This window comes from Leuresthes tenuis, unplaced genomic scaffold, assembly GCF_036924035.1.
Source record: "Leuresthes tenuis unplaced genomic scaffold, fLeuTen1.0.hap1 SCAF_22, whole genome shotgun sequence".
Taxonomy (NCBI): domain Eukaryota; kingdom Metazoa; phylum Chordata; class Actinopteri; order Atheriniformes; family Atherinopsidae; genus Leuresthes; species Leuresthes tenuis.
This window is the reverse complement of record NW_027325376.1, coordinates 1323080-1464681: the sequence shown is the minus strand read 5'-3', so window position 1 is coordinate 1464681 and position 141602 is coordinate 1323080. Positions and strand designations below refer to the sequence as shown.

General features: G+C 46.0%; 7 protein-coding genes across 11 annotated transcripts in view; 4 read left to right on the top strand and 3 right to left on the bottom strand.

The window, feature by feature from the left end:
* Positions 1 to 26862, top strand: part of LOC140281953 (pregnancy-specific beta-1-glycoprotein 5-like) — a 50089-nt gene extending 23227 nt beyond the window's left edge. The window contains exons 2-6 of the mRNA XM_072376474.1: positions 5541 to 5858; positions 20994 to 21347; positions 22809 to 22847; positions 25612 to 25683; positions 26834 to 26862. Coding sequence (XP_072232575.1) covers positions 5541 to 5858; positions 20994 to 21347; positions 22809 to 22847; positions 25612 to 25683; positions 26834 to 26847 — 797 coding nt within the window. The 3' untranslated portion in view covers positions 26848 to 26862. The remainder of the gene's footprint in view (positions 1 to 5540; positions 5859 to 20993; positions 21348 to 22808; positions 22848 to 25611; positions 25684 to 26833) is intronic.
* Positions 26863 to 44589: 17727 nt separating this feature from the next.
* Positions 44590 to 46320, bottom strand: LOC140281957 (low affinity immunoglobulin gamma Fc region receptor II-like). Its single transcript, XM_072376478.1, has 4 exons — positions 46135 to 46320; positions 45454 to 45489; positions 45032 to 45307; positions 44590 to 44952 (listed from the first exon to the last, which is right to left on the bottom strand). Exons 1-4 carry the CDS (start codon positions 46160 to 46162, stop codon positions 44681 to 44683), a joined length of 612 nt encoding a protein of 203 aa, XP_072232579.1. The 5' UTR covers positions 46163 to 46320; the 3' UTR covers positions 44590 to 44680.
* A 3463-nt stretch (positions 46321 to 49783) lies between these two features.
* On the top strand, positions 49784 to 63995 carry LOC140281949 (uncharacterized). Of its 2 annotated transcripts, XM_072376471.1 has the most exons (6): positions 49784 to 50050; positions 51670 to 52005; positions 52262 to 52456; positions 53158 to 53511; positions 62771 to 63133; positions 63376 to 63995. In XM_072376471.1, exons 1-6 carry the CDS (start codon positions 49984 to 49986, stop codon positions 63978 to 63980), a joined length of 1920 nt encoding a protein of 639 aa, XP_072232572.1. In that variant the 5' UTR covers positions 49784 to 49983; the 3' UTR covers positions 63981 to 63995. The 2 variants fall into 2 exon arrangements, with proteins under 2 accessions (XP_072232572.1, XP_072232573.1); XM_072376472.1 differs by lacking the exon at positions 62771 to 63133.
* Positions 63996 to 65317: 1322 nt separating this feature from the next.
* On the bottom strand, positions 65318 to 66006 carry LOC140281961 (advanced glycosylation end product-specific receptor-like). Of its 3 annotated transcripts, none has more exons than XM_072376482.1 (3): positions 65678 to 66006; positions 65483 to 65593; positions 65318 to 65395 (listed from the first exon to the last, which is right to left on the bottom strand). In XM_072376482.1, coding segments are annotated over exons 1-3 (321 nt in total). In that variant the 5' UTR covers positions 65886 to 66006; the 3' UTR covers positions 65318 to 65393. The 3 variants fall into 3 exon arrangements, with proteins under 3 accessions (XP_072232583.1, XP_072232584.1, XP_072232582.1); XM_072376483.1 differs by having other exon boundaries at positions 65483 to 65590; XM_072376481.1 differs by having other exon boundaries at positions 65483 to 65608; positions 65678 to 66005.
* Positions 66007 to 69259: 3253 nt separating this feature from the next.
* LOC140282282 (uncharacterized) lies at positions 69260 to 100937 on the bottom strand. Its single transcript, XM_072376871.1, has 11 exons — positions 100836 to 100937; positions 82507 to 82807; positions 82182 to 82427; positions 81911 to 82084; positions 81686 to 81778; positions 80023 to 80109; positions 79364 to 79462; positions 71705 to 71979; positions 69836 to 69918; positions 69624 to 69741; positions 69260 to 69301 (listed from the first exon to the last, which is right to left on the bottom strand). The coding sequence occupies exons 1-11, from the start codon at positions 100935 to 100937 to the stop codon at positions 69260 to 69262; spliced, it is 1620 nt and encodes a 539-aa protein (XP_072232972.1).
* A 1324-nt stretch (positions 100938 to 102261) lies between these two features.
* Positions 102262 to 106145, top strand: LOC140281959 (coxsackievirus and adenovirus receptor homolog). Its single transcript, XM_072376479.1, has 3 exons — positions 102262 to 102373; positions 103693 to 104052; positions 104309 to 106145. The coding sequence occupies exons 1-3, from the start codon at positions 102304 to 102306 to the stop codon at positions 104479 to 104481; spliced, it is 603 nt and encodes a 200-aa protein (XP_072232580.1). The 5' UTR covers positions 102262 to 102303; the 3' UTR covers positions 104482 to 106145.
* Positions 106146 to 136327: 30182 nt separating this feature from the next.
* Positions 136328 to 141602, top strand: part of LOC140281956 (uncharacterized) — a 5941-nt gene continuing 666 nt past the window's right edge. Inside the window, exons 1-4 of one of the 2 annotated variants that reach the window (XR_011909805.1) lie at positions 136328 to 137013; positions 140064 to 140411; positions 140493 to 141061; positions 141337 to 141602. The exon at positions 141337 to 141602 is cut by the window's right edge and continues 665 nt beyond it. Coding sequence is in view for 1 of the 2 variants with exons in the window: in XM_072376477.1 (XP_072232578.1) it covers positions 136953 to 137013; positions 140064 to 140411; positions 140493 to 140749 (666 nt within the window). In the remaining variant the exon portion in view is untranslated. Of the gene's footprint in view, positions 137014 to 140063; positions 140412 to 140492 lie in introns of both variants that reach the window. The other variant, XM_072376477.1, reaches the window with a different exon arrangement.

Sequence of the window (141602 nt, the reverse complement as noted above, 5' to 3'; positions counted from 1 at the left end):
AGTGATGAACAGATAACATGTTTTTCTGTATTTACCTCAAAGGATGAACTGTTTACCTCCTTTTCCTGTCTTTGAATGACTGTCTTTGACTGTATTTAAGCGTATTTAACTGTCTTTAACTGTGTTTAACTGTGTTTAACTGTCGTTGACTGTATTTAACTGTCTTTAACTGTGTTTAACTGTCTGTAACTGTCTTTAACTCACTTTCACTCTCTTTAACTGTCATTGACTGTCTTTAACCGTCTTTAACTGTCTTTAACTGTGTTTAACTGTGTTTAACTGTGTTTAACTGTGTTTAACTGTGTTTAACCGTCTTTAACTGTGTTTAACTGTGTTTGACTGTCTTTGACTGTATTTAACTGTCTTTAACTGTGTTTAACTGTCTGTAACCATCTTTAACTCACTTTCACTCTCTTTAACTGTCATTGACTGTCTTTAACCGTCTTTAACCGTCTTTAACTGTCTTTAACTGTGTTTAACTGTCTTTAACTGTGTTTAACCGTGTTTAACTGTGTTTAACTGTGTTTAACTGTGTTTAACTGTCTTTAACTGTCTTTAACTGTGTTTAACTGTGTTTAACTGTCTTTAACTGTGTTTAACTGTGTTTAACTGTCTTTAACTGTCATTGACTGTCTTTAACTGTCTTTAACTGTGTTTAACTGTGTTTAACTGTCTTTAACTGTGTTTAACTGTCTTTAACTGTCATTGACTGTGTTTAACTGTCTTTAACTGTCATTGACTGTCTTTAACTGTCTTTAACTGTGTTTAACTGTGTTTAACTGTGTTTAACTGTCTTTAACTGTTTTTAACTGTCTTTAACTATCTTTAACTGTCTTTAACTGTCTTTAACTGTCTTTAACTGTGTTTAACTGTGTTTAACTGTGTTTAACTGTCTTTAACTGTGTTTAACTGTCTTTAACTGTCATTGACTGTGTTTAACTGTGTTTAACTGTCATTGACTGTCTTTAACTGTCTTTAACTGTGTTTAACTGTCTTTAACTGTGTTTAACTGTGTTTAACTGTCTTTAACTGTCATTGACTGTCTTTAACTGTCTTTAACTGTGTTTAACTGTCTTTAACTGTCATTGACTGTCTTTAACTGTCTTTAACTGTGTTTAACTGTCTTTAACTGTCTTTAACTGTGTTTAACTGTCTTTAACTATCTTTAACTGTGTTTAACTGTGTTTAACTGTGTTTAACTGTGTTTAACTGTCTTTAACTGTGTTTAACTGTGTTTAACTGTCTTTAACTGTGTTTAACTGTGTTTAACTGTGTTTAACTGTGTTTAACTGTGTTTAACTGTGTTTAACTGTCATTGACTGTCTTTAACTGTCTTTAACTGTGTTTAACTGTGTTTAACTGTGTTTAACTGTGTTTAACTGTCTTTAACTGTCTTTAACTGTGTTTAACTGTGTTTAACTGTGTTTAACTGTGTTTAACCGTCTTTAACTGTCTTTAACTGTGTTTAACTGTGTTTAACTGTCTTTGACTGTCTTTGACTGTATTTAACTGTCTTTAACTGTGTTTAACTGTCTGTAACCGTCTTTAACTCACTTTCACTCTCTTTAACTGTCATTGACTGTCTTTAACCGTCTTTAACTGTCTTTAACTGTGTTTAACTGTGTTTAACTGTGTTTAACCGTCTTTAACTGTCTTTAACTGTGTTTAACTGTGTTTAACTGTCTTTAACTGTCTTTAACTGTGTTTAACTGTGTTTAACTGTGTTTAACTGTCTTTAACTGTGTTTAACTGTGTTTAACTGTCTTTAACTGTCATTGACTGTCTTTAACTGTCTTTAACTGTCTTTAACTGTCATTGACTGTCTTTAATTGTCTTTAACTGTGTTTAACTGTGTTTAACTGTCTTTAACTGTCTTTAACTGTGTTTAACTGTCTTTAACTGTCATTGACTGTCTTTAACTGTCTTTAACTGTGTTTAACTGTGTTTAACTGTCTTTAACTGTCTTTAACTGTGTTTGACTGTGTTTAACTGTCTTTAACTGTGTTTAACTGTGTTTAACTGTCTTTAACTGTCTTTAACTGTGTTTGACTGTGTTTAACTGTCTTTAACTATCTTTAACTGTCTTTAACTGTGTTTAACTGTGTTTAACTGTCTTTAACTGTCTTTAACTGTGTTTAACTGTCTGTAACCGTCTTTAACTCACTTTCACTCTCTTTAACTGTCATTGACTGTCTTTAACCGTCTTTAACTGTCTTTAACTGTGTTTAACTGTGTTGAACTGTGTTTAACTGTGTTTAACCGTCTTTAACTGTCTTTAACTGTGTTTAACTGTGTTTAACTGTCTTTGACTGTCTTTGACTGTATTTAACTGTCTTTAACTGTGTTTAACTGTCTGTAACCGTCTTTAACTCACTTTCACTCTCTTTAACTGTCATTGACTGTCTTTAACCGTCTTTAACTGTCTTTAACTGTGTTTAACTGTCTTTAACTGTCTTTAACTGTCTTTAACTGTGTTTAACTGTGTTTAACTGTGTTTAACTGTCTTTAACTGTCTTTAACTGTGTTTAACTGTGTTTAACTGTGTTTAACTGTGTTTAACTGTCTTTAACTGTGTTTAACTGTGTTTAACTGTCTTTAACTGTCATTGACTGTCTTTAACTGTCTTTAACTGTCTTTAACTGTGTTTAACTGTGTTTAACTGTCTTTAACTGTCATTGACTGTCTTTAACTGTCTTTAACTGTCTTTAACTGTCTTTAACTGTGTTTAACTGTGTTTAACTGTGTTTAACTATCTTTAACTGTCTTTAACTGTGTTTAACTGTCTTTAACTGTCTTTAACTGTGTTTAACTGTCTTTAACTGTCATTGACTGTCTTTAACTGTCTTTAACTGTCTTTAACTGTGTTTAACTGTGTTTAACTGTCTTTAACTGTCTTTAACTGTCTTTAACTGTCATTGACTGTCTTTAACTGTCTTTAACTGTGTTTAACTGTGTTTAACTGTCTTTAACTGTCTTTAACTGTGTTTAACTGTCTTTAACTGTGTTTAACTGTGTTTAACTGTGTTTAACTGTCTTTAACTGTCTTTAACTGTGTTTAACTGTGTTTAACTGTGTTTAACTGTCTTTAACTGTCATTGACTGTCTTTAACTGTCTTTAACTGTGTTTAACTGTGTTTAACTGTCTTTAACTGTCATTGACTGTCTTTAACTGTCTTTAACTGTGTTTAACTGTGTTTAACTGTCATTGACTGTCTTTAACTGTCTTTAACTGTGTTTAACTGTGTTTAACTATCTTTAACTGTCTTTAACTGTCTTTAACTGTGTTTAACTGTCTTTAACTGTCTTTAACTGTCTTTAACTGTCTTTAACTGTGTTTAACTGTGTTTAACTGTCTTTAACTGTGTTTAACTGTGTTTAACTGTGTTTAACTGTCTTTAACTGTGTTTAACTGTGTTTAACTGTCATTGACTGTCTTTAACTGTCTTTAACTGTGTTTGACTGTGTTTGACTGTGTTTAACTGTGTTTAACTGTGTTTAACTGTCTGTAACTGTCTTTAACTGTGTTTAACTGTGTTTGACTGTGTTTAACTGTCTTTAACTGTGTTTAACTGTGTTTAACTGTGTTTAACTGTATTTAACTGTCTTTAACTGTGTTTGACTGTGTTTAACTGTCTTTAACTATCTTTAACTGTCTTTAACTGTGTTTAACTGTGTTTAACTGTCTTTAACTGTCTTTAACTGTCATTGACTGTCTTTAACTGTCTTTAACTGTGTTTAACTGTGTTTAAATGTCTTTAACTGTCTTTAACTGTGTTTAACTGTCTTTAACTGTCATTGACTGTCTTTAACTGTGTTTAACTGTGTTTAACTGTGTTTAACTGTCTTTAACTGTCTTTAACTGTGTTTAACTGTCTTTAACTATCTTTAACTGTCTTTAACTGTGTTTAACTGTGTTTAACTGTCTTTAACTGTGTTTAACTGTCATTGACTGTCTTTAACTGTCTTTAATTGTGTTTGACTGTCTTTAACTGTCTTTAACTGTGTTTGAATGTCTTTAACCGTCTTTAACTGTCTTTCACTCATTATAACTGTCTTTGAATGTCTTTAACTGTGTTTAACTCACTTTCACTCTCTTTAACTGTCATTGACAGTCTTTAACTGTCTTTAACTGTCATTGACTGTCTTTAACTGTCTTTAACTGTGTTTGAATGTCTTTAACCGTCTTTAACTGTCTTTAACCGTCTTTAACTGTCTTTAACTGTCATTGACTGTCTTTAACTGTCTTTAACTGTGTTTGAATGTCTTTAACCGTCTTTAACTGTCTTTCACTCATTATAACTGTCTTTGAATGTCTTTAACTGTGTTTAACTCACTTTCACTCTCTTTAACTGTCATTGACAAAGGATCAGTTTCAGTGGGCTGCACCTTCTTGTATTTACCGTAATTCAATGTTTTTTTTTTACAGTTCGCTTGTTGTAAAAAGATCAGAGTGGATTGGAGGAGGGATCACAGCAGCACGGCATGTTGGGACGTGCAGCTGCATTGTGATTTTCAGCCAATGTAAACAGGACACCTGTTTAACAGGTATGTGTGGCGCACTGGTGAGTGATTCCGTGTGTGTTATGGTTGGCGTGTGCAGGTGGTTTGCTTTGTATGTGTTGCAGTTAATTCATATGGTTGTTATTGTTTCAGGGTTGAATGTTGTTTGCCTGAATTTCTGCGTATGTTGAGGCAATGTTTTATGTATGTTCGTACATGGACATCAGACAGAAAGTGTTGTTTGCATCTGAGCCAAGGCAGGTAAATGCATCTTATAAACTAAAGAGAGAAAGTATTTAAAGTAAACTAGAACTGTCCAGTAAAGCTTTGTGGAATAAATGTGCTCTCAAACCTGCTCCATGTGTTTCAGCATCATGTGATCTGAAGACATGCTGCAGATGCACAGATACATGCACACTCTTACCTGCCACCATCTGTTCCTCTTTACGTGTCATTTGCTTTACTTTCATGCTTCTTTTTCACAGAGAGACATTTCTGAGGGAACCCTGGACAGTTTCCTCATCATACGGTGCTTTATAGGAACCTCAGTGTTGGATCAGCATCAGTTTCTGGGCAGAAATGGCAGCTGTGAGATCTGAGCTGCTGGTTCTGGTTCTGACTCTGGCTGTCAGCCTCGGGTCGGCTGCATCAGGTGAGCTTTAGCTGTGAAGCTGAACCAAACTGTTCGTATCTGTGGTGTGAAGAAGGAAAAGGACAAACCTGATTTACAGCGTGAGAACACCAACGTTACAGAGCTTCTGCTCATGTTTTTAAGTTGGTGACATGAGGCAGGATGATGTTTTAGCATTATGTTTGTGTGTAATTATTGAATTATTTCTGTCTTCTCCCTGACTTCCACCTTCACTGACCTACATGTATCAGAGATGCTTCACATATTCTGTACTGAGTCACTTTCTGCTGAAGAGTTCAGAGCAGTGTGGTCTCTTTGGTGTCTCCTCACTCTGATGCTGCTGTGGAAGTGAAGAGTTCCACTTTGACCTCTTTAACCTCTCTGCTCTGTGTTGTTTCCTCTCCTGCAGGACAGAGAATCATCAAAGCTGAACCTGGAGAAGATGTTACTCTGACATGTGGAGTTCCCAACAACAACAAAACCATCATGGCTGTAATGTGGAGGAGAACTGATCTGGATAAAGATTATGTTATTTTCTACCGTGATGATCAGCATTTTCTTGAAGGCCAGCATCCATCTTATCAGAACCGGGTGGATCTGCAGGACAGACAGATGAAGGATGGAGACGTGTCTCTGATTCTGAAGAATGTGACGACTGATGATGGAGGAACATATGAGTGTCGAGTCGTCCAGAGAGGAACAAACCGCAGGAAGAGAAACACTTCTGGTGAGTTTGTTGATCATTACCTCCTCATTGATCAGATGGTTCACTGACACACACGACCTTAACGACCTGCAAAGTGTGATCTCTTCTCATTATGAGCTGACTCTCCCCATCACCTGGTTTAGAGCTGAAGAAGCTTTTGAGTTGTGGTGGGAAACATCTTCAAGAACCAAGAAAAAGAAATCCAGTTGGCCTTATTCAAGCTCTGAGGATTACCATGAGACAGATGATGAAAGTCCATTTAAATTGAAAACGTAATCCTCTGATAAAATCTGATCCTGGCGGGTTTTAGAGAGTCAACCAGCTCAGAGCAGTTCCTGAGGTCCAGTTCAGAGCAGTGTGGTCTCTTTGGTGTCTCCTCACTCTGATGCTGCTGTGGAAGTGAAGAGTTCCACTTTGACCTCTTTAACCTCTCTGCTCTGTGTTGTTTCCTCTCCTGCAGAAAGAAAGAGAAACATCACAGCTGAAGCTGGACAGGATGTTACTCTGAGATGTGGAGTTCCCAACAACAACAAAACCATCATAGTTGTAGAGTGGAGGAGAACTGATCTGAAGCCAGAAGAATATGTTCTTTTATACAGAGACAAACAATTTGACCCAGAAGGCCCGCATCCATCTTATAAGGACCGGGGGGATCTGCAGGACAGACAGATGAAGGATGGAGACGTGTCTCTGATTCTGAAGGATGTGACGACTAACGACACAGGAACATATGAGTGTCGAGTCATCCAGAGAGGAACAGACCAGAGGAGGAAAGAATCAAAGCCCAACAGCATCATCCTGGCAGTTTCTCCAGCAGGTGAGTGTGTAGAGCTGAGTCTGAGTGTGTCTCTGGATCAGAGCTGAAGCAGCTTCCTGCTTGTTGATGTGAGAGTGAAACATCTCAGATCAGATGTTTTCTAAAGATGTTGTTGATGAGACTCTGTAGAAAGCAGCTGGTCTGAGTGCAGTGATCAGAGTGCAGTAGATAATGTGTGACAGCAGTTTGAAGAGGAAATGTTCTTCAGTCATCACCTCCCTGACAGCTGATACTCACACCTGCTTCTCACCTGCAGGGAACCGGGCTGGAAGAAGAGAGGATGGAGGAGGGAAGGATGGAGGAGGGAAGGATGGAGGAGGGAAGGATGGAGGAGGGAAGGATGGAGGAGAGAAGGATGGAGGAGAGAAGGATGGAGGAGGGAAGGAAGGAGGAGAGAAGGATGGAGGAGGGAAGGATGGAGGAGAGAAGGATGGAGGAGGGAAGGATGGAGGAGGGAAGGGTCTATCTGTTGGAGCGATGGTTGGACTGATCGTTGCTCTGTCAGCTGTCATATCTCTTGTTGCTGTTGCTGTTCTTTGGATCTGTAAAAGAAAACCTGCCTGTTTGAAGTCGTTTCTGCCTCCAGCAGAACCAGCAGCAGCTGGTAAGATGTGATGTGTGTGAACAGCTGAGCTGTGAGTGTCCTGCTGCTGTTTGTGGTTCTTAGAGATCATTTCAACATGTAGAACCACAGAAGAGCCGAACAAAGACAGAAGCTGAACATGTTAAACACGTCCTGGATTTTATTATCATGAACCAGTCAGTGTTCTGAGTCCTGTTGAGCCCCCCCCCCCCCCCCCCCCCCCCCCCCATCATCTCCAGCAGAGAGAAAGCAGCCGACTGTGGTCCACTTTTTATTTTCTGTCCTAAAAACAGCAGCAGAGCAGAAAAAGCCCTCAGAGGAGAACATGAGCACTTGGACATTTTGGGCCCAGACTGTGAGGATGGAGAAATAAAAGGACATGAGCAGCTTTTCTTCAGCTGCTGAAACATGCAGCTGTGCTTTAAAGCAGTTCAACACACTGAGCTGATGCTGTTCATGGTTCAATGCTGCAGAGAAAGCTGTGCCAGTTAGTTTAGGAGTGAAGCTGAAAGTGTTTCCATTGCCTTTCCAGCTGGTTGCTACATGTCTGCATGTTGATCATCAGCCACAGAGCTGCCTGCAGTTTAGATCCTGAAGCAGGATCACAAAGGAACTTCTTTAGATCCTGACACTGTTCACATGATGCTCAGCCTTCACAGCAGGACAAACAGCAAATATCTGCTTTGAATCCCAATGATCAGGAAGATGTTTCCTGTTCAACTCAAAGACAAACATGAGAAATGACAGAAAAGTGAAAAGTGCTCATTAGAAGCAGAGAAATGAGTTCAGCTTCTGTTTAATGAGTCCTTTTGGCTTTCTGCTGCTGATCCTTATTAATCTTTATCATGTGAATATCAGCTGTTTATCTGTCCATCATCCAGTGGAAAGGGAAGTTTTCTTTGTGGATTCTCTGGGGTTCACTTATTTAGCTGTAAGAGGGAAATCAGCTGATGATTCAGAACCAGTTTCAGCTCCTTTGCTTCATCAGACCTCCTGAGGTCCAGTTCAGAGCAGTGTGGTCTCTTTGGTGTCTCCTCACTCTGATGCTGCTGTGGAAGTGAAGAGTTCCACTTTGACCTCTTTAACCTCTCTGCTCTGTGTTGTTTCCTCTCCTGCAGAACGGAGAATCATCAAAGCTGAAGCTGGAGAAGATGTTACTCTGAGATGTGGAGTTCCCAACAACAACAAGAACATCATAGGTGTAGAGTGGAGCAGAACTGATCTGGAGTCAGAAGAATTTGTTCTGTTGTACAGAGATGGTCAGTTTGACCCAGAAGGCCAGCATCCATCTTATCAGAACCGGGTGGATCTGCAGGACAGACAGATGAAGGATGGAAACGTGTCTCTGAGTCTGAAGAATGTGACGACTGATGATGGAGGAACATATGAGTGTCGAGTCGTCCAGAGAGGAACAAAACGCAGGAAGAGAGGAATTTTGAAGACTGAGCCCATCAGCACCATCTACCTGGAAGTTCCTCCAGCAGGTGAGTGTGTAGAGCTGAGTCTGAGTGTGTCTCTGGATCAGAGCTGAAGCAGCTTTCTGCTTGTTGATGTGAGAGTGAAACATCTCAGATCAGATGTTTTCTAAAGATGTTGTTGATGAGACTCTGTAGAAAGCAGCTGGTCTGAGTGCAGTGATCAGAGTGCAGTAGATAATGTGTGACAGCAGTTTGAAGAGGAAATGTTCTTCAGTCATCACCTCCCTGACAGCTGATACTCACACCTGCTTCTCACCTGCAGGGAACCAGGCTGGAAGGAGAGGAGATGGAGGAAGGAAGGATGGAGGAGGGAAGGATGGAGGAGAGAAGGATGGAGGAAGGAAGGATGGAGGAGGGAAGGATGGAGGAGGGAAGGATGGAGGAGAGAAGGATGGAGGAGAGGAGGAAGTAGGAGGGAAGGATGGAGGAGAGGAGGATGGAGGAGAGAGGATGACTCTCTTGGACTGATCGTTGGTCTTTCAGTTGTATTCATAGTTGTTCTTGTTGCTGGTTTCCTCTATAAAAGAAGACCTGCCTGTTTGAATCAGCCTCCAGCAGAACCAGCAGCTGCACCACAGCATGTTGAAATGTCTCTTCTTTCAGCCCAAACTTAGTTTGTCCTTTTCAGAGTGTTTTCTATCCATCAATAATATGAGGAATCCCACCTAAAACTGAACATCTGATCCCTGAAAGTTCATCTGAATATTTTAATTAATCAAAGACTTCCAACAGTTTTAAGATTAAAAGGTTAAAACAATCCCTGAAGTTAGTTTGTTCTTCATGAACGTCCTAAAGTTCCACTTTGACCTCTTTAAGCTCTCAGGAAGCAGCCTGTGGTGGGGATGTGCAGCAGATTTTTACCCTCTGTCTGTAAATCTGTCTTTATGGTGTGATGTTGTTCATCATGTTCAGCTCCTTCTCTTTGCTTTTAAACACAATAAAAACCTTCTAACTTTTATTGGTGAATAAAGTTCCACATGTCCTGGTATCAAATGTGTCTTTACTTCAGTTTCAGTGTGAATGTGGATGATGGGCAGGATTTACGGGGGTTTGAGATTAACATAAAGCTGCTGAAACCCACTCAGCAGCTGTGTAATCCGGACCGACCTCCGGCACTTAGAAGCAACCAGAACATCATCATTAACTTTCTGTGACTGAGAAATGAGATTAAAACCTGTCAGATGAGTATCCGATGAACGAGGCAGAGGAGGAGTGTTAGTAGAGGAAACTCAGGAAATTACCCACAATTACTGGTGAAGAGTTTCCGCCCTCTAGTGGTGATTCAGATCAACTGCAAGTGAAGAGTTAAAATGGCGTCTTTTAGTAGGATGATGGCATTAAACAGCATGAGTTTCAGCTCCAGCCTCGATTGTTTTCATCCTCTAACCAAGTGGTTATTATTCCTAACTGTAACCTGGTAGATTTACTGACGGAAATTGGAAGTCCGTTTCGGGCACTTTCGAAACGGACACTTCAGAATCGGACACTTTAGAAACGGACACTTCAGAATCGGACACTTCAGAATCGGACACTTTAGAACCGGACACTTTCGAATCGGACACTTTCGAAACGGACACTTTAGAAACGGACGCTTTAGAAACGGACACTTTAGAAACGGACACTTTAGAATCGGACACTTTAGAAACGGACACTTTCGAATCGGACACTTTAGAATCGGACGCTTTCGAATCGGACACTTTAGAATCGGACACTTTAGAAACAGACACTTTCGAATCGGACACTTTCGAATCGGACACTTTCGAATCGGACACTTTAGAATCGGACACTTTAGAATCGGACACTTTAGAAACAGACACTTTCGAATCGGACACTTTAGAATCGGACGCTTTCGAATCGGACACTTTCGAATCGGACACTTTAGAAATGGACGCTTTCGAATCGGACACTTTAGAATCGGACACTTTAGAAACAGACACTTTCGAATCGGACACTTTCGAATCGGACACTTTAGAATCGGACACTTTAGAATCGGACACTTTAGAAACGGACACTTTAGAATCGGACGCTTTCGAATCGGACACTTTAGAATGGGACACTTTAGAAACAGACACTTTCGAATCGGACACTTTACAATCGGACACTTTAGAATCGGACACTTTAGAAACAGACACTTTCGAATCGGACACTTTAGAATCGGACACTTTAAAAACGGATGCTGTCGAATCAGACACTTTCGAATCGGACGCTTCAGAATCGGACACTTTCGAATCGGACACTTTAGAATCGGACACTTCAGAAACGGACACTTCCGAATAGGACACTTTAGAATCGGACACTTTCGAATCGGACACTTTCGAATCGGATGCTTCAGAAACGGACACTTTAGAATCGGACGCTTCAGAATCGGACACTTTAGAATCGGACACTTTAGAAACGGACACTTTAGAAACGGACACTTTAGAAACAGACACTTTCGAATCGGACACTTTCGAATCGGACACTTTAGAATCGGACACTTTAGAAACAGACACTTTCGAATCGGACACTTTCGAATCGGACACTTTCGAATCGGACACTTTAGAATCGGACACTTTAGAAACAGACACTTTCGAATCGGACACTTTCGAATCGGACACTTTAGAATCGGACACTTTAGAATCGGACACTTTAGAATCGGACACTTTAGAAACGGACACTTTAGAATCGGACGCTTTCGAATCGGACACTTTAGAATCGGACACTTTAGAATCGGACACTTTAGAATCGGACACTTTAGAAACAGACACTTTAGAATCGGACGCTTTCGAATCGGACACTTTCGAATCGGACACTTTAGAATCGGACACTTTAGAAACAGACACTTTCGAATCGGACACTTTCGAATCGGACACTTTAGAATCGGACACTTTAGAATCGGACACTTTAGAAACAGACACTTTCGAATCGGACACTTTCGAATCGGACGCTTTCGAATCGGACACTTTCGAATCGGACACTTTAGAAATGGACGCTTTCGAATCGGACAGTTTAGAATCGGACACTTTAGAAACAGACACTTTCGAATCGGACACTTTCGAATCGGACACTTTCGAATCGGACACTTTAGAATCGGACACTTTAGAAACGGACACTTTAGAATCGGACGCTTTCGAATCGGACACTTTAAAATCGGACACTTTAGAAACAGACACTTTCGAATCGGACACTTTACAATCGGACACTTTAGAATCGGACACTTTAGAAACAGACACTTTCGAATCGGACACTTTAGAATCGGACGCTTTCGAATCGGACACTTTCGAATCGGACACTTTAAAAACGGATGCTGTCGAATCAGACACTTTACAATCGGACACTTTAGAATCGGACACTTTAGAAACAGACACTTTCGAATCGGACACTTTACAATCGGACACTTTAGAATCGGACACTTTAGAAACAGACACTTTCGAATCGGACGCTTCAGAATCGGACACTTTCGAATCGGACACTTTAGAATCGGACACTTCAGAAACGGACACTTCCGAATAGGACACTTTACAATCGGACACTTTAGAATCGGACACTTTAGAAACAGACACTTTCGAATCGGACGCTTCAGAATCGGACACTTTCGAATCGGACACTTTAGAATCGGACACTTCAGAAACGGACACTTCCGAATAGGACACTTTAGAATCGGACACTTTCGAATCGGACACTTTCGAATCGGATGCTTCAGAAATGGACACTTTAGAATCGGACGCTTCAGAATCGGACACTTTAGAATCGGACACTTTAGAAACGGACACTTTAGAATCGGACACTTTCGAATCGGACACTTTGGAAACGGACACTTTAGAACCGAACACTTCAGAATCGGACACTTCAGAAACGGACACTTTAGAATCGGACACTTTAGAAACGGACACTTTCGAATCGGACACTTTAAAATCGGACGCTTCAGAATCGGACACTTTAGAATCGGACACTTTAGAATTAGACACTTTAGAAACGGACACTTTCAAATCGGATGCTTCAGAATCGGACACTTTAGAAACGGACACTTTAGAATTAGACACTTTAGAAACGGACACTTTCGAATCGGACACTTTAGAATCGGATGCTTCAGAATCGGACACTTTAGAATCGGACGCTTCAGAATTAGACACTTTAGAAACGGACACTTTCGAATCGGACACTTTAGAATCGGATGCTTCAGAATCGGACACTTTAGAAACGGACACTTTAGAATTAGACACTTTAGAATCGGACACTTTAGAATCGGACACTTTAGAATCGGACACTTTAGAATCGGACACTTTAGAAACAGACACTTTCGAATCGGACACTTTCGAATCGGACACTTTAGAATCGGACACTTTAGAAACAGACACTTTCGAATCGGACACTTTAGAATCGGACACTTTAGAATCGGACACTTTAGAAACGGACACTTTAGAATCGGACGCTTTCGAATCGGACACTTTAGAATCGGACACTTTAGAATCGGACACTTTAGAATCGGACACTTTAGAAACAGACACTTTCGAATCGGACACTTTCGAATCGGACACTTTCGAATCGGACACTTTAGAATCGGACACTTTAGAAACAGACACTTTCGAATCGGACACTTTCAAATCGGACACTTTAGAATCGGACACTTTAGAATCGGACACTTTAGAAACAGACACTTTCGAATCGGACACTTTAGAATCGGACGCTTTCGAATCGGACACTTTCGAATCGGACACTTTAGAATCGGACACTTTAGAATCGGACACTTTAGAATCGGACACTTTAGAAACGGACACTTTAGAATCGGACGCTTTCGAATCGGACACTTTAGAATCGGACACTTTAGAAACAGACACTTTCGAATCGGACACTTTAGAAACAGACACTTTAGAATCGGACACTTTAGAAACAGACACTTTAGAATCGGACACTTTAGAATCGGACACTTTAGAAACGGACACTTTAGAATCGGACGCTTCAGAATCGGACACTTTCGAATCGGACACTTTAGAATCGGACACTTCAGAAACGGACACTTCCGAATAGGACACTTTAGAATCGGACACTTTCGAATCGGACACTTTCGAATCGGATGCTTCAGAAACGGACACTTCCGAATAGGACACTTTAGAATCGGACACTTTCGAATCGGACACTTTCGAATCGGATGCTTCAGAAACGGACACTTTAGAATCGGACGCTTCAGAATCTGACACTTTAGAATCGGACACTTTAGAATCGGACGCTTCAGAATCTGACACTTTAGAATCGGACACTTCAGAAACGGACACTTTAGAATCGGACGCTTCAGAATCTGACACTTTAGAATCGGACACTTTAGAAACGGACACTTTAGAATCGGACGCTTTCGAATCGGACACTTTGGAAACGGACACTTTAGAACCGAACACTTCAGAATCGGACACTTCAGAAACGGACACTTTAGAATCGGACACTTTAGAAACGGACACTTTCGAATCGGACACTTTAAAATCGGACGCTTCAGAATCGGACACTTTAGAATCGGATGCTTCAGAATCGGACACTTTAGAAACGGACACTTTAGAATTAGACACTTTAGAAACGGACACTTTCAAATCGGATGCTTCAGAATCGGATGCTTCAGAATCGGACACTTTAGAAACGGACACTTTAGAATTAGACACTTTAGAAACGGACACTTTAGAATCGGACACTTTAGAAACGGACACTTTCGAATCGGACACTTTAAAATCGGACGCTTCAGAATCGGACACTTTAGAATCGGATGCTTCAGAATCGGACACTTTAGAAACGGACACTTTAGAATTAGACACTTTAGAAACGGACACTTTAGAATCGGACACTTTAGAATCGGACACTTTAGAATCGGACGTTTTAGAATCGGACACTTTAGAATCGGACACTTCAGACTCGGACACTTTAGAAACGGACACTTTCGAATCGGACACTTTAGAATCGGACACTTTCGAATCGGACACTTTAGAAACGGACACTTTAGAATCGGACACTTTAGAATTAGACACTTTAGAAACGGACACTTTCGAATCGGACACTTTAGAATCGGATGCTTCAGAATCGGACACTTTAGAAACGGACACTTTAGAATCGGACACTTTAGAAACGGACACTTTCGAATTAGACACTTTAGAAACGGACACTTTAGAATCGGACACTTTAGAATCGGACACTTTAGAATCGGACGTTTTAGAATCGGACACTTTAGAATCGGACACTTCAGACTCGGACACTTTAGAAACGAACACTTTCGAATCGGACACTTTAGAATCGGACACTTTAGAAACGGACGCGTTAGAAACGGACACTTTAGAATCGGACACTTTAGAATCGGACACTTTAGAAACGGACACTTTAGAATCGGACATTTTAGAATCGGACACTTTAGAATCGGACGTTTTAGAATCGGACACTTTAGAATCGGACACTTCAGACTCGGACACTTTAGAAACGAACACTTTCGAATCGGACACTTTAGAATCGGACACTTTAGAAACGGACGCGTTAGAAACGGACACTTTAGAATCGGACACTTTAGAATCGGACACTTTAGAAACGGACACTTTAGAATCGGACATTTTAGAATCGGACACTTTAGAAACAGATGCTTTAGAAACGGACGCTTTAGAATCGGACGCTTTCGAATCGGACGCTTCAGAATCGGACGCTTCAGAATCGGACGCTTCAGAATCGGACACTTTCGAATCGGACATTTTAGAATCGTTTAGAAACAGACGCTTTAGAATCGGACGCTTTCGAATCGGACGCTTCAGAATCGGACGCTTCAGAATCGGACGCTTCAGAATCGTACGCTTTAGAATCGGACACTTTAGAATCGGACACTTTAGAAACGGACACTTTAGAATCGGACACTTTAAAAACGGACACTTTAGAAACGGACACTTTAGAAACGGACACTTTAGAATCGGACACTTTAGAATCGGACGCTTTAGAAACGGACACTTTAGAATCGGACACTTTAGAATCGGACATTTTAGAATCGGACACTTTAGAAACGGACACTTTAGAAACGGACACTTTAGAAACGGACACTTTAGAATCGGACACTTTAGAATCGGACGCTTTAGAAACGGACACTTTCGAATCGGACACTTTAGAATCGGACACTTTAGAATCGGACACTTTAGAAACAGACACTTTCGAATCGGACACTTTCGAATCGGACGCTTCCGAATCGGACACTTTCGAATCGGACACTTTAGAAACAGATGCTTTAGAAACAGACACTTTAGAAACGGACACTTTAGAATCGGACACTTTAGAAACGGACACTTTAGAATCGGACATTTTAGAATCGGACACTTTAGAAACGGACACTTTAGAAACGGACACTTTCGAATCGGACACTTTCGAATCGGACACTTTAGAATCGGACACTTTAGAAACAGACACTTTCGAATCGGACACTTTCGAATCGGACGCTTCCGAATCGGACGCTTTCGAATCGGACACTTTAGAAACAGATGCTTTAGAAACGGACACTTTAGAATCGGACACTTTAGAAACGGACACTTTAGAATCGGACACTTTAGAAACGGACACTTTAGAAACGGACACTTTAGAAACGGACGCTTCAGAATCTGACAGCCAATAAGCTGCCGTTAGACCACATGCAGTCTGTATTCTGGAGCTCACTTTAAACAGAATTTAATCCGGTTTTAGAGTTTCCTTCAGAGAGGGGCGGGGCTCAGCCTGAGAAATGGGGGAGGAGCTCCACCATCCGGGGGGAGGAGCTCCACCATCCGGAGGGAGCTCGGAGTGGAGCCACTGCTCCTCCACATAGAAAGGAGTCAGCTGAGGTGGTTCATCTGGTTAGGATGGCTCCTGGGAGGAGGCCCCGGGTCAGAACCAGAACTCTCTGGAGGGATTATATATCCCATCAGGCCTGGAAACTCCTCGGGACCCCCCAGGAGGAGCTGGGGAGGTATGTCTGGATATAACTCCTGGAAACGACCTCAGATCAGAGGAAGATGATGGATGGAAAAATGGAGTAATGAGTTCCTCCTCCTACATACTATCAGCAGGTGGCAGCAAAGCACCTTTCTTTATTTACAGGAGGAGGGAATGATGAAAGTTCTGGAAGGAAATCCCTTGAAGCAGGAAGTAGATCGCAGTACAGCTTTAGAACTGGCGGCAACAGACGTGTGGAGGAACAGCTCGTACTTTTGGATGTTCTGGTATTTAATTTGACTTGTTCTCATAAAAAATAACGTTATATGACAGGAAATTAGCGATGACCGGACGAGGCTTTGAAGCTTTTCATTGCTTTTCATTCAGCTTTGTTTGAAGCCATCTAACAGACTTTTTAGCTTTTTAAAGAGTTGTTATAATTGGCTTTATTCTTAGACATTATGTATTCATAGTCTGTATGTCACTAAACAATCTATGTTCCTATTTAGTACCTGTTTACTCAGCTCATACCTCGCAAAGTATGTCCAAGATTTTAGGATAACACAGCGGGACAGAATAACTGGGTCAGATAAAGCGTCACTATTAGGGCAGATAGGTCCGGTACATTAGATACATGTTTATCTCATCCAAAGAACACGACATGCCACTAAAAACTGGCCAATTATACCCTGTCGGGTGTGAGTACGACCTCTGTGGGATAAAGCTGAATATAAATATGAAATGTTTCTGGATATCGGGGCTCGGCCTGACGGATTTCCTGCGGGAGCTCCGAGTCCAGCTGCAATATACTTTACATTTGATCACTGATAAATACTTTGTTTAACTTTAGATTTCACCAGCTTGTTCCTGGGCTTCCAATGAAAGAATCGGGCTGATAATTTGGTGCCGTGACCCGGATTGGCTGACTCTGAGACCGTGTCCGATCGAGGACTGCCGGAGCTGATTGGAGGAGACTCTTCTTCAGACAATTCAAGGCCTAAAGCACAAGGTGAGCAGAAAACCTCTTGTATGTGAAATTTCTGCACATTGGTCATGCTAAATTAAACTGTCTGAATTAGGATGTCCTCCGATCACTAAATCAAAAGCACAAAATTACGGTCTGCTTTACTGAATGTTCACATGTAAAGTTTAAACAGTCTCACAGAGGGAGAGTAATAAGTGTCCTGGACTAGTATAATCTGGACAAATAAAAGATGTAAAATTCATAAGATAAATTAATAACCCCTTATGGGCTGTCTTCTAAAACTGGATAGGACTTGGGACATGTCTGTAAATAATGCGCAATAAGCGGTTAGACTGTAAATAATAAGGACACAGGGCTAAGTTTGTTATTTTTCATGAAAATGTGTGTGGGGGGGGGGGGGTTGCTACTTGGTTGCTATTTTACTGTTGGTGGAATCGAACACTGACACAGATCTCAAGTTGTTCTGTAAAAGAGGGGCATTGGACTGGAAAATAAAGGGGAATTTAGTTCGGGTTTTACAGAGATCTGTGAATTAAAAAGAGTGGATAGACCCCCAGCACTCGGGCACAGAGCCTTTCACCCGTTCTGATTAACACGTTTAAAACATCTGAATATGACACAAACCATTGTTGATGAGTGGAAAACATGTAAACCCAGCTCAATGGGGTCGGTATTATTTGACACCTTTACTATGGGGGAAAAAGCAGAAATACTTCTGGCAAATTGTCAGTGTTTTTAGGAGAAGTTGAATTCTCTATTCAGACAGTTTTCTGCACAGCGACCACATCAAGTACCCGACAAGACGCCATCTTCTCCAGGGACACATCCTCTTTCTATGTAGTTTATTGTTAGCTTTTATATAGCTGTCATATCTCCATTTGTAAGTCGCTTTGGATAAAAGCGAAATACATAAACATGAACATCCTACTACACTATAAGATAAGACACAATAACTGAAGCATGACTTTAGCAAAATAAAAAACTGACCATTTATGCAGATTCAGCATAAACAGCTTCGGCTGTACATGTGGACACGTGTCATTGGAAAAGAAAAGGTTAGATATCCTTAGCTTTGTCACAAATACTCTCACCCTAAGATTATCCCAACCCTGCTTCCTTCTTCCCTCATTCAGCCCTGAGAGTGAGGGCAGATTCTGATTGATCACTGGTCTGTACTTAAAGAGGACCAGAGTTACATGTAGTTATTTAGTCTGAGTTTACAATGATAAAAGAAGTCCTTTCCTCAGGTCATTTAATACACTTGCTTATACTGGTTTTATGTGCCATTTTATGTACTATTTCATTAACTATTTTTATGTCTTTGTTTTAATATTTATTTTATGTCGGTTACTGTTTTATGACTTGCATGTAAAGCACTTTGGGAACCTTTTGGGCTATATATTGTAAAGGGCTATACAAATAAACTTGATTTGATTTTGATTTGATTTTAGAGCAATTCTGATTAATTCAGTCATTTATTTTTAAATATATTTGATTGGGAGAGATACCAAAGTACATAGATAGACTCAAAGTTTTTCAATGAAAGTATCACAGTGAAGAGATAAGAAGCCATAAAATGTCCAACATGAATCCAGGAAGATGTTTCAAACTGTTTGTTGTTGAAGTAAGATTTAACAGCTCTCTTAAGGGTGTTATTGCTTTGATGTGTGTATATTTGTCCATATCAGTAAATGTAGTTTCCTGAAAGAAATAACGGTAACAAAAATTTAAACTGCTTTCTGTAAAACTTAGATTTAAGTTTCTGAGACTCTGCTTCTCTGTTTTATTCCAGGAAACTACAGCAAACTGTGGAGTAAACGGAGTGTCTGAGGAGCAGGAATCTGAAATGAGTGTAAAATCTGCATCACTCCTCGTCTCTCTGCTGTGTCTCTGGTCTCCCTCTGCAGGTGAGTTTCACCTGAGCTTCATCACACCGCCGTGTTGTTACTAAAGTCATGGAAACGCCTCCAGGTGTGAGGTCCGACCACCGCTGAGTCAGAACCGATCACACCTTTATCAGTGTTTACCTGCTCGTTCCTCCGGGGCGACGGCGTGTGGAGACTCGCTGTTTCTATCCTTAAGATTCTGCCACAGAAACTGATCAGCCGTCATGTTTCACATGTATGTGCAGCTCACCTGAGCCTCAGGTGAGCATTTCTTTCTTTTGGAGTCAGTTACATAAAGCAGGGTGTGGACTTCCCTGAGCTGAGGGGATTTCACTGACGTCACACTGAAGAACGCCGCGGGTGATTAATAATGTTTAACCAGGATTGCGAAACATTGGCCATATGAAAGTGTGTCAGAGAGGCCTTCAGCATCAGCAGAGGGGGCGGAGTCACACAAGGGGCGGAGTCACTGGGGGTGGAGTCAAATATGGGGTGGGGTCACAGAAGAGGTGGAGTCAAACATGGGGTGGGGTTAAACATGGGGTGGGGTCACAGAAAGGGCGGAGTCACTGGGGGTGGGGTTAAACATGGGGTGGGGTCACAGAAGGGGCGGAGTCACTGCGGTGGAGTCAAACATGGGGCGGGGTCACAGAAGGGGCGGAGTCACTGGGGGTGGAGTCAAACAGGGGGTGGGGTTAAACGTGGGGTGGGGTCACATAAGGGGTGGAGTCACTGGGGGTGGAGTCAAACAGGGGGTGGGGTTAAACATGGGGTGATGTCACATAAGGGGCGGAGTCAATGAGGGGGTAAACAGGGGCGGAGTCACCGAGGGACGGAGTTAAACATGGGGCGGGGTCACATAGGAGCCATTTTGTATAAGAAAAGCTGACAGAAGCCCAATTCAAACACATCATTCCATAAAATGGGCCTTTTTGAATGAATTAATTTATTTCAGACAATTACCACAAAAAGTTATTGTAAACAGTATTTACAAAAAGAACAATTCCAAACAACATATTCACCAGTATCAGCTCAACATCTCATTATATATTCATATGTAAATTTGAACATGATAGAAACTAATAATATAAACAAAATTTCCAACTGAATAAACTTGTATAAACTTGGTATAAATACCTTCAGATATGACATTAATTAATGCAAATTGTCTGAAAGGGGTACAGTTTAATTGCTGGAAAAGGTGGAGCTACAAAGACTTATAAAATATGAATACATATGCATGCATCATCATAGGAAACAAGATAAATCAATTTAAATCTAACACAGAAAAGGGAAAACAACGAGAGGACTTCTACTGTCTATTCTGTTCTTTTATGTTCTAAATGCTTTTATTTAAAATAAATGATGCTGTTCAACTCAAACACACTGATTCCAGCATATCTGCCGTGTCCCAGGTCCATTTCAGCAGAATCAGTGTCCTCTCTTTGGTGTCTCCTCAAACTGGAAGAGATTAACTGGGTTGAACTTAGTTAATATATGTTGTTTTTCTCTTTCAGCTGAAGAAAACATCACAGCTGAACCTGGACAGGATCTTACTCTGAGATGTGGAGTTCCCAACAACAACAAAACCATCGTAGCTCTGAAGTGGAGCAGAACTGATCTGGAGCCAGATTATGTTCTTTTATACAGAGATGGTCACTATAACCAGCATCCATCCTTTAAGAACCGGGTGGATCTGCAGGACAGACAGATGAAGGATGGAAACGTGTCTCTGATTCTGAAGGATGTGACGCCTGATGATGGAGGAACATATGAGTGTCGAGTTAAACAGGAAGGAACAGACCAGGGGAGGAATGGATTAAAGACCATCAGCATCATCTACCTGGCAGTTGCTCCAGTTGTTCCAACAGGTGAGTTTGTTACTTTGGTTCCATTCACACATGGTGTCATCAAGTCTAATCTGGCATTAAACTACATCTTAAAGGGGAAGTTTGTTTTTTTTTAAACCTGGACCTTATTTCTGGCATGAAATACGTTCATCTACTCACTGAGAACAGTGAAAGTCTGCGTCCTTCAGAAGATATTTAGATAACTGGAGATCCATATAACGGAGTGAACGGGGCTTAGAGGATGCAGCCTCTAAATAAGGCATTATCTGTCTTTATTTCACCAATACTTTAAGAAGAATGAATGAATGAACGTGTGCTATAGCTCTGTTAGCTCATAGCTCTGTTAGCTCATAGCTCTGTTAGCTCATAGCTGCTGTTAGCTCATAGCTCTGCTAGCTCATAGCTGCTGTTAGCTCATAGCTCTGTTAGCTCTGTTAGCTCATAGCTGCTGTTAGCTCATAGCTCTGTTAGCTCATAGCTGCTGTTAGCTCATAGCTGCTGTTAGCTCATAGCTCTGTTAGCTCTGTTAGCTCATAGCTGCTGTTAGCTCATAGCTCTGTTAGCTCATAGCTGCTGTTAGCTCATAGCTGCTGTTAGCTCATAGCTCTGTTAGCTCATAGCTGCTGTGTTGTTGTTATTGGTGGCTATCGGGGGGCTTATAGAGGGCTTTCTGCACAAAACTATCAGCAGCAAACTCTGTGTGAAGTTAGCCGACTGTCACAGAGCACGGAGTAAATAAACTGTGCTGCAGGGGGGCGTGTGGATGAAGTGGTCCCAGTAGAGTGCCTGTGTAGAAATCCCTCCATTAGCTCTCCTATAGCTGCAAGTAGCCACATAACAAACTCTGTGTAACAGCCGACTGTCACAGAGCACGGAGTGAATAAACTGTGCTGCAGCAGCAGAGTGCAGAGAGGATGATGAACGTATGCTGGAAAACAAAGTTCCATCTATGCAGCAGATGTTTAGTGATTTTTGAACATGACAATCATTTATGATGTTTTTAAATGCTCTTTTTGAGCTGCGTTAGTAAAGTAAAAGGCTTTTTACCAAATGAATAAATTGGTATAAACTGTTAGATATCCTAAATTATGTTACAGAAATATAATCTTTGTGTTTAATCCTTAACTTTTAATGGATTTTAGGGGGAATTTTATGTTTAAAAAACTACAAATTATAACCCAAAGTGGTGAAATGAAATAAGAAAAGAAAGTGAACCTTAAACAGAGTTCAGATAAAGTGTCTGCTTGGATTTATAGATCACATTTATGTCCTTATGCACCAGATCTTATTTCAGTTTTTTATTTTTAGAATTTTATCTTTTTGTCCTATTTCTTTTGAAGATATTTCAACATAAAATGATGACAGATTAGAGACACAAAGGGGTGAATACGTTTCCAGCTCACTGTAATGTGTGAAGAGGGAATGGATTCTGTTGTTCTTCATCACCACCTGACAGCTGATATAGATGTTTCTCTTCCTCAGGCCCTGACCTCCTGGTGGTGTTTGCTGGAGTGACGATCGGTCTGATACTTTTATTTTCTATTATTTTTACAAGTTTTTGTATCTTTAAAAAATGCGCTCGCCCCACACCACACCGGCCCGCTGCTGAGCAGATGGATGAACTCCAGCAGCTCAGAATCTCAGATCCTGGACCATCTCAGCAGTGACGGTTATGCTGCGGTTTATTCGGTTACGCCGTTTTCCTCCCACCGTTAGAAAACGTTTGGTCAGCCCCGCGCCGCCCAGACGTTACGGCGTTTAAGTGTGTCCGACGTCGACTGGCACTGTCCTGTCCGTGGAAACGTTCATTCGGCAACTCCGTGACGCACGGTCATTCCATTTTATATTTATTTAGTTTGAATAATTAAACGGGTGATGCTGGCTTTCACCTGCCCCGCCCAAGCAGTGCCGCTTCAGGTTTGCTTCAATCCAGCCCACAACAGCCTCAGGCAGCGGATGTTCCCATTCATCCCTGAACCCACGAGTCCCTGCTGCGAGAAAAAGAAAGTGACTTTGCCTGATTGAAGCTGGCGCTCGACAACCTGCTGAACAGCCATCTGCACCTCAATGAGCAGCAGGATTATCAAGTGCTCCTGGGACCCCTGAAGTGACGGAGTTCACTCCAACCAGGCAAAGCCGATGTGCCCTAACCCAAACCCAAGGCCACATACAACAGCCAGGCAGGCTCTACAGGACAGTCAGCCTCATCAGCTCGTCCAACTGGGTGCAATCCTAAACACCCTGAAGCCTTTGATGCATTCGCCCTAACCATCCAATCAGTGGAAGGCATGCTTAGGGACCCTGGAGGGCCCGAATGGCTACGAACTATGACGTGGATCTCATGTCGACGCCTCCTGAGCAAGATGCCGCCAAACTATCGTGAACCGATTCCTGAACCGAGGAATTCTTCGGACAGGTACTGACCAAACTTACAACCCACCAGATCCGAGTTCCTGGCTTCAGATGAAATCCCAAGGATGGTCTGCACCACCAAAGTCCTCATCCAAACCCAACCTGCACCGTCCCCACTGTGAGGAACATTTCTGAACGAGGTCCTGGAACTGAACACAAACCAGACCGTGAAGTGGATAATGGACGGACTGTTTCTTCATTCATTTGTGTGCCTCTGTTTCTGTCTTCATGTTAATAAAGTTGTTGTTTCCAACCTCAGTGCTGGGCTACCATTTACGATATAAGACGATACTCGGTTTAAGGTTGTCCGTCGGGCTGAACATCAGCAGCAGCAGCAAACGCTTTGATTTCCAATCGTTCAGTAGAAGATGGGATCAATCCCGTTAGGGCAGGGAAAGAAATTGATTTGTATTTGAAAGAGTCAACCGATGAGCAACGATGGAACTTAACAGCATGTGCAAACTGTGACAGTTTGCACATGCTGTTAAGGTGCAAACAAGAACGGGGCTAAACAACTCCAACACGAAATCACTCCACTAGAGGAGGAACTAAAACATTAATCAGAAACCGAACGCAATGCTCCTCCAACGGAGGCAACTATGAAAAGATTACAAATGAAAATCACTCCAAAAACGGAGGAACAAAACCGACTATGAAACTTATCGTGGTTTTAAGCTAGAGGTAAAGAATAAATGATCAAAACAAAGGATTCGCTCTGCAGGAGGATCGCTGCACTGCAGGCTCAAGGATTCTGTGGCTTTCTGTGGACAAAGACGCTCGAGTGAGGCTCAAGACCGAAGGCAACATACTGGCACAAGACGAGGGAGACTATTTGAGCACAAGAGGAGCCAACAGGTGGAAACACTTTGGAATCAGGGAAGACAATCAGCCGCCTGACACAGGAGGAAGGGCAAGATACCCGAAACGAGAGGGAAGTTTTTCAAAATAAAACAGGAAATGACGAGACATGGACCAGAACCTAAAGACGCGACACGTTGCACATTTCAAACCCATCAGGTCCCATCAGGCCACAGTAATCTTAGTATTTTTATCCATAAAGAACTCATTAAATCGAAAAGGCTCTAATTCTCAGACTTTTCTTTCCTACAGCTTTTCATTCACCTCCTACGGAGCTCAGAAAGTGGGTTATTCTCTTCTCCTGGTGGCACTGTTTGGGCTCCGTAACCCGCACAGGGAATAATGAATAAATGATAATAAACGGCAGAGAACTGGAGCGTGCACGTTACACACGAGCTAGATAAGAAATGATCGTGCTGAAAGGAACCAGATACAAAATGTGTTTTTAGCTGTGAGGGTAAGTTGACCCTTTTCAGCCTCCATAGCGACCCAGAAGTCTCGGATCGGCGGGTGCGCCTTGTTTTCCCAGCTGGGAAAAGGTTTGGATTCGTCCGCTTCGCTTCGCCGCCGCCGGTCTCACGAACGAGACGCAGTACGATGCTGAAGCTGAGCTCCTCCAGGTGTGAGTAAAACCGATTCAGATGTCTCCTGTGTTGGAATTAAACCTACGAGCAGATTTCGAAATAAACGTACGAAAGATACGAGCAGAACGTCTGGACCTGATTGGTTCCTTTTCCTTTAAAATAGGGGAAATCTCCTCGGTGCAGAAGGCAGGTGAATGTAATGATGGACGTTTAAATATGGAGGTCCACAGCTGCCAAACCTGGGGGCTGAGAAAATATCGCCTCTAATCAATTAATTTACTCCTACTATCAACTTTATTTTTATATTTCAGCACTGTTATTCATTCACTGTATTGATTTATGCTTCAATATATTTCGGGCTCTGTCTGTATTAAGCTCTGCTTCTATGTTTGTGTCTCTGTAACGTTTCTGCCTCTAACTTCGGTCTAAAGCAGGGTCGGTCCACAGGAGGCGTGATGGCTTTGACTGGGAGACCTGCTGCAGGACTCACAGAACTGAAGGCGGTAAGTTTCTGATGCTACGGTCCATCAGGGGAAGTTGGACAGTAACCGACATGAATGTGGAAAGTTCACCGCCACATATCTTCCTGCTTTGCTGTGTTCTGCTCTGCAGAAGAAGCACACATCAGCTGATCGTTGTTTCTGACCCGAGTTCATGCTGCCAGAGGTTTCAGGACCTCAGCTGCTACAGGACGGTGGACGAGGGTTAAACCAGGCTGCCCGAAGGGTGAGAATCATCACTCAGTTTCCACTTTGAGTTGTGGAATATTTCGGCGTAAAGCACAACGATTGGCACGAAGGTTTGTGGCGGTGCTTTCATCTCAGAGAGCACACGTTCATCCTGTTATCGGTCCTTTCTCTTCAGGGAGAAATCCACACGAATGTAGAGCAAAGCTCAGGCTGGTTTGGATGATTTTAACTGAAATCCCGCTGCTGTTTGAACCTGAAGGTTCAGCCGCTTTAAAACTGCTGACTGTGCATACGAGTCAGTCACCATTCCTCGAGTTTGATTTTAAAACGATCCTCCCTGTAGTCGTGTAGCACTGAGCTTGTTGGAGCTCACAGGGGTGAATGGAAACATCTGGATTCTTAACATGTAGAGCGAGCTGGGTCAGGAAGCTGCGAACCACCAGATAGATCAGTCACCTCAACCCTGGAGATGATGCCGTGGGGCTCAGATCCTGAATCAGTCCATAGTTGGAGGGAAAACAGCCCAATTATTAGACTCTTCTGCCCTGTGGACTGTCAACATGAAGGTTAACTCACCAACAATGACCCTCAGAGCAGATTTCTGCCGGGCAGCCACAGCAGACGGCTCTATGTGTTGGTGCTCTGCAGAGATTTAGTGGATGAGGAGCCTCATATTCACAGGATGTGAAGCTTGTCCTGCTGCAGCAGAAGGAATCATGGGACGACACAGTAACTCCGCCCCCTTCCTTATGGGCTTTGGTTTCACCACAGAACTGAAGTTCAGGAGGTTGATGCCGTGAGAACAGCTGCAGTGTCTCTGTTAAAAACATCCTCATTATGTTTAAGATCGGAGACGTTCGGTGAAGCAAACGTGTTCTCAGAGAGTTGTGTCATCTGTTTGTGGCGTTAACCAGCTGCTGAGGAGCAATTTTCTACGGTAACTTGTTTTTTCTGCTATCTGCAGTGACTGAGATCTAAAGATCGGGACGAGACGAGAACAGATGAGCAGAAGTCGGCAGAGGAAAGCCCAGAAGGGCCGGAGTCTCTGGAGGAAAGCCTCTTATTACTGCATCAGTGGCAGTTCTGTTCAGCCTCAAAGAAGAGGAAGTGAGGAAGCTTCTCAGCAGAGCGTGAACCCGAGCAGCATCCAGCACCGGGCCAGTGTGGCGCCTGAAAGGACCTCCTCTACGCCACCGGGCCAGTGTGGCGCCTGAAAGGACCTCCTCTACGCCACCGGGCCAGTGCGGCGCCTGAGAGGACCTCCTCTACGCCACCAGAACAGTGTGGCGCCTGAAAGGACCTCCTCTACGCCAACAGAACAGTGCGGCGCCTGAAAGGACCTCCTCTACGCCACCGGGCCAGTGCGGCGCCTGAGAGGACCTCCTCTACGCCACCAGAACAGTGTGGCGCCTGAAAGGACCTCCTCTACGCCAACAGAACAGTGCGGCGCCTGAAAGGACCTCCTCTACGCCACGGTCAGACGGAGGATAATATTGGTTTTCATGTTTAATTGAATGTTTTTATGCCACATTACTTAAACAACACCTGAGCTGTTATTTAGTGATGAAATTCTTTTTGACTTAAAGGTTGTTGCCACGATGAACATTTGCGACAAACGGTTGGGAAGGCAGAAGAAGAGCAGACGAAGGGCAGAAGAAGAGCAGACGAAGGGCAGAAGAAGAGCAGACGAAGGGCAGAAGAAGAGCAGAAGAAGGGCAGAAGAAGGGCAGACGAAGGGCAGAAGAAGAGCAGAAGAAGAGCAGACGAAGGGCAGAAGAAGAGCAGACGACGGGCAGAAATAGGGCAGAAATAGGGCAGACGAAGGGCAGAAGAAGAGCAGACGAAGGGCAGAAATAGGGCAGACGAAGGGCAGAAGAAGAGCAGAAGAAGAGCAGAAATAGGGCAGAAATAGGGCAGACGAAGGGCAGAAGAAGAGCAGACGAAGGGCAGAAGAAGAGCAGACGAAGGGCAGAAGAAGAGCAGACGAAGGGCAGAAGAAGAGCAGAAGAAGGGCAGAAATAGGGCAGAAATAGGGCAGAAATAGGGCAGACGAAGGGCAGAAGAAGAGCAGACGAAGGGCAGAAGAAGAGCAGACGACGGGCAGAAATAGGGCAGAAATAGGGCAGACGAAGGGCAGAAGAAGAGCAGACGAAGGGCAGAAATAGGGCAGACGAAGGGCAGAAGAAGAGCAGAAGAAGAGCAGAAATAGGGCAGAAATAGGGCAGACGAAGGGCAGAAGAAGAGCAGAAGAAGAGCAGAAATAGGGCAGAAATAGGGCAGACGAAGGGCAGAAGAAGAGCAGACGAAGGGCAGAAATAGGGCAGAAATAGGGCAGACGAAGGGCAGAAGAAGAGCAGACGAAGGGCAGAAGAAGAGCAGAAGGGCAGACGACGGGCAGAAGAGGAGCAGAAGAAGAGCAGAAGAAGAGCAGAAATAGGGCAGACGAAGGGCAGAAGAAGAGCAGAAGAAGAGCAGAAGAAGAGCAGAAGAAGAACAGAAGAAGAACAGAAGAAGAGCAGAAGAAGAGCAGACGAAGGGCAGAAGAAGAGCAGACGAAGGGCAGAAGAAGAGCAGACGAAGGGCAGAAGAAGAGCAGACGAAGGGCAGAAGAAGGGCAGAAGAAGAGCAGAAGAAGAGCAGAAGAAGGGCAGAAGAAGAGCAGACGAAGGGCAGAAGAAGGGCAGAAGAAGAGCAGACGACGGGCAGAAATAGGGCAGAAATAGGGCAGACGAAGGGCAGAAGAAGAGCAGAAGAAGGGCAGAAGAAGAGCAGACGAAGGGCAGAAGAAGGGCAGAAGAAGAGCAGACGAAGGGCAGAAGAAGAGCCACAGAGAGGACGCTGAATGCAGCCCCAGAAAAAAACCAGCTGCTGGAGGTTTAAATGCTGCAGGAACTGAGGACGGATGATCCGAAGGATCCTCTGAGACTGACCTTCTGCAGCTTCCTGGTTCCCTTTGCCCTGAAAATGAGGACAAATTTAACTCCTTCAGTTCAGAACTGAACGTTTTCCTCCTGTTCGGGCGTTTAACATAATTTGAAAGAACCTGAATGAGGAAAAGCTTCTGAGGAACATCTTCTTATTATATGTTAATTTAACTCATTTTCCCATTCTTAGACTGTTGAGTAGAAGTAATATATTTTTTATATGAAGATAATTGTAGAAATTGTGTTTGCTCTTTATTTTGTTTTTCCAAACCCAGTAAATGTGAATCCATGAAATCAACAGTTTCAGCTGTTCTTTGTTCTCTACTTTAATCAGAATCGGATCAGATTAATGTTCAGGGAACGCAAAAGTTCACTTGATTCTCAAAGGAAAAGCTGCGTAATGCGCCGTGCTCTGGTGTGCATGTGAGGTGAAACTGGGATTGAAGTGGGATGAGTAAAGTTTTCCTCTGTGAGCGCAGGGAACACGGGGCCCAGGTGTTCTGCTGTACCAGACCTGCAGCAGCGAACACGATGCAGACATCCTGAAGAGGGAGAAACAGCAGCTTCACTTTATTTTCTGCTCTGATGTGTGCAGTGGGACCAAGTGGGGCCCCTCAGGAGTCTGGAGTTTTTTGCATTTACATATTAATATATGTGGAAGGGAGGAACAGGAAGTCCAGAACTTAGAGCAGGTAAATGGGGTGGAATTTGATAAAAGGGGCAGAAAGGCTCATTTGGGCACGCTTTTCATCAGTTAAAAGTGTTCCAAAATTAAGTAACACTTTTAACCGATAAAAGTGTCCAAAACTGAAACCAGTAAGAATGGGACACTTATTTGACAATATAAAGGGTCCGAAAATGCACCATGTAAACCACTTTGGCACATTTCCGTCATTAAAAAAGTGTCCCGAATTGGACTCATTTTTGGTGGATTGTCCAATTATAGACAGGATGGGAACTGGAGCTCCAGAGGGTGCTGACAGGAGTGTGTGCCCCAGGAGGAGCGCTTAAGTGTGGCTGAGTGTTCCAGGCCAGGAACCCTGTATTACAGTAGAAACAATAAAACATTAACTGTTTTATGTTTGTTTTTTATTTGGTTAAAAAGAATAATGGGTTAGCCTAAATTATTAATTCATTAATCTCCTTTCCCTCTATCCCAGCTGCCTCTGGGCAGGAGGTGAGCTGCACCCTGCCCAGGTGCACCCTGCCCAGGTGCACCCTGCCCAGGTGCACCCTGCCCAGGTGCACCCTGCCCAGGTGCACCCTGCCCAGGTGCACCCTGCCCAGGTGCACCCTGCCCAGGTGCACCCTGCCCAGGTGCCCCCTGCCCAGGTGCACCCTGCCCAGGTGCACCCTGCCCAGGTGCACTCGCCTCTCGCCCAATGACAGCTGCTTCTATTTCATTTTACGACGCACTAATCACTGATTTTAGGGATGAGTTTCCTGATCCTACATTAATAATCTCTCACAGGTTACAGAGTCACATGGTCCACAGAGCAGATTTAAAGTGACGGTTCAAAAGGTGAAATGTGACATTTGGGAGTTTCTGTGAGTCAGAGTCAGGTGGTCTGCAGCCACAGAGCAGACAGATGAAGCTGTGAAACACAGCAGAACAGGATCAGATCAGAGGATTCAGTTCAGTGTGATGGAAGCAGCACAGATCCATGTGATCTGTCAGAGAAAAACTGTCTTCAGACGCAGAAATGACTCCGTCTGCTGTCATGTGGTGTTTCTACCTCCAACATTTAACAACCAGGAAGTTCAAACTGCCCTCTGATTCAGGCTGAGTCAGAGGAGGAGGAGTCTGACGGTTTAAACTGGTTCTGACCGCACTTCCTCTTTCAGACGCTCCTCCTCCATCTTGTTGTGTCGTGTTACAGAAACAAACTCAGGTTTCAGAGTTGTTCTTCAGTGAGCTCCATCATCCAGCAGGAGGCAGCACTGACCAGCTGGAACTGAGAAACACCAGCCTCCAGGGGCCTCCAGAGGCCTCCAGAGGCCTCCAGGGGCCTCCAGGGGCTTTCAGGGGCCTCCAGGGGCCTTTGTCACCTCTGACAGAGTCTGACCAGTTTTCTTGTAGCTTGTTGTTAGCTTTGATGTTATATCCTCAGAAGTCTACTTTGTTTTAGTGGCACACACACTCTTTTATTCTTTTACTCTTTTATTGTTTCAGGTTTAGCAAGGTTTCAGTCAGCAGATCTTTGTGCAGGTTCTCTGATTTCTGGCACATCTTGAACAGGTCAGGCCCCACTTCCATGGAGCTGCTGATGCTAGAAAGGCACTTAGGGACTGCAGAGAGATGCTCTAAGATGGCTTTTAAAGACCGTAAGTGGCCTGACCAGCAGGTTTTTCAGCATTGCACTTGTTCAGACGACTGTAACTTTCTGATTTTAAACATCTTTGAATCCATGATGGCTCACAAGTCATAAACTGAACAGCGAGTACAGACTTTCTCAGAGAACAAACCAATCTCGGGCCTCTGGTTCTGCCTGAAAGCTGTGAGAAAGCGCTAAGTTGAGTTGATGTGCACAGCAGTGCACACCTCAAGCTGTCCCACTCTTTACTGCTACTACATACTCAGTGCCATTATGAGCTGTTCTTCAGTTGCAGCAGCTATGTATTCAGCACCAAACTGTTTTAGTTCTGTCATGGCCAGCGAACACTTTACACATACAGCCAGATGTTTTCATCTCTGGCTTCATCTGCTGTAGTCAATTCCTGCATTTTCAACTCAATACTTGAAGTTACCTCTTGATGATTTAATTTTGAGATGAAGGTGATGAATATGTGCCGTGTGATGGGGCTGTGTTTGACTGCACAGATCCTTTGATTTGACCGAATTGCTTTAGGAGTTTCGTACACTTCCCTGATTTTCCTTCATCGTGGCCACAGAATTGACTATTTTGTTCAGCCACAATCTGTGTGACAGAAAGTCTGAACCTGGAGATAATCCACGCATGCAGAAGATGCAAGAACATGGAGAACATGCAACACCGAAGCTGGAGCCCCCTGCTGTGAGGTCCACACCAGTCTGTCAAATCATTGCAGTTAATGGGCGTAAAGCTGGCTGGATGTTATACCATCTATATCAATCCAAACTGGAAACCAGTTTGTTCCTGAATCTAAGGGTTAAGTTATTAAAACTTGACCCATCTCATTGGTTCATGACAGTAAAATGAACATTTTAACCCGACCACAGTCTGGATCCTCTATGATAAAACAGGGAAAAACAGACGCTCAGACAAAGATTTATTCCACATTAACGCAGATAAGGTTAAATTAATACATTTTATTGCTGCATCTCTGGTTTTAAACCCCCTGATTTACATCAAAAACTTATGTTTCAAAAGAATTAACAATAAAAGTCAAACAGAAACAGACTGAAATGTATTATGTTAGTTTCTGACCAATGAATACTCTTTTAGTTATTCTGATCTGCATTATGGTTCAGTGCTCTGAGGAGCAGTTTATGTAGGTTAGCCACAGCCAAACCAGAACGAGTCTAATATTGTCTCTGCCTTCTTTTAAACCCACAGAACTGCAAGAGAGAAACAGGAAAGAAACCAGAGAGCTGAGTCCATAACTCATTAATACAACATGAAGAACAGTGAAGTCTGAGGACATTAAACAGCTTTGGGTTGCTGTTAGATTCTGATAAATTCATGAAGCTAAACTGGTTGAGTTGGAGGCTCAGACTGGTCCCAGCAGCTGGACATCAGGGGTTGGACTGGTGGACTACCTCAGTGAAGAGTAGACGACATCTGGCTCTGCTGGAAACTCTGAAAACAAACACACACAGTTCAACCTGCAGGAAACACAAGTTCAGGAGAAAGGATTAAAGCTGATTATCTTTGGGACATTCAGTCAGTCCTGGGAACAGCATCAGTTTAACTTTGTTTGTATTCTGCAAAGTGCTTTAAAGTCTGGTTCTTACTAATGATCAAGTCTGCAGAAACTGATCCTCCTGCACCAAAACATCCAGAGAACTTATCAAAGCTTTAGTTTCTCTGCAGTGGAAGATGAGACTCTTATTCAGAGTCAGTGAAGGCGGTCAGCTGCTCCAGTTTAAGAAGCAGACAGGAAGACCACCACAGAACCTCAGCAGTCTGCTGTGAATGTGTGTTTCTGCCTCCCAAAGAGAAGAAGTGCCACAACAAAGCAGCTCTTTCTAACCGTGAACTGAAGCAGTTCAGTTTGTGCTGCTGCAGAGGCAGAGGTGGACCTGCACCTCCAGCATGTTAAAGGGCTAAAAGGACTTTGGAAAGTTATATAAGTTCCCCAGATAAAAGGGCTGCAGCCGGATGAAAGAGTAGAAATGTTCCACAGCACAGAGATAACCCATTAAGTACCTTATATACACAGAGATCATGGAGACAAATATACTTTTATATTAGATAAATAAGTGGTGCCAGCACACTTCACAGGAAGCAAACTCTCCCTTTATCCCTGGCAGCCACTCTGAATGCTGACCTGGAGTCAGGTTGGGTTATCTTAGCATAAAGACTGGAAGCAGGGGGGGCAGCTGACCTGCTTCTGTCCATAGCTGTGAATAAAGAGCAGCTGTACCTCTGGTCCTGTTGGCTCTGATGACTATTTGTCCATAAGTGACGTCGTCTGTCCTGACTGCAGAGTAGACTGCAGCTGGATCACTTTCTACAACATGAAATACATACAGATTATATCAGTGCAGGTACAACTTTAACATTCCTGCTGCTGTGGGAAACATTAGATTTTTCTCATGCAGCATCATGAAGAAGACGTGATAAACAGCAACACTTTCCACAGTTTGCTTCTCTTCTTAACACCTCTGCTGAGAGCAGTAAATAACCAAATATAAATGGTGAGAATCAGTCTGAAAGCGGCGAGTGGACGACCACGAAGCTGCCAGCTTCTGTTGCTACAAGTTAACAGCTTTGACCACAGGGTGGAAAACAGATCTGTTGTCACACTATCACCAACCACAGCAGGCCTCTGTACAGAGAGAAGTCTCACCATCAGACACCAGACAGGCATCTGCAGGAGGAAGCTGCAGCTGTGCTTTCACATGCAAACTGTCACACCTCACAGGATTATTGGTCAAAGTTCAGCCTGAGAGGCTGAAACAGAGCCTCTTTGAGCTGTTTGCTCTGTTTTATCTCCTGATGATATTAAAGTATCATCAACTAACTCCATGTTCAGACTGAAGGAAATAATGAATTTCCCTGCTCACAGTTCTGTGTGTGTCACATGTTTCTGGAGATGACTTCAAACTCAGCTCCGAACATCAGCTGGAAACAAATCCAGCAACATTTTTGCAAATTTTCTAAAGATTTAATTCTTTAGATGAAAGCACTGAGTGCAGAGCAGTGAAGCCAGGGGGTGTGAAGAAATGCTGTAGTAAACTGTTGGTTTTGATCTTAACACAGAGTTACTTTTCAGAAGGAAAAACGAATAAATAAACCCGTCTTGTAAAAGTTTGTAATGATCTCCTCATGGTCTCAGACTTATCGTCCTGTTGGATCTCAGCGCTGCATTTGGCACAAACAATCACAATATTGTATTTTAGAGGCTTAAACATATCATTAGAAGTGAAGGAACTACACTAGTCTGGTTTAAACTATATATATTAGATTACATTTTGCTCATGTATAGCTGATTCATCCATGAAATGTTTGCTTCGCTGAGTGAAGTTAAAAAGTATTGGTCCAAGCACAGAACCCTGGAGAACTCTGCTGTCTAAAGAAGATTCTTTGTTTACTTATCTAAGAGGAGCAGAATGTTTGCTTCCTCACACAGGCATGTTTAAAGGAACTTTTAACAGACATCTGGGGCATCACTTTTTATTAGTAGGGATTAGCTTAGCCTACAGCATTACTAGGGGGAACACTGGATGAAAAAGAAAAAACTCTGAACAGAACGGGTAACCATAGTGACCAGCATAAACTGACTAAAGAAGCTAACTGCACTTCAGCAGCACAAATGAACCAGCTGCTAATGAATGGGGCCCAACCAGACTGGTTAACCTGAGGTCAGACAGTCCTGTTTGCACCATTACAGGAGTCAGGTACATTGGGATAAATTCAAAATGGCCTCAAATTAGTGTAGTGACCTTATGCACAACTTTACATTGTAGGAGGCTGTGCCTCACACAGATTGAAGAGCAATGAACCAACCATAAAACTAGTAGCTAATAATCATCAGGTAGTGTGGTTTCAAGCTCTTTCTCCCAAATGTCCTTGGGGCCCACTGCTGGGCCATCAATAGTAGAGTTTAAATGTTAGCAAGTAAACCAGTGTTTCTGGGGGAATTCTGAACAAAATGCCTCATCTAAAAAAAAACTAAATAGGTCATATTTTTTGAGAGCTCTGAAAAGGACATAAAAGTCCCTTAGTTGTAAAGGTCCTTAAATTTAGTTATCCCTTTGTTGAACCAAGTCCGAAACGTCAAATCAGTGCAAGAGGGCAGAAATAGGTGATTGTTTACAATAAGGGAGAGGTCTGAGGCCCTATGGAGGCCTCGGTTCTTCCTGATTTGAATCCAGATTCAAATAGTTTCCACTGGGTTTGAGGTAAAGTTGGAGGGAGTCAAAATGAGCTGAGAGCAAACCAGAGTGAATTGAGAGTTTAAAATAGTGATCCCCAAACTTTTTCTAAAGAGGGCCGGCTCACTCTGCATGGCTCTTTGAGGCCAGCAATTTCTGCGCAGAGCGTTCTGAGCATGCTCCAGATTTTTTCCCGCAATCGTCCCCCGGAAGTGGAAGGAGACGATATTCCTGTCGTCAGAAAGAAAGAAACAACGCGATGGAGAATGCGCCGTTGGGCATCGTCTGTGCCATAACCAGCTCATCACAGATGGAGAGGGACGCAGCTTCATCTCGCTCTGCGGTCGCCATCTTTCTGAATGCCTGAGTTTGTTGGTGTTGGTGGTGACTTCCCCAAGAAGTCGAGGCCGTCCGACCCAGCAGACTACAGTCGCCCTCACATCTCATGTGATGAAGGTCCTGGAGAGACTGGTCTTGGCCCAGCTGAGGCCACGGGTGAGGATGTTTCTGGACCCCTTGCAATTTGCCTACCAGACCCATTTAGGAGTCGATGAGGCTGTCATCTACCTGCTGAAGCGAGCCCACATGCACTTGGATGGTGGAGGAGACACTGTGAGAATCACATTCGTTGATTTCTCCAGTGCCTTTAACACCATTCAACCTACAGGACAGGACATTGGTGGACAGCTTTGTGGAGTGGTCTGAACAGAATCACCTGAGGCTGAATGTCAGCAAGAGATGGTGATCGACTTCAGGAGGAAGAAGACGCCTTCACAGCCACTAAGGATCAGGGGGGAGGAGGTGGAGGACTACAAATACCTGGGAGTGGTGATCGGAAACAGACTCAACTGGGTATCTAATACTGAGGCAGTGTGCAAGAAGGGGATTAGCAGACTATTTCCTGAGGAAGCTGAGATCCTTCAACGTGTGCAGCAAGATGTTGGAGATATTCTATCAGAGTGTTGTTGTCGTTTTCTTTGCTGCTGTGTGTTGGGGCAGCAGCATCAGAGCCAGCGACACTGACAGACTGGACTAAATCATTCAGAAAGCTGGCTCTGCACTTGGTCTCAGGTTGGAGTCTTTTGAGACTGTGGTGGAGAGGAGGACACTGAATAAGCTGTTGTCCATTATGGATAACAATCAGCACCCTCTGCATCACACCGAGGTCAGACAGCGGAGCACCTTCTCAGGGACAGTGCTGACAGTGTGAGTTTCAGGTGAGCAGGTTTCCCTGGTTACCTGGGAGTCTGGTGGCTGCCTGCTGACACACCTGTGGCACATCTACCAACATCAAGAGCCCTTCTTAAGGAGCAGCAGGAGCACCAGTCTTTGCCAGATCGTTTTGCCATCTCTGGCCTAACTTAGCCAGCTCTATCCCGAGTATTTTTGCTCTAAGGTATTTATTGTTAACGTTATCTTGTTTCCTCGTCCCAGCTCTGCCTCGTCCTCCTGAGTCTTACAGATTTCCTGATCTCTCGGCATTCTGGATCTGTCTCACCTCCTGCCTGCTCACCCACTGCCACTCTGGATTACACCGTCCAGCCAGTCAGTCGCTACCTCTCCCTCCTGCCGCCGCTGACTCAGATCAGAGTAAAGCAATCTCACCATACTGTTCGGGACTGTCTTCCACTTGGACTTTTTCTACTCACTAACCTGTCATCACCCAGTGCTCCAGCTGCCCCGGACCATTGTGATCCCTGTTTGCTCAGGACACAAATTCAGCACCTTTTCTAGCCTCCCTTTGTACATAATAAAAGTCTCTCTGACTCCGAATCTGCTGTTGAGTCCAATCTGTGTTTTGGCAGTCACCCCATGACAATCATAGTCATTTGGGTGGATTGGTCGAGACCTTTGTTTGAATGGTGTTTAATCTTTTAGATTTATGTGGTGTTTCACTTTGGTGGCATGTCCAAAATCAGAGTCATTACAAGCGAAAACATCACCAAATTCATTCATACGTTTAATTCTCTATATCTATTCTTCTGGGAGGGAGGAGTCACCAAAGTCAAATGCAAGACCTGACTTGGCTGGTCCCTTGACTGATTGTCATGTCGCAGTAACAGTGGTTTTGTCTGGATCTGGTAAGATGTCAGAAATCTCTTCAGAAATGTGAAGCTCAGCTATGACACAATTTGAAGGGAGTGTTACAGTGTCATTTTCATTCCTTAACCACAAGGATAATTTGTGAGGATGCTATAGGCAGAGTGATGAGGCAGCACTCCACAAATACCAAATACCAGGTAAGGTAGAGGATTCAGGCTGTTCGACCAAGGGTGATGGGCACATAGCCCAAATATGGCAGATTCTGCCCAATTGCTCCTTCAACGTCAGGAGGCTGGATGGGGTGCTCTGAGTCTCTGGAAAGGAGGCAGTCACTGTTGTCACTTGAAACTGATACATTGACAGTTGCTACACACTTTTGTCCTACAAGTCCTTTAGGTAATTTATTTCAATGTTCCATTTTGCAGGAATGGATTGATGCTTTTGTAGTAGTTTCTGGGTTTGGACAGTCATTTTGAGTTGCATATCCTGGCAGTCCCTCAACAAGAACTGCATTCAGTCTGTTCCCAGGCTTCTTGTCTTTGTTTTGAATGTTTGTGCTTTGTTTCAACCAGTTCAGGATTTGCCTGGTTACTGCAGGAAGGTGTAATGTGGTCATCCTTGCCACACTTGGAACAGTACCATGGTCAGGACTTCCAGTTTGGGATTTTGGACTCTCCATAGGATGAGGGTATTTCTTCAGTAGGGGTTTTGGGCTTAGCTCTTGGTAGCGCCACCATTTGCTTTTCATGTTTGTGTGGGTCATAGGGAACAGCTGCTGCCATGTCGTCATCAGTAGTCTTCAACTGAAAGGGTATTTGACTGGGCCTTTGTTCTGTTATCCCCAAAGTGCTGTTTCATCCGACTGGAATTCGCAGCCCGTCTATCCTCCTCAGAACGTATCCAGAGGAGTAGCTCAGGAAAGGGGGGGGGCGGGTTATATTTTTTATGTTCAAACTGAAGACTGGTTATCAAACTATTGTTCCTGCAGCTCCTACAGAACTGTTGCAGCTGACAATCAGAACCACCTGCAGCCAAGCCACATCTTCTGACGACTTTACTCAATATGGTTTGCAAAAAGATCCATGAGATCCTTCCCCAAGTGGAGGAGTTCAAGTATCTCGGGGTCTTGTTCACAGTGAGGGACGAATGGAGCGTGAGATTGACGGCGGATCGGTGCAGCGTCTGCAGTGTTGCTCTGCACCGACCCGTCGTTGTGAAGAAGGAGCTGAGCCAGAAGGTGAAGCTCTCTATTTACTGGTCAGTCTACGTTCCCATCCTCACAGATGGTCACGAGTTGTGGGTAGAGACCCGAAAGAACGAGATCGCGAATACAAGCGGCTGAAATGGGTTTCCTCCGCAGGGGGTCTGGGCCTCCCTTAGAGATAGGGTGAGAAGCTCAGTCATCCGGGAGGGGCTCGGAGTAGAACCGCTGCTCCTCCGCATTGAGAGGAGCCAGATGAGGTGGCATCTGGTTAGGATGCCCCCTGGACGCCTCCCTGGGGAGGTGTTCTGGGCCCGTCCCACTGGGAGGAGACCCCGGGGAAGACCCAGGACACGTTGGAGAGACTATGTCTCTCGGCTGGCCTGGGAACGCCTCGGGGTCCCCCGGAAGAGCTGGAGGAAGTGGCCGGGGACAGAGAGGTCTGGGTTTCTCTGCTCAAGCTGCTGCCCCCGCGACCCGACCCCCGGAGAAGCGTCAGATGATGGATGGATGGATGGATGGTTTGCAAAAAGCTGGAAGGCCTGTCTCCAGAGTCTTGGTTTGTGCTTAGGAATTTTGCAATAAGTTCATCGCCATCATCGATGATACCATATGCAGAGTCAAGTAAGGCAAGATATTGATGGAGAGAAGTGTTACGCCCAATATGTTTAACAATGGTTGCAGCAGGTGGTAAAAGACTCTCAGCCAATTTCGTTGAATGGGTGTCAGACATGGGTGGATCTGTGAGATAAAACTCGATGTTGCTGCGACATGTGTCAAAGACTCTGTATTAGGAGATGAGTTCTTCCTGAAAAGGATCGGAATCTGGCAATTATGGTAATGAAAGGGTAGGTCATTGTTCTTAATGACATGCTCAACCACCAGTTTTTGCACCTCTGGAGTGGGAAATTGCTCAGACGGCAAGTACAAGAATTGTTTCCTAAGCAGGGATGGAACCTCCTCACTTGTGTTGAGTGGAGGTGAATCGGGTGTCTGGAAGAGGTCACCTGGTTCCACAGGAATTGCATCAGCTTTGTGTGGGTAACATGCTGAAATTCTGATTCCTGGTGCATCTGGTTCAACTGTTGTGGTGTTGGTGGACTCTCGAATCCTCGCTAGTTCATCAAGTAAAACCTTTTCAAAATCTGCTTAACTTAGCAACATTTTTCAGTTCACTTAAGCCTGAGTTAAGATAGAACCTCTCTCTGTTTTATAGACAGGAGCTGAATGTTTTAGGTATTTAGGTGTTTAGGTTAGTGGTGAGTTTATCAGATGGTAAAACATCCTGAAGATACTCAATACCTGATCTATATTCCAGTATAACTGTATCTTGGTACTTAGCATCACTGTGTAACTTTAATTACCCAATTATCAATTTTATCATATCAAGTCTACAAGTCTAATTCAGCGTCTACATCGTTAACAGTTACACCACTTACAAGAAGTGAGTTAAGCACTTTTACGTTTTCAGCTAATACTGTATGTATTGGTATTGTCATTGGCATTTGTCTCATCAGGGGCTGGCATGAACCTGTTAATCTGTTCAGATTAATGGAAAACATGAGTTAGTGCGTGCTATCGCGCGCATTTGTCTCATCAGGGGCTGGCATGAAGCTGTTAATCTGTTCAGATTAATGGAAAACATGAGTTAGTGCGTGCTATCGCGCGCATTTGTCTCATCAGGGGCTGGCATGAAGCTGTTAATCTCTTATGAATAATGGAAATTTATGAGTAAGTGCGCGCTATCGCGCGCATTTGTCTCATCAGGGGCTGGCATGAAGCTGTTAATATGTTCTGAATAATGGAAATTTATGAGTTAGTGCGCGCTATCGCGCGCATTTGTCTCATCAGGGGCTGGCATGAACCTGTTAATCTGTTCTGAATAATGGAAAACATGAGTTAAAGGTAGAATTTATGAGCCCTGCTCCTGCCCTGCTGCTGCCCTGCTGCTGCCCTGCTCCTGCCCTGCTTACTCTGCCCTCATCAGCTGTGATAGAACAGGGCAGCCATCTTGGGTGTGGTCAGCATTAGTTGCTATGGGCAACAGCTGTGCCTGCCAACTGCCAACTGCCAAATCTGCACCTCACTTTGTCTCCTTAAAATCATGGGGTTTTCATATTGAGGCAGAAATCAGGATAAAAACGCTCGCTGTTCGAAAAGTAGAAGTCGGATCCGAATAATTCTTTCACCGTGAGCGCCAGAAGGGACGGGGGAAGCCAGCGGTGTCATTTTTATTCTTCTACCCCCCGTGGCTCCTTTATTGTGGCAGTTTTAAAATTATTTTTCCGACTGATTTCAGGGCTCGGCCGTTTTATAATGGGATGGAATGTTCCCTCTCTTCGCTCACAGGTGATTTGTGAGAAATCTGTGAGGCCAAGCTCAATGACAGTCACATTGGGTGAAAGACAACTAAAATACCTACGTTTTGATGTATAATTTATCCAGATCAGGCAGATATTTTGGACGTGAGAGGAATTTGTTCGAGAAATGTTATTTTAAAGATTTTTAGAGTGACAGTTACAGTGTAACTGACATGAGACGACCTCCTCTGGACACCTAAAACGTAAACTGCCGTTGTGTCAAAGCTGTATAAGCTATTAACAAGCCCTTTACCACAGTTAAAGCCGAGTCTTTCCTGTCACACACAAACTTTGAATGATGTGGGTGCCAATGCCAAAGGCAGGGCACACATATTACTATTGTGAATAAATATTATTCTCCCCCTTCTGTCACGTTTTTCGGCGCGCTACTCCTCCCGCAGCGAAAGTCCGACTAAAATAAAAAACATATGGCTGCGTGCGCGCCGATGGGCAGAAGTGTGCTTGTATTTTTCTCTCTCATTACTCGAAAGGAATAGCGGATAAATGGGAAAAAGCGGGCAAATTGTCAATGGGAAAATTAATGGAGAAGGCCTAAAAGAGGCAGTTTGGGGCTTGAAGATAGCGATAGCGCGCACTAACTCATAAATTTCCATTATTCAGAACAGATTAACAGGTTCATGCCAGCCCCTGATGAGAGAAATGCGCGCGATAGCTATAGCGATATGCTAACTCATATGTTTCCATTACTGTCAACACATCAGTTGTGATAACAGCTTCATGGCAGCCCCTGACGACACCCCTTCACTCATATGTTTTCCATTATTCTGAACAGATCAACCGGGCCTTATGTGTCTAAAGCAGGCAGATTTCACCAGAACAAGCCAGAATCTCATATTTCAGACTGGATTATGATCATATAATGGTTGACCTTCAATTGACGGGCAGCAGCTTGGCACCCATCAAAGTTTCTTCAGAAATTTTCTAGTAATTTTTTTATTGCCTCACAGCAACAACAATATTATCACAGTATAAAAAATATAGAAAACAAAAAATAGAGCTCTTTCAAAATAAGAAAAGTAAGTAAAAGTTCAAATAAAAGTGTCCTTCCTTGAAGTAGTGTTCAGTTCCTTTAATTTGGATGTGTGTGTACACTGTTCCTATGGCTACCGGGGTGGTATTCTGCAATCTTATCTGAGTGGATGAATTGGGTCAATGGACCAATGTCCTCTGAAGGCAGACCCCACGGCTGGCCACACCGTGTTCTCGGGCCGTCCTCAGTCAATCTATCCCTGGGTTGGCTCGCCCCTGAACCCACAGGGTTCAGAATGATCAAACCCTGATCCAAGGAAAAAACGTGAGGGCTCACTTCATCATGCTCTTTAACACACAGGATCGGGTTCGGGGCTCGTCAGTACTTTGTGCTCACAGGATTACGTGGAAAAAGCTGGGATGTGAGATACTGAGCGAGTGCACCAGCTTCTGGTGAAACGTGACATCTCTAACATGACATTTCATGTGGGTTACACAAGCATGAAACCTGTTTGATCAGTTTATAACTCGGTTGGACCTGTTGAAGGCGTTGGGCAAAGATCTTTGACAGGATCTTTAGGTCAGCATTTAAGAGGGAAATGGGCCTACAGCCACATAAGAAATCTCACTCTCAAGCAGAAGAGAAATAGAGGCTCCCAACAGGGAGGCAGACGGCCCTCAGCAAAGGACTCATTCTCCATTCTCTGGAGGACAGGTGCAATGGTGGCAAAGAATAACTTAGAAAACTCACACTGATGATTTTTGTTCAGTTTTTAGTACATCTGTAAAGTTGTTTTACATGTGTTCAGAGTATTTAGAAAATTAATCTACAGATTCCCAAATTTGTGCATTAATTGTTGTTTTTTGTATATTACACATTTCTGACCTAAATGAGACATATTTTCTCCATATAAAGTGTGCAGTTTAAACCATTTCTAGAAGTTGATTTGACTTTATGAACTAATTTCTAATTAACAGAATAACTGTTCAGTACCAGCGAAGGGTTAATGGTTTAAACTCTGCTCTTTGTCAGCAGGAAGCACTGCTGCCAGACCAGGAAAAAGCTTTAAGAGGCTGTGAGAAAAGACCAGAAGAAGAGCAGCTGTACCTTTGATCTTTTTCTTCTTCTTCTGCTTGTTTTTAAAGATGATTTCTCCATAACTGACGTCCTCTGGTCTGACTGCAGAGTAAACTGAAGCTGGATCATCCCCTGAGAGCAGAACACACACATTACAGCTGCTGCAGTGATCACAGCTCAGAAGCATTCAGGTTATTTATTCTTTCATTTAGTCTTTAAAGTATAGCAGCAGTTTCATGTTACATTTAGTTATTAACCTGCTCTCACGGTGAAAGATAAAAACAGACCAAATACATGTGAAGGGAACTAACTTTACCAGGAAACTGACTGCAGAGAAGTTGACTTTAAATAAATGTGCTGACATCACAGGAGGAACGTGTGAACTGCTCAGCATGTCTGACTTTAAACAGAAACTGTATCAATACAGAGAGGTTCACACAGAACATTTTAATGCAGCAGCAAAGCAGTACATAGATTTATTATAGTTAGGAACAGTTTATATTTAATATAATTATGTGTTATTAGCAGTCCTGCAGGGAAACGTGTGCAGGTCACACTGAGCTGAAGGTTTCCATCAAAAACAGGAAACAGTGTAACCACAGAGCTGTTAGAGTCTGTTAGCAGATTAACCACATGCACACAGTCCAGCGTGCACAGCTCAGTGTGCACAGCTCAGCGAGCACAGCTGGTTTACTCAGATTCTGGTTAAATTAGTTTAACTTCATTAAGTCAGAAATTATCAAAGAAAATAATGAAAACAAAAAGGTTTTATTATCAAAGTGTTAAATCTGTGGGATTAAATAATTCAGTGTTTCACTACAATTAGGATGAAAAATTACAGTTAAAATACAGTTTAATGTGAATCTAATTACAGTGAAAATATTCTCTTGTGTCTAAATAACTCAGTTTTACATGTTTTCAGACTTCTTCTCCCACATTTCAGATAAAATTCTCACTTTACTGAAAATGTTTCAACTTCCTGATGTTTTCTAATCAAAACTGCATTCAGCCTAAAATATAACTAAAGTCTTTCTAATTTTGTATAAAAGTCTTAAAAATGATCTCCAGCTTTCATATTATCTCTGTTTAGTCCCACAAACACACAGAAACACACATTTTACCTTTAGTTGTTCTGATTTTCTGTCGTTTACGACGTGAAATCTGAACATCGCTGTATGTGACGTCATCACCTCCAACTTGTTCTTTATCAGCTGAAATTATACAAAATTATAATAAATTATTACGTAAGAATCTTCTTCACTTTGTTAATCTGTTGGAGATCAAAGCTGAAGTGTTTATCTTTTAATAGTTTCTGATTTGAATATTCTGATATAATATGATGAAAATACAGAAATAAAAATATCTTAATGAATGATGAACAGACACATCATGTGTAAAAATGATTCTGAAAAATAAAACCTGGAGACAAAACTCCAGAAATCTGTCTCACCTTCAGACTTGTTACAGATGCATCGTCTCAGCAGCAGAACCAGCAGAACCAGCAGAAAAACCACAACACAGACACAGACAAGAGGAAACACCATGGAGGGAAGAGAAGAAGAACCAGGAGGAGATAAAACAGTTGGAGAGGTGGATGTAGGAGGAGGTGTGGTGGAGGGTTTCTCTGAAATAAAGATATTTATTCAGTTAGTGCCTTAATATGAAAGTTTAAACTCTTTAAACTCAGCTCAGGAGTCACAGAGTCACAGAGTAACCCTCACCTGTGACAGAGAGCCAGCTGGGTGGAGACTCTCCATGACTGCTGATGGTGCAGCTGTAGAAACCTTCATCAGACCTGGTAACAGGGTGGAGGGTCATGTGACCTGTAGGCTCAGCCCTGATGAAGGAGCCATCTTTATAGAAAGCAGCTGGGAGGTTGGGGGGAGGGGTCTTTGTTTGACAGCTCAGAGTGACGTCATCTCCCTCCATCACAGGGAGGACAGGACTCTGCAGGATCACTGATCCACCTCAACACAGAGACAAACTACAGCATTTCATCCATTTCCACACAGCTTCATCAGCACTAACTCCACAGTCTGATCTTACCAGTGACAGTGAGGCTGATGCTGTTACTGGCTGCTCCCTCTCTGGACTCACACCAGTAAACTCCACTGTCCAGAGGGAAGATGAATTCGATGCTGCAGGAGGAACCAGCTGCTTCTCCCCATCCTGATCCACACTGAGTCCTGGTTCCTCTGCTTGTGTTCCTCCTCAGAGTCCATCCAGCAGAGCTCCTGTCGGCCTCCTCACAGCTCAGAGTCACAGAGTCTCCTTTAAACAGCTGAGAGCTGCTGGGACTCACAGTCAGACCAGCTGGGAGGGCTGAAATGATGATGGAAAAGGTTTATTCAGTCATTATTCCATCTCTTCCACATCAGAGGTTCCTGCTGAAATCACTGATCTTTGTGGGGAACAAATTTAAAGAGTTAAACGATCTTAACTGCGATGAAACCTTGATAATAACTAACCTGGATCAGCTGTGCAGCTCAGCAGTGAAGTCAGAACTGAAGAGAAATGACACTCAGGTTGGTTTGAATGAGACAAATATTTAACTCTATAAACCCGACAACCTCAGAAATGATGCTCATATTTAAACTTTGTGATCAGGTTCTGTGGGTCGAGGCCTAAAGCCCATCTCTAGCTGACACCATTGTCTCTTAGATTTCCTCCAACATTTTCTGCTGTCGCCTTCAGCAGAAAACACCCTGACCCCAAACAACATGGCGTGAACAGTGGTAAAGCACCGCTGCCACCCACACGGTTTATTCTTCACACGCTCAGCTGCAGCACTTTGGGTGAAACTGAGCATTTATTTTCTATTCTTTTCACTTAGTTTCTGCAGGCTTTCTGTATTATACAGTTACTTCTGTTATTTCTGAGGTAGCTGTTAGACACCCTCTTCTTCTAGAGTATAAACATGTATCCTCAGCGCTGCTCATGTATTCATGGATTTATTCTCTGGTTATCTCCACCCAGCTGCCTGCTTAATATTCCTAAAGTTGCTCCTAAAGCAGCTCTATTATCATGTATTTCCCATCTGACTTCAGCCTGAGCTGTTTTAATGTCCCTCCACTATCAGAAGTTCTCCACAGAGCAGCAACAGTAAAAGTATTTGAGCTAAAGCAGAAAAACACAGGTTCTCTACTTACAGAGCAGGTACTGAACGCATGTTTCCATCGTTGTGTCTCTCACTCATTTGGCCAGTTTGATGTTGAGGCCCCCAAATAAAGCCCGCCCTCTTCCTGTGTGAGGCCCTGTGGTTTCTTCTTCTCTTCATACACGAGTGGGCAAAGTTTTTTAAAGATACAAGCGATAAACCATTACTGCCAGAAACATGTCCACACAATGAATGGGCACTAGCTGAAAAGTCATAGAGTATCGTACCAGTTCTGTTCTGTTAATTGTGACCAAGGCTGTTAGTATTAGTAGTTCGTATTTGGGTGCAAAATTCCTGTTTCCTGAACGTGTCACGCCGTAAGTCTAGTTTTTTGTCCTGTGTCCACGTTTGTTTTGTGACTTCCTGTTTTATTTTGGAAATTAACTATCCTCTTGTGTCCGGTCACTTCCTCATGTGTCACCAGTCTGATGGTCTTCCATGGTCTTCTTAATTTGAGACACTTTTCTCCTGGGAAAAGTGGACCATATTGGAGCCTGGCTTCCAGATGTGGGGAGAGGTGGTGGATGAGGGCCCCCCCAAAGTGATGCAAGTAAGAATGGGGCACTTGTAACTGGTAAAAGTTCCCCAAAGTGAAATAAGTAAATATGGCACACTTTTCATCATTTTAAAGTGTTCCAAAATGAAGTAACTATGGGGGACTCTTAACCTATAAAAGTGACCCAAAGTGAAGCTAGTATATATGGCACACTTTTTATAAGTTAAAAGGGTTCGAAAATACACCTTGTAAACAAAGAGTCCACTTTGGCACACTTTCGTCATTGAAAAAGTGTGCAGAATTGGACTTATTTTAGCGGATGGTCCAATTTGGGACACTTTTCTGATGGCAGGAGTGGCCGAAAGTGAATACTCGCACAACTTTAACGCCACTTGGTGTTAATAAAAGATAAAGGTGGCCCAAAGTGCACAAAGGGGCTCCCACTCCCTAAGGTACCTCAGGGAAGTAAAACTGGTCTTCATTCAGAGTCATTCCATAATAACACGGAGAAGTTTTACACCGGAACTGTGCCGACAACAGGATTTATCATTATCATTATCATTTATCAAAAAAAAACAATCTCAACAACTGCCAACATTAGCTCACCATCCAACATAGAACTCAAAACATAAGCAAACATTTGCTCGCTTCATACATAAAAACACAAAACAACTTCAAGGCGTGGGATGGGGATAAGCCCAGAGAGTTTCTACGTCTGGCTCTCAATCAGTGTCTCATTTCACAGGATGTCATTGCGATACTACAGCAGGTTGCCATGGAGACGTCCTTGATCGGGTCCCAGACAGAGTCAACAATGACTAGGTGTCCGTGAAGGAAGGGAGGGAGGAAAAGTAGTTCAGACCGTCTCACAGCAGCGATCTCAGGGGGGTTGAGCAGGAATGCAGATTAGATTATGATTGTAGGGTTAGGGCTAGTAGTCATTTCAATTCAATTCAATTCAATTCAATTTTATTTATATAGCGCCAGATTACAACAATTGTCATCTCAAGGCACTTAAGTAATATAGTCAAATTCAAGCCAATTGTGGAAAGGAACGACTCCCTTTAACAGGAAGAAACCTCTGGCAGAACCAGAACCAGGAAGAAACCTCTGGCAGAACCAGAACCAGGAAGAAACCTCTGGCAGAACCAGGAAGAAACCTCTGGCAGAACCAGAACCAGGAAGAAACCTCTGGCAGAACCAGAACCAGGAAGGGTGGACACGACTTACTCTGTTTGTCCTTTCTGATCACAGAAACGATCCAAACGCCTTTGCAAAGCCACCGGCTTCTCCAAGATGTTTTCCATATTGCGGTTAATGACCACAGTCTAAGCGCCAACAGCCCACTGCTACAATCATTTCGGGAAGCATGGGGCCTTTGACTGCTATCTCTGACTTCCGAATTTTCCGATACACCAGGGCAATGCCTAATCCAATCAGCAGAAAGCCCGTTATCATGGTTCCAAATATGTAAAGATTCTCGATGTCCTCAATGGAGAGAATCGCCAGGCACACGACCCTCCATCACCCCCAGGAGTCCCTCATGTAGCCAGCAGCGAACGTTCCATCAGGACAGGCAGGTTCCCACAAACCCGAGCTTCTTGTCGAGAAAATTCTGTCGATTGCGTTGAGAGACCAGTTGACCAATTCCATGATTTAAAATTTGAGAGCAATGCAGAGAGAGACACCAAAGTTTAAGAGAAGACAGGACAAGACGTGAAGAGAAGCAGGGAAGATAAGGGAGAAAAGAGAAGTCCCGAGGGAACAGGAGAACGGCGACAGCTAAGCTAATAGCGCACCAGTAGAGTACCTCTACGTAATAACATAATTATCCACATCATCACCTTGTGTCCGCTGTGTCCAAAAACTCGACAGATCCTGTATATTGTTCCAAGCTACGTGAAAGCAATAAAGAAGGGTAAAAGAAACCTCTGGAGTCGCTGACAGAAGACTAAGGCCAGACGGCAGCATCCAAAAGATCATTTACAGACAACAAACTCCTGAATCTGTGACTAGATTTTCTGTTGAAAAAAAATCTATTGTGAATGTATCACAGTTTACGTTTTGTATTCTTGTTTCTAGTCTTTAGTTTCCATAAGTTTCATGGTCATTTGTTATGTTTTCTATCATGTTCTTAGATTCAGTTCCTGTTTCTCCATCAGCTTCACTCAGGTCACCTGTTTCATTGCCCTCAGCTGCACGCATTCAGTCACTTCAGTCATTGTGTCACTCCACAGCATTTAGTCTCCTGGTTTCCTTTCATTCATCGCAGAATCCTCACCCTCACAACAAAGATAAGTTAGTCACAGTGCCATAGTTTTTGTTATCGATAGTTTTGTTTTTTCATAGTCTTGTTAATTCATTGTTAAGATTTTGATTGTGTGGCTCAGCCCTGATTTGTTTTTTGGACTTTTGATTTTTGTCTGGTCAGGTCCTGAAGGTTCCGGGGGACGCGTACCCGGGACCCCCGCAAACCAGGCCGCCTGGGAGAGCGTAAGAGCCATCCACCATAAGGCATTGGTGGAGGTATTTGGCGCTGCCGAAGTGTCTCGCGATCTCCACGAGACTCTCACCTCTCCTTTTGCCTCCCCAGCTCTGTCTCCTGTCTCTGTTGCCTCCTCCACAGCTGAAGGAAGAATAAGATGTAAAAGCTCTCAGGTGGTAAGTGCAGAATGTCTGACAAAAATCTGATTAAGGTTTTAAACGAGACTTTACACATCTAAAATAGTTAAATTAAGAAAAAAATGCTTATTTGTGTATTAAAAGTAACTCAATAAAACTGTATGTTTTATGTATGTAAATCACGTGACTTCCTGTTAAAGTCACCTGCACGCTCTGCTCTGCAGACATTCAGATCTGCTTGTCTTAACATGTTTCCCTGAGCGTCTCTCTGCTGTTTGTTCCTCACTGAGAACAGACGTCCTGACTTTAACCTTCATGCTGAGTTTTAGAGGAACGTCGCTGCTGTTGGGACTGAAGTCGGTTCAGAGAGTCAGTTTCAGACCTTTTGTCCTCGTTCACTGATCTCTGATCAGCTGACTGAAGGCGCCGCCTGTCAAACTCCACCTTCTTCTGCAAACTCCACCTTCTTCTGCAAACTCCACCTTCTGCAAACTCCACCTTCTGCAAACTCCACCTTCTTCCGCGTTCATCAGGTCATCAGCCGTTACAGCGAGGCACGAAGGAACATTCGTTATCGTTTATTTTTCAGCTTTATTTCTAACTTCGTTTGACTCTAACAGGGTTTGGTTCATGAGTTAAACTCTGGTTTCTGTATCTGATGGAAAATACTGGAACTGTTGAACGTTTCCAGCAAACTCAGAGTTGGATCTGTAGAAAGAGGAAATGGCTGCTTTAACGTCCCTGAGCGTCGCTCTGCTGTCTGTCGGCCTCCTCCTGTCTGTTTCTGCAGGTGAGTTTCTGCTGTGGACTTAAACTGAAGCTAGAACTAAACTATCTGAGCTGCACTGAAGGAAAAGTCTGCTGGTTCTGACATTGTTTCTGTGAAACTCTGCTCCCCTGAAATAATCTGCTCCTGGTGTCGGGAGCGAAGTGCACAGCAGCCGGAGAGGCAGATTCGTGCACATCATTTCTGATTAAACGCAATAATTTACCGTGTCCGGGCTGATATTTAATCTTTGAAGCTGCAGTTCCCAGTAAAGATGTAAAACCTGGAGTCATGTTCAGCTGAAGATGGTTTAACAGATAAAAGTGTTTCCTTCTCTTTATTACTGATATAAAAGGCTTCCCGTGTTGTTAATATAATGTAAAATGGAACACATTACTGGATAAATGAGAGATTTCTGGTCTCTAACTTTGAGTCATTGCTGTCAGTTAATGTGTCTTTAACTCATGGCTCTAACTGTTGCAGTAAGTCTACTGCTGTGACACATTTGGACTTATCCGAGATATGGGGGGGGGGTCAGGGGGTCAGGTTATTTAACAGGAACTGAACTGACTGTGACTGGTGAACAGGTCAAACTAACCAGCAGCAGCTGAACAGGTCAAACTAACCAGCTGCAGGACTCAGTTTAACTAGTATCCACCAGAAGCTGCTCTGCTGTGAAACCTCTTTTCTACAGTTTCAGCTCATCAGAAGCTGAAATGAGTTTCTCTTTCAGTTGGTTTGATCACAGCTGAACTGGTGTCTGTGTGCAGATGTGAGCTCACAGTGGAATTATTTCTGTTTCTACATGATCATCCTCACTCTAATGCTTCCCTGCTGCTGCTCTGTTTAAAGCCGGTCAGCTGACTTTAATGTGTCAGAAAGGAGAAACAAAGCTTTCTGATCAGAGAAAATCAACATTTCAGACTCACAGATAGAAGAACTGAACGTGTTCTCAGAGTGACTTTGTGCTTTAATAAGACATGTGTGAGGCCTTCAGGGCATTAAAACAGCTGGATATGGGCCTCCACAGTCCAGCCCAGCATAGTGTAACATGGTGTCTGCCGTCCATTGTGAACTCAATTAAACCAGATTAAATTCATATACTTCCAAATTCCAACAAAGGTCATCTCAGGTCACTTCAAAGACACAGTCCAATTATTACAGAGTCAAATTAAACAAAAGTGTCCCAGGTAGAGAGGGTGTCAAGGAACCACAAGGAAACCTGCAGCCTGAGAGCAAAGTGCTCTGTTGGGGAAATATCCAACTGTGAGATCTTTAAGATGTGATGGAGCTCGGTCATTAAGAGCTTTATATGTGAGGAGAAGAACCTTAGATTCTATTCTGAATCTAACAGGGAGCCAATGAAGAGAAGCTAAAACTGGAGAAACATGATCTCTGCTGTTGGATCTCATCAGAACTCTGGCTGCAGGGAATATAAATAAACTGAATCTAATCAATTTCATCAGTATTTATATGAACATCATGTCCCAGACTGAATATCCAGCGGTTCTGAGCCTCCTGAGGTCCAGTTCAGAGCAGTGTGGTCTCTCTGGTGTCTCCTCACTCTGATGCTGCTGTGGAAGTGAAGAGTTCCACTTTGACCTCTTTAACCTCTCTGCTCTGTGTTGTTTCCTCTCCTGCAGAACAGAGAATCGTCAAAGCTGGAGAAGATGTGATTCTGCCATGTGGAGTTCCCAACAACAACAAGAACATCATAGTTGTAGAGTGGAGCAGAACTGATCTGGGAGAAGAATATGTTTTTGTCTTCCGTGATCGTCAGCTTTATCTTGAAGGCCAGCATCCATCTTATCAGAACCGGGTGGATCTGCAGGACAGACAGATGAAGGATGGAAACGTGTCTCTGATTCTGAAGGATGTGACGACTGATGATGGAGGAACATATGAGTGTCGAGTCGTCCAGAGAGGAGAGAAAGAATTAAAGACCATCAGCACCTTCATCCTCTCAGTTTCTCCATCAGGTGAGTGTGTAGAGCTGAGTCTGAGTGTGTCTCTGGATCAGAGCTGAAGCAGCTTCCTGCTTGTTGATGTGAGAGTGAAACATCTCAGATCAGATGTTTTCTAAAGATGTTGTTGATGAGACTCTGTAGAAAGCAGCTGGTCTGAGTGCAGTGATCAGAGTGCAGTAGATAATGTGTGACAGCAGTTTGAAGAGGAAATGTTCTTCAGTCATCACCTCCCTGACAGCTGATACTCACACCTGCTTCTCACCTGCAGGGAACCAGGATGGAAGAAGAGAGGATGGAGGAGAGGAAGGAGGAGAGAAGGGTCTATCTGTTGGAGCGATGGTTGGACTGATCGTTGCTCTGTCAGCTGTCATATCTCTTGTTGCTGTTGCTGTTCTTTGGATCTATAAAAGAAAACCTGCCTGTTTGAAGTCATATCAGCCTCCAGCAGAACCAGCAGCAGCTGGTAAGATCTGATGTGTGTGAACAGCTGAGCTGTGAGTGTCCTGCTGCTGTTTGTGGTTCTTAGAGATCATTTCAACATGTAGAACCACAGAAGAGCTGAACAAAGACAGAAGCTGAACATGTTAAACACGTCCTGGATTTTATTATCATGAACCAGTCAGTGTTCTGAGTCCTGTTGAGATCCTGACATGAGGACAGATCCTGACACTGTTCACATGATGCTCAGCCTTCACAGCAGGACAAACAGCAAATATCTGCTTTGAATCCCAATGATCAGGAAGATGTTTCCTGTTCAACTCAAAGACAAACATGAGAAATGACAGAAAAGTGAAAAGTGCTCATTAGAAGCAGAGAAATGAGTTCAGCTTCTGTTTAATGAGTCCTTTTGGCTTTCTGCTGCTCATCCTTATTAATCTTTATCATGTGAATATCAGCTGTTTATCTGTCCATCATCCAGTGGAAAGGGAAGTTTTCTTTGTGGATTCTCTGGGGTTCACTTATTTAGCTGTTAGAGGGAAATCAGCTGATGATTCAGAACCAGTTTCAGCTGCTTTGTTGCTTTGCTTCATCAGACCTTCTGAGGTCCAGTTCAGAGCAGTGTGGTCTCTCTGGTGTCTCCTCACTCTGATGCTGCTGTGGAAGTGAAGAGTTCCACTTTGACCTCTTTAACCTCTCTGCTCTGTGTTGTTTCCTCTCCTGCAGAAAGAAAGAGAAACATCACAGCTGAAGCTGGAGAAGATGTTACTCTGAGATGTCGAGTTCCCGACAACAACAACATCATAGCTGTAGAGTGGAGGAGAACTGATCTGAAGCCAGAATATGTTCTTTTGTACAGAGATGATCAGCTTTTTCTTGAAGGCCAGCATCCATCCTTTAAGGACCGGGTGGATCTGCAGGACAGACAGATGAAGGATGGAAACGTGTCTCTGATTCTGAAGGATGTGACGACTGATGATGGAGGAACATATGAGTGTCGAGTCGTCCAGAGAGAAACAGACCAGGCGGGGAATGAATTAAAGACCATCAGCATCATCATCCTCTCAGTTCCTCCACCAGGTGAGTGTGTAGAGCTGAGTCTGAGTGTGTCTCTGGATCAGAGCTGAAGCAGCTTCCTGCTTGTTGATGTGAGAGTGAAACATCTCAGATCAGATGTTTTCTAAAGATGTTGTTGATGAGACTCTGTAGAAAGCAGCTGGTCTGAGTGCAGTGATCAGAGTGCAGTAGATAATGTGTGACAGCAGTTTGAAGAGGAAATGTTCTTCAGTCATCACCTCCCTGACAGCTGATACTCACACCTGCTTCTCACCTGCAGGGAACCAGGATGGAGGATGGAGGAGATTGAGAGGAGATGGATCTGTTGTCTAATCCCTAATCGTTGGTCTGTCAGTTTTATTAAAGTCTTTTTCTTGTTGCTCTTTGGATCTATAAAAGAAATCCTGCCTGCTTGAAGTCTTGAATATATTACTCAAACGACTGGAGAACTGGGCTGCTCTTTCCGGAACTGTACTAAACTGGTTTAAAACATACTTAGAGAACAGGAAGTACTTTGTGTCAGTAGGTAACTTTACATCTGAGCAGACAAGAATCACATGTGGAGTTCCCCAAGGTTCCATCCTGGGACCTCTTCTGTTTAACATCTACATGCTCCCACTGGCACAGATTATATTAAACAACCAAATAAACTACCATAGCTATGCAGATGACACACAGATGTATATAACAATGTCACCAGGAGACCGAGGGCCTTTGTAAATGCACTGAGGAGATTAATGACTGGATGTGCCACAACTTCCTCCAGCTAAACAAAAACAAAATTGAGGTAATTGTCTTTGGAGCCAAAGATAAACGATTGAAAGTCACCACAGAGCTTCAATCTATAAATCTAAAAACTACCAACCAGGCCAGAAATCTGGGTGTAGTGATGGACTCAGACCTAAAAACACAAAGGCAATGAGAAAGTCAGCCGACTATCACCTTAAGAATATATCAATGTTAAAAGATCTGAGCAGGACCTGGAAAAACTAGTCCATGCATTCATCTTTAGTAGGCTTGATTATTATAATAGCATCTTTACAGGTCTGCCTAAAAAAATCAGTCAGACACCTGCAGCTCCTCCAGAACTCAGCTGCTCGAGTCCTCACTGAGACCAAAGAAGTGGAGCACATCAGTCCAGCTGTGAAGTCTTTCCACCGGCTGCCGGTCCATCAGAGGATAGACTTTAAAGTTCTGCTGCCTGTCCATCAGAGGATAGACTTTAAAGTTCTGATGCCGGTCCATCAGAGGATAGACTTTAAAGTTCTGATGCTGGTCCATCAGAGGATAGACTTTAAGGTTCTGATGCTGGTCCATAAAGCTCTGAATGGTCCAAAATGCATCAGTGACCTCCTGACCCACTATGAACCTCCCAGACCCCTCAGGTCATCTGGATCCGGTTCTTTATCAGTTCCCAGAGTCAGAACCAGACCTGGAGAAGCTGCATTCAGCTTCTATGCTCCACATGTCTGGAACAAACTCCCAGAAAGCCTCAGATCAGCTGAAACACTCAGTATTTAAGTCCAGGCTGAAGAAACATCTATTTTCAGCTGCATTTGAATAAGCTTGAGTTTAAAAACGGAATCATGTTTTAACTCCTGATTTTATCTATTGTTCTTCTTTCTTTCTTTTGTTTAAATTTTAAATCTTTTAAATCACTGAGTGAAGCTTCTGCTCCTCTACACACAGCATGCACTGTAGAAGTTAAAGTGTTTGCTGGTTATTTAGCCTGAAAGCCTTAAACAGCACTGATGTTTCCTTATTGTGCCTCTGAAAGAGGAATGAGTGAAACCTGTCCGAGTGTTTCTGTGACCTGAGACAACAAGATGGAGTGTTTGAAAGAGGAGATGAAGCATCTGAAGCTGTCAGACTCCTCCCCCTCTGATGTCATCATGCTGCTGTGATCAAAGTTATCGCTCTGACATCAGACTTCATCCACCATCAGTTTACCTGAACCTCTAAAAATCAGCTTTGTGAAAAACTGAAGGTTGTTTTAAAGACTTTTTCTTCTTTTTTACCCTTTTTAATGTTTTTTTAGGCTTGTTGCTGCATCAGGGTTAAAATTAGCTTTTTATATTTCATGAAGCTGCAAAATCTACTGAGCATTGTCTGTTCTTTATGCTGAGTTGTAAATAAACAGTTGGACTCATAATTCACTGTATCCTGTATTTATTTGTTTTACTCAAAATGTAACACTGTGAATATGTTTCATCTCAGGATGTTGGGACTTCAGTTAAGTTTAGATTACAGCAGATCATCAGAAATGATTCTAACACAAACAGCCCAGACAGCTACAGAAAGTCTGAGAAAAGGAGATTTATTTCAGTTCTATGTTAATTTATTTATGCGTCACATGTTTTCTGATAATAACATGTTCCAGTTTTCATCCTTTTACAGACTCTGTAACCAGCTCGTGGGTTGTTATAAACGACTAAATTAAATGAGTTTGAATGAACTTCTGAACACTTTGAGGTCTTATGAAGGTTTGGAGGTGAACATCCTTTCATAGTTTTAAACACAGGGTAAACAGTCATAAAAATAACCTTTTGTCTGTTCCTAAACACCTGAGCTCACTGATAAACGCTAAGATGAAATTCATCTCTAATGCAGCTGTGACTCTACAGATGTTTTAAAGCTACTCCAGAAACAGTGAGTCAGGGGCTTTGGATAACTATTCCCCGTCTGGCACCCGGACAGGAGCTGCAGCAGCAGCCAGCCTTCACCGGACTGTCTCACCTGTGGTAAGTAGGCCGGCCCCCGTGTTGCATAGTGAGTTTATCTCGGAGTACTTATCCTGCCCTCTTGTCCTCTTCAGCGCCGCCTCCATCAACGGTTCTCCTCGCTTTGGGTTCCCGTGCTCAGGCCGATCCTTCGGTGTTCCCTGACACCTTCCTGTTCACCGACCTGCCTGCTGGACCCGGCTCAGAACCACCGCATCGCAGCCAGCATCCTCCCCTCTCCAATGGATATCTGCCTGGAATCAGTAAGAACAGATCATTACCGTTTGTCTGGGTCCTCTGTAACCGTCTCCCTCCTCAGAGTTTCATGATTGAACCCTCTGGTTCCAGGGTTCCCTAACCCTATACCTAACCCTAACCCCCTTGGTCTCTACACCAAACTCCATGGTAACCAGCTGGTTGCGTAGGAGGGAGACCGCTGAGTGAAAACTCTCAAACCTAACCCTTAACCCCACCTGTAAACACACTCTGTTCTAACCTGATAGTGTGGAAATACATCTGTTATCTCCAGACTAACAGCGTTAGTAACCTTAAACCTAGGACCGCAATATAGATTAACAAAGCTATGAAAAGGGAGAAATCGCTATTGGTGTTGTCCATAATGCTGTTAATGTTACTTCTGCTCTGTTCTACATCTTTTATGGTACAGGAGGTTTCTAAGAGGACAAGGAGAACTTCAAAGCATGGCTTGTCTACAGTATAATGTGAATGAAAACTATATTTGACTGAATAAAGAATGAATGAGTTGGAAATGCAAGAATTAAGTGTAATAAAACCACTCTGCGACTGGGAACACTAGTGGATCAACTGTGTCATTACAACATACACCACCAAGAATATGAACAGTGACTCACACAGCTGTCTTATCACCTGACTCACCCTAAGGGTGTACCCTGTAGTTTTACACATTACTTCTGTCCTCAGCTACTGTTGGACATCTCTAACACTAATACCACCAGTTTCAAGGGTAAACTCCTGAGACCCACACACTGTTGAACATTCATATATCACTTTCATGAGTTTTTGGAATCTTGTAGCGACAACATAAAAAACTAGTAGAATTCTACAGCTAATTACACACTCACAGTCTCACACAAGTCAGATAAAACACTTAACCACCACCCTCACGAGTAACAGCTAATAACAAACATTTACAACAGAATTGAACCACTATTTTTCCTTTTGGCACCATTCTGTGGGACATCTCCAAACTTCACAGGGGTTAGCTTTTATCAGAATGGAAGGATATTCTGGTGACCGTTCATGAGATGGTGTAGCCGTATTATTCTCTATTTGGCATAAATGGGGATTCTCTCATTTGCTCCGCAGGGGGCAGCGCCACCTGTGGGTGCAGCGTCACCTGTGGGTGCAGCGCCACCTGCTCCGGTTCCCATCCTGTATGTAATTAGACCATCAGCCAAAATGAGATCCAATTCGGGACACTTTTTAAATGACGGAAGTGTGCCAAAGTGAACCCTTTGTTTGCATGCTGCATTTTCGGAACCTTAAAATCGTCAAAAAGTGGCCCATTCTTACCAGCTTGACTTTGGGACACTTTTATCAGTTAAAAGTGCCCAAAAAGTGTACCATTTTCACCTGCTTCAGTTTGGGGGCTAGTGTCCCTGGCCTGGAATATTCAGCCACACTTGAGCACTCCTCGGCACACACTCCCGTCCGAGTCCTCTGGTGCTTCATGGTACTTTGTAAAAGCAACAGGCTCCAGTCCCCCTGACCTGGTAACCTCACCCGCAATTGAGCACTCCTCCTCGGGCCCTCACTCCTGTCTGAGCCCCCTGGTACTTCATGGTAAAAGAACCAGGGTCCAGGCCTCCTCACCTGGCAACCTGCCCCACACCTAAGCACTCCCACCGGCACCCACTGCAAGTCCGATTCCCATCCTGTATGTAATTAGACCATCATCCAAATGAGTCCAATTCGGGACACTTTTTAAATGACGGAAGTGTGCCAAAGTGAACCCTTTGTTTGCATGCTGCATTTTCGGAACCTTAAAATCGTCAAAAAGTGGCCCATTCTTACCAGCTTGACTTTGGGACACTTTTATCGGTTAAAAGTGCCCAAAAAGTGTACCATTTTCACCTGCTTCAGTTTGGGGGCTAGTGTCCCTGGCCTGGAATATTCAGCCACACTTGAGCACTCCTCGGCACACACTCCCGTCCGAGTCCTCTGGTGCTTCATGGTACTTTGTAAAAGCAACAGGCTCCAGTCCCCCTGACCTGGTAACCTCACCCGCAATGGAGCACTCCTCCTCGGGCCCTCACTCCTGTCTGAGCCCCCTGGTACTCCATGGTAAAAGAACCAGGGTCCAGGCCTCCTCACCTGGCAACCTGCCCCACACCTAAGCACTCCCACCGGCACCCACTGCAAGTCCGATTCCCATCCTGTATGTAATTAGACCATCATCCAAATGAGTCCAATTCGGGACACTTTTTAAATGACGGAAGTGTGCCAAAGTGAACCCTTTGTTTGCATGCTGCATTTTCGGAACCTTAAAATCGTCAAAAAGTGGCCCATTCTTACCAGCTTGACTTTGGGACACTTTTATCGGTTAAAAGTGCCCAAAAAGTGTACCATTTTCACCTGCTTCAGTTTGGGGGCTAGTGTCCCTGGCCTGGAATATTCAGCCACACTTGAGCACTCCTCGGCACACACTCCCGTCCGAGTCCTCTGGTGCTTCATGGTACTTTGTAAAAGCAACAGGCTCCAGTCCCCCTGACCTGGTAACCTCACCCGCAATGGAGCACTCCTCCTCGGGCCCTCACTCCTGTCTGAGCCCCCTGGTACTTCATGGTAAAAGAACCAGGGTCCAGGCCTCCTCACCTGGCAACCTGCCCCACACCTAAGCACTCCCACCGGCACCCACTGCAAGTCCGATTCCCATCCTGTATGTAATTAGACCATCATCCAAATGAGTCCAATTCGGGACACTTTTTAAATGACGGAAGTGTGCCAAAGTGAACCCTTTGTTTGCATGCTGCATTTTCGGAACCTTAAAATCGTCAAAAAGTGGCCCATTCTTACCAGCTTGACTTTGGGACACTTTTATCGGTTAAAAGTGCCCAAAAAGTGTACCATTTTCACCTGCTTCAGTTTGGGGGCTAGTGTCCCTGGCCTGGAATATTCAGCCACACTTGAGCACTCCTCGGCACACACTCCCGTCCGAGTCCTCTGGTGCTTCATGGTACTTTGTAAAAGCAACAGGCTGCAGTCCCCCTGACCTGGTAACCTCACCCGCAATTGAGCACTCCTCCTCGGCACTCACTCCTGTCTGAGCCCCCTGGTACTTCATGGTAAAAGCAACAAGCTCCAGTCCCTCTGACCTGGCAACCTGCCCCACACCTAAGCACTCCCACCGGCACCCACTGCAAGTCCGATTCCCATCCTGTATGTAATTAGACCATCAGCCAAAATGAGTCCAATTCGGGACACTTTTTAAATGACGGAAATGTGCCAAAGTGAACCCTTTGTTTGCATGCTGCATTTTCGGAACCTTAAAATTATCCAAAAACTGGCCCATTCTTACCAGCTTGTCTTTGGGACACTTTTATCGGTTAAAAGTGCCCAAAAAGTGTGTCATTTTTACCTGCTTCAGTGTTGGGGCTAGAGTCTCTGTTCTGGAATATTCAGCCACACTTGAGCACTCCTCGGCACACACTCCCGTCCGAGTCCTCTGGTGCTTCAAGGTACTTTGTAAAAGCAACAAGCTCCAGTCCCCCTGACCTGGTAACCTCACCCGCAATGGAGCACTCCTCCTCAGGCCCTCACTCCTGTCTGAGCCCCCTGGTACTTCATGGTAAAAGAACCAGGCTCCAGGACTCCTGACCTGGCAACCTGCCCCACATCTAAGCACTCCTCCTTGGTCACGCACTCCCGCCGGCACCCGCTGCAGCTCCGGTTCCCATCCTGTATGTAATTAGACCATCATCCAAAATGAGTCCAATTCGGGACACTTTTTAAATGACGGAAGTGTGCCAAAGTGAACCCTTTGTTTGCATGCTGCATTTTCGGAACCTTAAAATCGTCAAAAAAGTGGCCCATTCTTACCAGCTTGACTTTGGGACACTTTTATCGGTTAAAAGTGCCCAAAAAGTGTACCATTTTCACCTGCTTCAGTTTGGGGGCTAGTGTCCCTGGCCTAGAATATTCAGCCACACTTGAGCACTCCTCGGCACACACTCCCGTCCGAGTCCTCTGGTGCTTCATGGTACTTTGTAAACACAACAGGCTCCAGTCCCCCTGACCTGGTAACCTCACCCGCAATTAAGCTCTCCTCCTCAGGCCCTCACTCCTGTCTGAGCCCCCTGGTACTTCATGGTAAAAGAACCAGGCTCCAGGCCTCCTGACCTGGCAACCTGCCCCACACCTAAGCACTCCTCCTTGGTCACGCACTCCCGCCGGCACCCACTGCAGCTCCGATTCCCATCCTGTATGTAATTAGACCATCATCCAAATGAGTCCAATTCGGGACACTTTTTAAATGACGGAAGTGTGCCAAAGTGAACCCTTTGTTTGAATGCTGCATTTTCGGAACTTTAAAATTGTCAAAAAAGTGGCCTATTCTTACCAGCTTTACTTTGGGACACTTTTATCGGTTAAAAGTGCTCAAAGGTGTGCCATTTTTACCTGCTTCAGTGTTGGGGCTAGAGTCCCTGGCCTGGAATATTCAGCCACACTTGAGCACTCCTCGGCGGGTACCTATCAGCTGTCGGTACCTATCAGCTGCTTCCAGAGTCTCACTGGCCAAGAAGGCCCGATAGGACTCCTTCTTCAGCTTGATGGCTTCCCTCACCACTGGTGTCCGGGTTCAGGGGTTGCCGCCACGACAGGCACCGACCACCTTACGGCCACAGATCAGCCGCCTCGACAATGGAGTCACGGAACATGGCCCATTCTGACTCTGATTTAACGTCATCCCTTGCCCGGATGTGGGCCGCCGGGGCCTCCCCCCGGGCCTGGCTCCAGGGGAAGGCCCGGCAGCGAGCGCCTGGTGGCTTTAAGTTACACATGACGTGGGTCCCCCTTACGACGGGCTCACCACCCGTGGGAGGGGCCAAGGGGGTCGGGTGCCATGTGAGATGGGTAGCAGCCGAAGGCGGAGGCCTTGGCTACTGGGGTAGCTAGCTCTTGGGACGTGGAATGATTTAAACTCCCAGAGAGTTTATTCGAAAGGCCAGAATTTGCTGTGCTCCTGCTCATTGGAGGCCCTGCTAAGACCTGCTTAACCCTTCAGGGAGAACGTGCAGAAAGGACCAGCCGGGAGTGGAACCCGGAACCCTCTGGCTGTGGGGCGACGCTGCTAACCACCACGCCACCGTGCATCTGCACCACTGTATGACTGTACATGTAGTCATAGTCCACTGTACAAACCGGGAGCAACACACGCGTTTTTATATCACACTGCACTGCTGTATCATTCATATTATCCTATAATTACTGATTATGCACTTCTGGTTAGATGCAATCTGCATTTTATTGCCTGCACCTGTGACGATGTGCAATGACATCAAAGTTTAATCTGACCTGAGGCTGTTGTTGTTGGCTTTAAAGCAGAAGAAAGCAGTGAAATGTGCATCAGTTACAGCCTCCACCTACAGTGTTGCTTTCCAAACCCTTTCAGTGAACATTAACGTGTTAAACAGAACAGGTCCACTTGTTTTGCTGCTGTCATACACTGAAATATGATCCACCTACATTTCCAGAGGCAACCTCTCCCTCTTTATTCCACCTCCTCAAAGATGTGTCAGTGGGAGCGGCCAGGAAGAATTACCTGCCTGTGACACCTTTCATGTGGGAATCTTTTCTCCCGAGGTTCACCGGCTAAACTCTGGCTCTCTACTGTGTCTGGTTAAAGGTAGATGTGAAGAAGAAATGGCTGCCGGAGGATTGGCCTCTCTCTGCTGGACTCTGCTGTCTCTCTGCCTCGTGTTTGCTTCTGCAGGTGAGTTAAAACAGTCCGTCACTGAAGCTGATTGACAAAGTAAAGACAAATACCTGCAGCCAGTGAGTCTTTCTGTGGCTGAATAAGGAGGAAAGGTGGAGGCTCATCAGTCCAAACCAGACAAAGACTGAAGCTGAGACATAATTAAGCAGGAATCTTTCATATCTGCGGTAAGAGACGGTAAAGAGGAGAGGAATAACTTTCCTGTCTGATCAGCGAGTAAAACACTGAAGTCCTGAAGTTAAAACCAAACTGTTCAGATGTGTCACCGTTTCAAAGAGGACGGTTTGAAATGAAAACCACAAGCCGGTGGGGTTTGTGTCCATGTTCTGGGTTACAGTTGGACGACCAATAAGCCACAAACTAAAGAATTACTCAACTTTTGCAGCAGAATTGCATCTTTCAGGAGGTTTTCTGTGTTCAGAGGTTCTAACAAAGGTCATTAATCGGGACCAGGTTGGGTTTGTGACTCTACTGCAGTAACTAACCAAAGTTAAACCTGAAGTTGCCTTGCTTAGCTGTTAATCCCACTTACTGCATGATCTGACCTCTCTAACCTCTCTGCTCTGTGCTGTTTCCTCTCCTGCAGAGCAGAGAAACATCACAGCTGAACCTGGACAGGATGTGATTCTGCCATGTCGAGTTCCAAAGTTCAACATCTCTCAGGAGGTCTTACAGTGGTTTAGAACAGATCCATTCACATTTCTTGTGTACGGATATCAAACTTCTGATCCATTAGCACCATTAAACCGGAATCCATCTTTAAAGAACCGGGTGAATCTGCAGGACAGACAGATGAAGGATGGAGACTTGTCCCTGATTCTGAGAAATGTGACGGCCGCTGACAGTGGAACGTATAAATGTCGTGTTTATGACGGAGATATATGGTGCAATCGTGCCATTAACGGGCACAGGCCAATCAGCATCATCTCCCTGGAAGTTCCTCCACCAGGTGAGTCTGAGTGTGTCTCTGGATCAGAGCTGAAGCAGCTTCCTGCTTGTTGATGTGAGAGTGAAACATCTCAGATCAGATGTTTTCTAAAGATGTTGTTGATGAGACTCTGTAGAAAGCAGCTGGTCTGAGTGCAGTGATCAGAGTGCAGTAGATAATGTGTGACAGCAGTTTGAAGAGGAAATGTTCTTCAGTCATCACCTCCCTGACAGCTGATACTCACACCTGCTTCTCACCTGCAGGGAACCAGGATGGAGGAGGGAAGGATGGAGGAGAGAAGGATGGAGGAGAGAAGGATGGAGGAGGGAAGGAAGGAGGAGAGAAGGATGGAGGAGAGAAGGAAGGAGGAGAGAAGGATGGAGGAGGGAAGGATGGAGGGATCGAGTATAGAGGGAATGAGGAGGAAGGGAACAAGAATGAAGGTAACAAAGATGGAGGGATCGAGTATAGAGGGAATGAGGAGGAAGGGATCGAGTATAGAGGGAATGAGGAGGAAGGGATCGAGTATAGAGGGAATGAGGAGGAAGGGATCGAGTATAGAGGGAATGAGGAGGAAGGGATCGAGTATAGAGGGAATGAGGAGGAAGGGATCGAGTATAGAGGGAATGAGGAGGAAGGGATCGAGCACAGACTGCTGAACGACGAAGGGAACCAGGCTGCAGGTCACATGGACAGTCAGCTCCAACATTTAGGGAGTCGGGGGGGATCTGTTGGACTGATTGTTTCTGTGGTGGTTGTTGTTCTTCTTCTTGTGATTATTGACGTGTTTGTGATCTATAAAAGACTCGCATGTTTGAGGCAGAGGTCGCTGCAGCATTCTGCTGTGCAGCACCAGATGTTGATATAGACCCGCTAAACTGCGTTTAGTTTCTGCTTCAAACTGATGGGAGGTGAATCTTTACTCTTTTTACTGTACGAGCTGAAATATACGCTGCTATTTCAGTGCTTTTGGGTCACAAAAACAAAAAATTTAAATAAAAAAAAAAGTTTTTTGAGCAGAAGCAGTTTTTAAAACGTTAAGAAATCAAACCGCAGCCTGAACTTTTATTTCCAGCCTGTTAAACCTGGTGGAGGAGGGCGTAGTCTGGGCTCCAGGACCAGGTCATTAGTCTGGTGATATTTTGTTAGAATTTAATCTTTAATTAAGACGCCACAACCTGACTCTGTGCTGCTTCTTTTGTTTCAGAACTTTGAATCTGTTGTGTATAAAACTGGTTTGAAAGCCGGTTTGATTCAACACTTAACTTGTTTGTGTAATTATGTTGTTATCGGGTTAATCTGGGTCTCTTCTTTAATCATGTTTTTTTAATCATATGTTGAAACTTACTTTTAAAAAATAAAGTTTAGAAATAGTTGAAAGTGTCTTTTACTTCTTTCTAATTCAAATGTTCATGTTGGTTGTTCTGGATGATGAACAGGATTTCTGTTCCTGGTTCTGATGTCAGCTGGGTTCCCTCCGGTACTGGTTCACCGGTAGCTGTAAGTTCCCTGGTTGTTTGTCTCTGTGCCAGCAGCCTGCGTTCAGCTCCAGGCCTGAATTAATCACAGCAGCTTACAGAAAAGGATGGTTTTCTGAGCTGGAATCGGTCCAAAGAGAGCAAACAACGCCCTGCATCAGTGAGAATAACACATCAATTAAAGATTATTATGGGATTTCCTCAACCGTAACTCTGAAACCGGTCTGAGCGGGTCCCTGAGCCAGCATGTGGTGTTGATTTGGGACTTTGTTTCTCAGAGATGGTAACTATGTTATGTTAACTATGTTTCATAACATGTTTATAACATGTTTATAACATGTTTATAACATGCAAACCTCCCTCACAACCACCTGAGTGTCCAGCATGTAGTTTTAATGATTTATTGATGATTTCTGCAGCTCTGAAAGCATCTCTGGAAACGTTTTTTATGAAGCTTAAACACGTCACATGTTCTCACACAGCGGTTTATTGAATCATTCCCAGAAGCAGCACTTTGTTCTCAGTTTCCCTCTCATTGATTTGATCTGATGTTGCTGCCCCGCTGAGTTTAAGGTGGTCGGCATCACTGATCTGCAGCCGGAGCTGCGACTCGTGGCGTTCCACAGGGGAACGTTCTGGGGCCTCTGCTGGTTCATGAAGTTCTCAGGGTTTCAGCTTCGTTTAAGGAGAACTGAGTTCAGAAGTGATGCTCTGTGGTGACCGCAGTGACGACATCATCACACTTATCATCATGCCCCAGGTCGGCCTGGGTGGGTCTGGTCATCACCGTGGAAACGAACAGATTGTCTCCCTCTGTCAAAAGTTAAAGATAAAAAGAAAATGTAGAATTAGAAACAACTGTGACTGACCGACAGGTCAGTGAATGGTTCAGAGTTATCTGTGGCTCTGTGTCGATATAAAGACACCATGAGGAGGGTGGAGATGAAGTACGGACAGAACACCAGCAGGTGGAGGAGGAGCTGGCAGTCAGGGGGTGGGGCTTCTGGAGTGGGTGGAGCTGTGTTAGTAAAGAGAATCCCACCTGGTCAGGTGAAATAAGTGTTGAAATGACAGTGAAGCTCCTCACCTGTGACAGAGAGCCAGCTGGGTGGAGACTCTCCATGACTGCTGATGGTGCAGCTGTAGAGGCCTTCATCAGACCTGGTAACAGGGTGGAGGGTCATGTGACCTGTAGGCTCAGCCCTGATGAAGGAGCCATCTTTATAGAAAGCAGCTGGGAGGTTGGGGGGAGGGGTCTTTGTTCGACAGCTCAGAGTGACGTCATCTCCCTCCATCACAGGGAGGACAGGACTCTGCAGGATCACTGATCCACCTCAACACAGAGACAAACTACAGCATTTCATCCATTTCCACACAGCTTCATCAGCACTAACTCCACAGTCTGATCTTACCAGTGACAGTGAGGCTGTGTTGTGTCAGCTCTGTGAATAGTTGACTGAAGGTTTGTTTCAGTTTTGTGCTGCAGATCATTCTGACATGTTTGGGTTTCACTGTAATGTGACCTCCAGTGATTACAGGCACGAGTCTGCCACAGGTTCACATGAATCTGACAGCTCCCTCTGGTGGCCACAGAAGTGATGACAGCCTGAGATCTGTGGACTCTTTCAGTCAACCTTAGTTATGTTGTTTTTACGTGAATCACTAATATTTATGTTGAAAGGTGCACGAATGAAGCTTCATTTGCTCAGAGGGTCAGGTGGGAGGACCTGTCGTTAACAGGTCAGAGGTCAGGTGGGAGGATCTGTAGTTAACAGGTCAGAGGTCAGGTGGGAGGACCTGTAGTTAACAGGTCAGAGAGGTCAGGTGGGAGGACCTGTAGTTAACAGGTCAGAGGTCAGGTGGGAGGACCTGTAGTTAACAGGTCAGAGGTCAGGTGGGAGGACCTGTCGTTAACAGGTCAGAGGTCAGGTGGGAGGACCTGTCGTTAACAGGTCAGAGGGTCAGGTGGGAGGACCTGTCGTTAACAGGTCAGAGGTCAGGTGGGAGGACCTGTCGTTAACAGGTCAGAGGTCAGGTGGGAGGACCTGTCGTTAACAGGTCAGAGGGTCAGGTGGGAGGACCTGTCGTTAACAGGTCAGAGGTCAGGTGGGAGGACCTGTCGTTAACAGGTCAGAGGTCAGGTGGGAGGATCTGTAGTTAACAGGTCAGAGGTCAGGTGGGAGGACCTGTAGTTAACAGGTCAGAGGTCAGGTGGGAGGACCTGTAGTTAACAGGTCAGAGGGTCAGGTGGGAGGACCTGTCGTTAACAGGTCAGAGGGTCAGGTGGGAGGACCTGTGTTTAACAGGTCAGAGGTCAGGTGGGAGGACCTGTAGTTAACAGGTCAGAGGTCAGGTGGGAGGATCTGTAGTTAACAGGTCAGAGGTCAGGTGGGAGGACCTGTCGTTATCAGGTCAGAGGTCAGGTGGGAGGACCTGTCGTTAACAGGTCAGAGGGTCAGGTGGGAGGACCTGTCGTTAACATGTCAGAGGTCAGGTGGGAGGACCTGTCGTTAACAGGTCAGAGGTCAGGTGGGAGGACCTGTCGTTAACAGGTCAGAGGTCAGGTGGGAGGACCTGTCGTTAACAGGTCAGAGGTCAGGTGGGAGGACCTGTAGTTAACAGGTCAGAGGTCAGGTGGGAGGACCTGTCGTTAACAGGTCAGAGGTCAGGTGGGAGGACCTGTCGTTAACGGGTCAGAGGTCAGGTGGGAGGACCTGTCGTTAACGGGTCAGAGGTCAGGTGGGAGGATCTGTAGTTAACGGGTCAGAGGTCAGGTGGGAGGATCTGTAGTTAACAGGTCAGAGGTCAGGTGGGAGGACCTGTAGTTAACAGGTCAGAGGTCAGGTGGGAGGACCTGTCGTTTACAGGTCAGAGGGTCAGGTGGGAGGACCTGTCGTTAACAGGTCAGAGGTCAGGTGGGAGGACCTGTAGTTAACAGGTCAGAGGTCAGGTGGGAGGACCTGTCGTTAACAGGTCAGAGGTCAGGTGGGAGGACCTGTAGTTAACAGGTCAGAGGTCAGGTGGGAGGACCTGTCGTTAACAGGTCAGAGGGTCAGGTGGGAGGACCTGTCGTTAACAGGTCAGAGGGTCAGGTGGGAGGACCTGTAGTTAACAGGTCAGAGGGTCAGGTGGGAGGACCTGTCGTTATCAGGTCAGAGGGTCAGGTGGGAGGACCTGTAGTTAACAGGTCAGAGGGTCAGGTGGGAGGACCTGTAGTTAACAGGTCAGAGGTCAGGTGGGAGGACCTGTAGTTAACAGGTCAGAGGTCAGGTGGGAGGACCTGTCGTTAACAGGTCAGAGGGTCAGGTGGGAGGACCTGTAGTTAACAGGTCAGAGGTCAGGTGGGAGGACCTGTCGTTTACAGGTCAGAGGTCAGGTGGGAGGACCTGTAGTTAACAGGTCAGAGGTCAGGTGGGAGGACCTGTAGTTAACAGGTCAGAGGGTCAGGTGGGAGGACCTGTCGTTTACAGGTCAGAGGTCAGGTGGGAGGACCTGTAGTTAACAGGTCAGAGGTCAGGTGGGAGGACCTGTAGTTAACAGGTCAGAGGGTCAGGTGGGAGGACCTGTCGTTTACAGGTCAGAGGTCAGGTGGGAGGACCTGTAGTTAACAGGTCAGAGGTCAGGTGGGAGGACCTGTCGTTAACAGGTCAGAGGTCAGGTGGGAGGACCTGCGTTAACAGGTCAGAGGTCGGGTGGGAGGACCTGTCGTTAACAGGTTAGAGGTCGGGTGGGAGGACCTGTCGTTAACAGGTCAGAGGTCAGGTGGGAGGACCTGTCGTTAACAGGTCAGAGGTCAGGTGGGAGGACCTGCGTTAACAGGTCAGAGGTCGGGTGGGAGGACCTGTCGTTAACAGGTTAGAGGTCAGGTGGGAGGACCTGTAGTTAACAGGTCAGAGGTCAGGTGGGAGGACCTGTCGTTAACAGGTCAGAGGTCAGGTGGGAGGACCTGTCCTTAACAGGTCAGAGGTCAGGTGGGAGGACCTGTAGTTAACGGGTCAGAGGTCAGGTGGGAGGACCTGTCCTTAACAGGTCAGAGGTCAGGTGGGAGGACCTGTAGTTAACAGGTCAGAGGTCAGGTGGGAGGACCTGTCGTTAACGGGTCAGAGGTCAGGTGGGAGGACCTGTAGTTAACGGGTCAGAGGTCAGGTGGGAGGACCTGTCGTTAACAGGTCAGAGGTCAGGTGGGAGGACCTGTCGTTAACAGGTCAGAGGTCAGGTGGGAGGACCTGTAGTTAACGGGTCAGAGGTCAGGTGGGAGGACCTGTCGTTAACGGGTCAGAGGTCAGGTGGGAGGACCTGTCGTTAACAGGTCAGCGCAGATGCTGACGGTTAAAGCAGACAGATGTGTGCCTTCCCAGTTTACTTCAGTCAGGTGCAGGTGAGACTCAGACTCACTGTTTCTGCTTCTTTTCATTAAGGATGAATAATGTGAGGCCTTTGCTATAAACAGTGAAATAGTGCTAAGCAGGAGAATATCAAAGCTGCTGTAAACGGAGATAAACGACTGATGTCACCAGGGTGGAACTGCTGCCTGCTTTATTCCCTCCAAACCGCTTTCTGCGTCTTTGGTAACAGACCTCAGATTTACTCTGGTTCGAGGCCTCCTCCTGAAGGAGGAACAGGAACAGGACGAAGGCCTCCTCCTCCTGAAGGAGGAACAGGAACAGGACTAGGCCTCCTCCTGAAGGAGGAACAGGACGAAGGCCTCCTCCTGAAGGAGGAACAGGAACAGGACGAGGCCTCCTCCTCCTGAAGGAGGAACAGGAACAGGACGAGGCCTCCTCCTCCTGAAGGAGGAACAGGAACAGGACGAGGCCTCCTCCTCCTGAAGGAGGAACAGGAACAGGACGAAGGCCTCCTCCTCCTGAAGGAGGAACAGGAACAGGACGAGGCCTCCTCCTCCTGAAGGAGGAACAGGAACAGGACGAAGGCCTCCTCCTGAAGGAGGAACAGGAACAGGACGAAGGCCTCCTCCTGAAGGAGGAACAGGAACAGGACGAGGCCTCCTCCTGAAGGAGGAACAGGAACAGGACGAAGGCCTCCTCCTCCTGAAGGAGGAACAGGACGAAGGCCTCCTCCTGAAGGAGGAACAGGAACAGGACGAGGCCTCCTCCTCCTGAAGGAGGAACAGGAACAGGGCGAGGCCTCCTCCTGAAGGAGGAACAGGAACAGGACGAGGCCTCCTCCTGAAGGAGGAACAGGAACAGGACGAGGCCTCCTCCTGAAGGAGGAACAGGAACAGGACGAAGGCCTCCTCCTCCTGAAGGAGGAACAGGACGAAGGCCTCCTCCTGAAGGAGGAACAGGAGCAGGACGAGGCCTCCTCCTCCTGAAGGAGGAACAGGAACAGGACGAAGGCCTCCTCCTCCTGAAGGAGAATGAAAGCAGCACGAGGCAGAAAGCATTCAGATTTAAACCCAGCTGGAAACGACAGACTGAATCCGACACTGTTGAAGTTGTGTTTGAGGTGTTCAGCTCTGGAAACGGTTTAAAGGTTTATTTATGCTTCCTTTTCCATTGAATCAGGCTGAGTCCGTCCTTCTGTAACCTAATTGGCTGTTTGTGCAGCAGTGTTTCATGATCTATTTCTATCATATCTCAGGCAACCTCTAGGGGTCATGCGTCGCCAGATTATTGCATCTCAGGTTCAAGAGGAGGCAGACGGGAGGCTCTGAGGGGGGAGCGTTCAGAGCTGGGTTCAGGCTGAATGATCCCAACTCAAACTAAGGCCATTTAGGGCCTAAATCAGCCATTAAGTGGACACTAATGGTTACAGCTGACTGATGAATAATCTTTGGATGCGTTTAATGAGCCGAGCTTCCTGAAACAGTCAGGAAAACACGAATGAGTTCAGTTTTATTGATTTAATATTGAATGTTCCTATAAATAAACATCTGCTCGAACATTTTGTGTCAGCCACAACAGGAACATGACAGACTACACATTTTATAAATGACCATGAGAGGCCTCCTGCTCCTGTTCCAGCATCACAGTGAAGACCTCTGAGGATCGGGGGTTCCTTCTGGTTCACAGTCACAGCTGTTCTGCTCACTGCAGTCCGTCTGAAACGGTTAAAAGTCTAACTCCACAGTCCAGGGAAGACTTCATAAAACTGTCACTTTAAAGCCATCCGGCGGCCGGGCAGACGTCACTGCTGCAGACCGTCAGAAAGCTGTTCCTGCTCTCCAAACAGGCTCAGTGTGGGGTGAAATCAGCTTAACTCAAGATGCTGGATGACTCTGAGGGCTCTGAAACACCAAACCGAATAACCTGCCGGGTCTCTGCATCAGCTGATGACCAGGATGGTACGTTTTTACCTGAGCACAGCTGGAAGATTTAGGGTAAAATAACAGAAGTGTGTGTTTTCTGTGAGGTCACTCAGATCTGACCTCTGGAGCTCTGATTGTTCACCCAACACTGATGTGAAAGTGTTAATGAGGTCTGATAAGACAGACCTGACCGACGGGTTTCCTTATAGAAACCGTATAGTGAAGATGACACCGAAAGGCTGTGTTGTTCTGCACTGTCGGGTTTAAACAGGACCCGTTTCTTTGTTCCAGCTCTTATATCTGAAACCGGTGAGCTGTATGACCCTGTGTGCACAGTATTATGAATGTTTCAGGCCTTCCACCATACGGCAGCCATGTTTCAAACATGATAAAAAACCTCAGGGACCTTCAGACAACGCCGGGCGACAGAATGAAAACACACACAACCTGAGTTTCCAGCCACAGACCGATGCTTCCGTCTTTGTTTGTTCTGGTGTGTCTGCGTCTCTGTTCACCGCATCTAAACCAGCACAACTCAAACTTTCCATTTGATCTAATTGTGAAACCCACAGAACTACACAGGAAAAACAACACCCGAGTTAATTTAATGTATTTATACTGCGGTGGTTAACACTGAGCAGAAAGCAGACGTATAATAACAGCTAAATTAGCTAAAGTAACAGCTAAAAAGCTAAAGGACACCTGCCTCTCACTGACTAAACGTCCCTCAGATCACTGTGTGGTTCACTTTCAGCACTTTCTTTACTCAGAACCTTTTGTTTCTGAGCTGCTTTGTGAGCAGAATTCAATAAAACCACATAAAAATTAAACAGAACAACATGGAACTGAATGTGCGTAGGTCCGATGGGCTGAGTGGAGGCCAGCAGCTGAGTGGAGGCCAGCAGCTGAGTGGAAGCCAGCAGCTGAGTGGAGGCCAGCAGCTGAGTGGAGGCCAGCATCTGAGTGGAGGCCAGCATCTGAGTGGAGGCCAGCATCTGAGTGGAGGCCAGCATCTGAGTGGAGGCCAGCAGCTGAGTGGAGGCCAGCAGCTGAGTGGAGGCCAGCAGCTGGTTGGACGGGTGACATCGAAGAGTAGATGACGCCTGGTTCTGGTGGAACGTCTGAAAGCAGGTGTGAAAATCAGCTCTGAACCTTCTGTGGTCTGATAAACATGCCAAACATGTCCTTTCGGACCCAACCCAGCTGCTACTGTAGGCCCCGATCACCTTTCAGACCCAACCCAGCTGCTACTGTAGGCCCAGATCACCTTTCGGACCCAACCCAGCTGCTACTGTAGGGCCCCGATCACCTTTCAGACCCAACCCAGCTGCTACTGTAGGCCCCGATCACCTTTCGGACCCAACCCAGCTGCTACTGTAGGGCCCCGATCACCTTTCGGACCCAACCCAGCTGCTACTGTAGGCCCCGATCACCTTTCAGACCCAACCCAGCTGCTACTGTAGGCCCCGATCACCTTTCGGACCCAACCCAGCTGCTACTGTAGGCCCCGATCACCTTTCGGACCCAACCCAGCTGCTACTGTAGGCCCCGATCACCTTTCAGACCCAACCCAGCTGCTACTGTAGGCCCCGATCACCTTTCGGACCCAACTCAGCTGCTACTGTAGGCCCCGATCACCTTTCAGACCCAACCCAGCTGCTACTGTAGGCCCCGATCACCTTTCGGACCCAACCCAGCTGCTACTGTAGGGCCCCGATCACCTTTCAGACCCAACCCAGCTGCTACTGTAGGCCCCCGATCACCTTTCGGACCCAACCCAGCTGCTACTGTAGGCCCTGATCACCTTTCAGACCCAACCCAGCTGCTACTGTAGGGCCCCGATCACCTTTCAGACCCAACCCAGCTGCTACTGTAGGCCCCGATCACCTTTCAGACCCAACCCAGCTGCTACTGTAGGCCCCCGATCACCTTTCGGACCCAACCCAGCTACTACTCTGGGTCCCCGATCACCTTTCGGACCCAACCCAGCTGCTACTGTAGGCCCCGATCACCTTTCAGACCCAACCCAGCTGCTACTGTAGGCCCCGATCACCTTTCGGACCCAACCCAGCTGCTACTGTAGGCCCTGATCACCTTTCGGACCCAACCCAGCTGCTACTGTAGGGCCCCGATCACCTTTCGGACCCAACCCAGCTACTACTCTGGGTCCCCGATCACCTTTCGGACCCAACCCAGCTGCTAGTGTAGGGCCCCGATCACCTTTCGGACCCAACCCAGCTGCTACTGTAGGCCCAGATCACCTTTCAGACCCAACCCAGCTGCTACTGTAGGCCCTGATCACCTTTCGGACCCAACCCAGCTGCTACTGTAGGGCCCCGATCACCTTTCAGACCCAACCCAGCTGCTACTGTAGGCCCCGATCACCTTTCAGACCCAACCCAGCTGCTACTGTAGGGCCCCGATCACCTTTCAGACACAACCCAGCTGCTACTGTAGGCCCCGATCACCTTTCAGACCCAACCCAGCTGCTACTGTAGGGCCCCGATCACCTTTCGGACCCAACCCAGCTGCTACTGTAGGCCCCGATCACCTTTCGGACCCAACCCAGCTGCTACTGTAGGGCCCCGATCACCTTTCGAACCCAACCCAGCTGCTACTGTAGGGCCCCGATCACCTTTCAGACCCAACCCAGCTGCTACTGTAGGGCCCCGATCACCTTTCGGACCCAACCCAGCTGCTACTCTGGGCCCCCGATCACCTTTCGGACCCAACCCAGCTGCTACTGTAGGCCCCGATCACCTTTCGGACCCAACCCAGCTGCTACTGTAGGGCCCCGATCACCTTTCGGACCCAACCCAGCTGCTACTGTAGGGCCCCGATCACCTTTCGGACCCAACCCAGCTGCTACTGTAGGCCCCGATCACCTTTTGGACCCAACCCAGCTGCTACTGTAGGGCCCCGATCACCTTTCGGACCCAACCCAGCTGCTACTGTAGGCCCCGATCACCTTTCGGACCCAACCCAGCTGCTACTGTAGGGCCCCGATCACCTTTCGGACCCAACCCAGCTGCTACTGTAGGCCCAGATCACCTTTCAGACCCAACCCAGCTGCTACTGTAGGCCCCGATCACCTTTCAGACCCAACCCAGCTGCTACTGTAGGGCCCGATCACCTTTCGGACCCAACCCAGCTGCTACTGTAGGGCCCCGATCACCTTTCGGACCCAACCCAGCTGCTACTGTAGGCCCCGATCACCTTTCGGACCCAACCCAGCTGCTACTGTAGGGCCCCGATCACCTTTCGAACCCAACCCAGCTGCTACTGTAGGGCCCCGATCACCTTTCAGACCCAACCCAGCTGCTACTGTAGGCCCCGATCACCTTTCGGACCCAACCCAGCTGCTACTCTGGGCCCCCGATCACCTTTCAGACCCAACCCAGCTGCTACTGTAGGCCCCCGATCACCTTTCGGACCCAACCCAGCTGCTACTGTAGGCCCCGATCACCTTTCAGACCCAACCCAGCTGCTACTGTAGGCCCCGATCACCTTTCAGACCCAACCCAGCTGCTACTGTAGGCCCCGATCACCTTTCAGACCCAACCCAGCTGCTACTGTAGGCCCCCGATCACCTTTCGGACCCAACCCAGCTACTACTCTGGGTCCCCGATCACCTTTCAGACCCAACCCAGCTGCTACTGTAGGCCCCGATCACCTTTCAGACCCAACCCAGCTGCTACTGTAGGCCCCGATCACCTTTTGGACCCAACCCAGCTGCTACTGTAGGCCCTGATCACCTTTCGGACCCAACCCAGCTGCTACTGTAGGGCCCCGATCACCTTTCGGACCCAACCCAGCTACTACTCTGGGTCCCCGATCACCTTTCGGACCCAACCCAGCTGCTAGTGTAGGGCCCCGATCACCTTTCGGACCCAACCCAGCTGCTACTGTAGGCCCAGATCACCTTTCAGACCCAACCCAGCTGCTACTGTAGGCCCCGATCACCTTTCAGACCCAACCCAGCTGCTACTGTAGGCCCCGATCACCTTTCAGACCCAACCCAGCTGCTACTGTAGGGCCCCGATCACCTTTCAGACACAACCCAGCTGCTACTGTAGGCCCCGATCACCTTTCAGACCCAACCCAGCTGCTACTGTAGGGCCCCGATCACCTTTCGGACCCAACCCAGCTGCTACTGTAGGCCCCGATCACCTTTCGGACCCAACCCAGCTGCTACTGTAGGGCCCCGATCACCTTTCGAACCCAACCCAGCTGCTACTGTAGGGCCCCGATCACCTTTCAGACCCAACCCAGCTGCTACTCTGGGCCCCCGATCACCTTTCGGACCCAACCCAGCTGCTACTGTAGGCCCCGATCACCTTTCGGACCCAACCCAGCTGCTACTGTAGGGCCCCGATCACCTTTCGGACCCAACCCAGCTGCTACTGTAGGCCCCGATCACCTTTTGGACCCAACCCAGCTGCTACTGTAGGGCCCCGATCACCTTTCGGACCCAACCCAGCTGCTACTGTAGGGCCCCGATCACCTTTCGGACCCAACCCAGCTGCTACTGTAGGGCCCCGATCACCTTTCGAACCCAACCCAGCTGCTACTGTAGGGCCCCGATCACCTTTCAGACCCAACCCAGCTGCTACTGTAGGCCCCGATCACCTTTCGGACCCAACCCAGCTGCTACTCTGGGCCCCCGATCACCTTTCGGACCCAACCCAGCTGCTACTGTAGGGCCCCGATCACCTTTCAGACCCAACCCAGCTGCTACTGTAGGCCCCCGATCACCTTTCGGACCCAACCCAGCTACTACTCTGGGTCCCCGATCACCTTTCAGACCCAACCCAGCTGCTACTGTAGGCCCCCGATCACCTTTCAGACCCAACCCAGCTGCTACTCTGGGCCCCCGATCACCTTTCAGACCCAACCCAGCTGCTACTCTGGGCCCCCGATCACCTTTCAGACCCAACCCAGCTGCTACTGTAGGCCCCCGATCACCTTTCAGACCCAACCCAGCTGCTAGTGTAGGGCCCCGATCACCTTTCGGACCCAACCCAGCTGCTACTGTAGGCCCAGATCACCTTTCAGACCCAACCCAGCTGCTACTGTAGGCCCCGATCACCTTTCAGACCCAACCCAGCTGCTACTGTAGGCCCCGATCACCTTTCAGACCCAACCCAGCTGCTACTGTAGGGCCCCGATCACCTTTCAGACACAACCCAGCTGCTACTGTAGGCCCCGATCACCTTTCAGACCCAACCCAGCTGCTACTGTAGGGCCCCGATCACCTTTCGGACCCAACCCAGCTGCTACTGTAGGCCCCGATCACCTTTCGGACCCAACCCAGCTGCTACTGTAGGGCCCCGATCACCTTTCGAACCCAACCCAGCTGCTACTGTAGGGCCCCGATCACCTTTCAGACCCAACCCAGCTGCTACTGTAGGGCCCCGATCACCTTTCAGACCCAACCCAGCTGCTACTGTGGGCCCCCGATCACCTTTTGGACCCAACCCAGCTGCTACTGTAGGCCCCGATCACCTTTCGGACCCAACCCAGCTGCTACTGTAGGGCCCCGATCACCTTTCGGACCCAACCCAGCTGCTACTGTAGGCCCCCGATCACCTTTTGGACCCAACCCAGCTGCTACTGTAGGGCCCCGATCACCTTTCAGACCCAACCCAGCTGCTACTGTTGGCCCCGATCACCTTTCAGACCCAACCCAGCTGCTACTCTGGGCCCCCGATCACCTTTCAGACCCAACCCAGCTGCTACTGTAGGCCCCGATCACCTTTCGAACCCAACCCAGCTGCTACTGTAGGGCCCCGATCACCTTTCGGACCCAACCCAGCTGCTACTGTAGGCCCCGATCACCTTTCGGACCCAACCCAGCTGCTACTGTAGGCCCCGATCACCTTTCAGACCCAACCCAGCTGCTACTGTAGGGCCCCCGATCACCTTTCGGACCCAACCCAGCTGCTACTGTAGGTCCCCGATCACCTTTCAGACCCAACCCAGCTGCTACTGTAGGCCCCGATCACCTTTCAGACCCAACCCAGCTGCTACTGTAGGTCCCCGATCACCTTTCAGACCCAACCCAGCTGCTACTGTAGGGCCCCGATCACCTTTCGGACCCAACCCAGCTGCTACTGTAGGCCCGGATCACCTTTCGGACCCAACCCAGCTGCTACTGTAGGACCCGATCACCTTTCGGACCCAACCCAGCTGCTACTGTAGGTCCCCGATCACCTTTCAGACCCAACCCAGCTGCTACTCTAGGTCCCCGATCACATTTCAGACCCAACCCAGCTGCTACTGTAGGCCCCGATCACCTTTCGGACCCAACCCAGCTGCTACTCTGGGTCCCCGATCACCTTTCAGACCCAACCCAGCTGCTACTGTAGGCCCCCGATCACCTTTTGGACCCAACCCAGCTGCTACTGTAGGTCCCCGATCACCTTTCGGACCCAACCCAGCTGCTACTCTGGGTCCCCGATCACCTTTCAGACCCAACCCAGCTGCTACTGTAGGCCCCCGATCACCTTTTGGACCCAACCCAGCTGCTACTGTAGGTCCCCGATCACCTTTCGGGCCCAACCCAGCTGCTACTCTGGGTCCCCGATCACCTTTCAGACCCAACCCAGCTGCTACTGTAGGCCCCGATCACCTTTCGGACCCAACCCAGCTGCTACTCTGGGTCCCCGATCACCTTTCAGACCCAACCCAGCTGCTACTGTAGGTCCCCAATCACCTTTTGGACCCAACCCAGCTGCTACTGTAGGGCCCCGATTACCTTTCGGACCCAACCCAGCTGCTACTGTAGGCCCTGATTACCTTTCGGACCCAACCCAGCTGCTACAGTAGGTCCCCGTTCACCTTTCGGACCCAACCCAGCTGCTACTGTAGGCCCCGATCACCTTTCAGACCCAACCCAGCTGCTACTGTAGGCCCCGATCACCTTTCGGACCCAACCCAGCTGCTACTGTAGGCCCCCAATCACCTTTCGGACCCATCCCAGCTGCTACTGTAGGCCCCGATCACCTTTCAGACCCAACCCAGCTGCTACTGTAGGCCCCGATCACCTTTCGGACCCAACCCAGCTGCTACTGTAGGCCCCGATCACCTTTCAGACCCAACCCAGCTGCTACTGTAGGCCCCCGATCACCTTTCAGACCCAACCCAGCTGCTACTGTAGGCCCCGATCACCTTTCAGACCCAACCCAGCTGCTACTGTAGGCCCCGATCACCTTTCACACCCAAACCAGCTGCTACTGTAGGCCCGGATCACCTTTCACACCCAAACCAGCTGCTACTGTAGGCCCCGATCACCTTTCAGACCCAAACCAGCTACTACTCTGGGTCCCCGATCACCTTTCAGACCCAACCCAGCTGCTACTGTAGGGCCCCGATCACCTTTCGGACCCAACCCAGCTGCTACTGTAGGCCCCGATCACCTTTCGGACCCATCCCAGCTGCTACTGTAGGCCCCGATCACCTTTCGGACCCAACCCAGCTGCTACTGTAGGCCCCGATCACCTTTCGGACCCAACCCAGCTGCTACAGTAGGTCCCCGATCACCTTTCGGACCCAACCCAGCTTCTACTGTAGGCCCCGATCACCTTTCGGACCCAACCCAGCTGCTACTGTAGGCCCCGATCACCTTTCAGACCCAACCCAGCTGCTACTGTAGGCCCCGATCACCTTTCGGACCCAACCCAGCTGCTACTGTAGGGCGCCGTTCACCTTTCAGACCCAACCCAGCTGCTACTGTAGGCCCCGATCACCTTTCGGACCCAACCCAGCTGCTACTGTAGGCCCCGATCACCTTTCGGACCCAACCCAGCTGCTACTGTAGGTCCCTGATCACCTTTCAGTCAAACTACATTAAAAACAAATGAAATCGTAAAAATTCGACCCTGGTCTGATAGAGTCAGATGCCCTGTTGCATGCTGGGACAGGAGTTCCTTTGTGTAGGGAGTGTTTCCTGGTGTCTGCTACTGTTGCTGCTGGTTAGCTTTGACTTAGATAAACTAGAATTAGTTCAATGTAGATCTGATAACAAACCAAACTGGAGTAACATGCAGTGTGAGATAATAAGAAGGTGTTAAAGTCTTAAAGCTTTAGTGAAGAGACTCATATGAGGGCATTAACTTAGAGTCCCATAAAGGCTCTGAAATGGTGAGGAGTGTGAACAGTGCTGCATCCATGTGACGGGATATTCACCAATAACCATGAATATATTGTGAACCTCAACCACAGGCTTTTTCACACTTTACACTGAAGAAAGGGGAGACCTTATCAGCTAAGCTGAACCCATCTAAATGATATCAGATTAAACCTGACTGCACCTCTGGTCTTTTTCTTGTCTTTACGGCCTCTGATGACGACTTCTCCATAGGTGACGTTGTCTGTTCTGACAGCAGCTGGATCGGGCTCTGCAGGTTAAATATGGACAGATTACCTCATTATAACTGAGCTGCAGCTCATATTTTTATAATAATGAAGTTATTCTTTCCACAAAGCTTTAAAACCTGACTGTACCTCTGGTCCTTTTCTTGTCTTTACGGCCTCTGATGACGACTTCTCCATAGCTGACGTTGTCTGTTCTCACTGCAGAGTACACAGCAGCTGGATCGGGCTCTGCAGGTTAAACATGGACAGATTACCTCATTATAACTGAGCTGCAGCTCATATTTTTATAATAAAGAAGTTATTCTTTCCACAAAGCTTTAAAATGAGCCTAATCAGAAATTTTCTGAACATGTTTTTTTGTTCTGATGTTAAAGACAAACAGCTAAATATAACCGGGGGGAAACAGGAAAAGGACGACCACAGAGCATTTCACTTCTGCTGAAACACGCAGCATTTGGGTGGAAAACAGGTCCTCGCTGCTGCCAGCCCAGTCAGACCACACAGAGGTGTGAATTCTGACCAGCTTCAGCTCGCTGGAACTAACAGAAGGAAGTTGTGGTTTTGTTTTAGAACTTCAGCAAAACAGCGTGATCAATCAAAACTGTTCAAGCTCAGAGGCTGAAAACACTGTTAACTGGAGATAAATATGAGGTGTCAGAATAAGAAAACACGCTTTATGGTTCTGCTGCTGTACTGCATGAACTCTGCTGTGTTTGAACCACGTTTCACAGATTTCAGGCTGAAGACTGAAGTTAGAAGTGAAGCCTGATGGAGACAATCAGCTGTACCTCTCATCTTTGGTTTGTCTTTACGGTCTCTGATTTGTATTTGTCCATAGGTGACGTTGTCTGTTCTCACAGCAGCTGGATCGGGCCCTGCAGGTTAAATATGGACAGAACATCACAGCAGGAACAACAACTGACCTCAGTGCTACAAGTACGACTAAAAATAAAATATTAATGTGTGAAGAGCAACAAACTGTTCACACATTATTCTGTTCATAAAAAGCATTTCTAAGAATTCTTTCTGTTGGTTTCCTTCATCAGCAGAAACATGTTCACGTCCACATTCAGTTGACGCGTTTTCATCAGAAAGAGGAAGCTGGACGACCGCAGAGTCTGTTATTCTGTTAGCAGAGCAACCACAGACTCTGAGTCCAGCTCAGCTCTAACTGCCATGCACCAAAATAACCACCAACAGGGGAAACTTTAGACCCTGTTTGTTTGTGGAAAATGCAAAAAGTAAATGAAGAAAAAAGAAGATTTGTGCTGGTGAAATGCATTAGTTATCATCTGTGTGTAATGTTCTCTCTGCTCTGCAGCTATGACCCGTGGTTCTGATTTAAGGTTTGCATCGCTTTCTTTAATGGTTGTGTCCTTTCTGGTTAGTTATTTGCTCTGTGGAGATGATAATGTTCCATTTGAATAAAGTTGAGTTGGATACACTCCTCGGGGGACCACATCAGGTTGTTATGTGTCTGTTCTGCAGGGCTGAGTGATATGAATGTAGATGTTTAGCTGCAAATCATTTACAGCAGCTTTGCTCTGACAGTGAGAGCTTTGATGTAGGGAAACAGAAAGATCTCCCTAACTGAAGAGGACCCGGTGCTATAAAGTGTTTAGTCTCACCCTGGCTGAGCTGCATGGTGTCAGATGTGCTTCCGTTAGCATAATAGCATGATTGTAAAAAGTAAACATCTGCCTAACTTTACCTTCCCACCCCTGCTGCATCACCCTGCCTCACTGCCTACATCCTCAGCCAATCAGAACACATTTTAGAGCTATTAGGCTCACAATATATAAGACTTCATGAGGGTGACTCCTGCATGAAAGCTGCGACCTGCAGCAGGATTCCTCAGGCAGGACCCCCTACGCTACCCACCTACCTGTGTAAGTCGCTTTGGATAGAAGCCAAATGCAAAAACATAAATATCTGACATATAAGTGTTGGTGAAAGAGACTTTATGTAGCATATAATGATGCAATAAGGCTGCAGCTGAAGGAGCTACGATGAAGCCTGTCGATATATCTGTGGTTATTGGACTCGAAGCCTGCATTAAGCCCAGTGAGCTTCCACTACAGTACGAATAACCACTGGTGTCTGAGCCTTCCTGTGAATGCTGACATTGAGGATTTTCTTTCCTTTTGTCTTTTGTTCTTATTGTTTGTGATGGATCTTTAATGAGGTAATAAAGTACCTGCAGGTGGGTTTTTCAGATTTTAAAAGAGCAACTTGAACGAGACAGAAAGTTCACACTAAGCATCCTGTTACTCTTAATGAAAGGCTTCTTCAGTGAGTTTTTTTTAAAGAAATCCAACATACATTTTAAACATTTATCAGACTTCAGAAAGTCAGCGTCTGGGGACTTTAAATAAATATGGTGCACCTTAAACCTTCACACGAAGTATCACACTGAAGAATCTGGCTAAAACAGCTAAAGAAAAGCATTACCTCTGTTTCTGTTGGTTCTGTTTGGCTGCTGTTGATGAGTTAATGTCTTCAGGTCGCTGTAGGTAATGTCTTCTCCTGTTTCTCCAGCTTCAGCTGAAAGAAAGCAGAATGTTTCCGCTCTGCATCATCACTTTGTTCAGTGCGTCTGCAGGTGTTCTGTAGATGCTGTCAGGAAAAGATCAGTGATGGATGCAGCAAATGTTTACATGAACTGGTCTGTCTCACCTTCAGGTTTCCTGTGGACACATCGTCTCACCAGCAGAACCAGCAGAACCAGCAGAAAGACCCCAACACAGACACAGACAAGAGGAAACACCATGGAGGGAAGAGGAGAAGAACCAGGAGGATATAAAACAGTTGGAGAGATGGATGTAGGAGGAGGTGTGGTGGTGGGTTTCTCTGAAATAAAGATATTTATTCAGTTAGTGCCTTAATATGAAAGTTTAAACTCTTTAAACTCAGCTCAGGAGTCACAGAGTCACAGAGTAACCCTCACCTGTGACAGAGAGCCAGCTGGGTGGAGACTCTCCATGACTGCTGATGTTACAGCTGTAGAGGCCTTCATCAGACCTGGTAACAGGGTGGAGGGTCATGTTACCTGTAGGCTCAGCCCTGATGAAGGAGCCATCTTTATAGAAAGCAGCTGGGAGGTTGGGGGGAGGGGTCTCTGTTTGACAGCTCAGAGTGACGTCATCTCCCTCCATCACAGGGAGGACAGGACTCTGCAGGATCACTGATCCACCTCAACACAGAGACAAACTACAGCATTTCATCCATTTCCACACAGCTCCATCAGCACTAACTCCACAGTCTGATCTTACCAGTGACAGTGAGGCTGATGCTGTTACTGGCTGCTCCCTCTCTGGACTCACACCAGTAAACTCCACTGTCCAGAGTGAATGTGTAGCTGATCTTACAGGAGGAACCAGCTGCTTCTCCCCATCCTGATCCACACTGAGTCCTGGTTCCTTTGCTTGTGTTCCTCCTCAGAGTCCATCCAGCAGAGCTCCTGTCGTCCTCCTCACAGCTCAGAGTCACAGAGTCTCCTTCAAACAGCTGAGAGCTGCTGGGACTCACAGTCAGACCAGCTGGGAGGGCTGAAATAGAAAGTATGTCACTGCACTGATGTTTTTGTTGATTTGTGTTGTATGTATTTATGATTATTTATTTAATGCTGTCATAGCTTTAAATTAAACACCATGAATCTAACTTTAATACATTCTTACTGAAATGCATCACAGATACCTGTAAATCAGACATTTAAAAACTTAATGTTTCTTACCTTCTTTCTTTTTAATCATTTCACAGTAAAGTTCCTAATTAAAAGACTGGTTGAATCAAACTGTTCTGGTTTACTAACCTGAACTTCCGTGGGACATCACTGAGATCAGAACTAAAGAGAAAAAACATCCAAGTTAGTTTAAGTCATGTACAAAATATATTAAAATAATTAAAAATGTATAGATAGCAGCCTGGATATCAAGTTGAACAAATATAAATTTAGGATTTGATGAGATTATTTGCTTGTTGTCCCCTCTTTATAAAGGGGGATCTTGAATCTTGTTGTCATCTGGGGGAGCTCCCATGATGCACCTCTCCTCCCTCCATGTACAGATGACATCATTGCTGTCATTAACTTGTGTTTCTCTCTCTCAGCAGGTGTCTCTGGCCTGGTGTTACGCTGCTTGTTGTCCCCTCTTTCCTGTCCTCTCAGCCCCAGCTGGTCCAGGCAGATGGACCCTTCCTGGTTCTGGTTCTGATGGAGGTTTCTTCCTGGTTCTGGTTCTGATGGAGGTTTCTTCCTGTTAAAAGGGAGTTTTTTCTCTCCACAGTCGCCTCGCAGCTCAGGATCAGAGAGAAGCTTCAGTGAATCTGTGTCATGACTATAAGTTTTTCATGTTTTAGTTTTCTCTTTGGTCTTTAGTTTTTTTTTTTCCCTCAGTAACTCCTGGTCATCAGCTTCATCCACAACACCTGTGTTTCTTTCCCCCTCAGCTGCACTCACTTACTGATCACCTCCCTTCAGTATTTAGTTTCCAGGCTGGGCCTGACTGATGGTGCTGCAAACGAGCTTTGGGACGTGGGATGTCATCTCGCTGATGGAGAAAGAGCCCGAGCTGATGTGGTTGAGCAGTACCAACCAGATATAGTTTGGCTCACCATGACACACAGCATGGTCTCTGGAACCAAACTCCTGGAGAGGCGGTGGACTCTCTCATATTCTGGTGTTGACCATGGAGGGGGGTGTCAAGTGGGTGTGGGGAGCTTCCTGAGCACCTCGGTGTTTGAGTTCTTCTAAATGACAGGGTTGCCTCACTGTGGCTTCAAGTTGCAGGAGGGAAGGTTCTGACTGTTGTTTCTGCGTTTGCACCAAACAGCAGCTCCTTCCTGGAGTCCTTAGGTGGGGTCCTGGAGAAAGTCACCTAAGGATTTCATTATTCTTCTGGGGGACGTCAATGATGCAGTGACCTGGAGGGTTTAATCACGAGGAACAGTGTCCTCCTGAACTTGAGCTGTTTTGGGACTTCTGTGCTGGTCATGGATTGCTGGGTTTTTGAAGAAGAAAGTAAGTCATGTCCCTGCTGGTAGAAGTAATTAGCGAGCTCTCCAGCTAATTAAAAGCAAAGAGCAATGTCCAATTTATATGTAGAAATGTGCATCCGTGTGGGTGTAAAGTGGCTTTCCCCTTGACTTTGCCCTGCCAGTGTGACTCCCATTAAAAACAGTGAGCATCACCGCAATAGATGAAGCATCTAAAACCTGTCCCAGCGGTCATCGGGCGAGAGGCGAGGTCGCCCTGGACAGGTCGCCAGTCCGTCACAGGGCCACACAGAGACAAACGAGACAAACAACCACAAACGCTCACACTCACTCCTAAGGATTTTTTTCTTTTTTCTTCTCCCGGAAGCCGGAGAACCCGGAGAGAACCCACACATACACAGGGAGAACATGCAGCCTCCATACAGAAAGGACCTGGGAGTTGAACAAATGAAATGCATCTCTAACCGGACCCTCGGACTGACTGTGAGCATGAATGGTTGTTTGTCTCGTTTGTCTCTGTGATGGACCTGTCCAGGTGTTCTCTGCCTCTCGCCCAATCACAGCTGGGGTAACCCTATCTTAAGATTCAAAATCTAAGTACATAAATGTGCAAATAACTCTCCACACCATACTCTCTGGGGCCAAATGTAAGGCCCGAGTACAAATGGCTCCAGGCCCTTCTCTTTAAGGTCACACTGAAGCGTTTGAGCGTGCATCAGGATGTAATGAGCTGAAGATGAGCCCAACACACTGAGCTCTAAGTAACAAGAGGGACCTCAGCTCTGTAAAACAGAGGTTGGACCAACTGGAGGAATGAGCCTTAAAAACAGATGAAAAACTTTTGAGAATGCGACAGAATCTGTACATGACTCATTACACAGTTTAACCTTATATATCACCGCATGTTATTGCTGAATTAAACCATCTATTTGTTGTTTAAACTTCTGTAAATGTTTCTTTCTGCTAAGTTTCCCTGTTAAAACCCTTAAGTTTCTGGTCTGACCTGCAGCATTTCCATCCTAAACTCAGTCGTTCTCAGTTATCAACACAAAGCAGAAGTTACTCACAGAGCAGACACCGCAGCGATGTTTCCTTCATTGTACCTCTCAGTGATTTGACCCGCTGTCTTTTTACTTGTTGCTTTACATCAACTTAAGCCCCTCCCCTTCCTCTGTGGAGTTCTTCTTCTTCTGTTATTTGGTTCATTCAGTGTTTAGGGTCAGTTCGGCACAGTTTCTGTGACGAGGCATAACCTGAATAAGTTAGTTGTTCCTGTATCCTGATCTCACTCCATTAGAAATGTATCACAGTATTTATTTTCTGTGAACAGTATGATCTATGAAAGTTACCAACAAGCCATGAAAGAAAAGGAATGAGCATAAAACATGAGTACAGACAGTAAATTATTGTGTGAAAGCCATACAGCCATTTCCTGTCAGAATTTTGAGCTTAATTACAGCGTTTATGTTATGTTTATTTATTATGGGTGCCAATGTGAAAGGCAGGAAACACTATTGTGTTGGATGCAGGGACGTTGCTAGGCATACAGCTGTACAGGGGCACGGGCCCCCAGCCAGAGCAGCACCACCAACACGGCCTTACTGTATACAGAAAATGAGCCTGTACTGGATGTATAAGAACATTTATTTAAATTTGCATGAACCTCAACAGGTTTAACAGAGCTATAGGCTATCTAAGCAAATAAAAACTTTGAGTTCAGCCATTTAGCTTTTCAATTCCTCCTCCTCCAACACTCTGCTCCTCCCCGTTCTCTGTTACAGCCACATGAAAAAGAAACATCATTTACTATCTGCATGCAGCTACTCTAACCTTTTCAGTCTTTAAAAATATCACAAGGAGGTTTTCCTGTTTCAATTTCCTAATGCCTAAGATTGTTTAGTAAATAGGCAGAATAAGATATTGTCTCGGGTTTTTAATATAGCCTCGGTTGGGCCATCGCAGCTTTAAAAAACTCACTACAGCACACTGAAGGTATCAGAACTGCACGGAAAGAACTGAGTGTCTGCTAGTGTAAGTTTTTTCTAAGCTTCTTGCCTAATTCAATATCTGTTGTTGTTGAGAAAGTGATCAAAACCCATCCGTGGGTGAAACCTGTTGCCAAGTAGCCTCGGTTGGGCCATCGCAAAGCAATCAGGAGTATTCAGGAGCTGTGAACGGGCGGTCACTCTCCTCTCTGAAAACACCTGCTGGTTAACTCTCGGTGGGCGGTCTCAGCCGAGTGCAATTAACCAACACATGCCTGAAGCGTCAGCCATTCTTGTGTGAAGACATTCTTGGGTAAAGACTAGCGTGTCTACCTGTGCGTGTCCACTGGCCACTGAACAAGGCAAACCTGTCCTACTTGCCTCATCCATGTCGCTCTGGCCTCACCACCTGCTTTAAAATGTGCCTCAAACCCATTCCTGTTGTCTCCGGCTCGCACAGAAGGTTTCACACAACCAAACGCCCCCGCAACCTTAACAACCTCCGCTCTCTAAAGCCCACTTCACTCTGTGATACACCCTTGTCTGTGGGGTTGTGGAATTGCCAATCAGCGGTAAACAAAGCAGATTTCATTATGGCTTATGCCAACCACCTGTCTCTTGACATCCTGACTCTCACTGAAACCTGGATTAAGCCTGAAAACACAGCTTCCCCGGCTGCACTTTCCACCAACCACTCATTCTCCCACACCTCTTGTACATCTGGGAGAGGTGGTGGAACGGGCTCATTTCCAACAAATGGAAATACACCCAACTGCTACCTGAAGCTAAATACAATACCTTTGAATACCACGCCATCCTGGTAACTGCACCGGTCAAAATCTATATGGTTGTCGTATATCGCCCACCAGGACAACTCGGTGACTTGACACTTTGCTCTCTTCTGCAGTCTTCATGACTGTCCCATAATTGTCCTTGGTGACATGAACATCCACCTTGACAGTCCTAACTCTTCTGATTTTCTGACACTAGTGCACTCGTTTGAGCTACAACTGCTCAGTAGTCCTACGACCCATAAATCTGGCAAAGTGCGAGATCTCCTGTTCTCAAGAAACTGTGCCACAGAGGCCCTATCTGTCACACCTCTGCATTTCTCTGACCACTATTTCATTCAGTTCAGAGTGAGTCTCCCGAGAAGATCATCTGCTTCTACCCCTATGGTTTCCTTCCGTCGCAATCTCCGCAACCTGTCGCCCACCCGCTTCTCCTCCTCTGTTGCCTCCGCTCTTCCAGCCTCCAGCACATTCTCCTCCCTTCAGGTTAATGATGCCATGGAGTCCCTTTGCTCTACTCTGAGCTTATCTCTGGATAGTCTGTGTCCTCTATCCACCAAACCCTCCCGATCCTCCCAGTCTCATCCGTGGCTTTATGATTCTCTCCGAGCGTTGAGCACCAATCTCAGAGCTGCCGAAAGGAATGGCAAAAGTCAAAAGATCCGACAGATCTAGCTAAACTCCAGGCGCTACTGTCATCATTCACATCCAGTGTTACTGATGCAAAAAAGACTTTCTACATCAACAAGATTCATAGTACTACTGACACCCGGAAAATGTATTCTACCTTCAAAACTCTACTTAATCCTCCGCCACCTTCTACCAATCTAACAGCAGACTCCTTTGCCTCATTTTTTACTGACAAAGTGGCAGCAATAAGCAAACAGTTTACAGAACCTGGTACCACAAAATCTGCATGCAGAAGTCCTCCTGCAACATTTACCCCTCTCGCTCAGAGCAGTGTGCCTAAACTTCTCACATGTAGCCGTCCTACTACATGCCCGCTGGACCCCGTTCCTACTAATCTTCTCCAATCCATTGCTCCTACTGTAACTGCAGCAGCATGTGATTAATGCTTCACTGACATCGGGCACATTTCCTACCACATTCAAGCTCAAGAAACCTTCCCTCCCTCCAACTCATATGGAGAATTATCGGCTGGTCTCTCTCCTCCCGTTTCTGTCTAAAATCATTGAAAAGGTCTTTAAGCAGGTCACCGATTACCTCTCACATAACAACCTCTTTGACCCAAACCAATCTGGGTTTAAAAGTGACACTCCACCGAAATGGCTCTGTTGGCTGTGACAGAAGCCTTAAAAGAAGCCAGAGCGACAGCTAAGTCCTCTGTACTTATCCTGCTCGACTTATCAGCTGCATTTGACACTGTCAACCACAGTATCCTTTTGTCCATACTCTCTAGCATGGGCATCACAGGGAGAGCACACTCCTGGTTTGAATCGTACCTCACTGGTCGGTCCTTCAAAGTATCCTGGCTTGGTCACACTTCTGCAGCGTACCACCTCGCCACAGGGGTCCCCCAAGGTTCAGTACTGGGACCTTTTCTCTTTGCCATATACACCAACTCACTGGGACAGATCATCCGATCACATGGCTTCTCAGACCAATGTTATGCTGATGATACCCAGCTCTATCTGTCATTCCCACCTGACGACCACACGGTCTCAGCTGAATCCACGAAGAAGAAGCACGAAGCACGAATCCCAGACTGTCTCACTGACATATCAACATGGATGATCACCTCCAACTTAACCTCCCAAAAACTGAACTGCTTGTCTTCCCAGCCAAACCAACCATACACCACAGCATCTGCATCCAAACTGAATCTCTTGCTCCATCAAAGGTTGCTAGAAACTTGGGTGTCATGATTGATGACCAACTAACCTTCAAAGATCACGTTACCTCGGTTGCTCGTTCGTGCCGCTTTGCATTACTAAAGATAAGGAAGATCAGACCATACCTAACCCAACATGCCCCCCAGCTCCTGGTGCAGGCCATGGTCATCTCCCGCCTTGACTACTGTAATGCTCTCCTAACTGCTTTCCTAACTGGTCTCCTAACTGGTCTCCTAACTGGTTTCCTAACTGGTCTCCTAACTGGTCTCCTAACTGGTCTCCTAACTGGTTTCCTAACTGGTTTCCTAACTGGTTTCCTAACTGCTCTCCTAACTGCTCTCCTAACTGGTCTCCTAACTGGTCTCCTAACTGGTCTCCTAACTGGTTTCCTAACTGCTCTCCTAACTGCTCTCCTAACTGGTTTCCTAACTGGTCTCCTAACTGGTCTCCTAACTGCTCTCCTAACTGTTCTCCTAACTGCTCTCCTAACTGGTTTCCTAACTGGTCTCCTAACTGGTCTCCTAACTGGTTTCCTAACTGTTCTCCTAACTGCTCTCCTAACTGGTCTCCTAACTGGTTTCCTAACTGCTCTCCTAACTGTTCTCCTAACTGCTCTCCTAACTGGTTTCCTAACTGGTCTCCTAACTGGTTTCCTAACTGTTCTCCTAACTGCTCTCCTAACTGGTCTCCTAACTGGTTTCCTAACTGCTCTCCTAACTGTTCTCCTAACTGCTCTCCTAACTGGTTTCCTAACTGGTCTCCTAACTGGTTTCCTAACTGGTCTCCTAACTGGTTTCCTAACTGGTCTCCTAACTGCTCTCCTAACTGCTCTCCTAACTGTTCTCCTAACTGCTCTCCTAACTGTTCTCCTAACTGGTCTCCTAACTGGTCTCCTAACTGGTTTCCTAACTGGTTTCCTAACTGGTCTCCTAACTGGTCTCCTAACTGGTTTCCTAACTGCTCTCCTAACTGTTCTCCTAACTGCTCTCCTAACTGGTTTCCTAACTGGTCTCCTAACTGGTCTCCTAACTGGTTTCCTAACTGTTCTCCTAACTGCTCTCCTAACTGGTCTCCTAACTGGTTTCCTAACTGCTCTCCTAACTGTTCTCCTAACTGCTCTCCTAACTGGTTTCCTAACTGGTCTCCTAACTGGTTTCCTAACTGGTCTCCTAACTGCTCTCCTAACTGCTCTCCTAACTGGTTTCCTAACTGCTCTCCTAACTGCTCTCCTAACTGCTCTCCTAACTGGTTTCCTAACTGGTCTCCTAACTGGTCTCCTAACTGCTCTCCTAACTGGTTTCCTAACTGGTCTCCTTACTGGTCTCCTAACTGGTCTCCTAACTGGTCTCCTAACTGGTTTCCTAACTGTTCTCCTAACTGCTCTCCTAACTGGTCTCCTAACTGGTTTCCTAACTGCTCTCCTAACTGTTCTCCTAACTGCTCTCCTAACTGGTTTCCTAACTGTTCTCCTAACTGGTTTCCTAACTGTTCTCCTAACTGCTCTCCTAACTGGTCTCCTAACTGGTTTCCTAACTGCTCTCCTAACTGTTCTCCTAACTGCTCTCCTAACTGGTTTCCTAACTGGTCTCCTAACTGGTTTCCTAACTGTTCTCCTAACTGGTCTCCTAACTGGTTTCCTAACTGGTCTCCTAACTGGTCTCCTAACTGGTCTCCTAACTGCTCTCCTAACTGGTTTCCTAACTGCTCTCCTAACTGGTTTCCTAACTGTTCTCCTAACTGCTCTCCTAACTGGTCTCCTAACTGGTTTCCTAACTGCTCTCCTAACTGTTCTCCTAACTGCTCTCCTAACTGGTCTCCTAACTGGTCTCCTAACTGGTCTCCTAACTGGTCTCCTAACTGGTTTCCTAACTGTTCTCCTAACTGCTCTCCTAACTGCTCTCCTAACTGGTTTCCTAACTGCTCTCCTAACTGCTCTCCTAACTGCTCTCCTAACTGCTCTCCTAACTGGTTTCCTAACTGGTCTCCTAACTGCTCTCCTAACTGCTCTCCTAACTGGTTTCCTAACTGGTCTCCTAACTGGTCTCCTAACTGGTCTCCTAACTGGTTTCCTAACTGCTCTCCTAACTGGTCTCCTAACTGGTTTCCTAACTGCTCTCCTAACTGGTCTCCTAACTGCTCTCCTAACTGGTCTCCTAACTGCTCTCCTAACTGGTTTCCTAACTGCTCTCCTAACTGGTCTCCTAACTGCTCTCCTAACTGTTCTCCTAACTGCTCTCCTAACTGGTCTCCTAACTGGTTTCCTAACTGCTCTCCTAACTGCTCTCCTAACTGGTCTCCTAACTGGTTTCCTAACTGCTCTCCTAACTGGTTTCCTAACTGCTCTCCTAACTGCTCTCCTAACTGGTCTCCTAACTGGTTTCCTAACTGCTCTCCTAACTGGTTTCCTAACTGCTCTCCTAACTGCTCTCCTAACTGCTCTCCTAACTGCTCTCCTAACTGGTTTCCTAACTGTTCTCCTAACTGGTCTCCTAACTGGTCTCCTAACTGGTCTCCTAACTGGTCTCCTAACTGGTTTCCTAACTGGTTTCCTAACTGGTTTCCTAACTGCTCTCCTAACTGCTCTCCTAACTGTTCTCCTAACTGGTCTCCTAACTGGTCTCCTAACTGGTTTCCTAACTGCTCTCCTAACTGCTCTCCTAACTGGTTTCCTAACTGGTCTCCTAACTGGTCTCCTAACTGCTCTCCTAACTGTTCTCCTAACTGCTCTCCTAACTGGTCTCCTAACTGGTTTCCTAACTGCTCTCCTAACTGTTCTCCTAACTGCTCTCCTAACTGGTCTCCTAACTGGTCTCCTAACTGGTCTCCTAACTGGTTTCCTAACTGTTCTCCTAACTGCTCTCCTAACTGCTCTCCTAACTGCTCTCCTAACTGCTCTCCTAACTGGTTTCCTAACTGGTCTCCTAACTGCTCTCCTAACTGCTCTCCTAACTGGTTTCCTAACTGGTCTCCTAACTGGTCTCCTAACTGGTCTCCTAACTGGTTTCCTAACTGCTCTCCTAACTGGTCTCCTAACTGGTTTCCTAACTGATCTCCTAACTGGTCTCCTAACTGCTCTCCTAACTGGTCTCCTAACTGCTCTCCTAACTGGTTTCCTAACTGCTCTCCTAACTGCTCTCCTAACTGGTTTCCTAACTGGTCTCCTAACTGGTCTCCTAACTGCTCTCCTAACTGTTCTCCTAACTGCTCTCCTAACTGGTTTCCTAACTGGTCTCCTAACTGGTCTCCTAACTGGTTTCCTAACTGCTCTCCTAACTGTTCTCCTAACTGCTCTCCTAACTGGTTTCCTAACTGGTCTCCTAACTGGTTTCCTAACTGTTCTCCTAACTGCTCTCCTAACTGGTCTCCTAACTGGTTTCCTAACTGCTCTCCTAACTGTTCTCCTAACTGCTCTCCTAACTGGTTTCCTAACTGGTCTCCTAACTGGTTTCCTAACTGGTCTCCTAACTGGTTTCCTAACTGGTCTCCTAACTGCTCTCCTAACTGTTCTCCTAACTGCTCTCCTAACTGTTCTCCTAACTGGTCTCCTAACTGGTCTCCTAACTGGTTTCCTAACTGCTCTCCTAACTGCTCTCCTAACTGGTTTCCTAACTGCTCTCCTAACTGCTCTCCTAACTGCTCTCCTAACTGGTTTCCTAACTGGTCTCCTAACTGGTCTCCTAACTGCTCTCCTAACTGGTTTCCTAACTGGTCTCCTAACTGGTCTCCTAACTGGTCTCCTAACTGGTCTCCTAACTGGTTTCCTAACTGGTTTCCTAACTGGTCTCCTAACTGGTTTCCTAACTGCTCTCCTAACTGCTCTCCTAACTGCTCTCCTAACTGGTCTCCTAACTGGTCTCCTAACTGGTCTCCTAACTGGTCTCCTAACTGTTCTCCTAACTGCTCTCCTAACTGCTCTCCTAACTGGTTTCCTAACTGCTCTCCTAACTGCTCTCCTAACTGCTCTCCTAACTGCTCTCCTAACTGGTTTCCTAACTGCTCTCCTAACTGCTCTCCTAACTGCTCTCCTAACTGGTTTCCTAACTGGTCTCCTAACTGGTCTCCTAACTGGTCTCCTAACTGGTTTCCTAACTGCTCTCCTAACTGGTCTCCTAACTGGTTTCCTAACTGCTCTCCTAACTGGTCTCCTAACTGCTCTCCTAACTGGTCTCCTAACTGCTCTCCTAACTGGTTTCCTAACTGCTCTCCTAACTGGTCTCCTAACTGCTCTCCTAACTGTTCTCCTAACTGCTCTCCTAACTGGTCTCCTAACTGGTTTCCTAACTGCTCTCCTAACTGCTCTCCTAACTGCTCTCCTAACTGGTTTCCTAACTGCTCTCCTAACTGCTCTCCTAACTGCTCTCCTAGCTGCTCTCCTAACTGGTTTCCTAACTGTTCTCCTAACTGGTCTCCTAACTGCTCTCCTAACTGGTTTCCTAACTGTTCTCCTAACTGCTCTCCTAACTGGTGTCCTAACTGGTTTCCTAACTGTTCTCCTAACTGCTCTCCTAACTGCTCTCCTAACTGGTTTCCTAACTGCTCTCCTAACTGCTCTCCTAACTGCTCTCCTAACTGCTCTCCTAACTGGTTTCCTAACTGGTCTCCTAACTGCTCTCCTAACTGCTCTCCTAACTGGTTTCCTAACTGGTCTCCTAACTGGTCTCCTAACTGGTCTCCTAACTGGTTTCCTAACTGCTCTCCTAACTGGTCTCCTAACTGGTTTCCTAACTGCTCTCCTAACTGGTCTCCTAACTGCTCTCCTAACTGGTCTCCTAACTGCTCTCCTAACTGGTTTCCTAACTGCTCTCCTAACTGGTCTCCTAACTGCTCTCCTAACTGTTCTCCTAACTGCTCTCCTAACTGGTCTCCTAACTGGTTTCCTAACTGCTCTCCTAACTGCTCTCCTAACTGGTCTCCTAACTGGTTTCCTAACTGCTCTCCTAACTGGTTTCCTAACTGCTCTCCTAACTGCTCTCCTAACTGGTCTCCTAACTGGTTTCCTAACTGCTCTCCTAACTGGTTTCCTAACTGCTCTCCTAACTGCTCTCCTAACTGCTCTCCTAACTGCTCTCCTAACTGGTTTCCTAACTGTTCTCCTAACTGGTCTCCTAACTGGTCTCCTAACTGGTCTCCTAACTGGTCTCCTAACTGGTTTCCTAACTGGTTTCCTAACTGGTTTCCTAACTGCTCTCCTAACTGCTCTCCTAACTGTTCTCCTAACTGGTCTCCTAACTGGTCTCCTAACTGGTTTCCTAACTGCTCTCCTAACTGCTCTCCTAACTGGTTTCCTAACTGGTCTCCTAACTGGTCTCCTAACTGCTCTCCTAACTGTTCTCCTAACTGCTCTCCTAACTGGTCTCCTAACTGGTTTCCTAACTGCTCTCCTAACTGTTCTCCTAACTGCTCTCCTAACTGGTCTCCTAACTGGTCTCCTAACTGGTCTCCTAACTGGTTTCCTAACTGTTCTCCTAACTGCTCTCCTAACTGCTCTCCTAACTGCTCTCCTAACTGCTCTCCTAACTGGTTTCCTAACTGGTCTCCTAACTGCTCTCCTAACTGCTCTCCTAACTGGTTTCCTAACTGGTCTCCTAACTGGTCTCCTAACTGGTCTCCTAACTGGTTTCCTAACTGCTCTCCTAACTGGTCTCCTAACTGGTTTCCTAACTGATCTCCTAACTGGTCTCCTAACTGCTCTCCTAACTGGTCTCCTAACTGCTCTCCTAACTGGTTTCCTAACTGCTCTCCTAACTGCTCTCCTAACTGGTTTCCTAACTGGTCTCCTAACTGGTCTCCTAACTGCTCTCCTAACTGTTCTCCTAACTGCTCTCCTAACTGGTTTCCTAACTGGTCTCCTAACTGGTCTCCTAACTGGTTTCCTAACTGCTCTCCTAACTGTTCTCCTAACTGCTCTCCTAACTGGTTTCCTAACTGGTCTCCTAACTGGTTTCCTAACTGTTCTCCTAACTGCTCTCCTAACTGGTCTCCTAACTGGTTTCCTAACTGCTCTCCTAACTGTTCTCCTAACTGCTCTCCTAACTGGTTTCCTAACTGGTCTCCTAACTGGTTTCCTAACTGGTCTCCTAACTGGTTTCCTAACTGGTCTCCTAACTGCTCTCCTAACTGTTCTCCTAACTGCTCTCCTAACTGTTCTCCTAACTGGTCTCCTAACTGGTCTCCTAACTGGTTTCCTAACTGCTCTCCTAACTGCTCTCCTAACTGGTTTCCTAACTGCTCTCCTAACTGGTCTCCTAACTGGTCTCCTAACTGGTTTCCTAACTGGTCTCCTAACTGGTCTCCTAACTGCTCTCCTAACTGGTTTCCTAACTGGTCTCCTAACTGGTCTCCTAACTGGTCTCCTAACTGGTCTCCTAACTGGTTTCCTAACTGGTTTCCTAACTGGTCTCCTAACTGGTTTCCTAACTGCTCTCCTAACTGCTCTCCTAACTGCTCTCCTAACTGGTCTCCTAACTGGTCTCCTAACTGGTCTCCTAACTGGTCTCCTAACTGTTCTCCTAACTGCTCTCCTAACTGCTCTCCTAACTGGTTTCCTAACTGCTCTCCTAACTGCTCTCCTAACTGCTCTCCTAACTGCTCTCCTAACTGGTTTCCTAACTGCTCTCCTAACTGCTCTCCTAACTGCTCTCCTAACTGGTTTCCTAACTGGTCTCCTAACTGGTCTCCTAACTGGTCTCCTAACTGGTTTCCTAACTGCTCTCCTAACTGGTCTCCTAACTGGTTTCCTAACTGCTCTCCTAACTGGTCTCCTAACTGCTCTCCTAACTGGTCTCCTAACTGCTCTCCTAACTGGTTTCCTAACTGCTCTCCTAACTGGTCTCCTAACTGCTCTCCTAACTGTTCTCCTAACTGCTCTCCTAACTGGTCTCCTAACTGGTTTCCTAACTGCTCTCCTAACTGCTCTCCTAACTGCTCTCCTAACTGGTTTCCTAACTGCTCTCCTAACTGCTCTCCTAACTGCTCTCCTAGCTGCTCTCCTAACTGGTTTCCTAACTGTTCTCCTAACTGGTCTCCTAACTGCTCTCCTAACTGGTTTCCTAACTGTTCTCCTAACTGCTCTCCTAACTGGTGTCCTAACTGGTTTCCTAACTGGTCTCCTAACTGGTGTCCTAACTGCTCTCCTAACTGTTCTCCTAACTGCTCTCCTAACTGGTCTCCTAACTGGTCTCCTAACTGGTTTCCTAACTGGTTTCCTAACTGGTCTCCTAACTGGTTTCCTAACTGGTCTCCTAACTGCTCTCCAGCCTGTGAAACCTCTGCAGATGGTCCAGAACGCGGCGGTGCGTCTGGTCTTGGTTCAGCCTAAAAGAACACGTCCCCCCTCTGTTCATTGAGCTCCTCTGGCTGCCCTTAGCCGCCTGCATCAGATCCAAGTCCCTGATGTTAGCTAGAAAGAGCTTAATGGAACGGCTCCCATCTACTTGAATGCTCTTGCAAAGGCTTCTGTCCCAACTGGGTCCCTCCGTTGGTCCCAGGATTGTCGTCTAGCAGCTCCTACACCACGCCTAAGACAATCCAAACTCTGTTCATGTGTCGTCCCACGATGGTGGAATGACCTACCGAGCGCTACCAGAACAGGGGCGTCCCTGTCTATCTTCAAGAAGCTCCTGAAAACCCAGCTCTTCAGAGAGCATCTCCTATCCCAGCACTTACCTTGTACTTCCCTACCCCCTCTATCTCTGCACTTTATCTTTCTGCTCTTCCTTCTATGCCTGCACCCTATCTCTACTCTGTCCCCTCTGACAGAGTCGGACTCCTGGGTTCCTTCTATGTAGCTTATTGTTAGCTTCTTATTTAGCTGTTAAATCTTCATTTGTAAGTCGCTTTGGAAAAAAGCGTCTGATAAATACAGAAACAGAAACATAATATGCCATGGAACCAGACACTGTTTCAGCCTAAATGCAAATGCTGTGTATTTGGTGTAAGAAATTACAGCAGCCTATAGGTGGGCATGAGCTTTGACACAACAGAGAAAACAAATCTCTCACCTCCCTCCACTTCATTGGCTACTATCCGCTGATAAATATGGCGTGCAGGCCGCAGTTTCTTGCCGCCCAACTGATCCATTCGCTGAACATGCACAGACGCACCTGCGAATACAGCCTCTTCATTTCACTCATTGGTAGATCTAGCAGCATTGGCTAAAGTAGGTTTAGTGGTTCAGGGAAAATCGTGCCTATGTTATTTTTCCTTGGTAGTAGGGATCTGAATATTTTTACAGGGGCAATTTCGGCGTTGGTTCGACCAGGATAAGAAGCACATCGCTGTGTGCGCAATGATCGGGAATAGTGTGCTAGTATTTTCGGATCTCATTACTCGAAAGGAATTTCGGAAAAATGGGAAAAAACTTTTCGCTATGGAGAAATGCATTGAAAAGCACAAAACGATTAACGAGCACCAACGAGGCCTATTTTGGAGGCCTGATGACTCAGCCATACGGCAGCAGAGAGACATCGTTTAAAGTTTAAACGTGACAGGAAAGACTTTAACTTAACTAAAGGGTTTGTTGATAGATTATACAGCATAACATGACATAACGGCAGTTTAAGTTTTAGGAAAAATCAGAAACCCCTCTCTAACGCCTCTCACTCTGTTTCCCACTCAAATTTGACCAATAACCAAAAAACTCAAACAAATGCCTCTCACGTCCAAAATATCAATTCAATTCAATTCAATTCAATTTATTTATAAAGCGCCAGATTACAACAATTGTCATCTCAAGGCACTCAAGTAATATGGTTCAATTCAAGCCAAATAGAATTCAATTCATTGTAATAATAATCCAATTAATTCATATGTAGCCAATTCAAAAATAATATCCTAGCTAAGGAAACCAACAGATTGGACCGAAACTTGTCTTCAGTCCAATCTCCCGTCCTGAGCCTGAGGGACTGTGGAAAGGAACGACTCCCTTTAACAGGAAGAAACCTCTGGCAGAACCAGAACCAGGAAGAAACCTCTGGCAGAACCAGAACCAGGAAGAAACCTCTGGCAGAACCAGGAAGAAACCTCTGGCAGAACCAGAACCAGGAAGGGTGGCCATCCGCCTCGACCAGCTGGGGTTTGAGAAGCCAGAAAAGAGGGAAAAGAGGAGGGAAAAACACCATAACACCATTCAAAGGATATCTGTTGGAACAGGGAAACACAAGTTAATAACCACAATAATGTCACATGTGCATAAAATCATTTGAGAAATTAAACAGGGGGAAAAAGAGAGCAAAGTGAGGAAAGGTGTGACAGATGAGGTCCCCCAGCAGTCTAAGCCTATAGCAGCTTAACTATGGGATGTTTCAGGATTACCTGAGCCATCTCTAACTATAAGCTTTATCAGAAAGGAAAGTTTCAGCCTGATCTTAAAGGTAGAGAGGGTGTCTGCTTCCTGAAGCCAAACTGGCAGCTGGTTCCACAGAGAGGGGCCTGATAACTGAAGGCTCTGCCTCCCATTCTGCTTTTAGGGGCCTGATAACTGAAGGCTCTGCCTCCCATTCTGCTTTTAGGGGCCTGATAACTGAAGGCTCTGCCTCCCATTCTGCTTTTAGGGGCCTGATAACTGAAGGCTCTGCCTCCCATTCTGCTTTTAGGGGCCTGATAACTGAAGGCTCTGCCTCCCATTCTGCTTTTAGGGGCCTGATAACTGAAGGCTCTGCCTCCCATTCTGCTTTTAGGGGCCTGATAACTGAAGGCTCTGCCTCCCATTCTGCTTTTAGGGGCCTGATAACTGAAGGCTCTGCCTCCCATTCTGCTTTTAGGGGCCTGATAACTGAAGGCTCTGCCTCCCATTCTGCTTTTAGGGGCCTGATAACTGAAGGCTCCGCCTCCCATTCTGCTTTTAGAAACTCTGGGAACCACAAGGAAACCTGCAGCCTGAGAGCAAAGTGCTCTGTTGGGGAAATATCCAACTGTGAGATCTTTAAGATGTGATGGAGCTCGGTCATTAAGAGCTTTATATGTGAGGAGAAGAATCTTAAATTCTATTCTGAATCTAACAGGGAGCCAATGAAGAGAAGCTGGAGAAACATGATCTCTGCTGTTAGTTCTCATCAGAGCTCTGGCTGCAGCATTTTGGATCAGCTGGAGGCTTTTCAGAGAATCTGTGGGACAGCCCAATAATAAGGAATTACAGTAGTTCAGTGTTGAAGTAACAAATGCATGAACTAGTTTCTCTGCCCTGAGACAGGATGTTCCTGATTTTAATGATATTACGAAGGTGAAAGAAGGCAGTCCTAGAAACCAGTTTTATATGTGCGTCAAATGATAAATTCTGGTCAGAAATAACTCCAAGGTTCCTCACTGTAGAACTAGAAGCGAAAGAAATCCCATCTAGAGTAACTATATAACTAGATAATTTCTCCCTGAAGCGCTCAGGTCCAAAGAGAACAACTTCAGTTTTGTCTGAATTTAAAAGCAGACAGTTCTGAGTCATCCAGGTCTTTATGTCTTTAAGACAGGCTTGTAGTCTGACCAACCTATTGGTTTCATCTGGTTTCATAGATAAGTACAGCTGAGTATCATCAGCATAACAATGGAAATTTATGCCATGCTGTCTGATAATGTTACCTAATGGAAGCATGTATAAAGTAAAAAGAATCGGTCCAAGCACAGAACCCTGAGGAACTCCATGACTTACTCCAATGTGTGAGGAAGATTCTTCATTTACAAGAACAAACTGGAATCTATCAGATAAATATGACTTAAACCAGCCTAATGCAGTTCCTTTAATCCCAATAACATGTTCAAGTCTCTGTAACAGAATGCTGTGATCGATCGGATCAAATGCAGCTCTGAGATCCAACAGGACAAGCACAGAAACAAGTCCGCTATCAGAAGCTAACAGGAGATCATTGGTAACTTTCATCAGTGCTGTTTCTGTGCTATGATGCACTCTGAATCCTGACTGAAACTCTTCAAACAGATTATTTCTATGTAAATTATCACAAAGTTGAACTGCAACTATTTTTCCAAGAACTTTGGACAAAAAAGGGAGATTGGATATAGGTCGATAATTAGCCAACACTTCTGAATCAAGAGTAGGTTTTTTAAGTAAAGGTTTAATTACAGCAACCTTAAAAGTCTGAGGTACATATCCTATCAACAAAGACCGATTGATCAGATCCAATATGGAAGTATTGATTAAGGGGAAAACCTCCTTGAACAGTCTGGTTGGGATTGGGTCTAAAATACAAGTTGATGGTTTAGAAGAGACTATTGCTGTTGTTAGCTCAGAAAGATCAACTGGACAGAAGCTGTCTAAATACAAATCAGGTTCTAAAGATACTTCTAAAGCTGCTCTACTTGATGATACATCAGTGATAAAAATGGGAAGGATTCCATCAATCTTCTCTCTGATAGAAACAATTTTATTGATGAAGAATCTCATGAAATCATCCCTGCTGAGAGTTAAAGGAATACATGGCTCAACAGAGCTCGGACTCTTTGTCAGCCTGGCAACAGCGCTGAAGAGAAACCTGGGATTATTCTGGCTACAGCGCTGAAGAGAAACCTGGGATTATTCTGGCTACAGCGCTGAAGAGAAACCTGGGATTATTCTGGCTACAGCGCTGAAGAGAAACCTGGGATTATTCTGGCTACAGCGCTGAAGAGAAACCTGGGATTATTCTGGCTACAGCGCTGAAGAGAAACCTGGGATTATTCTGGCTACAGCGCTGAAGAGAAACCTGGGATTATTCTGGCTACAGCGCTGAAGAGAAACCTGGGATTATTCTTATTCTCTTCTGTCAATGATGAATAATAAGCAGTTCTAGCTTTACGAAGTACTTTCTTATACGTTATTAAACTATCTTTCCAGACTAATTGAGACTCTTCTAAATTAGAGGAACGCCACTGTCTCTCCAGCTTTCTTGCAGTCTGCTTTAACGCAGCTGTGAATTATACCAAGGAGCCAACCTCTTCTGACTAACCTCGACAAATTTTACTTCAAATGTAGGTATTTTTTTTCTCCCAGAGTCACCTTCGTTGAGCTTCGCCTCACAGATTTCTCACAAATCACTTCTGAGCGCAGAGAGGCGCACTCCAGCTCCCATATCCGGCCATTATAAACAGGCCGAGCCATGAAATCAGTGTGAAAGACTAATTTTGTTTTTTACAGCACCTGATCTGAAATAACCACAACAGCTCATTAAATCTGTTCAATTCAACTTGTACCATGGGAATAGTTTTTATTCATGTGTAAAAGTTTTACATTCATTTTGGGAGCTTCAGTAGAAACAGAGACCGTGAGAAGAAAGCACCTAAAAAGTGTCAGGGTCTGTGTTTTGTGTCAGTTTCCTGTTTTATTTTGATAGTCTTGCCTCTGTGCTCACTCCCTGGTCCCCGGTGATTACTCGCCCTTGTGTGTTTCACCTGTGTCTTGTCTCCTTGAGCAGCATTCAAGCATTATAGTTAAAGTCTGATCCCCAGGTCTGATCGTTTTTGTTCCTCATTTTGCCTGCTTATTTTGTATCTGTTCTGATTGACTTCTTGGATTTTGACCCTTGGCCTGAATAAATAATCCTGAGAACTGAATACCGTCTGTCCACCAGTTCCAGTTGTTGATAAAAAAAAGAGCAATAAAATATTAATTTCTGGTTGATTCACAGCAATAATGTCCTAAGGAACAAAAGGAAAGAGTGTTCAGGTCAGTCTGGTTTGAACGGTCAGCTCCAGAATCAGGGTCTGCTCCTACTGTGACGAGAAAGCAGTGAAATCAAAGAACAAAGCCTTGATTGCAGTGATAGTCTTTGGCTGTAATTGACCTAATTCACCGTGAACCTTAGAGTTCAGTGGAAATGCAAATGTTCCAGCGATGAATTTACCTTTCAGACCCCTGAAAAATGGGCCATTTTAGTTCTGGTTGCTGTTGGTAAAAATAAAGCTGCTGCCAACAGGTGGCAGCAGAGTGCTTCACTCCATCTGACAAGGTGTTCGGATTGAGCTCCCTCTGACCCCAGAGTTGGTTCTAATAACAGAGTGTCTTTGTTTTTGTCTGAAGAAGAATGATTTCCCTCATATGACTGAGTCTATGACCGCTGGGATAGGCTCCAAATCACCAATATTATGCAAAAGCACATTTTTTCCAAACTAAATGTTCTCAGAGGGGGATGTAGAAAATAGATTTAATCCGTGACACTAACTGTATAACAGCTTGTTATTGAATATTTTTGGTGTCTCTTTATCAAAGTTGCACTTTGTAGATTTTGTCACTTTGCTGTTGGGAAAAACGTTGTTTGTGTTCTTATAATGTTTTGATTATGAGTTATTGATCCTGGAAGTTTGAATCTGTGATCTTTCCAACTGTACCAAACTGTCAACGGGCGGAGCTTGAAGGCACCACCCTCAACAGACTTTACAGGAAGGGCTGAGGCTGTTTGCTCTCATTCCAGCTGCGGCAGTCAGTACGGATAGCAGTTCAATTATAGTGTTACATCCTACAGCAGAAAATGACTTCCGCAGTAACTTTTCTGCTCTGGTGGGCTTATGTCTTCACTCTCTGTCAGTCAGCGGCTCAGGGTAAGCAGCTCTTTTTTATCATTTTAAAGTGTTTGCAGCTCTCAGGAGGCTGTAAAGAGTATTCATATCCTCCACTGGTTTTAGTTTTTCATGACTGAATGTAGAAAATGTTAATATCACCACTCTTTGTTCAAATTAAAGCCAACATACATTTCACAGGGTGCTTTCTGTGATATTAGTGGCTGCCCTGTCTGTGGATCACTGCAGCCTGAGCTTAACACAGACAACATGTTTTATCTGAACATATTCACACGGAAACATGAACTTTTCTCTGATTCTGCGGTTTCACTGAGCTGCTGCTGTCTTCTCCTCTTGGTCATGAGTCACTGAGTCTTTCAGCTCAGTTTTTTCATTGCATGAAGTAGCTCCACCTCACTGCTCTGCTGCCTGTGACGTAACGTCTGTTCGCCTTCTAGCTCCGCCCCGTTCACGCGAGCATGAAGCGCGCTCTCGCGGAAAGCTCGTTCCCGTTGTGCTGAATTAGATTGTTTTGGTTGTGAATGCGCGTTTGAAGGCAGACTTCATGTGAAAATGTAAAACAACTGAGCCAACATTCCTCTGAATGTTCCCAACATTAGACGCAGAACATCCTTCAGGAGCATCATTTAGAAGTTTTACTTTGGGTTTTTATTATTTGTTGCCATAAATCAGCTGAAACTCTGTAAAAGTGACTGAAACCCTTTGAGCTAAGAAGGAGGAATAGAAAGTTGCATTGTGGGTAGTGCTTCTGTGTTGAATAAAGTTGTTTAATAAATTACTTTTTGTCAAAGGAGAGATGTGGAGGTGTTACTGACAGCCAGGTACTGTGTGTTGTGGCCATTTGTCCATAATAAAAAAAAAATAATTATACTCTAAACAACACAAAATCTGCAGGCAAAAGAAGATGAATGTTGAATTCTTGCATTTTCTGATGATTTATTTAAATAAAAGAAATGAAAGAACAAAGAAAACCTCCTTTGCGCTGTTAAAAAAAAAACACCCAGGTGCCTGCTGGTCCTAAATAACCTCAAGTTCCAAAGTACCAAAAAATAAAACAAAATATGGCAAATATAAGCAAACCTAAATATCCTAAACTAAGAAAGAATATTAGCAAACAATCTAATCTAAATAAAACAAACACTTAAAAAAAAGTTTCTCATAATTAGCAAATTAAACTAAAACTAACTTTACAAACAGCTCCTTTTTTTTTTTGTCCTGAGGTCCAGTTCAGAGCAGTGTGGTCTCTCTGGTGTCTCCTCACTCTGATGCTGCTGTGGAAGTGAAGAGTTCCACTTTGACCTCTTTAACCTCTCTGCTCTGTGTTGTTTCCTCTCCTGCAGAAAAGAGAATCATCACAACTGAAGCTGGAAAGGATGTGATTCTGCCATGTGGAGTTCCCAACAACAAGAACATCATAGTTGTAGAGTGGAGCAGAACTGATCTGGGAGAAGAATATGTTCTTTTATACAGAGATGGTCAGATTTATCTTGAAGGTCAGCATCCATCTTATAAGAACCGGGTGGATCTGCAGGACAGTTGGATGAAGGATGGAAACGTGTCTCTGAGTCTGAAGAATGTGACGACTGATGATGGAGGAACATATGAGTGTCGAGTCGTCCAGAGAGGAACAAACCGCAGGAAGAGAGGAATTTTGAAGACTGAGCCCATCAGCAGCAGGAAGCTGGAAGTTTCTCCATCAGGTGAGTGTGTAGAGCTGAGTCTGAGTGAGTCTCTGGATCAGAGCTGAAGCAGCTTCCTGCTTGTTGATGTGAGAGTGAAACATCTCAGATCAGATGTTTTCTAAAGATGTTGTTGATGAGACTCTGTAGAAAGCAGCTGGTCTGAGTGCAGTGATCAGAGTGCAGTAGATAATGTGTGACAGCAGTTTGAAGAGGAAATGTTCTTCAGTCATCACCTCCCTGACAGCTGATACTCACACCTGCTTCTCACCTGCAGGGAACCAGGCTGGAGGAGGGAATGGAAACAGTCGGGGACATCCTGGACTTCTGCCAGTTGGGATGATTCTGGCAGCTGCTGTTGTTGCTGCTGGTTTCTTGATCTCTAAAAGACAGAAGAAGAAGACTTCAGACCCTCCTCCTGATGCAGCAGCTGTCCAACAGCTGGTCTGACTCAAAGCTCTGATAATTTTTCTGTAGCAGCAGAGAATCCAGACAGTTCTGCAGCATCATCCTGTTATTAAGATAAAACACCTTTATAACACGTGTCCTGATGCAGAGTGACTGATAAATATATAATATCCATAAATATGTATATTATATATTTATATATGATATGAAGGATGCATCAGAGCTCTGGATTGTCTGTATGTTGATGAGTTAAAAAGCTTCAGCTTCATGCTATCTGCTGATTTTCCAGGATAAACTCTTGTTAAACTCGTGTTTAGAGTTGATGGCAGAGGTTTATTGCAGGTGGAGGAGCTCTTTTTGATGGTTTGACTTCCTGCTGTAAGGCTGGAAGGTGCCTCTTCTTCATAAAATACTCACTGATGATGACGAGAAGCTGCAGGCTGAGGGCAGATGAGCAGGAACAAGCTGAATTAATTGGCTCTATATGAATTAATTGGATTATTTTGAAATTAATTAACTGGATTTAATTGGATTATGATTACAACGAATTGAATTCCAATTGGCTTGAATTGGACTATATTATTTAAGTGCCTTGAGATGACATTTGTTGTAATTTGGCGCTATATAAATAAGATTGAATTGAATGTAACAGCTGGAGCGTGAGCAGTTAGTTAGCAGAACTACAGCCTGTTTCCACGTCTTTCAGGTCATGTTCAGAAAAGAAGAAGAAGTTAATATTGCTGCTGAATCCTCCGACTGTCTTCCTGCTCATCCTCACTCACTGTGTTTCTCTGTATTTTAACTGTAGTCCCACAATTATTATTGTAACAGTGAAAGAATGTCTTAAAGATATTAATATTTTAGCTGGGATAGGCTCCAGCCCACCCGCTACCTGATTAACGGACTGTCGGTATAGAAGATGGATGGATATTAATATTTTAATAACCTGAATCCAGTCTCCTGTACTGAGAATATTTTAAGTTGTTCCTCTTTCACACAAAAGTGCAGTAAATCCACTTCAAATTCTGCTTTTCTACAATTTTTTTGAAGAAAACTAGTTGTTCCAGCATCTAAACGTCTGTCTAAAAGACAGAAGAAGAAGACTTCAGACCCTTTTCCTGACTCAAAGCTCTGATAATGTTTCTGTAGCAGCAGACAGTTCTGCAGCATCATCCTGTTATTAAGATAAAACATCCTGTGATCCCCTCCCTGAACTGCCACCTTGCCGTGGTGGGGGGGCTTGTGAGCTCAGAGATCCCTGAGCTGTGTTTCCTGGATCTTTCTGGTTGGGTTTCCATCTTCAAACTGGTCCCAGTTGATGAATCACACAAAGAGCAGTTCAGACACCTTTATAACATCTTTATAACACCTTTATAACATCTTTGTCCTGATGCAAACATTTCTGTTCTGAAACGCTGCAGCTGATATTTTAAGAGGATTTTGCTATGTTTTAACTAAATATTATGCTTAAAAAAAAACTTGCGTTGGGTTTCTTTACTTAACAGAGAATCTAAAAGTCGTTTTTACCTGCAGCTGATATTTTAAGAGGATTTTATTATGTTTTTAACCCTGATTTTGCTGTAATATCATGCTGAAAATAAAGCTGAACATCAGCAGCATCTGCTGGGGCTGTGTTGGTTTTCTTTACTTAACAGAGAATCTAAAAGTCGTTTTTACCTGCAGCTCAGCTCGTGCATCTCTAATCTAAATGGAATTCATTCCTCAGAAAGAACAACACCCGCTGAGTTTGTTCACGCTGCTGGAAAATCACCAGGTCAGACATCTATAATCTTTACTGTTTTATGTCTCTCATAAAATCTCACTTCAGTCAGTTGTTGACATCAAGTTAGAAATAAACTCCCTGAACTTTTTAATTACTTTAAACAGCTGGTTTGAACCTGTCAGAGCTGCTGATCAGGTGTGTTAACATGCTTCAGATCATTAACCCGATCATTAACCCGATCTGTAACCAGGCCTCGTGAGGCTGAGCTGCTCCTCTCAGCAGATCCACCTCTGAGTCTGACTGAGGAAGAGTTTCACAGCAGAGCAGAGCTCTTCCCTTTGTGAACAAACATAAATATTGATCATTGTAATGCCAAAGAAAGCTGAGCTGCAGTTTCTGAGTGCAACCTGAGGATGATTCAGACGGTTAGTCTCTGCGGCTGAAACCCAAGTCTCATTGCCTCCAGCTCGACACGCCTCTGACTCATCGACACAGTTTGGATGATCTGTTCATGAAGAATGACAAACACTTGGCCTATCAGGCCCCTGCTGACCACACATCATGTGTTTAGTCTTTTAATAACACTGATCTAAGGGCCAGCTGTGTATCTTTAACCAAAGAGATGTGGTCTGGGGAATTTTCTTCTTCTTCTGCAGATTTTAACGTGTTTCCCTGAACTCTGTGTTCAGAATCCAACAATTATCAAAGCCAACATTGTTTTATCTCCAGCCTGCTGATGGTCTCATATCAGGGTGAACAGCTGCTGATGAACAGGGTTAGGGTTAGGGTTAGGGTTAGGGTTAGGGTTAACCCTAACCGACTCATTATCTACACATCTCCTATCAAAATGAAAGAATAAAGGTGATGTAACTCCAGCCAGGATGGATCTCTGATGGGAACAAACGGTCCTCGTCCCATCAGACCAACCCCACAGCTTCCTGATGCTGGAACAAACAGTTTATTTCCTGCTGCCTTATCATCGTCTCAACTGTTTCCTTTTCCTGATTAAAGTCCTGCTGATCGTCTTCTGAGCATGCAGCTCACCTCAGGGCTGGAGACTGTGGTCCAGGTTCAGACCAGCAAAAATGCAGAACCAAAAATACAGAACCAAAAATGCAGAACCAAAAATACAGAACCAAAAACGCAGAACCAAAAATGCAGAACCAAAAATGCAGAACCAAAAATGCAGAACCAAAAATACAGAACCAAAAACGCAGAACCAAAAATGCAGAACCAAAAATGCAGAACCAAAAATACAGAACCAAAAATGCAGAACCGAAAATACAGAACCAAAAATACAGAACCAAAAATACAGAACCAAAAATGCAGAACCAAAAATACAGAACCAAAAATACAGAACCAAAAATGCAGAACCAAAAGTACAGAACCAAAAATGCAGAACCAAAAATACAGAACCAAAAATACAGAACCAAAAATGCAGAACCAAAAATACAGAACCAAAAATGCAGAACCAAAAATGCAGAACCAAAAATGCAGAACCAAAAATACAGAACCAAAAATACAGAACCAAAAATGCAGAACCAAAAATACAGAACCAAAAATGCAGAACCAAAAATACAGAACCAAAAATACAGAACCAAAAATGCAGAACCAAAAATACAGAACCAAAAATGCAGAACCAAAAATGCAGAACCAAAAATACAGAACCAAAAATACAGAACCAAAAATGCAGAACCAAAAATACAGAACCAAAAATACAGAACCAAAAATGCAGAACCAAAAATACAGAACCAAAAATGCAGAACCAAAAATGCAGAACCAAAAATACAGAACCAAAAATGCAGAACCAAAAATGCAGAACCAAAAATGCAGAACCAAAAATACAGAACCAAAAATGCAGAACCAAAAATGCAGAACCAAAAATACAGAACCAAAAATACAGACCAGCAAAAATACAGAACCGAAAATACAGAACCGAAAATACAGAACCAAAAATACAGAACCAAAAATGCAGAACCAAAAATGCAGAACCAAAAATGCAGAACCAAAAATACAGAACCAAAAATGCAGAACCAAAAATGCAGAACCAAAAATACAGAACCAAAAATGCAGAACCAAAAATACAGAACCAAAAATACAGAACCAAAAATGCAGAACCAAAAATACAGAACCGAAAATGCAGAACCAAAAATACAGAACCAAAAATGCAGAACCAAAAATACAGAACCAAAAATGCAGAACCAAAAATACAGAACCAAAAATGCAGAACCAAAAATGCAGAACCAAAAATGCAGAACCAAAAATACAGAACCAAAAATACAGAACCAAAAATGCAGAACCAAAAATGCAGAACCAAAAATACAGAACCAAAAGGGATGAGAACCAGCCCATTAGGGATGAGAACCGGCCGATTAGGGATGAGAACCGGCCGATTAGGGATGAGAACCGGCCCATTAGGGATGAGAACCGGCCAATATGGGATGAGAACCAACTGATATGGGATGAGAACCAACTGATATGGGATGAGAACCGGCCGATTAGGGATGAGAACCGGCCGATTAGGGATGAGAACCGGCCCATCAGGGATGAGAACCAGCCGATTAGGGATGAGAACCGGCCAATATGGGATGAGAACCGGCCCATTAGGGATGAGAACCGGCCAATATGGGATGAGAACCGGCCCATTAGGGATGAGAACCGGCCGATTAGGGATGAGAACCGGCCGATTAGGGATGAGAACCGGCCCATTAGGGATGAGAACCGGCCGATTAGGGATGAGAACCGGCCCATTAGGGACGAGAACCGGCCGATTAGGGATGAGAACCAGCCCATTAGGGATGAGAACCGGCCGATTAGGGATGAGAACCGGCCGATTAGGGATGAGAACCGGCCCATTAGGGATGAGAACCGGCCAATATGGGATGAGAACCAACTGATATGGGATGAGAACCAACTGATATGGGATGAGAACCGGCCGATTAGGGATGAGAACCGGCCGATTAGGGATGAGAACCGGCCCATTAGGGATGAGAACCGGCCCATTAGGGATGAGAACCGGCCAATATGGGATGAGAACCAGCCAATTAGGGATGAGAACCGGCCCATTAGGGATGAGAACCGGCCCATTAGGGATGAGAACCGGCCGATTAGTGTAGTGTTTTAAATTTAGCTACTTTTACAGACATTAACGGTTAATTCTGTGTACCGAGGTGGGTTTGGAGGCAGTTGGTCACCCAGAACAGGAATCTTTGGGGGTTTATTTTGGGTTCTGTGGGCGGACGCAGACAGAGACACAGGACGAAGGAGCAGCTGGAAACAATGACGAGTCTGAGTGAAGTTTAATGTCACACGAGGTGATGTTTCTGGTCAAACACGTTCAGTATTTACCATGTAAACAGGTGAATAAAGGCATCAGCAGACCGGTGTCGTCACACTTCATCAGGTCTGATGGTGGCTTGTTCTTCAGCTGTGGGACGACTTTCCTGGGATGTTTGGGACTTTTAAATGCGTTAGAAACTAGTTTCCTTTTCTCCTAAATGGCCTCTCTGAAGAAGAAGTGAAAGCAGAGCAGGCACGATTTCACAGGAATGATAATGAGCTCCAGCTCCAGAGCCGGGTTAAACCCTGATAAGATGATTTGAATGTCAAATGGGGACGAAGTTTCACATGGACACATTAAAATAAAGAGCAAAAAGACTTGTTTAACTCTGTTAAATAAGTATTTAACTAATTTAACCTGAGTCTGCAGAGGGAATAAGCAGAAAGATGGTGTCACAGAAGTAAAGGAGCATTTTTAACATTACTGAGAGCATAAATCAGCCTGTTTGGAGTTAAAGTAAGAAACTAAAGCTTTGAACAAAAGGAGGAAAGATTAATCTGCTTTAATAAGCTTTAAGGTTTTATAAAAGCTGTTTTTATGTAACATTTACTGCAGGCGTGGTAGGTTTCTGTTTCTCAGAAACGGTTTAGTGTTTCCCCTGCAGGTCTGTTCATGTCTCACTAACCACAGACTGGATGAACCAGTCAAACAGAAACACGCCATCTGGGCTGCGATCCAGGCTGTTGCTGAGAAACCACATGGTTCACTTGTCCTCTAATAACCCTGAGATAAAACTGGCCTGATAAAGAACAGGCTTCATGTCAGTTTGCTGACAGAAGGTCAACAGGACGAAGCAGAAGGTCCTTTAACCCAGTAACTAAGACATCAAACACGAAACTTTATGCCTTTAACAGCAGATCATGAGAAACTGCAGGTTTTCAGCACAGAACTTCCTTTTTCACAAGATATTTTGCAGAAGTCGTGTTGTTTACTGAGTGTTTTCACAGCTAAATGTGGCTGCAACACGTCAGCTGTGGTTTCAGCTCAGAGCAGAGCTCTCCCTCCTCTTTAGAAGCAGCTGCTGTGAGAAACAACATGGAGGACGCTGAGCTAAATGTGGCTGCAACACGTCAGCTGTGGTTTCAGCTCAGAGCAGAGCTCTCCCTCCTCTTTAGAAGCAGCTGCTGTGAGAAACAACATGGAGGACGCTGAGCTAACTGTGGCTGCAACACGTCAGCTGTGGTTTCAGCTCAGAGCAGAGCTCCTCCATCCTCTTTAGAAGCAGCTGCTGTGAGAAACAACATGGAGGACGCTGAGCTAACTGTGGCTGCAACACGTCTGTCTGAATGAGGAAGTGTTGTCAGCTCAGAGCAGAGCTCCTTCATCTTAGCAGCAGACAGTCATTACTGTCAGTTTACTGCTGCAGACGGGAAGAAACATGAATAAATGAGCAGAGCTCCTCATAAAGGAGACATCTGAGTGGACAGAAGTCTTTATCATTCAATGTTATCTCCCATTACAGAGTTTTTATTCTCTGGTTTGATTTTAAAGGTGTGCTTTATACATGTATATATAGATATATATTATATATATGTGTTTATAACTTCATACAGCCCTTTGATAATGCCAGCAATAACCAGATAATGATCTAATATTATTTAAAATGTTATTGTGCGAGGCTATGTCAGAGAACGAGGAAATAAAGAAAGCAGCACCACAGTGTGGGCTGCAGCCCGGGGCCTTATGGGAGGCCCCTCCCTCCTCTCTCAGACCACAGACATGTTTATATGTCTCAGACTGAGACGGAAGAAGATGGCGGGTCGCTGTTTCACTGCCTGGCCTCCAGGAGAGCTGAGAGCAGTGAACCAGAACAAATATCACCTGTTACTGACGTGAAGAAAGCATTTCAAAGGTTCAGAGAAGAACAAATATCACCTGTTTCTCCACTTTACACAAACTGAAACCTCTAGTATTAAATAAAATATTAATAAAACCAGTAAAATCTGTGTGACTGCTTTTCATGAGAAGCTGATCTTTAGCTGTGAGTGATCATGCTGCAGCGGGACCCCCCCCCCCACGTTCACTGGAAACTCTGACCTCACAGCGGGACCTCCCCCCCCCCCCATGTTCAGTGGAAACTCTGACCTCACAGCAGGACCCCCCCCCCCCCACGTTCACTGGAAACTCTGACCTCACAGCAGGACCCCCCCCCCACGTTCACTGGAAACTCTGACCTCACAGTGGGACCCCCCCCCCCCCCACGTTCACTGGAAACTCGACTCAGCTTCGTGTGATTCAGGACGCTGACTTCCTGCTTTCAGGCGGCCTGCTGCTGATTAAATACTTCTGCCTTGTTTGGACTTGAACTCAGAGCAGGATGTTGTGGCAGGATGAAGAGGGTGGGGGGGGGCGTGTTGGCAGCATTTCATGTGCTCAGAGTCTGGCTGTTTGCTGAGATAAACTGATAAAAAGGAGCTAAATAAGATGAAGCAGTAACAGCTTTGCAGGTTAAAGTCCAACAGGTCATGTTGGACTTTAAGTTGTTGTTTTCCCAGCTCTGAGCTAAATGTGGCTGCAACACGTCTCTGTCTGAATGAGGAAGTGTTGTCAGCTCAGAGCAGAGCTCCTCCATCTCAGCAGCAGACAGTCATTACTGTCAGTTTACTGCTGCAGACGTGAAGAAAACATTTCAAAGGTTCAGAGAAGGAAAAATAGATCTAAACTGAGTTAATTATCTGTGGAAAGAATAAAACCTGATCTGTCATCTGATACGACGGCTGGGATATTCAAACGAAAACACAGTGGGTGGAGCCTGTCACTCATCTCCTGAGCTCATAAAATGGTGCTTCTGGCTGTTTTCCAAGTTAAACAAAGAAGTAAAGAAGTTCTTTAGAGGTTAAAGTCAAACTCTAATCCATGCTGCACCAACATTAGTGAAAAACGGGACAGCAGGAAGTGTTGATCTGCAGAAACAGAGAGAGTTTCCCTGTAAAGACAGCAGTCAGAGAATAGGCAGAAAGATGGTGTAACAGAAGTAAAGGAGCATTTTGAACATTACTGAGAGCATAAAGGCTCAGAAACGGTTTGTGTTTCCCCTTCAGGTCTGTTCATGTCTCACTAACCACAGACTGGATGAACCAGTCAAACAGAAACACACCCTCTGGGCTGCGATCAGGCTGTAGCTGAGTGTCGAGTTCACAATGTCCGCTAATAACTCTGAGATAAAACTGGCCTGATAAAAAAAACCAGTTTGTTCACAGCATTTTATAGGAGAAGGTACTTTAACCCAAAGACATCAAACATGAAACTTTATGCTTTTAACAGCAGATCTAGACTCAGTGCTGCAGTCAGTCAGAGCTGCAGAAACACAGTGTTTCCCTGTAAAGACAGCAGTCAGAGCTGCAGAAACACAGTGTTTCCCTGTAAAGACAGCAGTCAGAGCTGCAGAAACACAGTGTTTCCCTGTAAAGACAGCAGTCACAGCTGCAGAAACACAGTGTTTCCCTGTAAAGACAGCAGTCAGAGCTGCAGAAACACAGTGTTTCCCTGTAAAGACAGCAGTCACAGCTGCAGAAACACAGTGTTTCCCTGTAAAGACAGCAGTCAGAGCTGCAGAAACACAGTGTTTCCCTGTAAAGACAGCAGTCACAGCTGCAGAAACACAGTGTTTCCCTGTAAAGACAGCAGTCAGAGCTGCAGAAACACAGTGTTTCCCTGTAAAGACAGCAGTCAGAGCTGCAGAAACACAGTGTTTCCCTGTAAAGACAGCAGTCACAGCTGCAGAAACACAGTGTTTCCCTGTAAAGACAGCAGTCAGAGCTGCAGAAACACAGTGTTTCCCTGTAAAGACAGCAGTCACAGCTGCAGAAACACAGTGTTTCCCTGTAAAGACAGCAGTCAGAGCTGCAGAAACACAGTGTTTCCCTGTAAAGACAGCAGTCAGAGCTGCAGAAACACAGTGTTTCCCTGTAAAGACAGCAGTCAGAGCTGCAGAAACACAGTGTTTCCCTGTAAAGACAGCAGTCAGAGCTGCAGAAACACAGTGTTTCCCTGTAAAGACAGCAGTCAGAGCTGCAGAAACACAGTGTTTCCCTGTAAAGACAGCAGTCACAGCTGCAGAAACACAGTGTTTCCCTGTAAAGACAGCAGTCAGAGCTGCAGAAACACAGTGTTTCCCTGTAAAGACAGCAGTCACAGCTGCAGAAACACAGTGTTTCCCTGTAAAGACAGCAGTCAGAGCTGCAGAAACACAGTGTTTCCCTGTAAAGACAGCAGTCACAGCTGCAGAAACACAGTGTTTCCCTGTAAAGACAGCAGTCAGAGCTGCAGAAACACAGTGTTTCCCTGTAAAGACAGCAGTCAGAGCTGCAGAAACACAGTGTTTCCCTGTAAAGACAGCAGTCAGAGCTGCAGAAACACAGTGTTTCCCTGTAAAGACAGCAGTCAGAGCTGCAGAAACACAGTGTTTCCCTGTAAAGACAGCAGTCAGAGCTGCAGAAACACAGTGTTTCCCTGTAAAGACAGCAGTCAGAGCTGCAGAAACACAGTGTTTCCCTGTAAAGACAGCAGTCAGAGCTGCAGAAACACAGTGTTTCCCTGTAAAGACAGCAGTCACAGCTGCAGAAACACAGTGTTTCCCTGTAAAGACAGCAGTCAGAGCTGCAGAAACACAGTGTTTCCCTGTAAAGACAGCAGTCAGAGCTGCAGAAACACAGTGTTTCCCTGTAAAGACAGCAGTCAGAGCTGCAGAAACACAGTGTTTCCCTGTAAAGACAGCAGTCAGAGCTGCAGAAACACAGTGTTTCCCTGTAAAGACAGCAGTCACAGCTGCAGAAACACAGTGTTTCCCTGTAAAGACAGCAGTCAGAGCTGCAGAAACACAGTGTTTCCCTGTAAAGACAGCAGTCACAGCTGCAGAAACACAGTGTTTCCCTGTAAAGACAGCAGTCACAGCTGCAGAAACAGTGTTTCCCTGTAAAGACAGCAGTCAGAGCTGCAGAAACACAGTGTTTCCCTGTAAAGACAGCAGTCAGAGCTGCAGAAACACAGTGTTTCCCTGTAAAGACAGCAGTCAGAGCTGCAGAAACACAGTGTTTCCCTGTAAAGACAGCAGTCAGAGCTGCAGAAACACAGTGTTTCCCTGTAAAGACAGCAGTCAGAGCTGCAGAAACACAGTGTTTCCCTGTAAAGACAGCAGTCAGAGCTGCAGAAACACAGTGTTTCCCTGTAAAGACAGCAGTCAGAGCTGCAGAAACACAGTGTTTCCCTGTAAAGACAGCAGTCAGAGCTGCAGAAACACAGTGTTTCCCTGTAAAGACAGCAGTCAGAGCTGCAGAAACACAGTGTTTCCCTGTAAAGACAGCAGTCAGAGCTGCAGAAACACAGTGTTTCCCTGTAAAGACAGCAGTCAGAGCTGCAGAAACACAGTGTTTCCCTGTAAAGACAGCAGTCAGAGCTGCAGAAACACAGTGTTTCCCTGTAAAGACAGCAGTCAGAGCTGCAGAAACACAGTGTTTCCCTGTAAAGACAGCAGTCACAGCTGCAGAAACACAGTGTTTCCCTGTAAAGACAGCAGTCAGAGCTGCAGAAACACAGTGTTTCCCTGTAAAGACAGCAGTCACAGCTGCAGAAACACAGTGTTTCCCTGTAAAGACAGCAGTCACAGCTGCAGAAACAGTGTTTCCCTGTAAAGACAGCAGTCAGAGCTGCAGAAACACAGTGTTTCCCTGTAAAGACAGCAGTCAGAGCTGCAGAAACACAGTGTTTCCCTGTAAAGACAGCAGTCAGAGCTGCAGAAACACAGTGTTTCCCTGTAAAGACAGCAGTCAGAGCTGCAGAAACACAGTGTTTCCCTGTAAAGACAGCAGTCAGAGCTGCAGAAACACAGTGTTTCCCTGTAAAGACAGCAGTCAGAGCTGCAGAAACACAGTGTTTCCCTGTAAAGACAGCAGTCAGAGCTGCAGAAACACAGTGTTTCCCTGTAAAGACAGCAGTCAGAGCTGCAGAAACACAGTGTTTCCCTGTAAAGACAGCAGTCAGAGCTGCAGAAACACAGTGTTTCCCTGTAAAGACAGCAGTCAGAGCTGCAGAAACACAGTGTTTCCCTGTAAAGACAGCAGTCAGAGCTGCAGAAACACAGTGTTTCCCTGTAAAGACAGCAGTCAGAGCTGCAGAAACACAGTGTTTCCCTGTAAAGACAGCAGTCAGAGCTGCAGAAACACAGTGTTTCCCTGTAAAGACAGCAGTCACAGCTGCAGAAACACAGTGTTTCCCTGTAAAGACAGCAGTCAGAGCTGCAGAAACACAGTGTTTCCCTGTAAAGACAGCAGTCACAGCTGCAGAAACACAGTGTTTCCCTGTAAAGACAGCAGTCAGAGCTGCAGAAACACAGTGTTTCCCTGTAAAGACAGCAGTCACAGCTGCAGAAACACAGTGTTTCCCTGTAAAGACAGCAGTCAGAGCTGCAGAAACACAGTGTTTCCCTGTAAAGACAGCAGTCACAGCTGCAGAAACACAGTGTTTCCCTGTAAAGACAGCAGTCAGAGCTGCAGAAACACAGTGTTTCCCTGTAAAGACAGCAGTCAGAGCTGCAGAAACACAGTGTTTCCCTGTAAAGACAGCAGTCACAGCTGCAGAAACACAGTGTTTCCCTGTAAAGACAGCAGTCAGAGCTGCAGAAACACAGTGTTTCCCTGTAAAGACAGCAGTCACAGCTGCAGAAACACAGTGTTTCCCTGTAAAGACAGCAGTCAGAGCTGCAGAAACACAGTGTTTCCCTGTAAAGACAGCAGTCACAGCTGCAGAAACACAGTGTTTCCCTGTAAAGACAGCAGTCAGAGCTGCAGAAACACAGTGTTTCCCTGTAAAGACAGCAGTCACAGCTGCAGAAACACAGTGTTTCCCTGTAAAGACAGCAGTCAGAGCTGCAGAAACACAGTGTTTCCCTGTAAAGACAGCAGTCAGAGCTGCAGAAACACAGTGTTTCCCTGTAAAGACAGCAGTCAGAGCTGCAGAAACACAGTGTTTCCCTGTAAAGACAGCAGTCACAGCTGCAGAAACACAGTGTTTCCCTGTAAAGACAGCAGTCAGAGCTGCAGAAACACAGTGTTTCCCTGTAAAGACAGCAGTCAGAGCTGCAGAAACACAGTGTTTCCCTGTAAAGACAGCAGTCAGAGCTGCAGAAACACAGTGTTTCCCTGTAAAGACAGCAGTCAGAGCTGCAGAAACACAGTGTTTCCCTGTAAAGACAGCAGTCAGAGCTGCAGAAACACAGTGTTTCCCTGTAAAGACAGCAGTCAGAGCTGCAGAAACACAGTGTTTCCCTGTAAAGACAGCAGTCAGAGCTGCAGAAACACAGTGTTTCCCTGTAAAGACAGCAGTCAGAGCTGCAGAAACACAGTGTTTCCCTGTAAAGACAGCAGTCAGAGCTGCAGAAACACAGTGTTTCCCTGTAAAGACAGCAGTCAGAGCTGCAGAAACACAGTGTTTCCCTGTAAAGACAGCAGTCAGAGCTGCAGAAACACAGTGTTTCCCTGTAAAGACAGCAGTCAGAGCTGCAGAAACACAGTGTTTCCCTGTAAAGACAGCAGTCAGAGCTGCAGAAACACAGTGTTTCCCTGTAAAGACAGCAGTCACAGCTGCAGAAACACAGTGTTTCCCTGTAAAGACAGCAGTCACAGCTGCAGAAACACAGTGTTTCCCTGTAAAGACAGCAGTCAGAGCTGCAGAAACACAGTGTTTCCCTGTAAAGACAGCAGTCACAGCTGCAGAAACACAGTGTTTCCCTGTAAAGACAGCAGTCACAGCTGCAGAAACAGTGTTTCCCTGTAAAGACAGCAGTCAGAGCTGCAGAAACACAGTGTTTCCCTGTAAAGACAGCAGTCAGAGCTGCAGAAACACAGTGTTTCCCTGTAAAGACAGCAGTCAGAGCTGCAGAAACACAGTGTTTCCCTGTAAAGACAGCAGTCAGAGCTGCAGAAACACAGTGTTTCCCTGTAAAGACAGCAGTCAGAGCTGCAGAAACACAGTGTTTCCCTGTAAAGACAGCAGTCAGAGCTGCAGAAACACAGTGTTTCCCTGTAAAGACAGCAGTCAGAGCTGCAGAAACACAGTGTTTCCCTGTAAAGACAGCAGTCAGAGCTGCAGAAACACAGTGTTTCCCTGTAAAGACAGCAGTCAGAGCTGCAGAAACACAGTGTTTCCCTGTAAAGACAGCAGTCAGAGCTGCAGAAACACAGTGTTTCCCTGTAAAGACAGCAGTCAGAGCTGCAGAAACACAGTGTTTCCCTGTAAAGACAGCAGTCAGAGCTGCAGAAACACAGTGTTTCCCTGTAAAGACAGCAGTCAGAGCTGCAGAAACACAGTGTTTCCCTGTAAAGACAGCAGTCAGAGCTGCAGAAACACAGTGTTTCCCTGTAAAGACAGCAGTCAGAGCTGCAGAAACACAGTGTTTCCCTGTAAAGACAGCAGTCACAGCTGCAGAAACACAGTGTTTCCCTGTAAAGACAGCAGTCAGAGCTGCAGAAACACAGTGTTTCCCTGTAAAGACAGCAGTCACAGCTGCAGAAACACAGTGTTTCCCTGTAAAGACAGCAGTCACAGCTGCAGAAACACAGTGTTTCCCTGTAAAGACAGCAGTCACAGCTGCAGAAACACAGTGTTTCCCTGTAAAGACAGCAGTCAGAGCTGCAGAAACACAGTGTTTCCCTGTAAAGACAGCAGTCAGAGCTGCAGAAACACAGTGTTTCCCTGTAAAGACAGCAGTCAGAGCTGCAGAAACACAGTGTTTCCGGGATCAAAACTCTGAGCTGTGGTCACATTCAGACCCGTTTCACACCTGGAGGTTTTACCTTCAACTCTTCCAGCTGTTCTCATGTCACATGAATGCAGACGTGTTCATGTTGATGAAGATGAGGGTTTGACCCTTTCAGGTCTAAGTATTGATCAGATTTAGCATGTTTGACAGGTTTAACAGTGAGTGAACGGGTGAAAAAGCCTCTGTTGACTCTGAGCTCTCATTCTGAGATGATGAGCTGCCCCCTGCTGGTGGTTCACTGGTTTCACTCTGCAGCAGCTGTCATCACATGAATGTATTTAATTCTCCTTAAATACTCATTAAATGAAAGAAAAGAAGCATTTTCTGTGTTTGCCCCCAACAGGAGGTCAAATCATTGGCCTGACTGTGGTTATTCATGCAGTTATGGGTCCTGAATGAATCTTATTCTGCTTCCATGCTGACTCATCACCGGGCAGAGATTATCACATCTGGGCAGCTGCCTCAGTGTGAGGTGTGTGGGGGGGTGAAGATGGGGGAGGAGAGTGAGGGTTTCCCATCCAAACCAGCATCCAAACCCTCTGTCAGCTGCCTCAGTGTGAGGTGTGGGGGGGGGGTGAAGATGGGGGAGGAGAGTGAGGGTTTCCCATCCAAACCAGCATCCAAACCCTCTGTCAGCTGCCTCAGTGTGAGGTGTGGGGGGGGGTGAAGATGGGGGAGGAGAGTGAGGGTTTCCCATCCAAACCAGCATCCAAACCCTCTGTCAGCTGCAGCAGGGACACTTCCTGTCTCTGCAGGGTGCCTTTATCTGCTCTGCAGGTCCAACGTTGTCCGTGCCGAATGCTTTCAGGTCGTATTTGGAGCCGTGGCGCTGGGGTTCCTTTCCTTTCCAACATGTTGAACACCAGAGGAGCCTGCCGACAGCAGTCAGATAGGTGCTGCAGGCTCAAACGAATGGCTCCTATCAGGCCACTGCAGAGCTGGATGACGAGCTGAGGTTCTGGAGGTTCTGTTTCACCACAGTCGGTCCAGTTTCCTCAGATTTCAGTAACCTTTGACAAGTGAAATGATTCAATAAAGGAGCAACAGTTACAGCTACTGACAGATCTGATTAGTGAGGTCAGTTAGGGTCACAGAGCTCTGTTTTTACACTTTAACTTTCTCTGCATCGTGTGTTTATCAGCCTCGACCTCACAGGGCAGTGTGTGCACGGCTGTGCGTGTGCACGGCTGTGCGTGTGCACGGCTGTGCGTGTGCACGACTGTGTGCACACCTCCGGCTGCCCTGCTGTGAAACACTGCATCCCACGATCTGAGAGACAAGACAAACACAAGAGGGAAAGGCCTCCTTCAAACACTTCAGGTTTAATTTTTTAACATCCAGCTAATCATGAGATATTATCATAAGATATAATCAAACATTCAGCCGTCACCCTGACAACCACGAATGTTTGATTCCATCTTTTTGTCAGGTCTCACAGAGGCTCTTAGGTTTTTGTAGCTTCTCTTGTCACTTCCTGTTTTATTTTGAAATTAACAACTCCTCTGGTTTCAGATAACTTGCCCTTCCTCCCGTGTGTCTCTTTGTCTTCCCTGATTCCCAAAGTGTTTCCACCTGTTCCCCTTGGTTCCTCAGGTGTATTTAGTCTGCGTCTCGTTGCCAGTGTGTTGAATTGTCTCTCGAGCGTTTGTCCTCCAGCCTCCAAAGTGACCAAAGCCTAAGTATTTGCTCTGCGAGTGACTATCATTCTATAAATAAAATCTGGTTATTGATTCTACCCTGCATCTGCGTCCAGTGCTTCACGGTTCGTGACCCTGTTATTCTGAGATGAATTTCCAGTTAAACATTCACATTAGCTGTGTGTAACAGATAGTTAGATGTAGAAGTCACATCCTGCATTTGCTGTTACTGGCGAGCAGTAGAATCTGTAGAATCTGCAGTCTGCAGACAGTGAAAACCAGACATTTATACGCAGCTCAGGTGTCTCATGCAGCTGCAGTAAAGGTGAAATTAAAAACATATGAAAATATTAAATATTCTGCATCTAACGATTCATTTTCTCTGATTTACTACTCATAGTTCAGCACACATGCATACATGGTGGATAATGCGACTCTATTGATACAGAACATTTCATGACACAGAAAATGGATCCTAAACTGTATAAAGCAGAATCAGTGAACTAGCCCACCTCATTTCATATTTATCATTAGTATTTCTCTCATTATTAAAAAGGGTTGTTAAAGTATTTCGTGCAGGTTGGACTCAGGCATAATCCTGGGGCGTAACCATGGTTTAGACATTGAGGGGGTCCAAGAAAAACAAAATTGTTGAGTGCATTATCTACAATTCTTTATTTCTATATGAAAAATTGGACATTTAGAACATAGTTTAGAGGACTACATTGACCATGTAAGTTCACATCTAAAGGAATAGTGTAATTTCTCCGAGACAGTGACTGCCCCCCCACTTTGTTTTGGTTAGTTGCTTACTGTTTACTGACCTTAAACACACCTACCAATTACAGTTATGCTCTTCCAGTAGTTCTGTAGCAAATAGGACAGCTTCCAATGGAAAACGACCAAATACCCAAAGCATGTTTATGGAAATATTTTAATAAGGACAACTAATGATGTAACAAATTACAGACTTTTCCTTTAACAAAAAATGTCCTGAGGACTTTTAAGTCCAGGTTAATTTCTATTGTGTCAATGTCTCAAAATGTGCTTTAACAATGAAAAGTCTAATAGTCTAATGTTGTTTTTGTTTTAAGTTGTTTTATTTTGAAAGGGGGCGGAAGTTTATTTTGTTGATTCTGTGTTGGATTTCCTGTTCTGGTACAATCTGCTCTGTTGAGCAGCGGCTCCGTCAAAAGTAGAAGTCCAACGTAAAGATAAGGAGAGCCGCTGCTGAGACGGCGGCGCGCCCGGCGGCGCGCCCGGTGGGTCACACTCATTGACTAGAGTGTTAACATCACCAACGGCGACCGCGGCGCAGCCGTTCCCATGGTAACACACGGAAATAAGTTGAAAATAAACAAGACATAACAAGAGACCGACCCCTTGACAGGGTTCATAAAAGGAGAACATGCATTTTACATGTTTTCTGCTGTATATTGGGGGGGGACAGGTTGGTATTTTCTCAATATTGGGGGGACACGACCCCCCCAAAGAATGCGTGGTTACGCCATAGGGTGTAATTACAGCTGATGCTGATGTTTCTTAACTGTGTTTTATAACTCTTATAATTCAAGGTAAACAAAGACTCAGTGAATAATTCCCTGGAGACCAGTGACCATTCTCCAGACTTTAGTAACATAGTGAGGGTGGAACTAAACCACTTTCCCAATGCTGGTAAAGTAGGACTTGGTGCATGTTCCTTCCTTAGGTACAAAATGATAGAAGTGAAGTCCGTTGCAGCCTCATAATGACCAAAACCAGGGCTGAACGAACAAAGAGTATCCCAAGGCTGCCACTCTCAGTCGACTCTTTAGTCTTGAGATAGATTGCAGATGCAGCACAGAAGCTCTCAGAACCAGAACCGAATCTCTCTGCTGCAGTATTCTTCTTGCTTTCTTTACCGCTTGTTTAAGCCCTATTCCTGACTGAATTCAAAGTAAACACAAGAAACTTGTGTTCATTACAAAAAAATGGACCAGGTTCAGTGAAAAATTCCCTAAATTCAACAATTAATCTTCTAATACTGGTCCAGTACCTAATGAAGAACCCCCTGATCCCTATAGTCCCTATAAAGCAGGGATGTCAAAGTCCAGCCATGGAGGGCCGCTGTCCTGCAGGTTTTAGATGTTTCCCTGCAGGTTTTAGATGTTTCCTGCAGGTTTTAGATGTTTCCCTGCAGGTTTTAGACGTTTCCCTGCAGGTTTTAGACGTTTTCCTGCAGGTTTTAGATGTTTCCCTGCAGGTTTTAGATGTTTCCTGCAGGTTTTAGATGTTTCCCTGCAGGTTTTAGACGTTTCCCTGCAGGTTTTAGACGTTTTCCTGCAGGTTTTAGATGTTTCCTGCAGGTTTTAGATGTTTCCCTGCAGGTTTTAGACGTTTCCCTGCAGGTTTTAGATGTTTCCCTGCAGGTTTTAGATGTTTCCCTGCAGGTTTTAGATGTTTCCCTGCAGGTTTTAGATGTTTCCTGCAGGTTTTAGATTTTTCCCTGCAGGTTTTAGATGTTTTCCTGCAGGTTTTAGATGTTTCCTGCAGGTTTTAGATGTTTCCCTGCAGGTTTTAGATCTTTCCCTGCAGGTTTTAGACGTTTCCCTGCAGGTTTTAGACGTTTCCCTGCAGGTTTTAGATGTTTCCCTGCAGGTTTTAGATGTTTCCCTGCAGGTTTTAGATGTTTTCCTGCAGGTTTTAGATGTTTCCTTGCAGGTTTTAGATGTTTCCCTGCAGGTTTTAGATGTTTCCCTGCAGGTTTTAGATGTTTCCCTGCAGGTTTTAGATGTTTCCCTGCAGGTTTTAGACGTTTCCCTGCAGGTTTTAGATGTTTCCCTGCAGGTTTTAGACGTTTCCCTGCAGGTTTTAGATGTTTCCCTGCAGGTTTTAGATGTTTCCCTGCAGGTTTTAGATGTTTCCCTGCTTCAGCTTTTTCCTTTCATATGCTTCTACTATGCAGATCTCCCAAGGAACAGTCAGCTCTAGACTCTCATTCTACTCCTAGACCACAAGACTATATCAGGCCTTAGGTTTGTAGAGGCTATTTCCTGGGGAACAACAAGCTTTCCTCCTAAATCTACCTGCATCTCCCAATCACAAGCATCCTCTAAGCTGCCTTGCCTCCTTCTTATTTTATTAACTTTCTCCCTCTCTTGAACAAACTGAATTGCCACTCTTCGCCTTAGACCCTCCTAAATTTACCTGCCTTCATTTATCTTCAACACCTGCAGCTAAGCTTCTTAATACTTGGTTATATATCACCACGTTTACCGGGCTTGTGGCAGACTGACCTCACAGCCTGACAGAATATGCCTTAGAGTTGCTTTACCTGAACATAACGAACACAACAGGTCTCCATTTACCCAGAGTTTTAGGTTCTAGCTCGAAGGTGCTCATACTGCCTGTTTGTTCATTGTTTGAAGAGGCGGAGCTCCAAGGCACCACCCTCCTTTCCCTCTTTACCAAACTGTGAAGTGGAGCTCACAGGTGCTTTTACAGGAAGTGCTGTCGGCAGTTTTCTGTCATTCCAGTTGCTGCAGGGCTACATTCCAGTTGCTCCTCTCAGTACGGAGGAGCAGTGCCTACGGATTAATGCTACCCTGTAACATCTTTAGGAAAATGAAATCAGCAGTAACTTTTCTGCTCTGTGTCTTCTTCTGTCAGTCAGCGGCTCAGGGTAAGCAGCTCTTTTTTATCATTTTAAAGTGTTTGCAGCTCTCAGGAGGCTGTAAAGAGTATTCATATCCTCCTGTCTTTAGTTTTTCATGACTGAATGTAGAAATGTTAATATCACCACTCTTTGTTCAAATTAAAGCCAACATACATTTCACAGGGTGCTTTCTGTGATATTAGTGGCTGCCCTGTCTGTGGATCACTGCAGCCTGAGCTTAACACACAAAATTACTTTTTCTTAAAGCCGTCCTCAGTTGAAAGAATGTAAATAATTAACAAAGAATATTAGCAAACAATCTAATCTAAATAAAACAAAGACTTAAGTTAATCAAACAAAGTTACTCATAATTAGCAAATTAAACTAAAACTAACTTTACAAACAGCTCCTTTTTCCTTTTGTCCTGAGGTCCAGTTCAGAGCAGTGTGGTCTCTCTGGTGTCTCCTCACTCTGATGCTGCTGTGGAAGTGAAGAGTTCCACTTTGACCTCTTTAACCTCTCTGCTCTGTGTTGTTTCCTCTCCTGCAGAAAGAAAGAGAAACATCACAGCTGAAGCTGGACAGGATGTGATTCTGCCATGTGGAGTTCCCAACAACAACAAGAACATCAGCAACATTGAATGGAACAGACCTGATCTGAAGCCAGAATATGTTCTTGTGTACCGTGATGGTGTGCCTTTAACAAATGAGCAACATCCATCCTTTAAGGACCGGGTGAATCTGCAGGACAGACAGATGAAGGATGGAGACGTGTCTCTGATTCTGAAGGATGTGACGACTGATGATGGAGGAACATATGAGTGTCGAGTTAAACTGAGAGAAACAGACCAGAGGAGGAATGAGTTAAAGACCATCAGCACCATCATCCTCTCAGTTCCTCCAGCAGGTGAGTGTGTAGAGCTGAGTCTGAGTGAGTCTCTGGATCAGAGCTGAAGCAGCTTCCTGCTTGTTGATGTGAGAGTGAAACATCTCAGATCAGATGTTTTCTAAAGATGTTGTTGATGAGACTCTGTAGAAAGCAGCTGGTCTGAGTGCAGTGATCAGAGTGCAGTAGATAATGTGTGACAGCAGTTTGAAGAGGAAATGTTCTTCAGTCATCACCTCCCTGACAGCTGATACTCACACCTGCTTCTCACCTGCAGGGAACCAGGCTGGAAGGAGAGAGGGTGGAGGAGAGAAGGATGGAGGAGGGAAGGATGGAGGAGGGAAGGATGGAGTGAATGGAAACAGTTGGGGACATCCTGGACTTGTTCTGCCAGTTGGGATGATTCTGGCAGCTGCTGCTGCTGGTTTCTTGATATTTAAAAGACAGAAGAAGAAGACCTCAGACCCTCCTCCTGATGCAGCAGCTGGTCTGACTCAAAGCTCTGATAATGTTTCTGTAGCAGCAGAGAATCCAGAGAGATCTGCAGCATCATCCTGTTATTAAGATAAAACATCCTGCGATCCCTCCCTGAACTGCTACCTTGTCGTGGTGGCTCAGAGATTCTGGGATGTGTTTCCTGGATCTTTCTGGTTGGGTTTCTCTCTTCAAACTGGTCCAAGTTGATGAATCAAACAAAGAGCAGTTCAGACACCTTTATAACATGAGTCCTGATGCAGAGTAACAGACTGATATATGAATGGTTTCTTTCTTCCTGCTCTTCCTGGTTCTCCCAGAGGTTTCTTCCTGGTTCTGGTTCTGCCAGAGGTTTCTTCCTGGTTCTGTCAGAGGTTTCTTCCTGGTTCTGGTTCTGCCAGAGGTTTCTTCCTGGTTCTGTCAGAGGTTTCTTCCTGGTTCTGGTTCTGCCAGATGTTTCTTCCTGGTTCTGCCAGAGGTTTCTTCCTGGTTCTGGTTCTGTCAGAGGTTTCTTCCTGGTTCTGGTTCTGCCAGAGGTTTCTTCCTGGTTCTGCCAGAGGTTTCTTCCTGAGTCTGGTTCTGCCAGAGGTTTCTTCCTGAGTCTGGTTCTGCCAGAGGTTTCTTCCTGGTTCTGGTTCTGGTTCTGTCAGAGGTTTCTTCCTGGTTCTGGTTCTGCCAGATGTTTCTTCCTGGTTCTGCCAGAGGTTTCTTCCTGGTTCTGGTTCTGTCAGAGGTTTCTTCCTGGTTCTGGTTCTGCCAGAGGTTTCTTCCTGGTTCTGCCAGAGGTTTCTTCCTGGTTCTGGTTCATTTGGACCCATCTCTTCCAAGCAGTTACGGGTCAATATGACCAAAGAAAAAGCAACTTGGTGATTTCCTGGATAAAAACAGTGCTGTGGATATTTCCCAGTCTGGTTTTCACTCTGCACTGAAGCTGCTTTCCTTAAAGTTTCTGTAACAGTTTGATGGCAGAGGAACCGGTTCTGGTTTCAGTGGATCTCACCTCTGCCACAGGAGATAAACGGGCTTAAAAGGCTGCTGCTGGTTCGTGTGAATGTAACAGCTGGAGCGTGAGCAGTTAGTTAGCAGAACTACAGCCTGTTTCCACGTCTTTCAGGTCATGTTCAGAAAAGAAGAAGAAGTTAATATTGCTGCTGAATCCTCCGACTGTCTTCCTGCTCATCCTCACTCACTGTTTCTCTATATTTTAACTGTAGTCCCACAATTATTATTGTAACAGTGAAAGAATGTCTTAAAGATATTAATATTTGAATAACCTGAATCCTGAAGTGTACTGAGAATATTTTAAATGGTTCCTCTTTCACACAAAAGTGCAGTAAATCCACTTAAAATTCTGTTTTTTTACAATTTATTGAATAAACTGAGAAGAAAACTTCAGGTTAACAGATCATTTTCACACTTTAAGGATCCCGAGGATCCGCCTGACTGCAGCTAGGCTCAGAAATGATGGAGTTTAATAAACTCAGAACATTTCTGTTTCAAACCAGCGGCTCCCAACACGTCCTCCAACTGGAGCGATCTGATTGGCCGTTTGTCCGGCTGTGAACTGGAAACGAGTTTCAGCTCCGGCTGAAGCTGGACTCCAGCCCGGTTGGATGTCAGAAATATCAGAGAAATAAAAGCCTTTAAAGATTAGATGGAAACTCTCGGCTCGTCCTTCACCTTCAGCTTTTTGCTCTTTTCAGGTTGGGTTAATAACACCACATGAACATGACAGTAAGGCTCGGATCGGCCTGTCGGCCGACAGCCAGAATCCGCATCTGTGGTTCCAGAACCCGAGCAGACGGTTCTCCTCCTCAGTCACTCCTCTTCAGGTGATGAACAAATAAAGCATGTGCAGGTGTGGGGGGCTGCAGTCACAGGTGGGGCTGGTACTTCAGTACAGAGTAGAGGACCTCTGGTTCTGGTTCTGGTTCTGGTTCCGGTTCTGCGGGACGCTCTGGACACAAACACAGAGATAGAAAAGTATCAGATTCTCAGGATCAAACCTCAGTCACGGCAACATTTGTCTCCAGAAATCCTCTCCGACACCATCAGAGTCGCCGCTCTGACCCGAAATGACCGCCACAGAAACCTTTATGAACCCACCAGTGGAAACTTTAGCTGAACCTGTTATAATTTAGCTCAACATCTCATTTCATCTTTTATTCTGACGGCCACAGGTCCAAAGCAGCGAGGCAGGTTTTAGATGCTCCAACACACCTGATTCAGATGAAATGGATCTCTCTAACGGTTGTTCTGCAGCAGCTTCTGATGCACTGATCTGAGTCAGGTGTGTTGGAGCAGGAAACATCTAATAGGACAGCAGGTGTGGACATCCCTGGACCAACAACTTCCAGGACTTTTACTGGAATGTGATGAGTTGTATCCTCGTACTTTGTCCTTCTTTCAGCCAGTGGCAGGCCGTGGCAGACCGTGGCAGGCCGTGTAAGGCCGTGTAAGGCCGTGGCAGACCGTGTAAGGCCGTGTAAGGCCGTGTAAGACCGTGGCAGACCGTGGCAGGCCGTGTAAGGCCGTGTAAGGCCGTGTAAGGCCGTTTAAGGCCATGGCAGGCCGTGGCAGACCGTGTAAGGCCGTGTAAGGCCGTGTAAGACCGTGGCAGACCGTGGCAGGCCGTGTAAGGCCGTGTAAGGCCGTTTAAGGCCATGGCAGACCGTGTAAGGCCGTGTAAGGCCGTGTAAAGCCGTGTAAGGCCGTTTAAGGCCGTGTAAGGCCTTGTAAGGCCGTGTAAGGCCGTGTAAGGCCGTGTAAGGCCGTGTAAGGCCGTGTAAGGCCGTTTAAGGCCGTGTAAGGCCGTTTAAGGCCATGGCAGACCGTGTAAGGCCGTGTAAGGCCGTGGCAGGCCGTGGCAGACCGTGTAAGGCCGTGTAAGGCCGTGTAAGGCCGTGTAAGGCCGTGTAAGGCCGTTTAAGGCCGTGTAAGGCCGTTTAAGGCCATGGCAGACCGTGTAAGGCCGTGTAAGGCCGTGTAAGGCCGTGTAAGGCCGTGTAAGGCCGTGTAAGGCCGTGTAAGGCCGTTTAAGGCCGTGTAAGGCCGTTTAAGGCCATGGCAGACCGTGTAAGGCCGTGTAAGGCCGTGGCAGGCCGTGGCAGACCGTGGCAGACCGTGGCAGGCCGTGTAAGGCCGTGTAAGGCCGTTTAAGGCCATGGCAGGCCGTGGCAGACCGTGTAAGGCCGTGTAAGGCCGTGTAAGGCCGTTTAAGGCCATGGCAGACCGTGTAAGGCCTTGTAAGGCCGTGTAAGGCCGTGTAAGGCCGTTTAAGGCCGTGTAAGGCCGTTTAAGGCCGTGTAAGGCCATGGCAGACCGTGTAAGGCCGTGTAAGGCCGTGTAAGGCCGTTTAAGGCCATGGCAGACCGTGTAAGGCCGTGGAAGGCCGTTTAAGGCCATGGCAGACCGTGTAAGGCCGTGTAAGGCCGTGTAAAGCCGTGTAAGGCCGTGTAAGGCCTTGTAAGGCCGTGTAAGGCCGTGGCAAACCGTGGCAGGCCGTGTAAGGCCGTGGCAAACCGTGGCAGGCCGTGGCAGGCCGTGGAAGGCCATGTAAGGCCGTGTAAGGCCGTGTAAGGCCGTGGCAGGATGTGGCAGCTTCTAAGGAATTCTTGGGTTTCTGATTGCTGCATTTTATTGGTTTTAGCCTGTTTTTACTCTGTGTGGTCTAAATCCCACCTTGAATCCCAGTTTCGTGTGTCAGCCCAGTCCTCCACGGCAGACTTTTTGATTATTCATCCTAAACATTTAGTTCTGGCCCCTCTGAGAAGCGGCCTGGTTTGGTGCAGCTGTGCCTGCACACCAAACCCTGAGCAGAGAGAGTTAAAAAGGCAGCAGATGGAAGCAGCCGTACCTCTCCTGCTGCTGGTCCTGATGCTGACTGGTCCGTAAACGACGTCCTTCGTTCCCCTCACTGACGAATAAACTGCACCCGGATCAGCCTCTGCAGAACAAAAAGACTCGTCACTAACACAGAAGTGTACCTGCTGTCTCTGTCTTTATTAACAGGTGAACTGGAGGAATCCGAGCTGCAGAGGTTCTTCGGTTTGACACCTCTGCAGCTGCAGTGAACCAACGGGGTGACGCAGGAACCTGGATGGCCGCAGAGCTGCTGGCTGCTGCTGTGACAAAGTGACACCTTCACACTGAGGTGTGGATGAACGGCTGCTGCTGAGAAAGAAGACTTTGTAAGTCATTGTTGTTCCTGCCGCCGCAGATCTGTGATCAGCCAAAGGTCAGCGTGGGCGGTTCTTTCTCACATTAAAAAGATAAACGAGTCGGATCAGGGTTAATGATCACAGATGGGCTGACCTTTAACTCCCAGCAGGCCGGCTGAACTGGAGCATGCTGAGAACAGGATGCTGACAGTATTCAGAGAGCATGCTTACAGAAGGATGCTTTAGGGGGTATAAATCGATTTATTGTTAGAAAATTCAAACCAGAATCCGACTGAATTCAATCTAATAAATCAAAATCTTTTGCTGTTGCTACATGGAGCAGCGTTAAAGCTTCAGCCAGCAGGAGAAATGCCTTCATTTCTCTGTGCACGAGCCTGTCCTCCCGCAGTCATTCCTGTTATCGACCCACCAACAAAACTTCTTCAGACACGCCAAGGCGTCTCTTATGAATCAGACCCAAGCATTTAAATCAGACGCCACCAGAGCCGCCGGCCGCCTTCTCCTTCAGCTCGGTCCACTACAGGGTTAAGGACAGGTGGAAGGAAAAGGGCTGATACTCTGTCTGATGGAATCTAATCTCATGGTTACATGAGGGTCAGCTCAGATGTTGGAGAAGATCAGTGTTTTCACACTTGAATCCTCATCATTATGAATCCCAGTCAGTTCGACTGCAGCTGCGTTGAACTGTGGGATCATCATCTGTCTCTCATACAGGATGTTTCCTCTGCTCCTTCCTTCTGAAAAGCTTTCTGAGCAGAACAGACCATCGGATCAGACTCATTTTCTCCCTATGAAGCCTCCAGTTCATCGCCAGTTTAAGGTCTGGTTTAGCTCCTCACACACTCAGAGCAGCAGCGGTACCTCTCATCCTGTTCGGTTCCCCGTTAACATCTGCTGCTCCTGCAGCTGGATCCCTCCCTGCAGCTGGATCCCTCCCTGCAGCTGGATCCCTCCCTGCAGCTGCATCCCTCCCTGCAGCTGGATCCCTCCCTGCAGCTGGATCCCTCCCTGCAGCTGGATCCCTCCCTGCAGCTGGATCCCTCCCTGCAGCTGGATCCCTCCCTGCAGCTGGATCCCTCCCTGCAGCTGGATCCCTCCCTGCAGCTGGATCCCCCCCTGCAGCTGGATCCCTCCCTGCAGCTGGATCCCTCCCTGCAGCTGGATCCCTCCCTGCAGCTGGATCCCTCCCTGCAGCTGGATCCCTCCCTGCAGCTGGATCCCTCCCTGCAGCTGGATCCCTCCCTGCAGCTGGATCCCTCCCTGCAGCTGGATCCCTCCCTGCAGCTGGATCCCTCCCTGCAGCTGGATCCCTCTCTGCAGAATAAAGGCAAGTTTATTTGTACAACAAGGTGATTCAAAGTGCTTTACAGAGACATTAAAACAGAAGAAATAAAAAGCAGGATTTAAAATTTAAACAGAAGAAAGAAAGAAGAACAATAGATAAAATCAATAGTTAAAGTCTGATTCTGTTTTTAAACTCAAGCTTATTCAAATGCAGCTGAAAACAGATGTTTCTTCAGCCTGGACTTAAATACTGAGTGTTTCAGCTGATCTGAGGCTTTCTGGGAGTTTGTTCCAGACATGTGGAGCATAGAAGCTGAATGCAGCTTCTCCAGGTCTGGTTCTGACTCTGGGAACTGATAAAGAACCGGATCCAGATGACCTGAGGGGTCTGGGAGGTTCATAGTGGGTCAGGAGGTCACTGATGTAGTTTGGACCATTCAGAGCTTTATAGACCAGCATCAGAACCTTAAAGTCTATCCTCTGATGGACCGGCATCAGAACCTTAAAGTCTATCCTCTGATGGACCGGCATCAGAACCTTAAAGTCTATCCTCCGATGGACCGGCATCAGAACTTTAAAGTCTATCCTCTGATGGAGCAGCATCAGAACTTTAAAGTCTATCCTCTGATGGACCGGTATCAGAACCTTAAAGTCTATCCTCCGATGGACCGGCATCAGAACTTTAAAGTCTATCCTCTGATGGAGCAGCATCAGAACTTTAAAGTCTATCCTCCGATGGACCGGCATCAGAACTTTAAAGTCTATCCTCTGATGGACCGGCAGCAGAACTTTAAAGTCTATCCTCTGATGGACCGGCATCAGAACCTTAAAGTCTATCCTCCGATGGACCGGCATCAGAACTCTAAAATCTATCCTCCGATGGACCGGCATCAGAACCTTAAAGTCTATCCTCCGATGGACCGGCATCAGAACCTTAAAGTCTATCCTCCGATGGACCGGCATCAGAACTTTAAAGTCTATCCTCCGATGGACCGGCATCAGAACTCTAAAATCTATCCTCCGATGGACCGGCAGCAGAACTTTAAAGTCTATCCTCTGATGGACCGGCAGCAGAACTTTAAAGTCTATCCTCTGATGGACCGGCATCAGAACCTTAAAGTCTATCCTCTGATGGACCAGCATCAGAACCTTAAAGTCTATCCTCCGATGGACCGGCATCAGAACTCTAAAATCTATCCTCCGATGGACCGGCATCAGAACCTTAAAGTCTATCCTCCGATGGACCGGCATCAGAACTTTAAAGTCTATCCTCCGATGGACCGGCATCAGAACTCTAAAGTCTATCCTCTGATGGAGCAGCATCAGAACCTTAAAGTCTATCCTCTGATGGACCGGCATCAGAACTTTAAAGTCTATCCTGTGATGGACCGGCATCAGAACTTTAAAGTCTATCCTCTGATGGACCAGCATCAGAACCTTAAAGTCTATCCTCCGATGGACCGGCATCAGAACCTTAAAGTCTATCCTCTGATGGACCGGCATCAGAACTTTAAAGTCTATCCTCTGATGGACCGGCATCAGAACCTTAAAGTCTATCCTCTGATGGACCGGCATCAGAACTTTAAAGTCTATCCTCTGATGGACCGGCATCAGAACTTTAAGGTCTATCCTCCGATGGACCGGCATCAGAACCTTAAAGTCTATCCTCTGATGGACCGGCATCAGAACCTTAAAGTCTATCCTCTGATGGACCGGCATCAGAACCTTAAAGTCTATCCTCTGATGGACCAGCATCAGAACCTTAAAGTCTATCCTCTGATGAACCAGCATCAGAACTTTAAAGTCTATCCTCTGATGGACCGGCATCAGAACCTTAAAGTCTATCCTCTGATGGACCGGCAGCAGAACTTTAAAGTCTATCCTCTGATGGACCGGCAGCAGAACTTTAAAGTCTATCCTCTGATGGACCGGCATCAGAACTTTAAAGTCTATCCTCTGATGGACCGGCATCAGAACCTTAAAGTCTATCCTCTGATGGACCAGCATCAGAACCTTAAAGTCTATCCTCTGATGAACCAGCATCAGAACTTTAAAGTCTATCCTCTGATGGACCGGCATCAGAACCTTAAAGTCTATCCTCTGATGGACCGGCAGCAGAACTTTAAAGTCTATCCTCTGATGGACCGGCAGCAGAACTTTAAAGTCTATCCTCTGATGGACCGGCATCAGAACTTTAAAGTCTATCCTCTGATGGACCGGCATCAGAACCTTAAAGTCTATCCTCTGATGGACCGGCATCAGAACTTTAAAGTCTATCCTCTGATGGACCGGCATCAGAACCTTAAAGTCTATCCTCTGATGGACCGGCATCAGAACCTTAAAGTTTATCCTCTGATGGACCGGCATCAGAACTTTAAAGTCTATCCTCTGATGGACCGGAATCAGAACCTTAAAGTCTATCCTCTGATGGACCGGCATCAGAACTTTAAAGTCTATCCTCTGATGGACCGGCATCAGAACTTTAAAGTCTATCCTCTGATGGACCGGCATCAGAACCTTAAAGTCTATCCTCTGATGGACCGGCATCAGAACTTTAAAGTCTATCCTCTGATGGACCGGCATCAGAACTTTAAGGTCTATCCTCCGATGGACCGGCATCAGAACCTTAAAGTCTATCCTCTGATGGACCGGCATCAGAACTTTAAAGTCTATCCTCTGATGGACCGGCATCAGAACTTTAAAGTCTATCCTCTGATGGACCGGCATCAGAACCTTAAAGTCTATCCTCTGATGGACCGGCAGCAGAACTTTAAAGTCTATCCTCTGATGGACCGGCATCAGAACCTTAAAGTCTATCCTCTGATGGACCGGCATCAGAACTTTAAAGTCTATCCTCTGATGGACCGGCATCAGAACTTTAAAGTCTATCCTCTGATGGACCGGCAGCAGAACTTTAGAGTCTATCCTCTGATGGACCGGCATCAGAACTTTAAAGTCTATCCTCTGATGGACCGGCATCAGAACTTTAAAGTCTATCCTCTGATGGACCAGCATCAGAACTTTAAGGTCTATCCTCCGATGGACCAGCATCAGAACCTTAAAGTCTATCCTCCGATGGACCGGCATCAGAACCTTAAAGTCTATCCTCTGATGGACCGGCAGCAGAACTTTAAAGTCTATCCTCTGATGGACCGGCAGCCGGTGGAAAGACCTCACAGCTGGACTGATGTGCTCCACTTCTTTGGTCTCAGTAGGACTCCAGCAGCTGAGTTCTGGAGGAGCTGCAGGTGTCTAAGTGACCCGTAAAGATGCTGTTTCCCACGGGAAATAAGAAGAAGAAAACTAAAGAAAAACACCAGGATCGAGGAGCCCCGTCATGTTTCTGCAGAGCTGTTCTCACACCAGAGCAGAGAAACCTGCCTGCGCCCCAGAGGAAGAGCCTGTGAGCGATGTAATGGAAAATGAGTTCTTATATGAGTGTTACTGTGTAAATGACCGAGGTACCACCCTGCCCTGCTCTTCTTAAATTCCTCCTTACAGGGGTGGGCTTGTTTTAATGAGAAAGCTGCACTTTAAGGGCTGAGGCTGGTTAACCTCAACTGATGGTTGGGGAGGAAGAACAATGAGTTATACCCACAGAGAGATGATGTGATGAGAGGGCAGAGCGACTCTGTGCTGTGATGTTCTCTCTTATTATTATAAAAGCCTGATAAAGCCTCTCATCTCCTCCTCAGAACAGAACTGACTAAACTTCTGCTTCCTGCTGCTCTCTGAGGTGAGTTTTACTGGGTAAAAGCAGCGTTCCATGGTGTTATACAGAGAAAAGCCTGAAATCTTTGCTTTAATTTGCAGGCCTGTGGCGAGGCGTGAAACCAGAAAAAGTGTCTTTTCGTGAGAAACAGGAAACCGGACGGTTTCATGCTCACATAAAGACACGTTTACCACAAACTGGAGAACAGAAACCTTCTCACCTTCAGCTGTCCTGGAAACGCACCGGATCACCAGTACAAGCAGTCCGACCAGCAGCAGCACGCCACACATGGAGGGAACCGACAGCCACAGGGAGAGGTGAGAGGAGGCTGGGGAGGGGGGGCTGCTGGGTGACGCTGAAACGAATCAGAAACAGGAGATTCAAGCCTCTGTTCGGGGTCATTTGGTCTTTCTTCACAACTTTGAGCTCAGTGAGTCGTTCTCAGGGTCTCTTTGGGGGCAGTTTATGCTTCTTTCATTGATCTTTGACCCACCTGAGTAACCCTCACCTGTGACAGAGAGCCAGCTGGGTGGAGACTCTCCATGACTGCTGATGTTACAGCTGTAGAAACCTTCATCAGACCTGGTAACAGGGTGGAGGGTCATGTGACCTGTAGGCTCAGCCCTGATGAAGGAGCCATCTTTATAGAAAGCAGCTGGGAGGTTGGGGGGAGGGGTCTTTGTTCGACAGCTCAGAGTGACGTCATCTCCCTCCATCACAGGGAGGACAGGACTCTGCAGGATCACTGATCCACCTCAACACAGAGACAAACTACAGCATTTCATCCATTTCCACACAGCTTCATCAGCACTAACTCCACAGTCTGATCTTACCAGTGACAGTGAGGCTGATGCTGTTACTGGCTGCTCCCTCTCTGGACTCACACCAGTAAACTCCACTGTCCAGAGTCTGGATCAGCCTGATGCTGCAGGAGGAACCAGCTGGTTTCCCCCATCCTGATCCACACTGAGTCCTGGTTCCTCTGCTTGTGTTCCTCCTCAGAGTCCATCCAGCAGAGCTCCTGTCGTCCTCCTCACAGCTCAGAGTCACAGAGTCTCCTTTAAACAGCTGAGAGCTGCTGGGACTCACAGTCAGACCAGCTGGGAGGGGTCAGATGCTCTTGTAAGTCATAAATGTCTCAAGTTTTGATCCAAAAGGATTCTAAAACCTTCTAAAACATGCAACAGCAGAACAAAAAGGTAACAGATTACTAACCTTGGTCTGTGGTGCAGCTGAGCAGCGAGGTCAGAGCTGAAAGACACGGGGCTCAGTTTAAACCCAAGGCTTGAGAAGGTTAAACAAAGGTTTGCTATATAGGAAAATAGATTTCATTTTGAACACGCTGAAACTTCCTGTTAAAGACCAGAAGCAGCCCCTCCACTCCTCTTTCAGCGTGCGGCATCCTGCCATCTGACAGGAACAGCCATGGGAAATGTTCTTCTGCTACAACACATTTCACTTCTTTCTTTTATAGAACAACGCGTTTCTCATCCAGACACCCGCCGGATTACTCAGGTGAGTCATACCGCCGCTGAGCCGTGCGCGGCCGCCGCTGAGCCGCTGTACGGGGGCTCCTTACCTTTAGCCCCGCACTTTCCATTCTGGTGCCTGGAATCCTCTCTCATCGTTCAATAAAGTTTTTCTAAAAGCCGAACACCAGCGGCCTGCCGCAGATAAAAGCGCTGAAATGCAAAGTTACTCACAGAGCAGCTGCAGGACAGATGTTTGCCTCATGCTGCCGCAGCCCGGTGTGAGGTTAGGACCTTCTGCTTCTGTCAGACACCTCCTTCTTCCCTGCTGAAAGGCGGCAGGTTCAGCTGCTGGGGTTTTTCTTCACTTAACGGAAAACAACCGCTCTGTCCTCGGCCCACATGTGAAGGCGGAGGTTTTTCAGAGAAACACTCAGACTGAGAGGGAAGAAAACACAAGCTGAGCCCAAAGCGCTGACATAAAGCAGCTCAGAGCTCATCAAAGGAGGGATATTCTCCTCTGTCTTCCATCCATGACTCGTTTTAAGCAACATCTCACTGATAAATGGTGCCGGTGTGGGTCCGGTGCTTTATTTTTACTGATTGTTGCTATTTCTGCAGCATTTTACAGCAGCGCAGCTGTGAAAGTGAAGGAACTTTCTGTTTTTCTCCTAAATCTCAGCAAAATGATCAAATCATTTCTGGAGGACGCCTGTGGAGGGCGGTAATGACGCAGCTGCATCTGAACTGTCTCACAGAAGAGGGAGGGGGGGTCGGACGTCATCAACCTCGTGAGCTCCGGTCCCGACGCGCGTGTCATTCGGTCGGCGGATTATTTTAGATTTTGGGCTCCTGCTTTTGCGCTGAGGGCGGAGTAATTATGCGTGTTTTACGCACGGTTTGGGTTTTCTGTGGGGCTTCCTCGGGGCTGAAGGGGGACAAAGCCGAAGAAGGCAGCGGCTCGTCGGGCTGGATCACCGGAGAGGCCCGCAGACCTCCATGAGGAGCCGCAGGAATACGGAGAAGGTGGCAGAGCGGGATTATTACCGGATACCTGCGCGTTACTCGGCTGGGTTTTAAACGCAGTGAGGGTGCGCGCACACAGCTGACTGTGACTCCTGAACCCGGCGCCTGTCAGTCAGTAAAAACACAAAGATGCACGTGATTGATGAAGCTCCTTTTCCCCTGAGCGCAGCGCCGCATCATGACCACAGGGAGGGGGGGGGGGGGGCGGTCAGCTGCTGGACTGTTAGGATCATTTATTACAGCGTGTCCGTGTTTCTGTCATTGAACCGGACCGAGGTTATCCGTGCATGTGGCTCATGCGCTTCTATCAGCTGAAGCTTGGAGGCTCCGCCCCTTTCTCCATTTCCTCTAAAACAACAACAAACGCGCAACAGCTGTTGGACTGACGGAGACATGCCTCTTGTTTTGGTCTTTTCTGCCTTCTTCATCTCTGGATTGTTTGCAGCATTTCAAGGTGAGCTGTATGTATGTATGTGCGTGCGTGCGTGCGTGTGCGTGTGTGGAAGAAAAACGGATCTGGCATCAGGCCAGTTTCCGGGTATTTGAAAACTTTAGAAAAATAAGATCTATTTTACCTTTAAAATGAGACTGCGCGTATGATTCTGCTTTTAATGCATCTGGTTTTTGTTCTAATCTCATAACAAAGTTCGCCATATTTGTTTTGCAGTGTTGCAGAATCAAAACAGAAACCTTAAACTGCGCAGACAACCCAGATAACCCGATAACTCCTACCCGAACCAGCCCAGATAACCAGATAACTCCTACCCGAACCAGCCCAGATAACCCGATAACTCCTACCCGAACCAGCCCAGATAACCCGATAACTCCTACCCGAACCAACCCAGATAACCAGATAACTCCTACCCGAACCAGCCCAGATAACCCGATAACTCCTACCCGAACCAGCCCAGATAACCCGATAACTCCTACCCGAACCAGCCCAGATAACCAGATAACTCCTACCCGAACCAACCCAGATGACCAGATAACTCCTACCCGAACCAACCCAGACAACCCAGATAACCAGATAACTCCTACCCGAACCAGCCCAGATAACCAGATAACTCCTACCCGAACCAACCCAGATAACCCGATAACTCCTACCCGAACCAACCCAGACAACCCAGATAACCAGATAACTCCTACCCGAACCAGCCCAGATAACCAGATAACTCCTACCCGAACCAACCCAGATAACCCGATAACTCCTACCCGAACCAACCCAGATAACCCGATAACTCCTACCTGAACCAGCCCAGATAACCAGATAACTCCTACCCGAACCAGCCCAGATAACCCGATAACTCCTACCCGAACCAGCCCAGATAACCAGATAACTCCTACCCGAACCAACCCAGATAACCCGATAACTCCTACCCGAACCAACCCAGATAACCCGATAACTCCTACCCGAACCAACCCAGATAACCCGATAACTCCTACCCGAACCAGCCCAGATAACCAGATAACTCCTACCCGAACCAGCCCAGATAACCCAGATAACTCCTACCCGAACCAACCCAGATAACCCGATAACTCCTACCCGAACCAACCCAGATAACCCGATAACTCCTACCCGAACCAGCCCAGATAACCCGATAACTCCTACCCGAACCAACCCAGATAACCCGATAACTCCTACCCGAACCAACCCAGATAACCAGATAACTCCTACCCGAACCAACCCAGATAACCCGATAACTCCTACCCGAACCAACCCAGATAACCCGATAACTCCTACCCGAACCAGCCCAGATAACCCGATAACTCCTACCCGAACCAACCCAGATAACCCGATAACTCCTACCCGAACCAACCCAGATAACCCGATAACTCCTACCCGAACCAACCCAGATAACCCGATAACTCCTACCCGAACCAGCCCAGATAACCCGATAACTCCTACCCGAACCAACCCAGATAACCAGATAACTCCTACCCGAACCAGCCCAGATAACCCGATAACTCCTACCCGAACCAGCCCAGATAACCCGATAACTCCTACCCGAACCAGCCCAGATAACCAGATAACTCCTACCCGAACCAACCCAGATAACCCGATAACTCCTACCCGAACCAACCCAGACAACCCAGATAACCAGATAACTCCTACCCGAACCAGCCCAGATAACCAGATAACTCCTACCCGAACCAACCCAGATAACCCGATAACTCCTACCCGAACCAACCCAGATAACCCGATAACTCCTACCCGAACCAGCCCAGATAACCAGATAACTCCTACCCGAACCAGCCCAGATAACCCGATAACTCCTACCCGAACCAGCCCAGATAACCAGATAACTCCTACCCGAACCAACCCAGATAACCCGATAACTCCTACCCGAACCAACCCAGATAACCCGATAACTCCTACCCGAACCAACCCAGATAACCCGATAACTCCTACCCGAACCAGCCCAGATAACCAGATAACTCCTACCCGAACCAGCCCAGATAACCAGATAACTCCTACCCGAACCAGCCCAGATAACCCAGATAACTCCTACCCGAACCAACCCAGATAACCCGATAACTCCTACCCGAACCAACCCAGATAACCAGATAACTCCTACCCGAACCAACCCAGATAACCCGATAACTCCTACCCGAACCAGCCCAGATAACCCGATAACTCCTACCCGAACCAACCCAGATAACCCGATAACTCCTACCCGAACCAACCCAGATAACCCGATAACTCCTACCCGAACCAACCCAGATAACCAGATAACTCCTACCCGAACCAACCCAGATAACCCGATAACTCCTACCCGAACCAGCCCAGATAACCCGATAACTCCTACCCGAACCAACCCAGATAACCCGATAACTCCTACCCGAACCAACCCAGATAACCCGATAACTCCTACCCGAACCAGCCCAGATAACCCGATAACTCCTACCCGAACCAGCCCAGATAACCCGATAACTCCTACCCGAACCAGCCCAGATAACCCGATAACTCCTACCCGAACCAGCCCAGATAACCCGATAACTCCTACCCGAACCAGACAAGAAGATTTTAAAGATTTTAAGCAAAGAACAAAACTCTGGGAGTGATCATTTCAATCTTTGCACATCAGAGAAGAGTCAGAGACGGTTTCATGTTGATCAGCTGATGGTTAATCAGCTGTTTATTGTTGTTGATCAGCTGTTAATTGTTGTTGATCAGCTGTTTATTGTTGTTGATCAGCTGTTAATGGTTGTTGATCAGCTGTTAATTGTTGTTGATCAGCTGATGGATGATCAGCTGTTGGTTGTTGATCAGCCTTTAAATCTGCTGACTCAGTGAATCTGCTGACTCAGGGAATCTGCAGTCAGTGAATCTGCTGACTCAGTGAATCTGCTGACTCAGGGAATCTGCTGACTCAGGGAATCTGCAGTCAGTGAATCTGCTGACTCAGGGAATCTGCTGACTCAGGGAATCTGCAGACTCAGTGACTCTCAGTCAGTGCTGAGGCTGCACAGATCACTGTTGACATTTTTCTGTTTGTGTTTCAGATCAGCAGGAGGTGAAAGTGGAGCCTGGACAGGAGGCCACTCTTCCCTGTCAGGCTGCCACAGACGCAGTCGTCTTACTGTTGGAGTGGAACAGAGCTGATCTCAGCTCGGAGGATTATGTCTTCTTCTACAGAGAAGACCGCTTGTACGAGACCTACCAGCATCCGTCTTTCAGAGGGCGAGTGAGGCTGAGAGGCTCCTCCCCCGTGAAGGCCGGAGACGCCTCTGTGGTGCTGCAGAACGCCAGCATCGATGACTCGGGGACGTACACGTGCAGAATTACCGCGGGAAAGGCCGAGAGCGGCGAGCACACCGAGTCCGTGCACGCCATCAACCTCACGGTCTCCGGTGAGTGCAGACGGCAGCGGGGCTGCAGCTGGGAGTGAAAGAAGCTCTCTGAGGAGGCCTGATGGAGTGCTTTATTTACAGATCCCACAGAAGGAGGCACCAGAGATGAAGGAGCTGGGGAAACCGGAGGTGGAGAGGATGGATCTGCTCCGCCTGTAATTATTGTGTCCGTTTGTATCGCTCTTATACTGTCTCTTGTTGTGTCTCTTGTTGTGTCTCTTGGTGTATTTCTTGGTGTTACTGTGGTGCATCGTCGGCTTAAAGCTGTCCCAAAGCACAGGTCAGGAAAGGCTGGCAGTGAACAGGAGGCTGGCGGACAGCTGATGGAGGGGCACTGATCTCTTTCTGGCTCCATCAGACCAGCTTCCTGAAAGCTTTAATCACTTCTGTGTGAAGGAGTTTAGATTCATGCAGCCGTTCATCTTAATGGAAATAACAAAAACTAAAGGTTTTATTGGCTTTATTTGCTTAAACTGGATCTGCAGCAGGAGAACTATTTCAGTACTTAGAGATGTCCTCGCACTTTATTTATATATTCATATACTTTATTATATTTTTGTGCACTTTACTCACTCTTTTTTATGCATGAACACTTTCTCATGCAGCTTCTCGCCATGTTACAGCGACATTATAAATCAGGTGGAGCTCAGGTGGAGCTGGGGTGGAGCTCAGGTAGAGCTGGGGTGGAGCTGAGGTGTAGGTCAGGTGGAGCTGAGGTGGAGCTGGGGTGGAGCTCAGGTGGAGCTGGGGTGGAGCTGAGGTGGAGCTCAGGTGGAGCTCAGGTGGAGCTGGGGTGGAGCTCAGGTGGAGCTGGGGTGGAGCTCAGGTGGAGCTCAGGTGGAGCTGAGGTGGAGCTGGGGTGGAGCTGAGGTGGAGCTCAGGTGGAGCTGAGGTGGAGCTCAGGTGGAGCTCAGGTGGAGCTCAGGTGGAGCTCAGGGGTGGAGCTGGGGTGGAGCTGAGGTGGAGCTCAGGTGGAGCTGGGGTGGAGCTCAGGTGGAGCTGAGGTGGAGCTCAGGTGGAGCTGGGGTGGAGCTGAGGTGGAGCTGAGGTGGAGCTCAGGTGGAGCTCAGGTGGAGCTCAGGTGGAGCTGGGGTGGAGCTCAGGTGGAGCTCAGGTGGAGCTGGGGTGGAGCTGGGGTGGAGCTGAGGTGGAGCTGAGGTGGAGCTCAGGTGGAGCTCAGGTGGAGCTCAG

Coding starts and splice junctions, on each gene's coding strand:
- LOC140281949 (XM_072376471.1), top strand. CDS start 49,984: ATGGCTGCTTTAACGTCCCTGAGCGTCGCTCTGCTGTCTGTCGGCCTC. Junction 52,457..53,157: donor AGCAGAACCAGCAGCAGCTG/GTAAGATCTGAT, acceptor CCTCTCCTGCAG/AAAGAAAGAGAAACATCACA. Junction 53,512..62,770: donor CCTCTCAGTTCCTCCACCAG/GTGAGTGTGTAG, acceptor CCTCTCCTGCAG/AGCAGAGAAACATCACAGCT.
- LOC140281957 (XM_072376478.1), bottom strand. CDS start 46,162: ATGGAAACATGCGTTCAGTACCTGCTCT. Junction 45,490..46,134: donor ATGCGTTCAGTACCTGCTCT/GTAAGTAGAGAA, acceptor ATTTCTCTTCAG/TTCTGACTTCACTGCTGAGC. Junction 44,953..45,031: donor CATCAGCCTCACTGTCACTG/GTAAGATCAGAC, acceptor CTCTGTGTTGAG/GTGGATCAGTGATCCTGCAG.
- LOC140282282 (XM_072376871.1), bottom strand. CDS start 100,937: ATGGCTCGGCCTGTTTATAATGGCCGGATATGGGAGCTGGAGTGCGCC. Junction 82,085..82,181: donor CAGCTGGCTCTCTGTCACAG/GTGAGGGTTACT, acceptor TCTTTATTTCAG/AGAAACCCACCACCACACCT. Junction 69,302..69,623: donor TTCAGGAGGAGGAGGCCTTC/GTCCTGTTCCTG, acceptor TTCCTCCTTCAG/GAGGAGGCCTTCGTCCTGTT.
- LOC140281961 (XM_072376481.1), bottom strand. CDS start 65,885: ATGGAGGGAGATGACGTCACTCTGAGCTGTCGAACAAAGACCCCTCCC. Junction 65,609..65,677: donor CAGCTGGCTCTCTGTCACAG/GTGAGGAGCTTC, acceptor TTACTAACACAG/CTCCACCCACTCCAGAAGCC.
- LOC140281959 (XM_072376479.1), top strand. CDS start 102,304: ATGACTTCCGCAGTAACTTTTCTGCTCTGGTGGGCTTATGTCTTCACT. Junction 102,374..103,692: donor CTGTCAGTCAGCGGCTCAGG/GTAAGCAGCTCT, acceptor CCTCTCCTGCAG/AAAAGAGAATCATCACAACT. Junction 104,053..104,308: donor GCTGGAAGTTTCTCCATCAG/GTGAGTGTGTAG, acceptor TCTCACCTGCAG/GGAACCAGGCTGGAGGAGGG.